The 144,179-nt window shown below is 38.4% G+C and overlaps 1 protein-coding gene across 7 annotated transcripts; it reads right to left on the bottom strand.

Moving 5' to 3' along the window:
* Positions 1-64,865: 64,865 nt before the first annotated feature.
* On the bottom strand, positions 64,866-129,856 carry ETV1 (ETS variant transcription factor 1; the record flags this gene model as incomplete). Of its 7 annotated transcripts, XM_082330597.1 has the most annotated exons (12): positions 64,866-65,087; positions 67,664-67,765; positions 71,772-71,941; positions 75,031-75,099; positions 77,491-77,586; positions 90,539-90,786; positions 94,595-94,783; positions 96,361-96,490; positions 117,116-117,169; positions 127,112-127,159; positions 128,934-129,021; positions 129,812-129,856. In XM_082330597.1, the coding sequence occupies 12 exons, from the start codon at positions 129,854-129,856 to the stop codon at positions 64,866-64,868; spliced, it is 1,461 nt and encodes a 486-aa protein (XP_082186723.1). The 7 variants fall into 7 exon arrangements, with proteins under 7 accessions (XP_082186723.1, XP_082186726.1, XP_082186724.1 ...); XM_082330600.1 differs by lacking the exon at positions 77,491-77,586; XM_082330598.1 differs by lacking the exon at positions 117,116-117,169.
* Positions 129,857-144,179: the final 14,323 nt, after the last annotated feature.

The raw sequence follows: 144,179 nt of genomic DNA, 5'->3' as shown, positions 1-144,179 counted from the left end.
TTGTAGATAAAGTTGATGTTTTAATCTTTTTACCCTGAAGGACAATATATAATGTAACTTTTCAATTTTCATTAACTGTGGCACAGGTTGCTATAGGCTAAGCTCTCAGCTATGAATAAAAGTAAAGCAATAAAACTCTACGGAGGAACGTTTCAGCTAAATGCCATCTTAGGTGTTTTGTGGCAATGCTAAGCTTGGATGGGACTACAGTAATTATGTCTCTCTCCAGCTGTTCTAATAGTAAATTCACCAGGAAGATGTCCTTTTTCCCCCTGTTCTCAATCCCATGCCCCCAGGTGGCTAGAATGCTGGTGTATCTTAATTGAAAATGTAAAAGGATCAGAATTAATACATTTAAGAGAAATGGGATGACACTCAGAAAGAAAAGCTAAAGCTGAGTATATGGGATGGGAGAGGAATAATTCCAAACTGCAGAATTAGAACAGCCTCTAGAGACATTGTTACTTTGGTGATAAGATAGGTTAACATAGGTAGCTCAAATACTAGAAAGCATACTGAATATATTAGGCAAGACAGACAGAGTCTTTTCTACACCAAACTTGACTGTTGGTGCCTGTGTTGAACTGATTTCTGAGCCAGTCCCTGAATGATGTACTAGTCACAGGTTTGGTTACATTACCTTTCACAATTAAGTAGGTAACACTGTCTTCTGTCAAGGTCTTATTAGAAGCTAGCATAAACTTTCTAATTACTGGAAAGTTGATACTAAATATTACCAAATCAGAAACAGTCTTAATACATATGATTAGGAAGTCATCTAATAACTACTGTACTTGCTCTTTGGGTCAGGTGATTACACAATAAGGAGCTTTATTAACAAGCATAGGGTTGTTATTGTTGTTACTAACTTGTTGTTACTAACAAGTGCTTAGTAAAACGAAGATCATAGTTTCCATCCAACCTCCTGAAAACTAATTTTATGTAAATCAGACAAATTTAATAGGATCAAATCTGGCTGTCTTTAGGCAAGTCTTCAAGCCAACAATAGTCCTCACATGGCTTATTGAAGCAGAATTTCATAGGTTTTTTTGCAACACAGTTCTCAAAAATGTAGCTAGATCTTAGGACAAGATCAGTGTTTGTGTCTTGTAGGTACACACAGAAACAAGGCTGGTTTCCCCATTTCTGTTTCTTCCTTGATAAACTCAAAACTGGGAGAAGGGCAAGTCCCTCTTAAAACACAAAAGGGTTTTCAGAACAAACCTTCAGTATGGAGAAATTAGTTCTTATAATCAGAGAACTGATGTTTAGGCAATATCATGTGCTATAATCTCTCTTTACTGTTTATGTTAACAAAGCACGTGTATGGTATAGCAAGTATAACTTTGCTTTTTCTTTGTCAAGCCATTGCACTGTGTCTTACATGAAAAGTAAAAAGGAGATTATGCAGCTCATAGTCATCCAATCTGGCCCAAATAAACATAACATATTCAACACAAGAGATTTATGCAGAGGACCTGTCTTTCCTATGATGTAAATAACATTAATTTATTTTTCTTTATTCCTTTGGGTTCTTAAGTATTTATTTCCCTAATGCTTTGAGACGTCTCTGTGCTGACAGGGAAACGAACCTGTAAACTTCCATCAGTGATCAAAATGATAGTGACATAAATTGAACATACCTTTAAAACATAAACAATGGGCATATTTAACACTAAAATAAATCTACAAACAAACTTACCATCACACACATAAAGTTTTTCCTAGGCTTCAGAGATTATGTTCAATGGTGATCTACCTTGATCAAGATACGAGGCATCATTTTCTCCCTTTTCAGCTCAGTGTCAACCTAAACTGTATATACTTGCTGACTTGCTATTGCAGGGCTACTTTCGGAGTTGGTGGAACTCCCAATTATTGTTCTTACTGTCACAATCTGCTTCGAAGAGCTCAGATTCACACATCAACTTGTCATTGAGAAGGCTCAGGGCTAGTCCTGCTAGTCCACAGCAAAGGGAAAATGAGGTAATTGGAGTTTAAGGCTTTTCCAGATAATCTTCTCCTGCTCATGCCTAAAAAGAAAGGTTGAGCCGTTAGTGTTACAGTGGTCCAAAGCCCTTTTATGATCTTCACTGGAAGGGCTGGAATCGCCACTCATGCCTGCCAAAGGGTACCCAGCTAGATTTGATTTACTTCACGGCTTTCAAAAAGCATATTAAAATTCGCCTGCTGAATGTTCAGCTTCTTTTCTTGTTGAAAAGCAGAAGCTGTAATCATAAATAATAATACCTTAATCTATTAGTGGCCTTACTAACAGTTGCATAGAACACTTAATAATAAAATAACATTTCAAACTATAAATACTAAATCAAAATGCAAACGGATTGTCTTATACCTCGATATAAATTGCAGATACAATACCACCTAAAATTCAAGCTGAGATTTAAGATGATTCCCAGATACTTAAATTCCAAGACATAATTTAATATGGGTTTAGCTAAAGTACTAATGTTTAATTGCTCCTTACAAGAGCTCTTTCAACAGAAGACTTGATTATGCCTAAACCAGGCCAGAATGATATTAAAATCGTGCTGCAGAGCAATATAAATTTGACCTATCACTGATGCAGTTCCATAAAGAATGGCACCATCTTCATGGAGAGCCATTTATTTATATTTTGTGCAAACTTGATAGCTATTGAAAAAGTCTGCAAGGAAATAAGGTCTCAGAAAAAGCAGCTGAAATACTGAAAGCCTCTGAATTTGTTTAATCAATGTATTTCTTTTATAATTAGATAACATGAAACTGAGCAACCTTAAATATCTGTTTGTTAATACAGATAGTGTCCCTTTTACCAAAACTCTGTAACATTCAGTTATATTTTGGTATATTCAAGCTGGGGCAAGACAGTAATCACAGTCAGCAAAAAGCAGGGCCTGAGGGGATCTCAGGAAGTCATGGAGCGTCCTCCACTCCCTTGGAGAGGGAAACACTTGTACCTTCATCATTCCCAAAGGGCAAGCATTAACCTGCTACCACCGCATCCCCAGGAAACCTGTGCGGACTTCACTGTCCTTACTGGACACTTAGAAAAACCTGTTTAAACTAAGTCTTTCTTGTCAAAATTTAACCCTACCTCTTGTCCCATCCTCCCTAAGGATGAATTATTTTCTTCCCTGAATTAATTTGAAATTTTTTTCCATTGTCCCATTCTCCCCAGACTTCCCTAGACTGAAGAACTCAATTTGATCACTCTTTTGTTCCCAACTTCTAACCAGCTTGTCTGGACTCATTTGGACTCCCTCTCATTCAAATCCTATTATTTGAAACTGTACATGGGTAAAACTGAAGCTCTGTCAGTTCCAACCATGGTGGAGAGTTCACTTTACATATTTTGCATACCAGGGGCAACTCAACATACAGCCTAGTGTGTTATTTTCCTTTTTTCAACAGAATGATACTGTTGAATAATGCTAAGTTTATTGTTCCCAGATCTTTTTCTGAACTGCTACTGAACAAGTTCCTCATCCTCTGTTTGCACAGTTGATTATTTTTGCCCAAGGGCAATACTTCGCAGTTGTTTCTGCTGAATGGCTTATGTTTTGCTTTTTCAAACTGCTTCTCTGTTTGTTGAGATCACTTTGGTTTCTAACCCTGTACTTCAGTACACTTACTGCTACACGTCATGGTATCATGAGCAGAGGTCAAAAGTAAGCTCTGGTCCTTTATCCAAGCCATTAATGAAAACACTGAACACAATCATAACCAAGACAGACCTTTGAGGACCAATTCATTATGTATCATCTTCACAACCCTTGATGACTACTCTCTTGGTGTATTTATCACACAGTTTTACAACTGTTCTGCCGTAATTAAATCACGACTATGATCTCTTGTCTAAATAATATACAAGACAGTGTCAAAAAACCTTACCAAAGTTATCTACTGCTATTCTTTATTTGTGTAGCCTACTACCACAATGGAGAATATAGGAATTCTAAAAAAAATTTGAAGATCCTATGAAATATCACAAGTCAAATATTTACAATATGCAACTGTCTCTTTTTCTCTCCCCCTGCCCCCATTCCTGGCTATTTTAAAAGGCAATTTCACTTTTTTTTTTTTTTTTTTTTTAATATTGCTATTGCCTTAAAGCTATAAAATTTATTCTACATCACAACAGGTCAGAAAGAGGCCTAAGGAGGGAGTGGTTGTTCCTGGTTGATTAGAGCAACTTTCACAGAATGACTGGACTCAGCGTCTAAGGGAATACATGAGTGGCACAAACAGGAGATACCAAATGTAATTAAGACTGTTCTCTAATACTATGCTGTGTACAGTCATTTTGGATTTTCTAGGGCTAGAGGACCTTGCTGATATACAGAAGAATGCAAATGATCCATAAGAAAACTAATTGACATAGGTGGCAATACGCTTCATGAGCCTGCTCCTAGTGGCCTTCCAGTCATGAGCAATTAGGATCCTTAGGCTTTCTGGTCATAAAATGAGGACATTTTTTTACACCATGACCCCCACTTTGTCTTGAAAGTGAACAACTGGGACAGGTTATGCAACCATAGGCTATTACATGTTTTTGCACACAACCGGCTGCATGTCTCCCAGAGGATGGATAAAAGCATCCATCACCCAGTCAAGCAATGAGATGGGAACTACAATGTACAGCTTGCAAAGACTTCTAGATATAGAATATCTTTCATTCCCCTCCTCCTGTGGAAAAGACACTGTTTTCCCAGTTATGGAAGGCAATGAAGAGGAGAGGATAAGAGAGGCCCTGTGAGAATCCACATGCCTCAGCAAGGCACAAAACTCAAGGTCACTAATAGAATACCCTTAGGAAGTCCCACCTTCAGACAGTGGATAAGACTTGTTTTTTTCCACTAGTTGATCAGCATTTTTCAGAGGCTCATTCAGCTCTTCTTCTGCCTTGTATCATAGTGAGCTCACAGCTTGAGAGAGAAGTTCCCTTACAGACAAGAGGCTAGACTCAATTGTTTTCACCACTAGACTGGAGACGTAGTCATGCTTTTGAACTGGCTTCCAGATCCTAAGCCAAACATCATGGTATTTCCTCAGGCAACCAAAATCTATTAGCGTTATCAGTTATCATGCCACTGTAGCTATTATTCACAATACTTATTTAGAATTGATGCCACCAGTAAATCATCCCATTACTAACCATTTAGAACCAAAGTAAGAACCTGAAATTTTAATCAACATCCATACACTATGCAAAGGGACAAAATTCCATAGAGAAATTCTGCCTAAGGAGGAGTTTTGGGCTCCAGAAAGAAGAACTTTACATGAGCTTTCCCAGGTGTGGTAGGTTTTAAAAAAAAAATGAATAGGAGAGTTCAAAATTACTATTTAACTCTGTGCTATGTAATGCTGCACTATAAAAGAAAAAAAATGGGATGGGCAATATCTCCCAACATGGGAAATTGTTTAATAACTTTGCAATTTATTGTAAATATTAAGAAAAGTATCAAACCAAATGGATTTTTTCCTCTAGACAGGTATCATTTGGAGGAATATTCTGCAGACAAGCAGACTGTGACTTCTGACCTGAAACCAGCAGCAAATCAGCAAGTCCATAAAGATGAACCTGGACACACCCAGTCTGAGAACAAGATCAAAGTCAGGGCTGGAGAGTTAGTTTCTTAATTAATGCAATTTGAGTAAAAATAATGAAGGCGGAAGTCACATTTCTGTAAAAGCAATTTGGCAGAAAGGCTAGCCCTCTGCTTTATAGTACTTCAGATGAAAAAGGAAGACGCTATTAGTTGCTTTCTTTGTTAAGTGTTTGAATTAAAACCTTGGTGCCACTCGTTTACTATTCGCCAGTAGCGCTGAGTGAGTAATTCTCTGCCTGTAATTTCTTTGACTAAATTAGCCTCTTTTTCTTCTCATGGAATATCCATCAGCAGATCATGATTTTCTCATTTAAATGTACTCAACAAATATATCTGAATTTTTACCCTGCAAACTGATTGCAAATATTTGAAATTCAAGCTGCATCGCTTATTTGGGATTGGTAAATCAGGTCACACTGTTTGTTCTCTGACTGAACGAGTGTGAAAAACACTACTTCCCATGCACAGAGTTGTGTGTTCCCCCTCAAAATCAGTCTTCCATAAATGCTCATATGAAAGAAAATTTACATTATTGCTTTTTATAAACCTTTCTGCTAAAAGTAAAATTCAATTGATTGTTCTTTCACCGAGAAGTAAATATGAATGGGTTCTGTGTGACTATGGGCAAAGAGAATTCATTTAAGAGCTTTAATGATTATTTGTGGACATTTTCTGTATTATTCATGCCATGCTTGTAAACAGACAAAGAATGAATTAGATAAAAAAGTCTTCAATCTACATAACAACCTTACAAAAGACAGAAAAGAACCAAAATAAGAAAAAGATAAAAAATAGATATATCCAGTTTTCAAAGGGGGAAATCTGAATCGTACAGAAAATTTGGCAAAAGCAGAAAAACTGAAAAATTCAATCCCTCTATTGTACACCATTTATCAAAAACTGCACTTTAACAAGCCAGGAATAAGCTCCAATCTACAGTTTTTGTTTTCTTTCCACAGAGCAACAGGATTCTGGTTAAGGGGGTTCCTTGTGGACCATAATTGCTATGCTGTTTGCAAATGTTGATATAATTTGGAAATGTAAAATTATTCTCACATGATGGCTCCATGGATTCAGCTAGTCCACTGCTGAATGGAGAACAAGCAAAAAGAATAAAAGAATATTCCCAAATGTGGTCATTTATTTTTACAGGGGTTTAATTATTATAAACATAAGCATGTATTTTCTCTCTAAGTATTTTGATAGTTTGGAGAAACAAATAGATTTTCTGAGAGAGCAATGACGAGGAAAGGAGCGATTATACACAGATAGTGAATGGCATCATAGAAAAGCTCATAAATAAATAAAATAAGCACGAACACACACAGGGCAGCTGTCCTAGTTCCCAGCTTCTTAGATGTCTCTTCCCTACAGGCCCTCTCTTCCTCTTTATCCCTCCTGACCTAGGTCAGCTCCTTCCCTTACCTTTAAATCAGCCATTGCTTAACCATCTGATAGACCAGCCTAACTAAGACTGTAAGCAAGCACAGGTGAACTCGTGCCTCAGTGGCTTGCCCCATGTTTTGGGCTCTGTCCTGCTGTTGCCCAGGTTGTACGCTGTGTTTCCTGCAGAGCTCTGCCCCCATGGCCCCTGAGAGGCTGTGGCACACACACACCAGTGTCCTCAGAGCCAGAGGCATGGTCCTGCCCAGGGACGAGCAACTGCAGAGTCCTTCGGTTAATCCATGAGTGTGTGTACAATGAGCATCCTTACATCTCTCCCTTACAGCCATGGGGCAGAGAGCCACTCCAGTAATTGTGCTAGGCACGTAAAACCCATATAGGATATGTACTTCTCTAGATGACAGTCATGAGGAACATTCAGTTTGCTCCACCAAAATGCTGACCTGACGTAGAATCCCAAGGTAAAATAGTATGCACCGAGGGTACGCATTTCAGCATCTTTCACACTGAATTCCACGGGGCCAAAAACTACTCTAGTAAAGAATTATAGCTTTTAATTATTTTTAGGGACAGAATCTTGCCCATCCCTCAGACACCAACAATCTCTGACTTGCTGATGCGATTCAGGCTCTGTGCAGCTTAAGCCACCCATCCAGGCACAACCATTGCATGACCTTTGTCTTTCAATATTTCTATTAAAATCCTTGCTACTTAGCTGTTGACACCTATTATATTTCAAAACTGTCCCATTCTGATTCCCAACTCCAAAAGCATCAACACAGATATCAAACAAAGCCCACACCTATTCAACACCAAAGCAATTATCTGAGTTTAAGTAAGTACTTAAATGAGTGCCTTCCCAAACAGGGGCTCGGAAGAACCGAGGTTAATAAAAAAAAAAAAAAAATATATTTTTTTTTTGCAAGTATCTTAATAGCACAGCTTTGTTCCTAAAAAAAAAAGTGAAATCACAGGTTTCTATCTGCCTATAATGTTTAAAAAAATTACCCATGGAAATGCAAATAAAACCAGAGAAAGTCACAATGGAAACATTTTTTTTTATATATATCAGCATCTCTGGCTTTCACATGTTTTTGCATAATGATAGGGCTAATATAACATAACAAATCCTAAACTGTTTTCACAAGGAGTGGAAAAAAGATGTGTAAAAGTATGCTCTGTCTTGCTTCCTTCTGTTCACAATGTATCTAAATACAACAAATGGTGTTCTTGCTCTTTCTGTCTGTTTCTCAATCTGTTTGGAAAGTAGCCATCATTCTGCAGCCAACCATAATATTTGACACTTCCTGACATCATGAAAGCCACCATCTGTCTATCATTGAAGCCCTGTACTTTTTAAAGACTGCTTGGCCTGATCTTTAATGAAGCTTCACTGTGAATGCACAGATCAGTTTAGATAGAAAACTGGGGACGTCTGACAAAAGGAATCTGTGCAAAATCACGTTTTAGTTAGATTCAGCTACAAAACAAAAGGAAATATCAAGACCTTCTTGCAGGCAGCAAAGAAAAAGTCAGTTCTCTTTCAATTAGACTGAGGTCTAAATTCATTGTGGAAAGTTTGGAGGATGAAACTGAATTCAGAAAAAAGGATGAAACTCAAATTAAGCAAAAAATGTTTTTCCTTCCCTCACCTAACTACTGTTTTGAAAGGTAAACATAGACACGCTTCCAGTGTTTGTAAGAGGTATAAAGTATAGAATATGTTATTCATTGGAAATTATCACAAGATTTCACATTTTTGGATTATAACTGTTTTCAAACACCCAAAAAGCAGTTTTTCTATGGTTTTGGCCTGTTATATAAATTTTCAAGACTCTTAAAGACCAAAAAGGTAAAAATCTTGGTCTATTTTGTAAATATATCCTAGAAGGAAAGCATAAGCTTTTTTGCCCAAGAAGTATCTTAACAGGGAAATGTATTCCCTGTGATATTTTAAGGCATGTGTTGCTGCCATGATTTTTGCACAAAGCAGTGACTCAAGCTGTAAAGGCTCTACTTAGTTCACTTAGAACAGATTTGGATGCAAACCTTTAGAAACCTGACTTGGAAAATCATGACCTTTGAATACCCCATGCTCCATTTCCCTCATCTACAAATTAATTCAAGTGTCTTCTCATGGCTACAGAGGCAGAACACTCCTTGCAGCCTTCAAGTCTGCTATACTCCTGCCGGCTACAGCTCCAACAGACACAAACCAATTCACGGATGGAGAGCCAGGACCTTTGTCCCCTTTGGCTACCACCTCTCCTTTCCTCCTCCTTCATCAGCCTGCCCCCCTCCACCGGTGCTGAGAATGGAGATGAAGCATTTCCTGTGCTTTTCTCAGTGCCGGTAAATGTGGCTGGCCCTTCATCAGACAATTCAGGTCAGGAGAGAGCCCTGTGCACAAGCTGTGCTGCGGGCCGTGTGGGGGCCAAGCGTCCTGCGACTCACAACAAACCTCACAGGGTGACAGTGAAGGAGCAGCATTCATCAGGCCAGGAAGCTGCTTGAGGTCTCAGAAAGAGCTTCTAGAAAAGAGCTGCATCTCACTTACCACCACTACTACCTCTTCAAAGCATTGCTGCTAAAGATGCAATTAATGGGCGTGAGGGCATGAAAGGGAAATGCCTTTCTTACTGACAATATATGGCAATAATACCAATTATTTTCACTTAGGTAATTATCCCAGAGCTAGCCATAATAATTCCCAAAGCAAAAATCGAAGTGTGGTCCTGCATTTTGTGGTAAGAACAAATAAGGAGCTGCATGGTCTGAGTATCTGTCCAAATCCCATCTTCAGTCCTATTTCTCCTACTTCGTGCACCCTCCCACCTTACACCACAGTGCCTGGGAGTTGTCCCCCTATGTCCTATCAACCTTTTGTCATAGCTTACCAAGCCACAGCTGCAGGATTCGATCTGCAAGACCATAGCTGTTACGTGTGCCTTCAGGTCAGGATCAGGCAATAGGAAACAGGATCCAGGAAATTACTTCTATCGGTTTCGGAGTAGAAAGTATAGACTTTTCAGTATTCGGGGGCCAGTTTATGTATGGTATGCTGAATGCCCTGAAATCCCCCAATCATGCAGACACAAGACCATTTGTATCTGAGGCAGGCTTTGCAAGAGAGTTTCTCTGTTGCTCGTTTGTAGTATATGGCCATCAGGATTCTCTCTTTCACCCCCTCCCTCTCCTTCTTTCCCCATCACCATGACAGCTGAATATCTCACAGTCTTTCATTAATTTACCCAAATAATACTCCTGTGAGGCTGTGTAGTGCTGTTGTCCTCATCTCCTGCTATTATACCCTGATAGCAGAGAGACAATTAACTTGCTGAGAACTGTGTCAACTCTTGGTAGCAGAGCAGGGAGCTGAGTCCATCTTTCCAAAGTCCTAGGCTAATTGCCCCATCACTAGTTCCCATTGAGTCTTCCTGTTCGCGTGAGTCTTCCTCTTTATTTCTTCACCACCATCTTCAAATTTACTGCTTTAAAGACCTATCTTCTGTAACTTTAGTGATCAGGTTTTCCCATAGGCATTTTTATCTTTTCACAGCTTTTTCTGCTACAAATTTTTAGGTTTATAAAAAATGGCAGCTTCTAAAAATAGTCTCTGGTTTGCCACACAAATATAGAGCAATGGAAGTTGATTTCGTTGATTAGAAGACTTCACTAAAAACAGTAGTGGAGTTGGTTTAGAACACAATAGGCAGCAGAGTGATCATGTGTTGGAAACTAAATATCATATGGCACATAGGTATAACCACACAGTGTGAAGCAGAGATGGCTTTATACTACCCAGGATGATATTGATGTAATCATAGTACCATTACATTCAGTACTATGGAAATTGCCTCTTCAAGCCCAAAATGGCATTCAAGGAGCCCCCTCAGGCATTCTTTACATGTAAGCCTGAGGACAGGACCATATACATCAGCTTCATCCAAATCCCGTACCGAGGGAACTTTCCCCATATGTGCTGTACGCTGTACAGCAGACACAAAACACAATCTGTTTTTTTTACCTTTCCCTTGTGAAACACATTGAGTTGCTCAATAAATGAGGTGTAACAGCATTTATCTATCACTGAAATACGAGAGAGAAAAGTAGCAGCCATTTGTACTGTCTCTTCACGGTAGAAAAAGGAGAGTGAAGAATAACAGTCTCTAGCTGCCATTGCAAAGCAATAACAAAATGGACTTTGTCCTTGGCGCCTCTTTCTCTCTTTGGGAATGTTACTGGATTCCAAATCAGCAGCACTGGTCCAGGCCTCTGTTTTGGAGACCCCCCCAATGACACTAAATTCAAAACGATCCATACCTTGTCTCATTACTGGGTAAGAGAGAAGGGTGCCATCTACTGCAAATACCAGCATCAGACACTTTCAAAGACCTTCATGGCTCTAGACTAGGGGTAGTGAAGTGCAGGAAAAAAAGGTTAGGTCTGTAATCCAACAAAAAGAGAGAGGGAAAGAGGACCTAGAAGCAACAAAGGTAAATGGGACTATGTAAGAAAGCAAATAAGTCATCCAACCACATACATAAGTACCCTCATCCTCTATAGATGCTTCATTCCTATCACTCAGCAAAACAACATTTACTTGTTTCTAGGTTTTCACTTACAAACCAAAAGTGAGACATGATTTTATATAGTACTTCCATTTACTATGGGATTAAGACTAATGCATTTAAGTATGGGCATTACAGCTTTTAGAACAGTAAGCTGCATAGAAAAATGATGCATATTGGTTAAATAAAGAATAAATTATTCGGAGCAGCTGTTCTGGTTTGAAAAATTTTTTTCAATATTGATTACAACTTCTTAGTTTGTTTTGTGTGCTCAAACCCAGGGTAGACTAATCAGTATCAGTCAAAGACTATTTCATGCCAAAAATTATGAGGACTAACAAAGTTAGTCATGGCCATGAACAGCTAGGATACCCATAATATATATTTTGGTTATGCCCTTGACCACCAAGTTTTTCAGATTTATTCTCTCATGCACTCTTACCAAAAAAGAAAAGAAATAAAAAAAAAAAGAAAAAGAAAGCAAAAAAAAAAAAAAAAAAAGCCAAGCAACCTTTGCTGCAAGTAACGGTTGAAAGACTGATGTATTCAGCCTTTGAATCTGGAGGCCATCAAAAATTATTGTCAGTCAGTAATGGATGACATTCTTTCATTTTTAAGGAATTTTTGAAGAAAATTCAGCATGTAGCATTTCTGTTGAAATCATGTTGCATGCCAGCAGTGATAGCAAACCTTCTTGTGTAAAGATCTACATCCTCAGCCTACTACCAGATGCAGCACAGGACTTCTCTGCTGGCATATTTTTCAGATGAAATGAATAATTATAGAGCTGGATTGGATGGAAAGTCAGGAGATCTGGTTTAAATCCTACAGCTGCCACCTATTTCTGCATGGCCATGTGCTGAATGCTCAAAATCTCCGTGCCTTGCCTTCCATTCTCTCAGATGGGGATGCTGATATTTCTTTTTCTCTCTTTCTTTGACTATCTTGGTTCCTTACAGCATAAAACCCTCACAGCAAAGACTGCTTCTCCTCTATCAATTCAAGGCTTGCATCCTTAGTAGGACATGTTACACAGAGTTGTAAGATAAATAATCATGTTCCAGTTCCTAACTCAGCATTGCCTATATCATAACAATCTAGGAAATCTTAGCCACTTCTTGACAAGATTGATATGAATGGACTATGAGAAAGGTTAAAATGACAGCACAGTGACCCGGGCTGGTCCTTTTAGGTGTGTATTGTCTTTAATGTCTGTCACTACATCTCTCATTAGCTGCTGAAAAGATCTGTAACATCAAAAGATGCATCTGGCTTCATCTTCATTTATATTTAAGGTTTTCAGCTCTAGAACTCTTTCCTGAATAAACTGCAAATTGGGGGGAAGGAGAGTAAAGGAAGAAAGGAAGGAAGGAGGACCTATTGAAAGTTAAATTACTTCATGCTGATGCCTGAGTTCCTTCTGGAGTTTGTCCAGTCACAAACTATTGCTCTTCAATTCAGACCTGCAGTTCTACTTCACTGTGGTTAGACAGTGGATCAATGTCTATACTCTTTTTGTCCATTGTCTGTTTTTCTTCCTTTCTCTATGTAATTAAGCATCTGAAAGACTCTTCTCCTATTAGCTCTATAGAGTGGACTTAAAAAGTGATTGACGTGATCCACAAAAGCAGAAACTGTAAGGAAATGCTACCGATAACACAGCTATCTTCATTTTGCCCACACATTCAGTGGGATCTGGAGATGCTGACAGCCTGGTGCTTCAAATGATCAGGCCCATAAAATGCTCAGTAGTTTGTATTTATGCAACAGAAGTTACATCCTGAGCTAGCTAATCTACCATATTCCCCATGGAGACATCCCAGCATCAGCTACGTTTGCTGTCTCTATTCCTGTTTAAAGGTGTCAGCCTAAATTCAAGCAGCTGTCAGCTACCTAGTGGGCTTGGCTCTTTTCTAGTAGTTAATTGTGCAGACACCATTGATTGGGGGTATAGGCCACTTGCGCAGTCTCTGCTTTGCAGGAAAACAAAGAGGAAGAAAGAGAGGAAAATAAACCCATTCATTATATATAAGCCAGACATAACAAATATAACCTCAAAGCTATTTGTAAAATTAGCTAAGCATACATGCTTAATGTGCAGATTATTTTCCATATCTTGATCGTGCTATGGCCAAGATAGGCAGCAGAAACAGAAATGAGATGTAAGCAGTTTCTTTTCAAACTTGTTTCTGATTCCAGTTAGTTTATTTTATAAGTAATGTTCTGAGGAGACCAAAACCTTTCAGAGAAAATCAGATTCATAAAGTTTGATGGCCAGAAGGGAGCATTAGTCTGACCTCTGTAAATCACAAGCCATTACATTTCATCCAGTTAACCCTGTATCGAGCTCGATAATGTGTGCTAATGTCTGATCACGGCAACCATTCCGGAAAGACACCTAGTCATACTTTCAAAATTGGAAAATGGGGAGCGTACAACATAATTAGCAGAGAGTGAGAAGAAAATTAGACTTGTCCTGAAACTTTCTAAAGAGAATTAAGTTCTCAGCAAGATATAAGACTGTAGACTTTTTCCCTGCTGGTGTAGATGCGTGAGACATATTCTCCTTCTCTATGTCACATGTGAAATACTTCTATCTGGAGATAAGGGATCCCTCATCCTCTTTGCTGAAGTTGTAACCTGAATATCTTTACAGACTAGTCATTTCGGGCTCTGCTTTCATGTTCTGGCACAGATTTGAATGAATACTAAATGCTAAGGCTTAAGGCACTGGACTTTCAACATTTATTCTAAAAGGCATACCACAAAAACAAGCTCTTTTTTTTCCCTCTTCCTGCTCTAAAATAAATATGTACAGACACATATGCAAACGGTATGCAAACTAAATTCTAACTTTAAATGCTCAGTCTGAAGAATCGCAACATTTCTTGCATTCAGTGTGAAAAGTATAATATACACACTGGACAAAAATTCAACTTTCATCAACAGTGTGACACTGAGAAAGACCTACTCCCTCAGATTTCAGCAGTGACACGTGTGTGGCACAAGCAGTGGATGTGACAGCATGCACCCGGGCCCTGGCAGACGTGCTCCTGTGAAACAGTGAGCACCCCTTCAAAAGTCACTGACCCTCTGTGGGACATCACTCTTCCCTCAAATGTGACTGGGTGGTAAAACACACCTGCCCCACTTTGGGGACTGAAATCCAATAATACTGAACTGGATAAGGCAGTGACCTGGATGGCAACTTGAGGAATGGTGGTTTTGTTAAATAGATCAAACTCAGCAACATGATTCATCTAACTCTGCCTCCCCTCTCTTTTACGAGTGCTAACTTTACTACCCTTCCTTCTCCAAGGCCCCTTAACATGTCTTAGGTTGTGATGCCTCCAGCAGAGCCTTAACCTGGGTGATTTCCCACTGCCATCACCCACGTGTCTCCCACAGAAGGGCGTTTCTGATACAAATTTATCAATATCCAGTCAACTAATATCAGAGCATGGCATTTTCTTGCTTCTAGAAACAAGACTTTGCATGTCCAAAAAACTTTAGTAAACTGAAATTTCCTATCCTTAAAAGCTGACTAAGCCAGAAGAAAAAGGTGAAACAAGCACAAGTGATCTGAGAATCATATTCCTCTCCTCCACCATCCCAGTTCTTTTTTATTTCTCCCAGAGAGGAATATGGGCATTTGTTTTGGTACACACAGAGTCTTTTTGCAAATCTGACTGATTGCATATTGAGCTTTGTGTGCAACCACTTTGATTTGAAAGAAACTGCATTTTCCAAAATAAAGCAAGGAGAGCTGAGAAGGGAGAGACACAGCTGTATGAAGCTCCATGTCCCAGCAGTGGGTGTGGTGGGTGCCCCCCCTCTAGATACTTGTTTCTTGGCTTTTATGCCTTCAGCAGTTTCCTAATTGTTTCTTTTTAAAAGTAGGGGCAACTTTGGGGGAGTATCTACCTTATGGTTGCTGACTCTGCTTAGCAACATTTCTAAGATTTTTTTTTTTTTCTGTCTGGAATTCTGTCTATGAATCATTTCAAAGACCATATTTCTGGTGATACTCACTATAAGGCAGAATTAGCAAAATTCTGCCTGGCGCAGACAAACAATGTTTGAACTAGTTTGTGGCATCAGAAAGGACACCCACAAAGAAAGTGTCACTTTTTGTATTCTCTAAACTATCCTTTTAAATCTATAGGCAATTGGCACCTAGGCCTCTTGAGAATGGCGTCCCACCTTTGCGGTGGGCACAGTGCCATCGTAGCAGATGGGCATGAGTGTTGGCATGCTGAGAATCAGTATGTGCATCACATTTGAGTACAATAGGTCAGCCTCTCATCGAAGTATGTGGGAACGAGAGTGTCTGTGCTGAGCTTCTGTGCCAATGGTTAAAGGAATATACCATCATTAAGCTAGCTGAAAGAGAAGATTCGTTGTTTTAATTTAAGCCATGTTTCCAATAGCTACCTGGGAACACCATTTCTTGTGCAATGCTGTGATTCCTGGATCACTGATAGAAGGTAGAATACATATATGGATACATATACACATATAGCCCAGCCAGGGAGACACCATCTTGTTTCAATAAAGATGCATTTTTGCCCTATTTGGTCTCCCTGCTGAATGGCTCATCTAGGTACAAAAGCCAGATCTGTAGAAGCCAGCGTATAATTTCAGCTGAATAGATCCCTAAAAGCATTACGCCACTTGGCATGAAATTTGCAATGGAGCCCTTGAAGGGGCTTTCCCATCCTGGAACGATTGGAGGCTAATTTTGATTCAGCAACAAAAAAATGCACCTTGCTGACACAACAGAATGGACTTTTTCAAGCTCCTTTTTCCAATCACATGTGGAAAGTTACTGATAACATTAGGAACTCTTTCTACACTATCTTCTATCAAAATGGTCAAAATGCTTCCTAAGCACTATGGAGGCTCAGGGCATTTGGACTGAATAGACTGTCTTATCATAACCTCATTCAGTATAAAATGTGGATAGCAAGTAAGGTTGTCATTGTCAGTCGATGGCTTCTCTAGCAGAGGGCATAAACTAACAAGTCAACAGCATTTGGTTCTCTAGAGAGATGATGACCACTCCGACTTATTGATGTTCTTTGGCCTTATGCATTTGAAACTATATCACAAGGTGCATTGTAATTCATCAAATTTCTCCTCTCTGTCACTGAATATTCTGTTTGTGCTTTCAAAATGTCACTCTTATTGGAAAAGTAGACAGCTTAGCCCAAACTAAATAATTACTCCTGCTGTCATCAATTTTAAGTAGAGCTATTTAAGAGATTTTTTTTCTGGATGGTGGAGAAAAACACCCATTTTTTTACCTCATGTATAATCATGGCATGATATTTTTAAATTAACTTTATGACAGAGTCATGAAGAATAATTCTGAAACTTTTTCACTACCATTCTAGTTATTCTTGAGAAAATGAGAGACTGACTATAAGTGAACAATTGACATGGAAGAACCAGAGTCATACTTGAAATTATTTGCGTAATTAAAATAAACAATCATCAGCAGCAGCTGAAATCAGATAAATGCAGAGGAAGGACTTAAGTCTATGTCCAACATCTGAGCCACCAGAATCTGAGCTCTATGAATACAGACCTGTTCCCTGGAGGCAGCTCTGTTAATAAAAATTATCAAAATATTTTAGGTTGGGAAGAAGTATATTCTGGATTAAAGCCAATAATAATCAGGTCTCATAACAGCATGGCAATTACGTTTTACATAGGTAAATCAGTTGCCCTTATATCATCAAAAGATTACTGAACTTGAATGATATGATTTTCAAATTTACCTATGAAAGTTCAGTAGATGATAACCTAAATTGTTCTCATCTTTCTTACTTCTGAAAATCTCCCCGATATCCTAGCTAGTAACCTACACCTACAATACAGTTATCAACAATAACTAAGTAGGGCAAGGAACAGCTAGTCCTACCATGTCTGCTTAGGGCAATAGGAAACACAGTTCCTAAGTGGCCTCCCATATCTCTCATAAGAAAGCAAAGAAAGCATGAGAGACTAGTCACCATTAGCCCCTACACTTATTCATCTCTGTGGTCTAACAATTTCATTAACAAAAGCTGGAGAGGGATTCACAGGGAAGGAGATGAAGTTTCTGAGTACATCATGCCTGCACATTTAATGGCAGGGAAATAATTATATAAAAGAAGAAGAAGCAATTACATTTAAAAAAAACTTTAACATTTCAATTACTGTTCAGACTAATATTATAATATATGCATATAATTTATAACAATATATATTATATAGTGTAATAATATAGTAATATAATAATAATATGATGTATACTACCATATAATAATTATAATGCTAACCCATACTAAATGGTCTGTATTATAACTTGTAATACTAACGAATTCTTCATGATTCAAAACCATACTATAACACTGAAACATCAAATCCTTGCTAAGAAGCTGAGAAAAGAATGTCTTTTTGTGTGTTAATTATGCAGTGGGCAGATTAGCAGAATGAAAATTAACAAGCTTTTACTGTATCATTTACTTAAGTCTTTGTATTTCAGACTTTAGTCAAGTGAAGAGCTCCATCTGGCCCTTATGGTTTTAGTAGTGCTAACCATGCAATAATTGTTTCTTCATTTAAAAAAATAAAGTAAAAGTAGAGTTAGAAGTACCACTACATTGTATGATACCATTGGTTTGTCCTTAGTCCTTCAAAAGATGACTGAATCTTAATTAATTTTTAAAAAATTAAAATTGTTATTACAATGATATTTTTAGAAGTATCTGCACTAGTTCAATACACAGCTTGAGTTGTTTTCTTATCTTTTTTTAATATCTTCCCAATGCCCTTGCAAATTATTGTTTTGTTACTTACAATAACCCAATAGAGCAAAAGATGACTAGTCCTACCATATCCACTTGGGACAGTAAGAAACACACCTCTATGTGGTCTTCTATGTCTCAAGAAAGGAAAGGAGAGGAAGATAAATTCATATGGCTCAACCTTCCCCTTACAAATTATGGCAGAGGCTGGAAAAATGGGAGCAGTTCTGACAAACATCATTACCTCTTTAGTGTCCACAACATGATGGTGGAGAAAAACAACTTGCTGAGGTGAGAAGACTCCTTGCCTTTTTCTCATCTCCTGGGAAAAGAGGCAGAAGAGGTAGTGGAGATCTTTTGGATCACAGTTCTCATCTCTGTTTGTTCCTCTGCCACTGTTATGCCTAAAACAGACACATTTGTAAAACACACTGAAAATTGTTAAAAAGGTGGATCTTACACCTAGAAGGACATCATGCAATAGAACTGCTTATTTTACAGGATAACAACGAGGACCCTGGAGCTTCTGAGTCAGGAAGAACCATCCTCAAAGATGGCCGTGACCATGGTATACTCTCGATAACCAGAAAGAAGAATTCATCCCTGCATCAGTTTTCTATTCATCATTTTATTTTATTATTTTGCAAAGAACCTCTGGATTGAGTGAGCCAGGCCTTTTTTTGCTGTCAATGGTAGCCAAAAGAAAGATAAGAAAATAAAACCATTTTTAAGCTGAGTGTAAAACTTGAAATTTTAGCAATGATAGATGGGGTTTCTTTATTTTCACAGGGAAAACTCTTATTGCCACTTCATGTATTAGCCTAAGTCATAGAATATCTCTTCCACCTCTGCTTAGGAAACATGTAAATCAAGTTTCTTCATTAAGCAGCATAACAGTCAACTTCAATTATGCTTAGCTTTCTTTGAGAGTTATCTACCCTCCGTCTTTCCCCAGAACTGAACACCTTTCCTGCTAGGCAGTCCTCCAAAGATTTGAAACAGCTGCGAGAGTGACAGAATAGTAGAATGCGTTATCAGAAAATATAACTGATTTAATTAGTAAATTATTAAGTTAATTAATACATTTGTGTCCATGGCTAATCTCTTTTTTTTTTTTTTCCTCAATAAAGGTGATATCGTACAGCCTTCAGTTAAGCACATGACACTGCCAATGTTTTTTGTCATACTAAGTTCTGTAGATGCTAAAATTAATTGCACCCCAGGGCTATCGCGTTATGCATGAATAGGCACCCAAATGAATGACAGTATTTGAGAGAGAAAGAAAGAAAAGAGATTTAGATGTATTCCCAATGATTGCTGCCAGTAACATGATAACTGACATGATACCCAATTACAGGATTTCTAATCAAGGATATCAAAGAGTAAGCATTTTTTGTCTGTCAAGTTTTTCATACATTTTTCTGCTTCTGAAAGTTCCTCCATAGTAAAAAAGGTTCTCTTTCAAAATGTTTTTTGTAAGAGGAGCTGGGCCAACATCACAAAAGGTGATCTGAAGTTTGAATTTTTTACTCAGAAATGTTATTACAAAAATAGTCATTCATGATTCATGTTATCATCTGCTGTACAAGACTGAATTAGTTAAGTCTGTGGAGGATTCCACAATTAAGTATGTCGTGCTGCAAACATCAGACTGATATAGAGATACCTTTATGTAGCTTAAGGCAATCTGGCTCAAACACCAGGTAAACTAGACAAGGTAAATTAGCCTAAGCCTATTATCGTCTACACTGTTTCCAGCAGCAAGATGAAATATTATTCTAGGGCTTAGCTTTCTAGACCCCAACTGAAATGCAGAGGTAGCCTCAGGTTTAACACCAAGTGATACTCAAGATCACAATAATAAATAAAATATAGGCATCCCACTGGCTAAGAAGATACCCCCTCACCCCAGGAGGGCAAGCCAGAGCACGTGTGGTTGCCCGGCTCCCTGTATCATTTCTGAAGACAGGCGGGCGGTTCACAAGACAGGGGACTATGCTCCTGCAAACTCAGTAGGGAACCAAGACCTGGGTGCAAGGGTATGGCTCAAGCTTTCTAAGTTTTATTTCTGAATCTTTCAAGATCAAGAGCCAAGCCCTGCTGAGTTACAGCAGCCCTCAGAACTGCCCTTCTGGTTAATACAAAATTACTGAGAAGTCTGTCCCTTCTCACAGCACAGTGCATCTTTTTCATCACAGTCCTGCCTGTACATCAATGAAATTGTGTTTCAGCTCCCTCAGCAGTCTTTGGGGGGGGGTTCAGATGTAGATCTTCACTTCCAAAAGGGAGACTCCATACAGAACAGAAGAGTCCCAAAGGTGCTGGGTCCCCCCCGCAGCAGCTGTGCTTCCCCGCTGGGGGCAGGCAGCCCTTCAATAGCTGCATGGCTGGACAAGCAGCCCGGCTCTGCGGGGCAGTGGTGGTCCTTGGTGGTCTCTGATGGTACCTAACCGAGCAGAAGACCAGAGTCTGCTCTCAGGGTCTGGTCTCATTTGTCTGTTTGTTTGTTTTTTACCCAGACCATTGAATGTAACAAGCTGTAAACAGTCCAGTGAACACAGATCAAAATCCAGATCTCGCACACACCATGCCAGTGTCCTTAATCAATAAGCTAAAGATTTGCTGTCCCACTTATCTGTTTTCATTCTGACCATCAGAGTCAGGCAGTGATGGAAAGCAGACTCTCTGACTCCCTTTTTTGAATTTAGATATCTACTTTTTATCAGACGAAGTGGCCTTGTCTGTACAAATGTCATTAACTGTCCCCTATTCATTGGGAGCTATGATTTCCCTGTATGCCAATGATGCAAACTAGCATCCCTGAAAATTCAGCCTGGCTGGTGGGGACTTCTAGGAGACCTGCCTGGCTCCAGGTGCTGGAAGAGCAATTCTAACTTCCAAGTCCATTTATATGGAAAGAGTGAGGAATGAAAATCTGCTGGGATTTTGTAGTTAATGCTATTGCTTCTGTGAAAGTATCATGGGATTTATTCCAGTAACCAAGTCTGTTTTATTTTATACATATACTTTGTCTAAAGGAAAATATTCCTTCTCCAGTACTTTTACAATATTTTATTTATGTCTTCCTCATAAATATATTAACTTTATAATAAAGACTGGAACACAGAGAAGTGAGTTAGCAAACTGAACTATCCGCTGTAGTACAGGCCTGATTTAGACCTCATCCGATCAGTATGTATTAGAAGTAACTCCTCGGAAGTCCAGGAAGTCACATTGGCATAACGCTGGTGCAAGGCCTCTGGCTGGAGTTTTCTTACACATGAAATTACAGTTTTGGTCCTCTGCCTGGTTTACATAAGTGCTGCGTATTAAGGAGAGGTCAGAAATTTATGAAGTTGGTGACTGCCACGTAAAGAGTTCAATTGTCAGGATAAGAACAACCTGACACTGTCTAATAATAAGGCTAAAAGTTCCCTGTATCTTAATGTCCTCTTCCTGAGTCCTTTGAAATGAGTCACATTTTATCAGATCCGAGATAATTAATAAATAACTGGAGGCAGAGAGCATGACCCAGGGCTAGAATCTGTTGCTCCTATTCACACTACTGCTAAAAGCAGGTGCCTCTAACCCCTCAACTGGAGTCCCAAGACCTGAGTTAGATGCCTAACCTCTCAGAGCCATTTAGATGAAAAATTAGGCACCTCCAAAAGATGCTCCTAAAAAAATCATATAGTGAAGGGAAGCTTCCTAAGGAGCTGGGAATCTCCTATGTCTAGCTAATAGGAAATGCCAATCATGTCTGCAATCCCTTCTCTCCTCTGGAATTTTGATTCCCAGGTCCGGGCTGTGAGCAGACAGACACTCCCTTTCCACTCAGGACCCTCAGCCCCAAATCCTCTCCTGAGGGAAGCTTTAGCAATTGTTCCTTGAGCAGACCTCATTGTTTTATTTCAAAAATAAATCCAAAGGAGGAACCACATGTAATAGCTTAGCGGTTAGAGGCGCTCCCCTAGGAGAGTGGAGAGGGACCATGCCCTCCTCAGCCTGAGGGGGCATCAAATTAGCAGCTCCAGGAGCTGCTCCAGCCACCGGGCCCAGGGGGTGCCTGCTTCCTCCTGCCCCCCTTGATGCCATGCACAGCTGAGCAGCGTGAGGCCGAGGGCAAAGCAAACACAGCTTTTACGGCCAACGCTGAACAGCAGGCTGTTTAATCTGACTGTAACCAGCAAAGTGGTGACTGGCCACAATTTGTACTACCTTCTTTTTTCAACTTCCTCAGAAGGAGAATTTATAATACAACAACATCATACTCCTACTTTTCAGTAGCTGCATGGCTGGACAAGCAGCCCGGCTCTGCGGGGCAGTGGTGGTCCTTGGTGGTCTCTGATGGTGCCTAACCGAGCAGAAGACCAGAGTCTGCTCTCAGGGTCTGGTCTCATCTGTCAACAACATCATAGTCCTACCTGTTATACTGCAGCAAGGATCCCCATAACTATATTTCAGATCAGATAAATATATATATATATCCAGTATATATACTGGATAAATCAGATAAATCTGATCTCCAAAACTGACAGGTAACACCTGAACAGTAGCACCTAGATGCTGCTAATCATTGATACTGTGCCAGTACCATCTTCTGTCTAATATTGACCATACTTTTTACTTTTTGCCAAAATTATTTTTGCACTTCAACATTCTTAACTTTTGTAAGAGTTCTTTTAAGCTGCATCAGCACCTGAAATATTCTCATACAATGCTTAAATAAAGAGGAACAATAATGCCCCACTCTATTGTAAAACAATTGGCCATTTTTTTCAGCAATAAACTAAATGAACCAAACTAGCTAGGAAAGCAAACCTCACTGATTTGTGAATAACATCATCTAGGGTTTGCGATTAAATTGATATTAGTACTTTTTTTTTAAAAAAAAAGGTAGCAATTTCTCAAGTTTCCTCATATAATTCTTTTTATTTATGCGCTGTATATCTGAGCACTCCAAAGACCGTTCTAACTACATTTCATCACGTTCTCTATATTCATTCACTATGTGTTATGTCACATCAAAGGTCAGAATAACTTTTTTTTCCTACTCAAGAACAGTAGATTCTAATATCAAATATCTGTTCAAAGAAAAAGCAGATAATTAGTGGATAGGATAAGCAGAAGACTTTATCTCCAGAGAATTCACTCCTCACAGATCTCTAATTAAACCAGAAGAAATTGCATGATGTGCATATGCTGTTAAGCGTTAGCACAAGCAAACCTTGAAGAGGGCTGGTACAAAGTGATATAAGATATTTTATTTGCTTGTTTCTCAACACTTCATGCAGACAAGACCTCTACTTTCGCTTCAGCTGCTAATCAGCTTGTCTGGTAACAGGATGTTTTTTCGTTGGCATTATTAGTAATTATTTGCATTGCCTTCGTACTTAGGAGACCTATTTACAAACTGAAGCTATGCTACTCCTGCCAAAAAAGCAGGCTCTGCTTCAGCGAGCTTGCAATTTAAGGACATGTCTATACTGCACATGAGACTACTGCTCATGATCAAACCATTCCATTTAAAGTTATTTCAGGTATTTTCTCTCTATTCTGCAACTAGCTTTGTAAATATTATGGAGACGTACCTGAAGTGTATGATAAGAGACAACAGATACATACAGACATATGGGGGAATACAAGGGAAACAATGAGATAATATTGGTCACTAAGATTGACAGGGGTCAAAACACATTCACATCATAATTGTTGTCAGCTGTTTGCTAAGATTTATGGCCCCAAAGAAAAGGTTTTTGTGGAGGGGATGAAAGAGGGATGATAAAGTAGCTGTGTATGTAGTTACAGAGAGATTTTCCCCAGCATGAAGAGCAGAGGGAGAGAAAGCACAAAGGTGACTGAAGATACAAGAAGCGAATAGTGAAGACTCAGTTGTGAATAGGAAGGATATGGAGGGGTGGAGACAGGCTCTGGAGAACTTTAAGGGTGAAAACAAGCAGTGCAGACCTCACACAACAAATGTGGGAAAAGATGCAGAGAAAGGAGCAACTTGATCCTTTAAAGGACTGAAGAGATGAGTTAAGAAAATTATCTTAACAGCATTTTACAGGAGACCAGACTGCTTTGTCAAATTTGGGCTAAGACATGCTGTCATTAAAGTCTTAGATGACTAGTGCTTGGTATGCAAGTGTGAAGAGTGGGCAGCATGCAGAGGTATTATCTGCTACTTGTCTAGGACAGCTGAACTCTCCTACTGTATGTCATTGTTTGTGGTTATTAAATATCCACAGGAGTTAGTCACAGTGACATTAAAGTTATATTAAGCCAGTGGACGAAGCTACTCCTACACACAGGAAAGTGAGATTGGCAGATCAAGAAGGTAATTCATCTTCTCCTCTAAGACAGCTGATGTGAATCTCCTTTCTACTAATAGACACAATCAGAATCTTTCTAAACACGTTTTCGAATGACTGTGTTGAGTTACTTTTTTTTTTATTCCATTTTTTTATGCACTGTCTCTGTTATATCCAGGCTTCCTGTCTCTTCCTGTTCTCTAAAGGTTATGAAGTTAATTTATCAAAGTGGTTTTAAACGTGAAGTGGTAATGAATATTTACACATGCTATGTCTCTCTTTGGTGAGATAAAATGTGAGGATTTATTAAACAATTTTCCAATTAAAGATCGTCTGCAACGAACAAAAAATACATCATTGGGCAGAGTACAGCAGGACACGTGGAGATGTTAAAAGCTCATGAATTTAGGGAGTATTGACCTGCAATAATAGACTATTCCTGAAAAACCCAGCACTAATTTTTTGTATACTATTAACTTTTGATATGACTTGCCCTTTCTGTGAATCTTGGTGGGTTTGTATCCTGTGGTGCAAATTTCTTAGAATGCTTCCAGCTGAACATCTGTTGGATGGTTTCTCTCATGAAAATGTCCTTTCTTGCTGATCTAGAAGGTATAGCATGCAACAGGAGGACAAGCAGAAAAATGGTATTGCTTTACCTGTGAAATTATTCGTATCTGGAAGGAAGATGGTGGTGGTCAAGATGTTAAGAGCTGTGTAAACAGTTCATGTGCAAACCAACTTGTTTCACTGGACACACAAAATCTGGGAGATGGTACTGTGAAGTCCTACTTTATGTCTGGGTTTTATTGAACAAAATATTTATGTACACACAAATATACAGAACTCTTGGGTCATCCCACCTCTTACAAGGAAACCTGAGTAATGTCAGTATTCCTGAAAAACAGTGGGCGATTTCACAGAACCACTATCAAGTTGAAGAGCTTGTCCAATCTTTTCCTTCTGTTATTCCACATATCCTAAATATGAAGGTCTGTCATTTCCAGTTTACTATAACATTCAGCTCAGCTGCTGGTAGGAAGAGGGGAATGGAGAATTCACGTTCCTCTCTTTGAACTCCAAATTATGCTCATGCTCAAGAAATTTTTCAGTTTACACAATTATCAGATTTACTTGGATCTAAAGCATTTTTGTAACTATTTAACAAATGGTGAAAAAAATTATTCTTCTTTGTCCTATTTCATATCCAACACTATACTCACTACTAAAAGGGCTGCAATTGCTAGTTCATATTCCTGAGCCATTAAAATAAATCAGGCAAGTACAGTGAAAATTAGTTATTTGTCAAACATCACTAACAAATACATACAAGATCCAAAAGGCATCTGTATATTTTAATTTTTGAAAAAAAGATACCCATTTACTGTTCACATACAATAAGCAGTAAATATAATCAGACTAGGTTCAAATAGTCCAACTTATCTGTAGGCACTTTAAGCAACAAAGCATGTTACCTCATACAGTAGCCTTCTTGCTGATGGGTAAGTACCGCCCACATACGAAGGCATACGAATATACATAGCTGAGAAGTTATGAGGCATTGCCAACGTATTGCACATTGCTGCTCTAACTCAACTGCCAGTAAAGCAGTATGTTAGATTTTATACTTTAATATCAATTTCAAGACATGGTGTGTCTTCTCAAAAGATTATATGGCATGTCAAAAAAGAAGTCAAGATCAACTGTCTTACAAATGGAGCAAGCATTTTCTTCAGCAAAATGAATACCATCCAATTAGGATTTTTCCAAAATCTACTGTTTTGTTATTTTTCCTTTTCTTTCACCTGCCTGTTTTCAGTCAGGAAAGGCAAAATCTCAATGTCAGCTTTGCACATACTGTCTGAAGCTGATGCAAATGAAACTAGTTATTAGGTTGGGATAAAGGAAATGTATCTTGACAAATAAGGTTTTTTGTCAACTGTGTATAAAACCTTTGACTGGTATATATTCACAACTGGGCTTGAATCCAGATACACTTTTCTCCTTAAGAACAGGTGGTAGAGCAGAAAACAAGGTTATAATTTTTAAGGGGTAATTTATAACAGAATGAACAGTTGATGTGACTCTACCTTCCAAAATATGAGGGTGATATCAGACATTTGACTTAATCTGGTCAAAAGAAGTAAGTAAAATTCCTGCTACTGCTCTTGTCAATGAGAAGCCAGTTGTCAGCCTATGTTTGCATTAATGTAGCTACTACTGCACAGATCATAGCATGAATTTCTGCATTCAGAAAGTTCATATTGAGCAGGATTGATCCTTGCAGTAATTTGAATACAAGAAAATATATGTTAAACTGTGATTCAGACTGTGTCATTCTAACGTTTCAGACAACACGTCCAGTCTAGTGAAAACTCAACTAGGGCTTAGAGCCTGGTACATAGTGATAGAGATTGCTAGCATTTTGTATCAGGCAACCCTCTGAATTCTGTTACATGACAGCTTTTCAGCTGTGGGATAATTTCAGGTTGCATCTATCATTTCAAGTTTCTGCAGTATCTTTAAAAGGCAGATCGGCAACTTCTATTTCAATGACATGTGGGCCTCAAAAAGTTTCATTGCCACTTTCTTTAATAAGCTGCCTTTAATACAGGAACACACTTACAAAATAATAAATATAAACATTATTTAGCATAATTAATGCCAATTAATTAAGTCATAAACAGGTATAATAGTAAAAATGTGATTAATGCAGAGTATAGCTACTGGTAAGTACTTTGTAGTTTTTCATAAATATTAAACAAATGGGAATCATAACACATTTTAGCAAAAAAAATTGGCAAGTAAGTTCTAAAAGGGATAGCCTGCAACTTCACTCATTCTGGCATTTTGAAAATTATCTCCACTAATTATGTCACAATCTCTCAGGTTCTCCATGGAGATCCTAGTTGGCAGCAGAAAGAGAAATATGTACCAGATAATATTAGTCTAAATTAAAACCGCTGTCATTGTAATTGAAGGAAATGTGAACATAGGCAAATTCAGTGCCCTGAAATTTAGAGCCATCACCTATTCAAGTCAATGGGTCAGCATTAATTTTAATTTAGGCTTGTATTGCAATAGATAATGACATTTTTAAAAGCAGCAGAGAAAAAGATTATGTGGTTAAAGTTTTAAATCCAAACAGATATATACATCAGGTCCAATCTCACACCATCCCAGCTCCCCCTCCCAACTCTGTCCATGTTGTCCTAGAAGCATATACTCACTTTTTGATGCCTCCAGTGCCAATGCCCTGGCAAGTGTCTGGTCTTTGCACATAGTCCCTCCCCGGATGTGTCTGCACCCCAGTTGAGGCCAGCCCATACGAACTGCTGGCATCACACGATCCCAGGAGATCCTGAACAGAAGCTGACTTCCCACAGCACCTTGAAGAAAGTGAAGAATAATCTCTTTTCCACCCTCAGGACTACTTTTTGCACTTACAGGCTCCTGTTCAGCTTCACACAGCCCTTCCACTCTCACTTTAAGAAAAAAAAGTAATAATCAGTTCAGTTAACCTTAAATTGACTGTTTGTGAGACTAGCTATTGGAAAACATTAACAGCCCTAGTCATCACTATGTTATTCAGAAAGTCATTCTTGTATCTGAAAAGGGTACGAGCAGGATCAATTCAAAACTTGGCCCAAAGATAAGAGGACAAATGCTGCTTGGTGAACCTACATGCACAAATGTGTGATTTGAGGAGGAGGGGGTCCGTTTCTTAACCCACAAGGATCCTTAGCCAGCCTAAAGCTATTCCTGAAGAATAGGAATAAGGCTCCAGTCACCTTGATAGAGCACTATTTTGCCCCTGATTTCTAGCTCAGCCACAGACCTCCAGTGGGAGTATGGACAAATTCACAGCCCAAATTCTGTCTTAGTAGCCTTTTTTTAGACCAGAGTTTGTGCTTCCTTGCATCTGAAGGAATAAATCAGTTGCAGCCATGCTATAGCTGTAGGAGAGCTGGATTAGATGGACATCCCTCATTTACTTTGCAGAGCAAAATAAATTAGCCAGGATGAAACTTGAAGGTATTGCAGTTGGACCGCACCTTATTCCTCCTTTAGAGGTAGCTCAGTTTTCTCTACATTGTGCTTTATATTCACAGACATTGCTACACAGGCTGGTGAAAAACATCAGACCTACTCTCCTACTAACAGCTTATCTCTGTCTGGCTGTTTGCTTTATTCCAGCATACATGACACCCATGTGTTTATGTTGGTTCAGAGAGGACTGACCCCCAAGCAGTAACAGTGCAGACAAATCCAATGAGTTCAATGGAAATATTGCTGTTTAGGTCAGTGAATGTAGTGTCAAACTCTCTTACATTCAAATAAACAATTAACAGGCAAAGAATAATCTGATACATGTTCCTGAAGGCTTCAAGGAGAAGAATGAGAAGGAAGCACCTTTTACAGCTCAATTATCAAAGGTTAAAAGCTTAGGACATCTGATTGCAGGACTTCTAAGCCTCATCGATCTAGGACATACCTGCACATTAAGCAATGAGAAATCTTTTAATTGATCATCCTGATTAGACATGAAACGTAGGGCTGAGCCAGCTAGTCATTGAGCTCTGCCCAGGCTGAAAATCAGAAGTCATGTCTAATTTAACTGTTTTTTTTCCTGCTGCATTTTACTTTCATATTCTGTGTTTACCCCTATCTGCCAAAAGCCTTAGCTCCTCTGTACACTAATTGTGAGATCTTAACATCAGTCCAAACTCAGACAACACAAAATCATTTTTACTTCCAGCATTTGCCAAGCCCACAGAATATGTTTGTGTCAGCTTTTTAAGTCATCTGACTTTTTTCCCCATTGCCTTGTTTGCAACAGTGAGGGGCTCAGCATTTTTTTTTAGGCAGGAATTTTTTTCTTTGTGCTAGTACAATGTCTTTGACGCAGACATCTTTTAATGCTTTACAACCATGCAGTTACCTTATTGCACGACAAGGGGTTTTTGTTTATTTTCTGTCTATATAGCTACATTTATACATATCGTATATAATCCATATAGCACGTGCATGCATATGCACATATGTAAAATAATACAAATATTAGTATACTTGTGTATACAGCTAGACGTATGTAATCTTTCAAGGAAGTTATAAAGCATTATAAATGCATGGTTGTAAAATATGTGAACAGTTCTGAGCCAAAAATCCTGTATATACAAAATTATCATCATTGTCCCTACTTGTATCTGGATAAACTATAGCACATAGTAACTTTCTCCAGATCATTCATCAAATCATGAGCTCAGTTGAGAACAGGCGAACCTAGCCATGAGATACACTTTATTTTTAGCGCTGTATATTGAGAGACAGAGGGCATTAGAGAGAGTACTGATATACCAGTGTCAAACAAGTCTGTTTCTTTCTTCCCCTGATTTCCTCATTTTTTGGCAGAAGCACTTTTTTTTTTTTGAACGTTTATATTCTCCTTGTAATAAAGTGCTTCAAAACAAGTGTGTTGGAAAGTTAAAGTGCAGGAAGATCAATGAAGCTTTTTCAATGGTTTCTAAAAATGTGATAAATCTTTCTTCTAGTTTTCTTCTATAATAAGCACAATGTTTAGCAAAGTAGTTAAAGCGATTTTGGGCTCCTGTAAATCTGACTTAAGCTGTTCTAGCATTAATATGGAGAGGAACATTAAAGAATCAGAAGCATACATCCTAGCAACTTTGACTCTATAGCTGAATTATTCTCAGCCAATAAGCATATTCTAAGGCACTCATGGTATTTCTTTTTTGTCTGATTAAATTGCAGTTAAGAAAACATATAGTTAAAACAGTTGTAGCCTGTGATTCATAACCAGTGTTTAGTAAGGTAGCATAGAGATTTCTAATGGCAAGTCAGGTACACATAATGCTTTCTTAACAGAATGTTAGTGCATATTAAAAAAAAAAAAAGTATTATCATAGGTTGGCAGCTAGGGATTCACCGATCTTCTCCATTACCTGTGCTTCACTGTGTTAGTACTACAGTTTTGCAGCTGTTCCAGCTATCTTTTACTCACTGCATGCACAGATGCTATTAAATACAGTTAAATTAACACTACTTTGCACTCTATGTCACATGGTCTCCATAACATCAAATCACCTAGGTAGTATGTATTGGTTAACATATTTTATGACTGAGCCACGTTAATGAATATTAAACATATTTTAATAACATAAAAAACCCACCTCAACATGTTAGATTTAATAGGTAACTGTTGGAAAACTAAAACGCTTTTCTGTGCTTGAAAACAGAGTCATCTGCTTGTTTGTTACTGTGTGAATATGAATATTCTGATGAAACTGGTGTAGCTGTTGCTTTCTGTTGCTCTCTGTTACTCAGTGTTTTCGGAGCCTGGGAACAGATGGTGCACCACCTGACTCTGCACACTCTAATGTAAGATTCATTGTGCTTCACAGGAAATCAAAGATCAAGCAACATTGCAGAAGGTGAAGCAGCACCTCAGCAACCAGCAACACAGTATGATACAGTCAAGTGGTGGAGCGAGAAAGTAGGGAGAGAGAAGGGGAGAGAGAGAGAATGAGAGAGAGAGAATAGAAGCCAGAAAGACTTAGCTTGGTTTCTGAGGGTTTTTTTTTGCTTTCTTCTTTCTCCTTTTATTTTCTACTTTTTCTTTTCTTTTTTATTTTTTTTAGCTCAAGTCTATTCTCTGTTCTTTGGGAAAAGGATCAACTGGTTCCAAAGAGGAAACTTGAATCCTTAGGTTGTCAAAAGTTCAGACCTGCCAATCAAAATCTGAATGTTTAGAAGCAAGAGAGTTATTTGATTTGCTTGTTTGCTTCAATTTCACTGTAACAAATGCCTGTTTGTAACACTAACAGCTTTACAAGTATTTAAAAGTTCATTCAAAGTTTCAGATGGTTTTATAGCTGTAAAGAATTACAGTTATTAGTCACGTGCCTCATTCCACTTGCTAACCACTCACAGTGTGTTACCCATCCTTCCCTCCCTTTGCCCTGACTTTCTCTGCCTGGACAGCACACTTAGGCCTGGGCCACTCCTTTAAGGAAATCCAGAGTTCACAGATATATTATTACATGTAAAAACACCAGCCCTCTCCCCTAGCCCTAGACTATATGAAACCAATAGGGGGAATTAAGCACTGAATTGAAGAGCCTTCCTTCAAAAGCCTTGCTGTCACCACTTTTGGATGAAAGCTGGGAGCTCTTGTCTTGGGCACCTCCACTGACGTCAAATGATACAATTTCAAGTGAAACTGAGTGTCATCCTGACGCACCTTACATACACATATTCAGGAACAAAAACCACCACCTAGCCCAGCTGGCATTTTCAGGTACCCAGTACCAGCACCACGCAGAACACAGAGCGTCTTTCACAGCACTCATAAGAGGCAGGTAACTATCTGAAAGGATCATCCCCTCCTTTCTCATTACTCAAATGCAGGAATTTGCATAACTCTATATCCTTAAAATATATATGCCCCCAGCCCCCCAGCATCTAGGCCTGACCTAAATCTAAGTGAAGTCAATAGGAAAACTGCTTTATGTTCAATTTGAAGTTCACCAGAACAGACCTTGCAGTGAAATACCCCAGGGCTGCCTGTTTGAAATGTGTAAACACTGCAGCATAACACATAGCTGAAGCCTTTACCATAGCAAAGAAAGTAAGGAAAGCCAGGGATCACTTGAAAGGGATGCCCAGCAAAGGAAGCATGCACTCAGTCCTCAAACCTATTTCTGTGCCCAGTCTTCATCTAGTTATCTAATGCTCAATGAATTCAAAGTGAGGTGGCATATAAACACCTTTGAGGATCTGGCCAAGAAGACTAGCACATCAGCAAAATTATCAAAGGCATCAAGAAATACAAAAAAGGTGTTGTTACGGAACTCTGACACTATCAAGAAAATCAGATCTAGGCATAAAACTACAGCAACAGACTGGAGCAGCCATGACTCCACTGGCTTTTTTGCTTATGCTGAGTCCCAAGAAAGCTAGGCTTGGGACTCCACTTAGAAAGAGTTTGGAGTGTATGGGTTGTGACTGCTGGAGGGGAGGGATCCCCAAGAAGCACAAGTCCCCACTCTATCCTCTTATACCTCCAGAAATATCACAAGCAGCTAGTCCAATTTTCCAGAGCCTGTCTTGTTAGCTTTTCCCTTTGGCCCTTCTAGCAGGAGAGTCCTGAACCTTGTGGGGGCCCTGCTCATCATCCCTAGCACAACCAAGGAAGGAGGTAAATATTAATTTTGTTTATGAAGGCTTAAGACAGGTCTACCTAAGACCCATGATGTCTGGACACTGGTATGAAAAAGTGCATAGCTAAAGAAAAAAAAAGATTGTCCCATAGAGAGGAAATGCGTGTGAAGCTCAGTACATTGCAGATTCACACAAACAGAAATTACACTACTCTTCTTAAAGACAATTTAACAGCATGGAAGACAAAAGAGCACAGAACAGCATATCATGTGTTGCATTGGTGTTTCATCGTGCTGCATGGAGAGGTGATGAGAGGACCAAATCTTATAGTCCTCCTATGGCATTCAATTTTGAAACAGCCTGATTGCCCCTACACAGATGCTTTCCAGTTGCATGTATCAGCTTCGCTGCATATTCCTCTTGTACATTTCTAACAGCCCCTATATTTACAGGAGTTATGCATAAAGTGGTGTTTTTCCTCCAGCTATAGCAGTGCGGCACTCGTGCAGAATTGAGCACAACTGATGCACTATCAGCTTCAGTTCACTGCAGGTAGGTTGTACCTGGGGGGGGTTACAATCATGTAGCTAGAGAGATTAGTGTAATTATTCTACCTGATTTCCTCATATGAATAAGGTGGTACATAGCTCCCTTGGTCAGGCACACAGTGAACAGCTTGGATGACTAAGCCTCAGGATTTATAAAGTATTGGGTAACACAGGGGATGCAAAGACAGTTGTGCTATCGGTATGCTAATCATAATAAGAAACTTCATTGGTTTCATTGGTTCAAAATGGTCCCTTTGCCCCTAAGCATAATAATAGTAATGTAAGTTACAAATTTTATTTTTGTTGTCAGTTTTTGAATGAAGTCTTCACATACAAGATACCGCTTAAAGCAAATGCTTATTTGCAGATGGATTATTGCTCTTTGACATACAGTAACTGAAACAATATTTTTTTGCTGCAAAGACAGCAGGCTTGACACTCTGCATGTAGAATCAATTTGATATTACCAATATACATTACCTTACTGTAAGCTTTTTTTTTCCTTCCTTTTTTTTTTTTTTTTAACTTCAGGCAATTATAGTGTAAGCTGTTCAAGTAATCCTTCACAAATCACTGCCCATGTAGGGCTCTACATTGAAAAGTGATATAGTTGGAATAATGATGTTTCTATAAAGAAATAGCAGGTGGGAAAAAAATTGGAATACACATAGCACAAAGGAAGAGATATATAAATTTATCCTGATAAAATCCAAAAGAGCTGAAACAGCAAATTCAACAATCACTTCAATCTAAATCACTTTTATGTTCTTACAATGTTTGTGCACTTACATTAATAACATAATTCGTTACTTCTGGAGTCACTGCAGTTACTTAGCTTGACTCTTGTAGCTGAGCATGACATAGAATGAGAGAAGATACTTTAGCTTCAATTTGTCCATGATTTATGAAGAAAAATACTTAACCTCTTACAATAAAAACCTAAGGGTATTAACCAAAGAAGACAGTAAGTTTGGATAGGAAAGACCTAGCTATCAATATGATTGCCATTGTTACTTATACTGTGTTCTACCTTACCCTGCAATTATAACAGACTATTTTTAAGATTCAGTAAAGATACTTGAATATTTGCCTTGCTTAGATGCCTGAGGCACTTTGTGTCGTGAGAGAGGAATCAGCTCTTCATCAACACGTACCAAGATGAGAATAATTTGTACTTCATCTTTTTCCGCAGTATTTCAATTCTCCCCGTTATGTCAAATATATGGGACTTCTAAGTCATACTCAGATAAAAATGATCACAGTCCTGTCTCCCCCTCATCTCTGCCCTGACCATACAGTTTCAATCCTTCCTTCTCACCTATGCTGGTGTTTCTGTGATCTGACAGTGAGCTAGTTCATGGAGTTGAGCCAGCAGAAAATATCTTTCTTTTTAAAGGCTGGGGAGAGATAAGCAGGCCTGTGGCCTTGGCTTGCTGTATACTGCTATGAAACAACACCCCGAGTGATGGGGTAAATACATGCTCACACCAAAGCTTCTGAGGCTACTTGTGAGTTCCCAGTGATTCATTGTACATGTTAGTGTAGAGCCTGCTGCTTCAATAACAGATGTAAAGGGAAAGGGAGGAGCACTTTCAGAAATTCAAAAGTTAAATTTAAAATTTAATTAAATATTTTTATTATTGGAGATATTAAAAAACTGTCTGGACATGGTCCTGGGCAACTGGCTCTTGCCGGTCCTACTTGAGCAGGGGGGGTTGAACAAAACGACCTCCAGAGGTCCCTTCCAACCTGAGCCATTCTGATTCCGTGAAAATTACCCATAGTCTGATATTGATCTGTTTTCCAAATGTGGTGCTCATAGGACCTTGTTTCATTCCAGCTATACATCTGAGCTCATGCCTATTGAGATGTCTTATGAATCAGTACATGCTCTTTATCTAGGCTCATTAAAAACCTAGGGATACAGCATCTTAAAGATTGAGTCGTGGGTCCTGAATCACCTTCCTAGAAGCAACAGAATTTAGAAAGTTACTGTATAAGCCTGCACTGTTCATCACCAACCTCAACTCTCAAGAGGAAATTCATTTACTTTTTCCCCTTTTACCAGGAATATATTTATAACCACTGCAAAGCAATTTGCACATATCAGCTTTGAAATGAATACAGAGAGGACTGGGCTTGCCAGGAAGAAGCTGGGCAATTGTCACAGGCAGGGCTATGTATTCAGTCCAAAGCAGTCCTTCCACATCACCTTTCTTTGTAGACATAGTAAAGCTGAAGCACAGGGTTAATAGATTCCACTTTTTTAAAATCTAAGCTGTATACTGAAAATAAGATTAAAAAACAGTATAACTAAAGTGGTTCTTTCTTACCACAGGTATATAGTAAATACTTCATCTAACCTTGCTGTCAGAGAACTGACTTTCTTTGGTTATACAGTTCTTTCTTAAGGTACCTCTGTATAGGGTGAAGCTATCAAACTAACGAAGAATTTACAATGAGAGGATTTCAGAAGTTTTAGTAAGGAATAGTATCTCGTTCTCCTAATCTAAAAATATTATGTCCTCTCTAGAACAACATGGCTAAAACCCAGTATAAGAATGAGTGGATCAAAAAATGGACTTTCTGTATTTCCCAGAGTCTTCAGAAAATAACATTTCTTTGGAACAGCAATATGCAAATTCATCTCTAAATGACTTCTCTGGAAAAACAAAACAAAACACATTATTGGAGTCATGTCTATCTTTTTATCAAATAATTTGCAGGTAGATAGCTTGATCAGTCACAACAATGCCTTCCTTCTCTGTCCACTATTACCTTTTTACTCCCAATGGAGTTAAAAATACTGGAAACTCCTGAATCTTCACATTCCCTTTTCTATAAAGACTTCCACTTGCCCTCTTCCCTCCCACTATTTCATCTTCTCTCTCCTGCCAACTGTCAACTGGTAACTGCTTTTCTTCCAGTTTTCCTAGTCTACACACCTGTCCTGCATGACTTACGCAGATTTCCTATCTTCTTTCATACGTAACTCATCATCCACACCCTATTTGTCTTTCTCAGACAAATATTATCTCACTCCAAATATTTGTCTTTCACTCTATCAAGACCAAATAGCTTTTCTGTTATCCTGGCCAAACCCAGACAACAACAGTAACAGCACACCACTACTCCCATTCACAGACTGAGTTGCGCCCTGTAGGTGTCCACCCCTGCTTTATGTCACCATCCAGGTTAGCTCTGTAGTCCATACCAAATCTGTTCCTGTCAGGTTTTGTCAGTTCCTTGTAGCCATTGCTTCTTCCTTCCCAAAACACTAACCAAAGAGAGGCACACAGCTTCAGTACTGGTTTTACATCAGTCCTCCCAGAGATTTGGTGCCACCTAAGCACTATCAGCGAGCAGCAATCTCTACCTCCTTGGAGGAAGCTGGGATCCTGGTTACGATATCTTTGTGTTGGTCTCCATATTAAAACGTCAAATGAGTGTAACCATGTTGCCAGATACTAGATGGGGCATATCTGTCATTCATTGCTTACATAGTCTTTATTGCTTGAACCAGGACAGAGGAAGGTGAGGATTTCAGAAGACTGTTCTCCTCATTTTATTTATTTATTTTTTCATTTTGCAGATGGTACTGTCTCTCTTGCACATTTTCCCTCCCAGGAAGAAATTATGGTAATTGAATACAGGGGCTGTCTGCCAGCAACAAGCAGACCAATGTCTCAGGAGCCACTGGAATAGACCTAATGCAGCTACATATGAATGTATACAGATTGAGGCCTCAAAATCAGAAGACAGTAAACGTGGAGGAGTTGCCAGTTTCTCTGACTCAAGATTTCTCGATAGACAGCTTGGAAGCTCTGTCTTTGTGAAGGTGGGGAGAGTGAGGGGCTGAATTTTATCCAAAGGGAATTAATAGCAATCATAATACCAAAAAAGTAAAGAAATTAATACCCTCACCTCTTTGAGAAACGGGAGCTTCTTCAGGATATATCCAGATGTTAGGTTCTTGCTCCAGCTTCCTCTCTTTCTGACATATTAACAGCTTTTGCAACTTTCTATGATTCAAGAACAAAATTATTCAACAAGGAACTTCTGCTTTGTGAACTCCAAGGCGTGGCAGTACTACGAGCCTGACTTGCATTCAGATTTCAGACAGATTGTTTGAGCTATAGAGAATGGATATTATAACACAAGCTTATAGGTTGTGGCAACTTGTTGGTGTTGTTGCTGTTATTTTTCATACTGTCCTTGAAAGTTACAAACAGAAAATACTAACCAAGAAGACATTTTGCTGGAAGCTTTTGTGCTCTGAAAATCATGATTTAAGCCTTGACTGTTCTTGTTATGTTGTCACTCTGTTCTCAGAGCAGAGTGGTGACTTGCCAACTTTGCTTCTTGGAGAATAATGAAGTAAAGCAGCTGAACATCAGAAACAGAGCTCATGATGAACTTGTCATTTGAGTTTAACAGCAGGGGCCCTGCACTTGGTAATCATTACTACTGCCTAATCTACTGCATGTTTTCTTAGTCAGTAGAGATTAGAGCAATGGTGCTTCAGACATCTATTGGGAATAGACTAAAAAAGAATCATGAAAATTATGTGTAAAAATAAGAACGTATAATATACACATGTTAATATTTCTTTGCTGAATGTTGTCGGCCTAGTAAAAATGCTGCTTGCTGCTATGCTGGAGTCCAACCTTTGGGAATTAACTGTAGACTCTAAGAACAAAACATAGAGACTATGGGCTTTTGAGGCTTCTATAAATTTAGAAACTCATTGAGAACACTTGTCCACACAGGGGGAAGTTTTCTAAGTTACGTGCTTGGGATTAGGCTGCATGATTGCCAACAATGTTAATGGGAGTTATTCTTGCCTCTGAAAATATCAGCCTAACTCTGTAATAAAGTAATTTCCTCCACTATTGGTTTAAGCGCTTCATGCCAAATTTCTGACCTCAGTTACTTATTTGAAATCCAAGGCTGTTTTTTGGATTGGGTTGTAATGAATCAGTGCCTGCAGGCAAGAGAAACAATTGCTCAATAAAATTCAGAGACAACCAGCATGTCTAGGACTAATATTGTCTGCTTCTAATATATATTTTTGTACCACTATACTCCACGAATAAACCACCAGTAGGGGACATTACATGCATTATAAATAGAAAGCCTGGGAAATAACTTCACAGACAAAAAAAGTATCAGCTGAGGGAACTGCCAGATGAATGAATCCAATGGTTAATCAAGGTTAGTTTCTGGCCCTTCTCCTTGGGGCTGGCAGAGCTGTTCAGAGCAATGTACAAGGAGGAGACTAAAATGACAAATGTCAGTTTTGCATTCCAGAAAGTCCAGTATCTCTTGGGACATTGTGGTTTACCACTGCACTGCAGTGAATCAGACACTGGCCCACCACAGCAATCCAAATGGGCTGTGGGAGGCCGTTTTGCTGGTTTAGAAAATGTTCACTAAGTTGCAATGGCTCTAACAGACCATGAAGAAAAAGTTTTGAGAGCTAAGTAGGAGTGGGGAGATGCTGTATAGACAGTAGCCATAGGTCAACATTTATCATTATTCCAAACTGGGGTGACAACTTGAAACAGAACTACTCATAAAGTATAAGCAAAAAAAATTTCTTTCATGGTACTAAAGGTGAAGCAATTTGTTTCTGGTCATTTCAGCATCAAACTTAATTTCATTATGATACTTCATTATAGCAAGTAGAAGTGAAGCTGGCAGACAATTCCTTTTTTATGTGAAACTGTCTGTCTAGTTTGATTATGTCCCACAAAGCCATGTGATACTGTTCCACTCTTTTTGGATTTCCAAAGATGCTGTAAGCAGCTGGGATAAGCAGAATTCCACTTTCCAACATGGACAAGACAATGCTCTAAACCACCCAGGCCATTTAAGGTGAGTTGCTTGAACTATTATTCCCATAAAGCTAAACCAAAAACTGATATTTAATATTAAACTTATCTGAAAAGAAATTAATTTGATTTAATTTAACAAAATAAAATTTTGTTAAGAGATTATAAGAGTTATCATACCATAATGATATATGTAGTTTTGATTGGTTTTCCTCCTGCAAAAATATTACTCTTCTTTTTTTGTGACATCTGCATTTTTCAACAGAATTAACACGTTAATGGAAAATAGCATGACTAGATCTAGTTTAAATGCTATAAGCACTTTGGGTTTGCATAGTGCTGAGCATCTTGGCTTTGGTCCAGTAAAGCACAGAACTATATTTAACTTTAAACACAAGAACAATCCAGCATATATACTGCACCTGCATAGTTCACAATTCACTGTAGTCTCCAGCTGACCCTTTCCCACCAGTGGAAACACACTTAGTGGGCCACGACACATACTGGTCTTCTGATTATTTACACCAAAGGAACCTGTTGGAGTCACAGATGCTCTGTTATTGCCTGTATATAAGTATTTCTTTACAAAGAAAACAAGGGACTACACCTGCATCCCATCCTGACGTAGTCAGAAGTAAGTTGACTAAGGCAAATGCTTGGGAAGGAGTGCAGTTTGCACCTCAGGGAATGTTCACACCGTAGCATAACACATCTACAACGTAAATATATTTTACAAACATCTTCAGCATGGCTTTGTGGTACACTGGGCTAGCATAGGTGTCCTTTTTGATTAGGAGGAGCAATAACAGAGATTGTTCCTGCTGCATTTTGGCGCATACTGGCAAAGGTGACCCAGGTGTTCTTGCAAAGACCGGGGGAGAGACAAAAAACCAGACTGTCCTAGTCATAACGCCACAACCAAAATTCCCAAGTAAGAGCAACACAGCTATATAGCAGTGGAAGAGACAGAGATGGGCTTTCAGGCAATGCAGCAGATATACTGCAGCCACTAGTTCCGTTGCAGTGCTGCATTATCAGTTTTTTTAAAGTGTTGCTTCACTTCCATTAATCTTTTGCAGCAGAAACATATTCAAAAAAAGTTCATTTTTCCCAGCAAAGTAATTTTCAGTCTTTCAGTGTGTGCATGTGTCCTTTTCATCCCTCTTCCCAAACCTAGAAGACCAGATCAAGAAAAGGAGTGAGACTCAGACAAGGAGGCAGAGATGTGTACACCGAAGAGAAGAAATGGTTAAAGGTGTCATGTGGATTATAGATCAGCCGAGAGACTGTTGTGGTGTTCACAGGCACTGGGAATGGAAAGAAGGTCCCATATTTATTATGCTGTTCAGCAAAATGTCAATTTGAGAAAATTAGAGAATTGGCAAGAATTAGAGTTAGTAGCAAGTTAGCAATACTAAATTTGTCTGCTGGGAAATTTGCCTTCTGTCAGTTTCCCAACTAAAAAGTGTGAAAATGCAAGTTGACTAGATTGAGCGAAGAAGAACCAGCATTTCCAAAGGGGGATGTTGCCTTATATCTGCTGATGAAAGACTAGATCTTTGGTCTTCAGTCTTTTTACAGTATGTTATTTATGGTGTTCTCTCATGTCAGTCCTTTTATCTCATCAGGTTTCACATGAATTATTCACTGAAGCTCTGGCTATATGATTTGATTGCTCTTCTAGAATGTATGTTAAATTTAGTTATGCTGCACTTTTCTTAGTGAAGCCTTATTACTGAAACTCACAGTTTAGCAGGATACAATCCCCTCCTCCCACCTTCCAACTGTGGTTTTTGTTGTGGGTTGGGTTTTTTTTTTTTTACAGAAGGCCAACAGCATAGTGCTAGACAGATCCTCCATTTATACTCTGAGGCTGCATTTTCTTGTAGGTTTTCACCTCTCAGAAAGGTCTTGAATGTCTTGAACTGTGTTCTATTCAAGCACATTTCTTGTAGGATGCCAGCTGCTTTTCTGGCATTAGGCATGAACGTCGCTGCTAAATTATGCTCCCTAACACTGTTGCTGACATCTTGAATGCAATCTTTATAACCCTGACCCCCCGTCTGAATTGAAAGGCATGTTGTGGATTATTCCTGTTCTGGCCCATTCTTTCTCGCTTTCACTTGTATTGTGTTAGATAACTGAACTAATTGCTGTGACTCAAAAATGTCACAACTTTGCATGTAGGGGCTTGCTATCTTCCTCCCAGACAACTGACATCATGAATAATGTTATATCAGCAAGGTTTTGAAATAAGGATGATTTTTAAATATTCTTTCTAACAGCAAAACAAGAAGGTTATTTGGAAGATATCCCTTCTATTGTCTGCCTAATTAAAATTTTATATTGACATATAAACTTTGTGTATCTCTTACTGCCGATCTTATCAAGACTGCAAGCCAAGGTCTGAAAAATCTGCCCTGTGAAATCGGAAAAGGCTTTTTGCATAACCACCCATTGAAATGAGGGTGGCCAATAAATCCTTTTTGTGTAGCTACTGATTTGGTCAAGTGTCCTCACCTCTGGGATTAGCTGTGTTCTGCATACCCAAATTCTCTATGCAGGCATAGCTCTGAGCTGCCCTTTCTGACCTGAGCGGTGTGGAGACCACAGCTTTTTACAGCACCCTCAGATGGGAGTGACTTGGAAGAGTACAGAATATGACATAGAGAGGAACTGAACAATTTGTATTAATTGCATAAATGCTTGAACATTTTGATGAGGCTTGAGTGTGAATGTTTAGACTGTCCAAAATTGGCATTATGAAGAAACACATAATGTTCATATCAGGAAAGCCACCTGCAACTAACTTTCTTTTAAATGATTTAACACAACTTTCTTTTGTTTATAATTCCAGTTTGAAATCAAGAACATCTACAACCCCAAGCATCAATGCTCTTCAATATCTAATTTCACAGTTTTCTTAACACATATCTCATGTTATTTATTATAGTCAGTGTCATCCCAACACCTTTGTCTATTCTTGCTACATTTTAAATGGTTTAGCTGGCAAACCATCAATCACAAATCATGAGACATATTTTAACTTCAACTAAGATCAGTTTAGAAAGAAAACAAGTCTTGTATGGCCTAATTGGGTACATTACTCACATCTATAAGTGATAAATGCCTGTTCTGGAAAAGTAAACTCTTTTTTTCAGAGTTTTGTTATATATCTATAGATAGAAATAAAATTTTCAGATTCTTTATGGCTTGGAGCAACATAGTTATTGATAAATCCGAAGCTTTTAATGGGAGAAAGCCTCTTCAGAACTAAGTTTCAGTGTTCAGAAATACATCCATTTTTTCGTTAAACACAAACATTTTTTCCAGTTATATTTCAGTCACTTGGTAAACAGAGGAATGATATAATTTTAGGAATAACTGAATATCCTCTTCTAGGGACATAAAGAAGCCAGAATCAACCTTTTTATTTACTCAGTGTATTTTAAAACTTCCCCTCCTGTAAGTTATCATATACAGATTGGTTCTTCAATCGTTCTTCTCTGACTAATTTCTGATGCCATACAAAAACAAAGTTATTTTTAAAATATGAATCCATATGTGAATTGATCATGTGTTTTTCTCTGCCTGGTGTTACAGAACAACATTACAGCAATAAAAAACTCACAACAGAAAATTATGAAAAAGATAAAACATTCAGTTTTATAGTGCAAAGCAAACAAGTATTTGGGAAAGATGGCGATCATTTCTATAATGCAATTTTAATTCAAAAGAAAATAGATAATTTTACTTATTCTATCAGGTCAATTGTACTAGCCACATTAACCAGGTGATGCTCATTTCGTTTTACAGGTAATTTATTGCAACTGCAACACTGACTCTGAGACAGTTCACAAAAATAATTTACCTTAAGTAAACACCATTTGCCACTAATGATGGGGCAAAACAAACTTGCAGAGCATTTATGAACAGTAACATCTCTCTCTTTCAGTACACATTTGCAAACCGATCTCTGTTGTTTGCAGATGAATTAAGCATGGCTTGAAAAATCATTAAAGCCATCTGCTTTGATGAGAAAAAAAAAACTGCTGTGATCATTTTATTGCACTGACAGAGGCCAGGGACCATTTTACAATATTTTTTAGCATCATTTACCCTAAATTTGACATCCTGTCTAAAAAATGAGGAGTATTATCAATTCTTGTTGTGCCTTTTTAGAACTACATTTACAGAGAAAGCAGCTTATACAGGTAACTCAAGGTATTTGTTTTGCTGGTCTCCAACAGATGGATGAGCCTGTTTTTCAACCATTAAAATCTGTAGTTACAACAAACTAAATGTTTATGGGTTCTGTGGAAAGCTTAATCTTCTTCTGAAATGATGGGAGCTAATAAGCATAAAAATATAGTTAGTGGTTTACTTACAAATTAGTTCCCATGGTCCATTTAAATATAACTACTTTTTTTTTTTCCCCAGAATGCTCTACAGTTATTCAAAGTGCAACAAACCAGTAGGTTAATATTGTTGGTTTTTTACTTTCCAAATACATACTTTTGAGACCAAATCCACCTCATTTAGCTAGCAGCAATTTCTAATAACTTTCAGAATCTCAATACTTCCCTTTTTAAAATCCTATTTGAACTGCTGTGATTTCAGCAGATTTTTGTCTCAAGTATCTTTCAGCAGTATTTCACTGACTGGATTCCACCATGACTAACTCACCTGAAAAACTATACATCATGCACAATTGCAGCATTCGTCCACCATTAACAACACTGTCCTACTTTATATTTAGTTTTTGTACAACTAAATCTATTGCATATATGTAAGTTAGTAAAATTTGCTGATGATAAAACCAAAAGCCTCCTAAGATTAAATGAGTCATATTATGGTTCTTTTTTCAATTTCACATGGAGAGTGGTGGACGCACCACCTAGAAAATGTCACTTATTCCATCAGCATCCTAAATAGATACTATGGGCCACATAGGACCAATGCTAGGAAACCAAGGAACAAGAGCCAGCGAGTAGTTCGAGGCACTAGCTGCTGCCTAAAACCACAGAAAGTATTTATAGATGCTAGTCATATGCCCTTTTGCTGTAACCACTGCACTCATTCGAGTCTTTTGGCACATAACAGACTCTCCAGTCCTGTGACCAATCTAGAAAAAATAAGCCCCGAGTATTCCTTTTTGTGCATCCATCGTAGTTACAGGTCCTTTTGGAAGTACATAGCCAACACAGCACAATGCAACAATGGACTGATGGTTTTCAATTTCTGTTGGTCACAACTTCCTTGATCCAGTCTAGTACTACATTTGCTTTTTCATGACCACATCACATCTTCCTGCATTAGGAAAGTACTTCTGCGTACAAACTGCTGTAAGGCTAGATGGTTCAGAAAGAAATTATTAATAAGGAGTCCTTGTTCATGAGTATCTGCCTCTTTTTCACTTATGACTCTCCAGTTCTCTCCATTCTTAGTCTTTTCTAGATATTCTCCTAACCTCTATTCCTTTTCCAACCACCTTTACTCTTCCTATGGCTCTAGTCACAGAACGATCCTTTCCTCCTTTTCTTTACTTTCCCTCCACTCCACTTTCTTTTTCCCTTTGTTTCTCCCTTGATAATATCTATGGAAGTATACATGTTTCTCTGTTCACCCCCTACTTGCCAGTCCTCTGCCTTTGTGGTCATACACTTACACGTGTCCTATGGATGTCAACAACCATGCTCCAAAAATCAGTCAAGAGCTTAATAAAAGTTATTGAGCTTTCAGTACGTCTTGGATGGTTAGGTGCTCTTCCCTCGACCCCCACTGGAGCCATTTCAGGAAAAACTTAGTCTTCATAGAAGGCTGTATAATCAATCACTATGCTTAATAATATTCTTCATTTGGGAATATCAAATCAATGCAATTACTCCCATTTTGCAGACAGAGAACTTGGATACAGAGAAATGAATGCAATAGCCATCCCTGTAAAGTAGGTTAGGTAAAGATCAGAATGAAAGGACAGGTCTCTGGGCACACAGCACTGTGGCTCGTTCACTTTTCCTAGCTGTCTGTAGTTCATATGACAAATATTCGACAACAAATTTTAAGCATACTTTCCCTTGATAAACATTAAAGAAAAGTTACCTATCTTAATTCTTCATACCAAGGTGAAAATATATAGTCTAGGAACTAATTCCACTGTTAAGTATGAAAACATACTGCATCATTGACAACATCGTGCAACCAAAGGAGTTAAACTGACAAGGAACACAGCAAACCAACCATAGGTGCTCGTGTTTCTGGGTTAAGAATTGAGCCCTTGGGCTCATCCATTTCTCATCTTTTCTCAGATGGTTGACCTGTAATTACCATCACTCTACCTTCCTGTCAGAGAAATACATCTGCTGATACACACACAGATCTTTGCAACGTCCTACAACCACTATCCAGCTGTATCTCATCTCACTATCCAGCTGTACAAGATCACATGAAGTGTTTGATGACTGCATAAGAAAAGATTTGACATCTCAGACATGCAATAGTAGCTGTTAAATTCTATGCAGTATCAACTATACAATCACAACAACTCATTACCTAGCTCTCATTACCTATTCCACACTAATTCTAAGAATAAAACAACATATTTGCATGGGAATATTTTCTCAGTTACTCAACATTGTTTTTAAAGGCAGAGTTGGAAGTTAAATAGTGATATTTTTAAAACAATAGAATGCATACTGTATGAAACAGTCACATAGAGAGCTGGGTGAGATAACCCATGTACAGTATTCTACTGTGTTCTGTCTCTAACGATATTTATAAGCTTCTCTGACCAGGCTTCTGTACTCCTTGAGTGACACAATTATGCAGTTGATCCCTGAACATCTTAACCTTACTTTTATGATCCACTATTTTAATTAGGTAAAGTGCTTTGGATCTGGTTGCTTTTATCCCCAAATGTCAGCATTGTTCTCACATTGCATCTTCCTTTTAAAAACTTCTTGGGTTGTGTCATATATATATATATATATATACACACACAAAACAACAACAGAGGCTTTCAAAATTAACTCTGAGGCAGAATGTTCGCATGCAGGGTTTGTATGGGAAAAACCTCATCACTTCAATACTCTTCTACTATTCAATTAGTCTCTTTCAAATGAATTTATCCTTCCATTCCCCAAAAGAGCTGCTGAAGAAAAGATGAAAACTGCACTATAATGAAAGCCCTACCATCATCTTATATCAGAAATCAAGATTCACATGCTTGGAGGAGGCAGTAGTTGTTCCCCATGTACACAATGCAAAATATGGAATATACAACATGTAGTATATACAAGAATTTTATATGTATATTAGCTAATCTTATAATTTCTTTTCACCTTCAAACAATTAGTTAATATATTTTATTTTTTATTCTGCTATCCTGCAGAATATAAATATTCTGTATCCAAGCTTGCAGTCAGAGCCAACTTTTTCCAGCTGGTTAAGAGTTTAAGGAGCACTGCCAATACTTGCTGATTCATAAAGTCGTGTTACTTGTTCTGTCTTTGTCTGTCTTCCACATTTTCTCTACTCTTTTCTCTACTTTTCTGATCAGTATTGTACAAAAGAAGCAGTCTTTTCTTTGTTTGCATATTTGTTCTGGAAAAAATAGTGTTGATGGTTTTGATAATGACCAGAGTATGATTTGTCCTGAAATATTCCAGATTCGTATTTCAGTAAAAATAAGACACTTTTTTTTCTGTCCACCCTCACATCTTCAATGTTCTATACAAACAAGTAACTAAATGAAGGTTTATTTAATTTATTTTTAATAGAAGCCATCTTTATTTCTTAAGAACCATCCAACATTTTCCATCTTCTCATTTCTTTGCTCTTTACCTTTCTCAGCACTTAAGCAATTGAGGTCTCCTTGTATGAATATGCAGGGAGAGTTACAAATAAACGTTACAAACTAGAAAAAGTTAGAAGCTGCAACTGTAGGTTCCACAGTAAAGCTCAGTATTTGCGAAGTACATTACATCAGTGCTATTTTTAGTGCAGCAGCAGTAAAAAACAAATTCCAGACCCCACTTAACAAAATACTGCATGAATATATAGTAAAAGAAAGCTTTTACTTCATAAATCTTATTAACCCACATCAACCTACTATGGATGTCAGTGGAAATAGTCCTATTAATTTTATTTACCTCCATGTTGATTTGGTCTTAATCTGTAATTTGCATTATAATGGCTGCAACTCACATATACACCTCCAGGAAATTCAAAAGGCTTTTGTGAGCACTGCTAAGACAAAACAAAAAATAAAGCAGCATGGAATATTTTCCCTATCTGACTTTGGGCAACTAATTTCGGAATGTGCATTGTCAATGCTGCTTCTAAAAGCCAAATCAGAATAGCAAAGATAGAAGAATTGCCCTACCTGTTGGCTCTGTGGCAAAACCCCAGTTTCTGTTTCAGGCCTGTAATAAGATACATAAAGTAAGAAGGTGAGAATTACAACTACAGGAGGAATGGAAGTAGAAGAGAATATGATATCTGGACTGGCACATAGCTGGGATACAGGGCTCAGCACTTCATGGCATGCACCATGAGCACATTCATGACTGAACCATGGCACCTGCAGCAGCCAAGCAATTCCAGCAGTTACCACTGACTCAGGGAGGGGACATCACCTACTGCAGTCATGAGAAACCACAAATGCACAACTTACTGTTTGGAGCAGCTGCGACAACCAGTTTTGCTGGAGCAGATGTTTCACTGCAGCCCAACAGAGCTGGCACCTGATGGTAGGTTGGACGTGGACTTACAAACAAAGGATTTCCTGATCTTATGGAAAAGGCCAATAGAAGTGAACAGAAATTTTCTGACACACCCTTTGAAAATTACTACAGTTATCCTATTATTGAAAAGATGTTTTTTTTTATAATCTATACATAATATTTTGTGTTCCATTCAAACTTTTTTATATTACATTAAAGTCAATAGAAACCTTGCTAAATTCTACAGGAGTTTTCCACATGGAGAACTACTGTGCTATTGATAGGTGTATCATTGATCTATGATAAACCTTTAGGAATATTATAGTCATTTGACCATGCCTACATATATAAGGCATGAAAACACACACTCTTCAGTGCTTTTTCTGCCCAAATTTGAAAAAGTTAACTAGCTAGTCATTTCTTCTCTGTGAATTTTTACCTCAGTAACCGACAGAGGCATGACATTTCTTAGTAAAGAAATAAAACAAAAAACTCTAGGAACAATTTTCTATCCAACAACTCAAATGATTGCAATTAACAGCTTTCACATTTTCATGAGTTTAAGAAAGAATTTGACCTTCTTAACAAGGAATCAGAAACTTAGCACTCTTTATCTTAATCTCTTTCTGAAGCTGAGCTAATTTAATTCCTGGATGACACTGATTTCCTTGCTATTGCATGGGTGCAGAATTTGACCTTATAACTTACAAAAACTGGTTTTCAGTGTAACTGCATTGGAGATGTTTTTATACAGTATTAATTGATGCTTATTGGAGGCTGAAGGGCTGATCATTTAAAGTTGTGGTATCAGACATGTCTTGCATGTGGGCCTTTGCGACATGACAGAAAGTACAAAGACTATTAAAATCTCTTTGTGAAAACACAAAAAAAATCAATCCTCTTCCACAAGGAGGTGCCCTCTAGCACAATCAATACAAACTGGTACAACAATATCTTATGAGGCTTGTCAGCTGTTTTAAACCTTTTTGCTCAGTAAAGCTCACAAAGTGCTGCTGCCTTTCATCTCTCCTGGACTGTGCCAAATGAAGATGTATTTCTAAATGAGTTGCAAGGGCAAATGCTGCCATCAGTTACCCCTCCTGCAAATGGCTTTAAATTCAGCAAGGTTGTAGAGGACTGAATTCAACTTGGATTTCGTCCAGTAGAGTTAAATAAGATGGATTTGTTTACTGTTTTGAGACTTTTTTTCCCCTCTACTTTAGTTATCTTACAGGTTCTTGATGGAAATTTTTGTTCCACATTTTGATTCTTGCATGCTAGAGAGCCCAGAATGCCAAAGGAATCTAAGTAATCACAATCAACAGGTTCTTTCACCTTTCTTCTATTGTTAATCAATGTTATTAGCTCTAATTACAAAGCAACTGTTAGAAACTAACTTCTTCAAGATCTGTATGCCTCGATCAAGTGCATATCAACTACTTTAACTTTGTTTTATCTCGTTGGGGTGGTTGTGTAGCTGTCACCACACTTTTAACACATGGCTGCTGAAAACTTCTGCAGTAACTTTCTAGCAATCAAATATCTTCCCCAGATAACTATGAACTCAGGACCTGACAAGTGGAACTATTTGGTTCCTACTGCCTATCATCTAGTTCAATCAGTTTTATCTTCTGCTACGTATTCCTTGAAAATAAGCACCACAAAGACCAGAGTGACTAAATAGCTCTAGGTCAACATTATGTTGCTAAGCGTTAGATGTGGGAAAATACTCCACTAGCCCAGGACAACATACCTGCACACACATTTAATACAAAAAGACACTTGATAGGCTTGTTTAGTGAAAAATTAAACAGTATTCTCTGCCCTTGTGCTTTATTTCTTTATGCAATGAGACATCAAACACCATGACTGAAACCAAATCCCATAAAATCTTGTCCAAACAAGCCCAGTCAAATCAAAATCCTTTTTATGGAAATTAACCTTCTGTGAGAAGAAAAGAAAACTCAACCAAATAGGCAGCTGCATGACACTGTAAATTAGTACATTAGCCTTTCAGCCTTAGGAGAACAGAGTTTAAGTTTGGCATTAGGTGCAAAAGCAAACAAATTTTAAGGTCTCATATGAGCCATGCTCATGCTGTACTTTTAATAGCTCATGTTCAAAGAAAGGTCATTGTGATTTGGATGGATCACATAGTAGTTTTTTGCCCCTGTTTTTATTAAGTACTAAATTAATTATAGTTAATTAGTTAACTACAAAGCGTCCAAAAACATCAACATGATTCTATCCTTTTCAGCTGAGGGGAGCTGCCATTACGGGTCCTGGTTAGCAGGAGATGTCTGTCCTGACAGCACTCCTGCAGAAATCAGGGATCAGCCCATACGTCAGATGCCAAGACATCTTGTGGAAATTTCAAATAGGAGTAGGACCAAAACATGAGTGTGGAATACTTGGCTCCCAAAACTCCTTGCATCACACAGTGGCATAAAACTGCTGCTCAGCCAAAACACAGCACTGAGCTTTCCACAGCACCTGTATCTCTCCCTTCCTATCGAAATCCTGCCAGCTGTCTTGACCTCCAGTCTACGAAAGAGCTGCAGTCTGAGAAACCACTTCTGCAGGGCTGCCAAATTCCACAGCAGACAACCAAGGTGGGGTTGGGATTCAGTGCAGGAGCTTTGCCTGAATGCACTGCTCCTTGTGAGGGTCACATAGCCCCCCTCAGAAGAATTCCTTAGAGATTCTGTGTGTGGAGAAGTAGGAAATTACATCCAGTGCACAGCTGCTGAATTGGATGCAGCTGGATTCAGCTCCAGATCAGATGAATCCTTGTGGGACTGTTCCTCACCCATATCTCAATATGTACCTGTAAAGCAGGAAATATACTTTCTGATCCCATAATATTGTGAGGAAAAACTGTATAGCACTCAGTGCAGTTAGGAAGCTCATAACTGCTTGGGAATATGGACAACCTCAGGTAATGGCTTATCTGTTTCATGAGGCTGTATCTCCAAAGTATACAAATGACCTTGACTCAACTGAGGTTAACTTACTTTTAGTGAGGTAATGTCCTCTAAAATAAGTTTGTACCTGGCCGAAAGCTAATCAGGTGCTGAAACACAGGCTAGGAAAGGATTTTTCCACCATCTCTGATGCAAATACATTTTTATACTTCTCTTGTAATCTTTATAACATATTATTCACAAAATAGATACTTAATATTTCTTTAGGGAGCTGCTCCCCAGTAATACTTTAGGTGTAAGCAGGACATGCTTCAATGAAGACACACTGTTAGGACTCTATCAATAGGTAAGAAAAATGTGAGTTGAGTGAGGCTCAGGAAACTTATTCACATATATAAACTATATACTTCAATTCCTCTCAAATGCAATTGCAGGTCGCCTGATATCCCGATGATTCTGAGACATGAAATACAACGTTAGTTTTAGATCTTTTAGGTTTTTCTTGTTTTAAGAAGAAACCCGTGATCTGAAGGTATTAGACAGGACTGAAAATTTGCAAGTTGAACATCAAAGGCTGATATAACCAGTCAATGGCATTAATTCTTAGCTGCCGCAGAATATTTCTATCTGTCTGTAGATCTCAAAGCATTTTACAAAGGCAGGAGAATCCTGTTTGTCACAAGGGGTAACAGAAAAATAAGGAGCTTTTCGAAAGAGCACCAGCAGGGCTGTAAACACAGCCCAGGCTGCCTGGGTCACAAGTCAATGATGAACATCCTTCCTCCTGATCTGGCAAATCAAGTAAGGGTTTGAAACAGTTCTGTCCATATGTTTCAACAAGGAAGATGTATTTAATAATGCATAATATCCTTGTATAGACTTATAGTGGTCTTTATGCTCAAATGTTTCATACACTAAGACTAAATATTGTAGATACTTGTGTTTTGTATTGTTTCTCTGACACAGTACTCTCTGTAAGATATGTTAACCCATCTGAATAAGTTGATATGTCCGCCTTAGCTTCCTGAAAAAGGGATTTTCATAATGAAAGAGTGTAAAACACGGAAGAAGAACCCAAGCCAAGTGAAGTACATGGGATAAAAAGAAAAAAGGATTTTTCTCATCTGAAGAGAAGAAACAGCAGATTACAGTGTTCTGGTGGTGACAGAGATACAGAATAAACATAAGTAATAGCCTGTTCCGGCTCAAAAAACACCACAGAGGAAGAAAAACTCTTGGATTTGCATGGAGAAGACAGCAAACAACTGGATGCCACAGCCCAGTTCTTTACTTTTTATCTTCATTTGCATTTGTGCTGATTGGTTTGACCTTGCTTGATTCACACTGTCTATAAAAGTGTACAAAGAAAGGGCAGAGGCAGAATGAATCAGTGTCCTCATAGCAAGTAAACATGAAAAACCCAATAAGGCATACAAGATTAGCTTCATCCATATGATAATGAGGTAGAGTAGGGATATCTTGGACACAGTCCTGTTAAATTCAATGGACTTCAGGGTTCTTGTTTTATCTAAACTGCACAGAAAAATTCATAGCACCACTTTGAAATGCTGGAGATCTTACCAAGCCATTAAGTGGAGTTCTGCTGCCAGCAGATGTTGACAAAAACTGGTGCTTCAGATTGCGTTTGGTCCTTAGTCTCCGTCCTTTCACAGTTCAGGCTTCCACCTGCCCAGAGAATGTTCACACATTCAGGAAACCATACATGACGTACAGGTATAAAAAAGGCAGTGGGACATCAAGTCAAGGCAGACTCAGAGAAAGCATTTGAACTGTATATATTGAAACATTGTGACTAAATATTCTTCTCTCTAACTTCTTTTGACAGAGTCGATTATATTTGCAATCCTAAAGTCTCTGCCACCTGTCGTAATTATTATACTTAACCTTAAATTCCCTAATTATTATTCTTTTTCTTGAAGTCTTGTGAAGCATTCTGTTTTACAGTTCTCAGGGAAAGCTGAAATTTTTTCTATTGTTATGCAGAAGCTTGTAGCAAATAAATGGATTAGCTTATGGCAGTAACAGGAATCTGTTAAATGTTCTTCCCCTCAGAACTGCTTCTCAGTCCTTTTCTAATTTCCACATGCATTTTGAAACCGGAAAAAGGAGAAACAAAAAGTTTTATATTTCTTACTCTGAATACCTCATACCTTCTTCTAGTCTGTTCCTAGAGATCTGACTACTGTCAGTTTATTTTAAGTCCTCCTTGATCCACTTCCATATCTTTTCTACCTGCCTCACCAAAAATCAGCTGGTGTGCTCCCTTTCTGGGCAATGAGACTGGCTGCTTCTGAAATATCATACAGTTTTATTAGCAGATTTTATGTACTGGGAAGAATTTGCTTCAGCTTTTTTGTCTAATTCTGACAGACCGGAAAAAAATCTCTTATGGGGATCACACTAAGTTGTATCTTACAGCTTCAGGATGGCAGGATCATTAATGACATCTCTTAATAGAAGCACTTATATATTAATAATGTATACATTAATTACATGGCTATTATATAAAGTGCCTATAGACTCTATGTACATGAATAGTATCCATGTAGTAAATCACAAAGCTATATGTCAACTATAATTATCCATGAATTTTTAACTTTCTTTTTCCTGCTCCATTGGGCAACGTCACATTCCAGCACCCTGGAAAACCTAATCTTCCTTTCTTTCCTTTTCTGATAAAGTTTCCCCCCTTTTCCCACAAAATCTGGAGTTTCCTTCCAAAAATACAACAGACTAAAGATCACAATAGACCAATTTGGTTAAAGCTCAGATCCTCCTTAAAAACAGTTTTCTTCATCTAGAAAACCATTCAGAATGTGATAACTGATATCTTCGTAAGCTTTTAGACCCTGAGATTTTCAGTAGGGAAAATACAATTTTAAGTCCTCAAAGCCTACATTCTCGAGGCATTTTTAGAGCTTCCTATAGCCTTATCATGATAAATTTATAACATGAGGTGGCTATTTCTGAGTCTTTCCACAGAAAATACATGACGACAGCACAATATAAAAAAGTTTCAAAAGTCCCATTTTTTGCAGGTGGAAGGTTTCTTCCTTCCTATTGCCATTCTCTCCATTTCCACATCCACAACACAACTGCAAAAGGTTTGGACAGGCCTCCTGATGATTAACCTTTAGATTTCCTCAGACAGCTTGGGCCCAGAGAAACCCATGACAAGAGACATCCAAGATAATTTTCATTGTTTCAAGAAAATAGAGCAAGAAAACAACTTGAGATAGAATCAACCACATTAGCTCAGCTTCTAGAAGTAGTTTAGGCAAGACAGGAACCATCAACTTCTGTCTTATAAATGTCTGAAACCATTGATAACTTTTCTTGAAAGAAGCACTTTGAATATGTGTTTGAGTGCACAAATATTAGCTAACACATCTGTGCTGCTTCTCTAAGACACTCTGACTTGATCTCACTTTCAAATCCTTTGTCAGGACTTGAGACTTTCCATCACAGTCATTAACTTCATAGGCAGACAAATGATGGAGCCTGTGCCATTATTCAAAAATCTCTAAACATTTGAAGAATAGTTTTCTCTCTTTTTTTTCAGCATATGAGGCTTAGAGAAAATAGAAGATATTTGGGAATGTTGCTATTAAAGCCTTTTTTATTTTGGGGGAGGAGCTGTAGAATGTACTTCTGTCTTCACAAATAAACAGCATGGAAATAACAAGCAGCTTGGTCATGGTAATACGTCTCCTTCACATCCATGTCAATAAAAACATTACACTGCATTGCTCCATGGATGTATTCTATAATTATGGCATAGCAACAACTACATTCAGTAAAGAGTGAGTTACAGGCTTCAGCTTTAAATCTGAGTTTCATCTTTCAGCAATAAGAATTAAAAAAAAAAAAAAAGAAAAAGATTAGTAAGTTTGATAGCTATTAAATTTTTAAGGGGGAGCTTATTTTCCCCTTACAAAGCAGGGTCATGCAAAAAAAAGGAAGCTACCGCATACCTATATAGACATTAAAAACCTGAGACATTGGACTGGCTTGCTTTTCTTGGTGTCCGTTTTGCTATGTATATAAGCCCCTTTGGATCCTTTTCTTTAGCAATAATGTTGCTGTCTAGGTACTGCTTCCCATTTTTTCATCTTATCAATATAGAGGTGCGCTTTTTTAACATGGTGACTTTAACACATCTGGCTGAACATTCCAGATAGACTTTTTCTTAGCAAATTTGAGACCACTTCATATAGTGCAAAAACCCACTGGCTTGAGTTACTTACACCTCTAGATAGAAAGAGGATCCTGGGTGTGCAGTCCAACAGAAGTCGAACTCATCTGATGCCCCAGAATTAAAGGTCTCTGAGCAAGTCATTCTAAGCTAATTTTTTTCTTCTCATGAATTACAATTTACAGCTTGCAGTTGCCAATTTGCAGCAAGACTGAGAGCTATAATCTTCTTTTTTTATGCTTAATGGTCTCAGGATTCTTTCTTTGCTCTTCCCTACTGGATACAGCCATATGTGACACACTGTCCTCCTAATGTACAGAACTGCTGTCTGTCCCATTTAGGGCTTGTAAGAGAATTCAGCTCACACTTGCAATGATATTTTAGACTGATACCATTTTGGGACAATGAGTCAGCAGGTCACGCTTCTATGGCTAGATCCTCTTACATAAATTTTCAGAAATACTGACTTCCCATTACAATTTATGCACGGGGTCATCCCCAAGTAACACAAATCAACCAAATAAACCTGCCTTTTGTCTTCCAAAAATACTACTAACGGAAGGCACCACATACACAGTATTTCCAGAGCTTTTTCTGTAATTTTACATGAGAGATTTAGGTCTCTTGCTGTCTCTGTTTCTCATACCCATCCCATCATAATCCAAACCATCTTGTAAGGAGAAATCTCTGTGTGTATCCGCACCTGCTTTCAGAGAGTCAGATGCACTGGTCTGTTGATACAATTGATATAAATGCATGAAGTCACCTAAGGTTTAAAGCAAGAGTCCAAGTCTGATGAAATTAGGATATGTACTGCTTAATGTTATCTGTTGAGGATGGAACTTAGAGCATTATGGAATATGTTATTGATAGAGTTAAAGGCAATATGAGAAGAGAAAGACATTCATTAGTGTGGTTTTCTCTCTCTCCTTATTTTGGGGGGTTATAACTTCTGAGTCCTGCTTCAACCCTGTACATTACTAAATAGCCTTAGCTTGCTATATGCAAAAATGTCACACAGAGAGAAAACTTCATGGTGAAATGTTAGGTGTTAAGTGGCAGGGATATAAAATGGGCGTATTACTCACTAACTGGTCAAATTTTTTTCTTTTTTTTTTTTTGTTTGTTTCTTCTTTTTTGAAAGACATGCAGTTCCCAGTTAAACACAAAAGCGGCAATGTTTCTCTTCTCCCTTTAAAAATAACTCCAACCCCAATGTCAGCAGCTTAGTAATCACACGCAAGTTGACAATAGCTCTTTGTAAAGGGTGTGTTTGTTAGCAAGGAAAACAAATCCTAGAGGCAAAGGATTCCAGGTTCAAATTTACAGATTTAGTGCAAAAAAACCCCAACTACTTAAGCCAGTTATGTTACACCCTTTTTAGTTCTATCACAGGAGCCAAACAAAATGCAGGATACAGAACACTACTTTGTGCCCGCTTCTGCTGCAATTCAAATAATACTCACTTCCAGGAGATACCAAGTCACCTGTAGCCAAAGGTCCATCCATCCCAGGATAGACCAGCATCAGTGTTTAGAAAGAGAGTATGGGAAGAGGGTGGCTCTGGCATGTCCTCTGAAGGCCTGACAGTCTCTGTAGTAGGGACTTCCTGATTTGGAGAGTTCAACTTCATCATCATAGTCGAGAATTGCTGTTGGCCATTTCTTCCATTAATTTGTCTAAGCAATTTTTCTTAATTTGTTTAAGACTTGTGCCACCCAAAACAGCTTACGTCAATGAATTTCACAAGTTAATGATGGTGCTGTGTGGTAAAGTACTTCCTTAATGTTCTTTAAATGCCTCAACTGCTTTTTTTTGTCTTGCCCCCCCCCAATAAATTCTTATTATAAGACTCGGTAAATTTTGATTCCCTATTCTTCTTCTCCGAACAATTCATGTTATAGATCTTGATTGACACTGCCTGTCCCAAGTTGAATCCTTTTAAGTTTCTGCTAATACAAAAGCCATTTGTAAGCCTTGCTTATTCTTATGATGTCTCTCAGTATCTTTCTAGGTCTCCCATAACCTTAGATGTGGGGATCAGAACTGCAGAAGCGGTCAGAGGAGCAAGAGAAGGTCACATGATATGTAGAGATGCTTTCCTGGCATTTAGCTGGCATAAAGCATTAATAAGCCAATTGAGGTTCAAGGACTGGTTTTGCCACAGCCAAGCTACGTCACTTACCTGAGGCTAGATCATGATCATCATAGAAACTACTCAGTTTAATGGATTGCACAGTTCCAGGAATTGACCTTTCCTTATGTGGCAGTGCTTCTTCGGTCATTAAGGCTAAATTCACAAAGAAACTTTACGTACTATAAAGTAGAGCATTAGAATGTCTAAAAGATAACATGTTACTGAGCAGAATATTCCTCTACGTATTAGGAAGAATTAAACACCAAAAAACAAATTCACGAAAGCTTGAATGCTGAGCAGGCACATGTATGCACTGCATAAAACCAACAGTCCTTTTCTGGCTGTAGGTATCTATTCTGGGCTCCAAGGAAACATTTGACTGCCTCAGCTCCTATGAGCACCCTCCTGCAGTGTCACGCTGAAACTCTGAAATAATAATACAAAGGTGTTCTTCATTTTATTTCTCTGTAGATGCAGATCTAGGTCTTCATTCATTTTGTCTCTCCCACATTTCATTCCTGCAGAAAGCAGAGAAGCCCTGGTTCAAGCTCTCCAGCTTTTGAAAGATTTTGTGGAGGCCCTTAGATATCCTAAATACTTATGGCTGGGCTCACAGAGCCTTGTAATATGGAGCAGATAAGTGGCTGAAATTCCTTTGCAGGTCTAGCCTTTGTGGCTGAATCTGCAATGTCCCTGAGTCTTGCTAGTTGCCTTAAGACTTTTAAATGTCCACATGATCTTTGTGAACAGCTGGGAAGGCAGCCTGACCCTACAAATCCCAGCCACCTTTGCAGAGACCAATGCGGAACCACTTGTAGCAGGGACTCCAGCACGTACAGTCTGCCAGCATCGGTCACAAAAGACCACTGCAAGAATACAAGGGATGTATAGAGCTCCAGCAGAGAGCTTTATACAAAAATGGAACGAGTTGGCTACAGCAGTAGAATTCAGAACACATATATTTTTGTTTAATTTCATCTTTTATTATTGGCCTCATGCTATGCCCCAGGTCTTGATAATTTGTATATCTTCCTGAATAACGTAACAAGTAAAAGTGTCCTGTGTATATACCACACTAGATAGGCATACACACTAATAAAAACAGGCCACAGACTCTGTTAGCATAAAGCTACTTAGCTGACTTCAAGGAAACCAAGCTGATTCACACCAACCCACAATCATCTGACCCATTATCCTGTAAGGTATTCTTTCTTTTTTTGTTGGTTTTTTTTTTGTTTTTTTTTTTTTTTTAATATAGTGGGACAATAAAGTCCCTACATTTATAGCCCAGAACACTCTCTGCATATTCCAATATCTTGTTTGCTCTTTTAACAGCTACCAAACACTGTGCAGATGGTTTCACTAAATTATCAACAATCACTCCAAAGTCAGTTCTGATATTCCTGTCCTTAGGGATATACTACCGGGGCCAAACGCATCCCTGGTGCAGCTCTGTTAGCCTAACACATTCAGCCCACTGACCACAAAGTGCACTGCCCCTAATTACCTTCTCTCTCTTGCTCTTATCTCAGTTTACTGACTCTGTACTTATCTTAGTCCCTTCCTTATCTAAAACACTGCAATCTTCCAGGTCCCCTAATGCAGTTCGTGATTTGACTCCTGTTGTTCTCATCTAATATTATTGTCCCTTTCCGTGTTTTCCTTTCTCTCTTCCTTTTCCTGAAGCACTCCCACAAGCACTGGGGTCTTAAAAATCACTGCTGTTTACAGAATTTATTACTTTCCATCATTTCTTATGATTCTTCTGCAGCATGTCTTTCAAATAATTAGCTCTGTGATTTACTATACTGGTCATATAAGCTCCTCCTTCCTGTACTAATCAGCTCTGGATTAGCTAGTTAGTAGGGCCAGATTGCTCCCGACAGACTTCTTTCCATCTCTGTGCCTCACCCAGGCATGCTGGGATCGCGCTCTCTCTGGCTTTCTACATGCACACCGAGCTCCTTGCCAGGTCTTAGAGGGCATGCTCACCCCAGCTGGCCAGGCAGCAGCCTTAACTGCATATTTCAGCAAACGTCTCAAGCTCTGAGTAGCTGGCGTCTCTGCAACACCACCTCCTTCTGCCTCTATTTAGGTCGTGTAGCCATATGCCACTCCCCATGCAAGGCTTTGACTGAAAGCCACCATAGAGAGCCCTTTGCAGTACAGCTAAAACACTCAACTCTCTGTACCTGAGCTTCTATAAAGTGCCACTGAACTAACAAACAAGCACACTGTTCACTAAAATATCATGGGTGAGCGAAGAATTGGTTTAAACTATCTTCAGATAGATCAGCTGGGTCCTGTCACAGAGGGGAGGGGGCAAGAAAAGAGTGAAATCACCTCTACTCTTTCCTTTTTAGGGCAGCAGCAAGGAACTGCCATAGCCTCTACACAGCAAAAATGCTATTATGGACCCCAAGTTATCTACCTGGTTACCTGGAGTGTGGAAAGACATACATAGAGACATTTCTTTTGAAACAAAACAAATCATAGCTACTCATAAACTAACAAACACCACCCTCACCCCCCCCAACCAATGGCTGCAATTACCTTCCTACCATGCAACTGAAAAGCATGGACATAGGCATAAATGCTCACAGAGGTTTGCAAGAGCAAAGACAGAATTACGTCTTACAGATCCAAATGCTTGATTGTGATCCTGCTTCAGGGGTACCTTTGTGTAATCTCTATCAACAGCAGGAAGCTCGTTTCCCAAGAAAACTTTAGGGTATGCTGTGTATTTTTGAGGTCAGTCCAATGAAAGTATGCAATAAGGATAACACTGCAGCAGTATTAAAGACATGATACATTTCTAGGGTAAATAACGCTATAGTTTTGGAGAACATGATGTATGGGTGCCTTCTTGGAGTTTATTTACCCCTTCTTTTGGTGATGTTTGTTGTGTCATTTTCACACAAAAATAGTTCTTTGGGAAAATGTCAATGAGACTCTTCATAGGCATTTTCAGACTATTACATAAGAAGATGGCATTGATATTTCCTTCCCACAGAAATTAAATTGGTGTTCAAGGGGGAAAACAATATTTTAACCTCCTGAAGTAAAAGATGAAGTTAACTTCTACCTACCTACAGAGTCACAAAAGCTAGGCGGTATGTCACAGTGCTTTGCTGATGCATTTATGATTCTGAGGGATCTGACAGACATCCTCGGGGTAATCTTGTAGTTTTAAAATGCTACTGCCCCTAGCTTTCCATCCCCCTGCTCTGCTAGAGATTACCGCTCCTGTAGCAGAAGAACAGAAGACGATGCACTGTAGTTCCCTGTTCCATAAGAGCACAAGGATGGCAAGGCTCAGTTATGTATTGCAGATGCTCCAGTTCTCAGCCTGGTATCTTAGCAAAACGCAGGGGACTTTGAACTGGAATTTCTGAGGCACAGGCACCTGCTCCCAGCTGCTACCTCCCTTCCAAGCAGAGTAGCCTCTGATAAAAAAACCAACACCCTCCCCCCCCCCCCCCAAAAAAAAAAAAAAAAAACAACGAGCAAAGAGAACAGAGATATTAATCTCCTAGGCTCCTACAGCTAGATCCAAGTGTATTTCAGAGTGATGATTCTTAGGGTGTAAGATACAATATTAATTAGGACTCCCAAAACATCTTTGAAGGAGATTATTTGGAAAAGTCCTCAGTGCTATGAATGTGAGCTCTGAATAGGGCTGTTCATGGGTTCTGTTACCTGTAGTACATGAACTGAAGCTAATGCTCTTCAGAGGAGAAAGTACAGCCATTAACAATTCAAAGATTTCCTCATAATACCTTTTGCACACATTGATCTATTTCCTGCTATTAAAAAACCAACCAAACAAAAAACCACAAACAAGGCAAAAATGTTTACTAGATGATATTGTTTTGTGAAGATGGACTTGCAGCCCAAAGCAGTCAGACATCAAGGGCACTAAAATCTAAGCACTAATCCCTGGGGAACAGTCCCAGGTACCAGAGAATCCCAAAGACGAAAAAGATTCTGAGCAAAAGGCTCTTCGCAGGGAATTACTGGAGAAAACGATCCTTTATGTTCCTGTATTCCAATTTCCCCTAGTTACCACAGCAGCTAACTGTAAGTAAAGCAGGCAGATTTCATCTGACAAGCATAGGAAATTCATGCTTTCAGAGAATATAATATTAAGATTTGCACCGTAGTTGGTGTGTGGGAAAGTTAGACTGGTGTGACCTTGGAGAGAAAAGGCTTAGGCTCTCTGTCATGGAAAGTCATATCCCTAAAGCAAAATGTATGCGGTGCCCTAAACCTGTAGTCTTAACTCTCTCAAATGGATTCTGAGGGCGTCTTGCAAGTCCTAATTTCACCTCCGTTCAGCTACCGGTGCAACTGAACTGTCACAGCAGGGGAAACCGGAGCACCTACAGTTGTACCACAGTGCGTGGATCTTGCAGTGATGCCTCCCGGATTTGCTTCACAGTAGCATCACCGTGGCCTGCCCACTGCTATGGGCAGCAAAAAGACGCACAAGCAAACACTCACAAGCTAACTCCATTGCAGCGCCTTCTAACAACACAGGTGAAGCCTGTGTTCTCCCTCCACTTGTGGCACAGCTTGAAAACAAAACCAAAAAAAAACCCCCAAACAAACAAACAAAACCCCAGCACCCCCATCCCAGCCCCAAACACCCCACATTCAAATTCAGTAGGGTATTAAAACGCCCTGTGAAAATGTGTAAGTGTTCTTAGTCCAAATCAATCTTTCTCTAGATTTACATAGACCATCCTCCTCCCTTTTGTCAGTCAAATATGATGCTCTGAAAAATCTAACTCCTGGCTATAACTCATCTACATACACATGAATTGTACATACTCCTCACTTCCCTCTTTTTTTTTTTGTTTTTGTTACATTTTGCAGGAAGCCATTCTAGGCACTGGGAACAGACCATCATCTCCTCTTCCAAAAGAACAACCTTACTGCAGGGGCCTCTCCAGTCCAAATGGTTAGGAATCCAATACACAACAATCTTGCAGAAATCAGCTGCCAGATTTATTATTCTACCTGAAAACCCCAAACAAACAAAAAAAAAAAAACCCAAACAAACAAAAAAGTGGAATAAAAACAGACTTTAAATAAACCTCTTAGGTACATTTTAAAAAGGGTTAATCAGTTCAGTGAAAGACTTTTATATCTTCTGCTGAGAGATCATGTAATGTTGGTCTGATTGCTTGTTTTGTTCAGTGAGTCACTACCATATACAGATATATATATATATTTCTTCTTAAATATTACACATTTGATGCATTTTTTTCCTCTTTTTTTTTTTTTCTCCTTTTTTTTCCTTTTTTGTCCAACCCCTTTCCCAAATACCCACATCCTGCCACAGGCAAGAGGCGCTCCGTGCTGACATTAAAGAACCAAAACCAATCCGAGGACTTTTCATCAAAGCATGTTTCATTTGAACCTTATTTCAATGGAAACCACATTTTTTTTAAACAATCTTACTCGACCTTTTCCCTTTCCTTTTTGCTAATTCTACAATTTTAGACTTCTGATTCTGGGTGGATCACCGAAAATTTAAGTGCCATTGAGACTTACGGATGACAGAATTAGGTGACATGTTAAGGCATATATACACTCCCATAAAATATGTTGTCTTATGGATCTGAGTAAATTAAATACCTGCCCAAATGTTTTTTATGCACCTGTGGTTTCTAGTGACCACTAATTCTATACTTTTGATTAACTGCATATTAAAATATTCATAGCTTAACTAGTGTCTTAACTGACAGAGGATGGAAAATTAACCCACCACCTAGGATTGTCTTTGAAACCCATCCATTATGACGAAAATTATTCTTGTTGTTTTATGGTTATGCATTCACTTTCCTCCCGCTTCTTGGGAATACAGGAAAATGAGGTATTCCATATAACACCTATTTAAATTTCACTGGGCAAAAAAAGAAATCCAGATCTTACCCCGTCTCCCTCCCTTCAAACTAGGAAATACTATATTTCAGAAAAGGTGCTCATAAGTATTTAAAACTTTTGGGTTTTTGTCAGGGCTTTTTTTTTTTTTTTTTTTTTTTTCATTTTACATACAGAATAGCGTGTGGCTTGTGTTCAAGATTACCCCTCTCAAAAAATAAAACAATTTGAAAAAACAACAAAAAAACCCCTCAAAATTTAAATTGTCTTCCGAGCATATCTGATCACATTTACATTTAGTGTCCAAAACAAGTTGATTGGTAACATCAGTGCCAGCACTACAACGTCATACAGTGACTTCATGGTATTCTTTGACAGTTTGTCTAAGTCTCCGTTCCACTGAAAATTACAAAAGGTTCTGCAGAGCTTTCCTTAGCAAGCTGAAGCTTACTAGTCATTTGTGGATGCGCATAAAAGCTGCTTATAGCACAGCTATGGCGTAAGCTATTTTCTAAGCAATAAATGGTTCAAGTCATCTATTTTGTCCTGAAATGCTACCTGTAGTTACAGCATTGCTTATAAATGGTCATAGTAAATTCAGCATCAAAGAGAATATTACAGAAAAAGACAGCAGCAGAAGCATTAGCATTATCTAGTATTTATATATGTTATCAACATAACACAGCAGTAAAAGGTTTAAATGCATATTAATGGGTACCGTGTCTAAAAATTACTAAAGTACCTATTTAGTGTATTGGATATTTTTCTCAAGGAGTGCTTGCTGTGTCTAAACAGCATAATTAGATATGTGACTTAGTACAGTTAATTCCTATTGATTAAATAACTTATTTATGTACCAAAGGAAATGGAAGGATACAAAATGTTTTCTCCCTCCCGATCATGATCCTGTATTTAATGCTGACATGATCATCAGAAAGCCTACCACATGTAATTACTATCCCTCAAATGGATCTTGAAAGGTCTAAGCCATAGCATGGGCCATATATGTATAGCAACGTGGCACCAGATACGGCATGTGGCTTGCAGTCTGAAGTCAGGGATTTTGCTTGGTCACTGTATTTATGGCCTCTCTGTCATTAAACAGGATGTTTTTTTTGAGGCCATACCAAAAAAAAAAAAAGAAAAAAGAAAAAAAAAAAAAAAGGAAAAACTTGAGATATCTGGTTGTTTTCAGAGGCAAGGTACAAGGTCTGCCACTGCAAGCTTCTAAATTAAATGCTGTGGTATACGCTTTGCTTCTCTTTCATAACTGCAGAAAGACAATTAAGAATGGCAAGAAACAAATGCCCTAGGCACGCTGTGCTGATATCATCACCAAGTGGTTATTTTGCACAATAAGAATTAACTGTACTACGGATACCCAGAGAAAATGTACAATATCTTATGCTGATATGAAACAAAACAGACATGATATAGCTTTTTTGTACTTAAAACCTGTATGTTCCCTTCCCAAACTTAAGTATAAAGCAAACCCACCCTTTTCCTCCTGTTACACAGAATAACATTTAGGTTCCAACCCTCCCCTTTCAAATAAAGTGCGCTGTCCATGGCAGACCATAGGAGTAATGCAACAGGAAAAGCCCCTTTTAGTGTACTATTTAAAAAACAAACTGAAGTCGATTCAGCTTTCCTCTGGGTCTTGTGAAAGAGGAGAAGCCTCAGGGAGGGGGGAAACATCCCCTTCACTGTCACTGTTGTTAATAGACATAGCCTTCATTATAGGGGTGGGTGTTGCAGCAGCCACCGTCCTGCATGTAGACCATGCTCTCATCAAAGTGGGACAGAGGTACAGTGTCCTCCTCGTTGATGTGGCGCTCCATGTCAGTCTTCAGTAAGGGGCGCTGGTTGTCTGGAAAAGCCATGGAGAAAAGCGCTTCAGGGTCGCAAACAAACTTGTAGACGTATCTTTCTCCAGCCACCTTAGGACAACAGAAGGGACAAAAGGGTGCAGCGTAAGGCCTTGTGGTTTTGCAACTCCAAGTTCAACAGTCTTGTGAAGAACCCACCTTCGTTACGCAATTAATAACGCAGCAGCAGAACTGGTAAGGCAATGACCTAGCAAAGACAACAGGGATCTGGAGAAGCAGACTGTGCAGAACACTCTTGGTTTTGCCTCATGCAATATCCTGTTGGAAGATGGACTAGGTATTCTACGTCCAAACTTTTGTTTGCGATCATTTCCTACACTTAACTACAAATGGAACTGTTCTTATTGGAAAATGTAAACAAATTGTCACTACAGTGGCAAAATAAAATGACTAAAAGTCCAACACTCTGTGTGTGAAGTGGAAAAAAGAATCATGTTGCATGATAGAGATCTGAGTTTCACTTTACGCAGATTGATTCATACTTAAATATAAAAGCACTTAGTTATAGTGCATGCTGATTGTACAGGGACAGCGTAAGCAAATATGCAGGCTAATATGTACTTAGCAATTCCTCATGCAAAGCTGGGACATTTGGATTTGCTTATGGAGGGGCAATTTGTCCAAAGATCCTAAAGTTTTCCCTTATTCAGAAATAGCACTAAAATGTGCTTCATTTTCCTAAACGCTGAAGAACGATAAAAACAATACAGAATTATTATCTTATTTAAAAAAAAAAAAGTCAATAGTGTCTTCTCAAGCACCTCATTTAAAGAATTACGTTAAAAAATATGAATCATGTTGCATGCTCACTGTTTTAAAGTAAAGATCATATTGTCTGCTTCTTGCAACTCCAGCTAGCACGGCATTGGAAGTGAGAGAATGAAAGTGGCAAAAGCGTTGCAAACTTAACTCTATTCTTACGGGTGTAAAATAGTCTGAAGCACCTCCTTAAATTTTCAGCTTATTTATTATACAAATAATGTAAAGTTTTGGTAGAGGCTATACCTGCAGTAGAATTTTTTTTTCATCAAATTAATGTCAGCAAGTTTGACAGACTGAAGGCTGCATTCAGAAATCAGGCATTAGCATAACCTGTTATCATGGCTTAACTTAAAACAAAAGGGGAAAAATGTGCACATAAACCTTGCAGTAAAGAAACCTGCTATGAATCTACAATCACCATTAGTTTTTAACATACACTAACTGGCCAGATAGGGTGATGCCAGGGAAAACCTCAAACATTACTATGTCAGAAAAATAAGCATCCAAACTAGCTTTTAAAATGTGTGTTAAATACATTTTTGTAGATAATATAGTAGTAGTAGTTTAAGAGGTAGCAAGCTAACTGTCAGAAGTACTTGTAAACTTTCCATATTAAATGGATGTGTGGGTTGGGCAGCATTATCAGCCTTATGGTACTTCTGTTCCCACCTTTTCAACTTGTTTCACTCTCTTTGCTACTTATTCTTGCCTCTGTGCTGCCTTTGAACTGTGCCGGCACAATTGCCTATGCAGGTGAGCTGTAACCTGCAATGAGAACCTCCTCTGCCTGAAGCACCACCCAGCAAAATCAAGCGTTTCTGCTTCTCCCCGACTGGACCCAGTCTCCAGTCCACTTTTACAAAGACTCAATGCACGGTTATGTGACACAAAAAAATGGATGAGGCACTGTGCTGCATAAGCCAATACTAGCCCAGATTGTTGTCCAGGTTGACTTGTGGATAGTGAAAAAGGAGAGCACTACAACGATCCCACAATCAAAGCACGAGAACTTGTAACAGGCAACTCCAAACCGAGACTTCACAAAGCCTACTGGAAAAGTTGCCCAGTAACTTGAGCCAGGAGCATTGTTTCCATTCATAGAATTGGCAAATGGCAGGTTTAAACATGTTAGTCATCACAAGTCACAAAACTAAAGTGAAAAGATATGAAACAAGTTTTACAGCACAAGGTGTTCATTATGATCTTTGATCACACCTGCCAGTTTTGTAGATGCAGCAGACAGGTCTCTCCTATTGATTTCTCAGTCAATCTACATAGTACTACATACCAAGACTTAAAACCATACATGTAAATTAGCAAGCAGAAGGACGGGTTGAATACTGTCAGCAAGACCAGGCTGTTACATATAAATTATTGTTAAATATTTCTCATAATTCAGCCTATTATAAAATATTAAATTCCACTTAAAAACGGTATTATTACAACACTATTGGTAAAATATTAAAGTATTTGGTATGTTAATAGGTATCATTTTTCTCCCCTATCTTGCACTTACCAAAGTACCCGAGTGCTGGGCAGCTAATTTAGATCTGCAAAACATTATTCATACCGTACTCTACTGTTTGCCTTTCCCAGGTGCCAGGAAGCTCTTTTGGATATTTTTGAATGTTACCTCTTTCCCTATAATCATGACATGCATTGTGTGAACTAAAACCACAACATTTTTTACTAAGAAAAAAATATCTTCATGCATATACTGGACGTGGTAGGTGAAAAAGCTTAGTGTTTGCCTAAATAGATGAAAAACCTACCTAAGCAATACAGTTACAAGTACTCCTCGTAAACTGACTTACAGATTAACATGGAACCCTCTGGTGAAATTTAATACAAAATTAACTACTCACCTTTTGCATGATTCCCTTTTCATAATAATAGCGAAGTGATCGGCTGAGTTTATCATAGTTCATAGCTGGCCTATTTTTCTGAATCCCCCAGCGACGTGCCACCTGCCACAAAAATGGATTGGCATTGATTTGTTAAATGCATTTAACAAGCAGATCTTATCATCAGATACTTTATTTGGGGATGGAGGAGGGGGAACCCTGCAGGTGCAACGAATAAACAAGAGAAAAGGTTGACATGACCTGAATTTCCCATATACTACTATGATTTTTAACTGGACACACAGTCATTCATTAAACTTGAAGCAGACTTACTCATTTGCAAATGTGGTGGAGGGTTGGGGGGGTTTTCTTTGTTTTTAATAAAGAAAACCAATGAAAAAATAAAGCCATATAAAGAGATGCTACATAAAAAATATTTATCAAGTTCCACCAGAAAACTTTCATGAAAGATAAAACTTCTCTTTAGTTTGATACTGTGGATAATTGTACTATTCCTGTGTTTTCCTTGCTGTCAGAACACAAAGTTATATTAAACACACATGCATACACACTTAGTTCATGAACTAATACAGACTGTACTTGGAATGACAGCGATGTTGAGATTATTAGGAGATACAAGTCAAAAGCCAACTCCTAGTCTTAAATATTACTTCAGCAAAGAAAATGAATTACCAGAGGAGGCAGGGTAATTGCTTGGAATGGTAGCATGAAGAATGGGACAGAAACTTCATAGTTGCAGTTGCATAATTTTCCTTAAAAATAATAATAAAAAGGGAGTTGCAAGCAACTCGTGAAGCCATTCCATGGAGAACAATATGCCTTCTACTCTGACTTATGATTTCTACTTGCCTTTACGCTTCCTGTTTTATTGCCAAAGGTAGTTCTGGACAAAGAGACCTTTTGTTTAAAGAGCTTAACTGCTTATTCCCCACCTGAAATTATAATCGGCTGTCGGTGACATTTCAATTACTGGCTGTACAAATGACTATCATGTCACCAGAGGGGAAAAAAAGTCAGAGCTAATGAACTCTTTAAAGCACATTTTATAAAAATGTTTGAGAGGTGCATATGCATACAGCTGTGGAAAAAGGAGAGAAGAGCCAAGAAGCTTCTCTGCAGACTGCTCTATGAAACTTTCCCATAGGTGTCTGGAGCCTTTTGATGCAAACCATAGATGACATGCAACACTGAGAATTGAAGGGGACTAAATAACAACAGCAAAATCCATGACTTTGATCTCCGTCTGGACAATAATTTTTAAAATTTCTTTTTAAAGCATTATTTCCTTTCAATGGTGCAGCTTTTCAGGCTTATGTAAATTATCGTGGCTCTGCTAACTTCAGCTATGTTATAGTTGTATTGAAACATACCTCCAATCATGTCAATTTATTCCAGCTGTAGATTTGGCCTAGATGCGTAACCTTGATTCGCCTATTCATCTTTGTAAAACATGCCTACATCACTCTTTGTTTATTGCTGCCAAGTTTTTTTCTGCATTAATCAGAGTCACAGAATCACAGAATGGCTGGGGTTGGAAGGGACCCTCTAGAGATCACCTAGTCCAATCCCCCTGCTAAAGCAGGTTCACCTAGAGCAGGTTGCACAGGATTGTGTCCAGGCAGGTTTTGAATACCTCCTGCCTCTCTGGGCAGCCTGTTCCGGTGCTCTGTCACCCTCAATGTAAAGAAGTTTTCCTCATATTCAGACGGAACTGCCTGTGTTTCAGTTTTTGCCTGTTGCTCTTTAGAGTCCTAGAAGTCCCCAACATAACAGGCTTGTATAATAAATAAATACACAGAAAAGATAACTACAACAAAATAATGGTTGAGAATATGCTATATTGTGTGGTATTTTATCATTCCTAAACAACCAAGCAGGTCCAGAAGTAGTCTTGGTAAGCGAGTCTTCCTGTCCCTGAACTGCACAGCATTTATCAAGTCTTGGTCTGTGGAAGGGATTCAGGCTTCTAGCCTTCCACCCCACCTTCCTGCTGAAGGTTACTGTCCCTGTGACAAGGCAGCATAAATGGGCCTACACCCAATTCTTAGCCTCCACAGTTCACAGTTAGCTACTTTCTGAATGAACTATCGTGCTCAAGGAGCTCACACATTCATTTTTGTTGCCACCTTTTCTACAAGGGCATAAACCTCCAGAAATGGATGGGATGGAAAGGTCATGTTATTGACATCCTAACCTGCCACAGCTGAACCAACAAACTCTTTGACTTCCCTTCAATTTACACTTGGCAACCAACAGAAGTGTGCAACTTCCCATAGGCTATTCTTATTTTAATTGACAGTTTCTGTGAGATCCAAGACATTCATATGAAAACAACTTAGGCTCCTTTGTACTCCCTAAGAGCACACAGGGGTGAGCAAGTTCCAAGTAGCCTGCCTCCCCCAGATCTTGGATGCAGTGCTGCTCAAAAACACAAAGCGACTGCTACAACGTCAGACAAGCAGATCATCTGGTTAACTTAAATCAGAATATCCAGTTCTTCAGGGAATTACACAATAAGGAAACCTTAGGGTTTTGTTTTGCTACTTTCCCTCCCTTAGCTAATAAAATCTATAAAGTTTTTGCACCATCTGCTGGAAACCACTTTTCAATAAATCTCTTCAATCTTGAAAAACTTTGGACATACCTTAAAGACAACACAAAACTAAGAAGGTAAAAAATACTGAGACTGGGGCAGGGGGGAAGAATCAGATATCTCATTCACCAAAATCAAGCAAAAGCCTTTCCAAAGATTTCACTCTATTCTGAGCCAGGCCACACAACTAAGAAGTCTATGTAGCCTGCTAAGGCCACAGACTTGCCACCAAAGTTTCAGTATCAAATCGACTGAGACTGTGGTCAAATCCTCAGATGCACAATGCCAGGATCTGCCACAGTGACTATCACTAGTGTGGGGGAAGCTCAGACAAACCAGAGCCAGCACAGGGGTCCCTGCAGCAACCTCCCCCTCACCCAGACCATGTTGGGAAGGAAAGGGACATCAGTCCTGTCTCCATCCCCAGCTACTCTACCATCCCTTTAGGGCTGTTGGCAGATGATGTGACTTAAATGCAAGAAAGCTTTCAGATTGCTAATGCCAGCAGACGGGTGGCAAACAGCAGAAATAGCTGGTGGAATCCAGAAGCCTTACACCCCTGAACCTTCCTACTCAGCTCTAACTCAGAGGGGATCCTGATGGAAAATTTGCTGCAGTCTCCTCTATTACCCAACCCTGTCCAAGGGGCAAAAAAGTAAACCAGGATGATACTGCTTTTTGACAACCCTCATCAAATAATCCACATCAGTATTACAATAAAATTCAGGCACAACAGATTTTCTAACAATTTCCATGGCTGTTTAGAACACAGGATAGATTACTTAATGTTACCTAGTCAAAAAAAGTTCACGTAATAAAATGTTCAATTTATTCCTGTTTATCACACAAGTGAACTAAGTCATGCTTCAGCAAATGTTCATGAATACAAGTAATTTTATCTACCCCATGAGTCCTTCATGGTTCAGGGGAGCTGTGCATGTGCATGAGTGTTTGCAAGCCTAGGACCTAAGTGTGCACTAAACAATCTAACGATACAGATAAGCAGGAAGACTCTGAAGACAACTCTAGAAAGAGGGGAGTTTATATAATTTTGATGGGATTTTACTGCCTAACATTCTTAACCTCCTCTTTTGCCATCTGTCAGACTTGGGGTCTTCCACTCTACAGCCTAAAAGTTCCAAGTTCCCACATCTTCACACCAAAGAATATTTGGTGTTGAAAGACTGTTCACAGACAAGTTTTCAAAGGATTTTGGAATACAGCTCTATCCATGAAGTGATTCTGAAAAATCCAGGCCCCACAATTAATGCCAAGTATTTTGTAACTCCAGTACTTGCAATATTTTTATTGTTTTGTGGGACTAGGAATCAAGTCTATGCTTAACCACACCTCTGTCCTAACTGAAGCACTTCCCTTGCCAGTCCTTTTTGTCACCCTTCTAAAGTGATACTGAAGCAAAATATTGAAAGAAAACAAGGCCTAAATCCAAAGGAGCACTATTAAATTTGCAGGATGTGGCAGTGGATGTCAGGGCATGCTGTCTGTCTAACCCACCTCCTCCGGCTCAATCAGCTTGAATTCCATGCCTCGGCCAGTCCACGCTATGAAGTGAGAGTTTGATGGGTCATCAAGAAGAGCTACCAAGAATTGCCACAGCTGAAGCGAGCCTCGCCGTTGATACGTGGGTCCCTCGCGGTACATGCCTGGCTCCTGTTTGACGTCACCTGCACAGAATAGCAACAACGTTAGATGAGCAATGCACAAAAAGCATCATCATTCAGTTTGTCAGATAAACTGGCAAAGCAATCATTAAGGTTAATAAAACAGAAGGAAAGAATTCTTACTACCCAGCCACCCAAAAATGCAACATTCCCCTGTCAGCTGCTAATTGTAAACACTCTTACGATAACATATTCATATAATAAGTACCTAAATTCAGTCATGATTTATGGAAGTCTCCCTAAGCCTATCCCCATTTACTTCTGATACATGCAAATCTCGCTTGCAAACCATTTTGCAATATCCTCTATCTGAAAGAGCATGAACTATTTTTGTAAGCAACTCAGATGTCTGAAGAACTGCATTTGTGTACTATACTTTGCACAAGCCCCAGTTTTGGAAATGTAATGTATGCTTCATAAAGCTGCAAAACCCTATTGCATGAAACTTCTTTTGCAGGCAAATGCTTCTAAGGAAAATTTGACAAAGTATTTGACTTGGACTTAGACAGCATGTGCTTTACGTATAGGTATGCAAATCCTGCAGATATGCGAGTTCCTCTGTGGCATATTGGACTTGCATATAAGCACGTGTTACTTTTACTCATATCTACATATTAGATTAGTATTCCCCCTGAAAAGCAGTAAGTTAATTTTTCTAAAATTTCAAGTCCAGAGGAAGCTTTTGAAAAACAATAATAATATTCTGCTAGCTGTTCCACAAACTGCCAATGAAAAAACATCCTGCGACATCCATGCTGTGTCTCTGTTGTTTTTAAATCATATTCATACTAAACAACTCATGCAAACAACAACGCTGAAAGGTCTGATGCCGAAGAGAAGAATATTTTTTTCTGCACACAATGACAGCAATCTTTGATATGCTAGTAAAACTCCTCATTTCAACTACCAGAACAGCAATACTCTCCAATAAGCAGTGTGACCTGTTTAATACGGAAAGGCAGGACTTTACATTCAACCACAACATTAGCATGCTCTGATGGCCATTACAGAACGGCTCAATGTAGTGAAAGTAGGAATAATAATATTAAAAATGGAGTACTTCCTTTTGTAATCAGGAAAGACAACTGAGTCAATAGCTGTGGAAAACAAATAGGTCAGCACAAGGCTTTTTGGTTTATGTGAGGTTCAAGTTCCAGTCCTGAAAGGCCTTCTTTTTCAAGGACAGGATTTTTCTTTTAATGATAGATGAGCAATGCGCAAATAGCAAGTGCAGTATTACGGAGGATCAGATTCTTCGCCTGTGCCAATCTTTGATTTCAAACAAAGCAGCTGAGAATCTACTTCTGAAACATCAAGACTAGTCCTGCACTTATCCCACTTTTGCTTTATTGGCCACAACATGACAACACATCTGCTATTTTTTCCTCAAAAGTCATCATGCTGCAAGTATAAACACACCTATTTGTATCACAACATCCATCTTCTAGAGTACAAGGTGTTCTCTCAATGGACAGTCGTAGAAGCTAGCAGCAGACTGCTTGCTTTGCAAGCACACAAATATTTCCAAACATTTGTTTCTTTTACTTTATTTGTATTTCTTTTCCTTTATTTGTATTTCTTTTCCTTTATTTGTATTTCTTTTCCTTTTTCATTCCCTTCCCTGTACAAAACCCAAACAGACAAAAAGGATTTTCAAGAAAGACATAGACAAATGCTACTCCTGAAGAGTTTTAACTTCTTGTAGTACAGGGTCTGATCCCATTCCCTTAAATGTAAATATGAATTTGCCACTGATACTGAAAACAGGTCAGGTCCAGAATCATTTTGGGGGAAGAAAAAAAAAGCTAACATGACGTGCTTTAAAAAGGGGGAAAAAAAAAAGCATACATTCCAAAGATAGGGTATAAAGTAGACTTCAAATAAATCACCCTTTCAGTGAATGTGTCAATCCTGTGACAATGCAATACTGGATTGAGCGATCTTCAGTTAGGTCTAACATTATCTAAAATCCTCTATTTATTTATTGCTATTCCTTACCAACCTTGGAACGCATGTGATACCTCCGTTTGAGGAATGTGTAATTCTTTGGGTTACTTTCATTTTAAAGTCTCCCATTCTTCAGCAAACACAACAAAAGCTGCTAGACACACAATAGTTTTGTAATCCATATAAGTGATTCTCAGGGGAAAATACACAAAATAAAGCAGGAGAAGAACCCCAAGAGTTCTCCAGCTCTCCTTTTCGCTATGGTCAGAGAGCTGTTCACAAGTTTATCAGAAAGTATCTAATCTTTCCTGTTAAATAAAGCTGAACATACATACGCTAACACAAAGAAGCCACTCCAGCAAATTTAAGTAATTGGTCTCCAAATTACTTCCCAAAGTTGCAGACTAACAGAGTCACTGGCAAGAAATACTGAGTCCATCTACTTTGTCTATAATGAAATAAATCTGAAATCAACTGAGTTACACCAGGAAACTGATTTTACATCAGAGTAACTGAGGATAATTTGAGCCATTTATTTTAATTGACCTCAGAATCCCTCTTGAAAAAAAAATCTGTTGTAATGGGTAGTGTTGTGAAAAGATCATTGATTTGTTATCAATCCCACTGAAAAATAAACCACTAGTACAATGTTTTAACGTAGTGCGAATACCCTGACAGAAACACAAAAATGCCCTATACACTCACTCCCCACTATTCATCACTTCACAGACAGTGAGAGAAGAGGCTTAATCCTCAGTAAAACCAAAGCTACTGCTTTCTCCACCGTTTTGTTAATTTTAAGAACAACTTTCATTAAATCTCAAACAACAAGCAGTATGTGATCATCAGTGCAATGGAAATCCTCCTATTAACTTCTCAACAGTACAGGAACTGAGCTTCTCTGCCACAACTCTGGATACAGCATCTTTCACTGGCAAAAGTTGAACGACATCCTATTGAAAAGGAGACTTTGGTTTCAAGAGACAAAGGTCAGCTTTGGTTGGGCGCACCGCAAATGGTGTGTTAAGGAATCCTAAATTGGAACGTTACTGAGCTTTTTTGATCAGCAACAGAAAAAAGTCCCTCATCTCTTCCTTTTTCATCTCCCCACACAAGAAAAAGAAAGAGAGATGTGTCATACATACCGTCAAACTTCTCTGGAACAACGCAAGTGTCATCATAAAACTGCCTAGGTCCCTTTTCATACATACAGCCTGTAAGTCAAAGAGAGAGAGGTGTTTATATAAAAGATGCATGGAGAAAGAAGAGATCATAGGCTTAAAGCCAGAGGGAACACTAAGTCATAGAGGAACCAGATTAATATCCCACATCCTTTACAAACCGCCCAATCACAACATTTTGGCCTCAGTACAGGGGTGTTTAATTAATGTGTGCATTCCCAAAAGACTGTTAATCTCCACCTGCAAAAATGAAAAGGCACCCATTTTTCTCTATGATTTATTCCAAAATGTTTGTCTCATTTCCTGTTTAAACTAGCATGGCTTTGACTTTTAACCCTTAGTTCCTGCAGGTCTTCTCCCGGTGAGACTAAAAAAGCCCTACTCAGTATTTCCTCCCCATACTCACAGAAGTCACGCCCTTGATGTTTCTTCCAATTAAGATTATTCTGCTAAATTTAATTTTTGTCATTAAAAGACACTCTCTGCAACCCTGCATTCTTTCTAGCACTCTTTTCTGTACACTCCTACTTTTCAGTATTATTTTAATGTTTTGCTTAACCAGAACTGGTTAAGAACTGGCATGTTTTGCATGCCGGTATCAGCTTCACCAGTGCTACTTAGCGAAACAAAACATCTCCTCTCCTGCCTCCCTATGACCCTTCTTTTGACTGTGAAAATACTACAGAAGGCCTTTTTGCCATACAGTTGCAATGTTTGGTTGGGCTGGTTTCCCACTGTGAAGCCAAGGAGGAGGAGGCCCATCTCAAAATCACTTTTTCCAATATACTGTTTCCTAGTTCCATAGACCTGATCTACATTCAGCATATTAAAAAACTATTTTGTTTAATGTGCCCAGATTACCAAACAATTCAAATTGCTTTATGTGACTGCCCTGTCCTGCCCCTTATTTACCACTCTATCTTTGTGCCATAAAGTTATCTATTAACTTTGTCCCGTATCTTTACCGAAAATGTTGAATAGCAACACTCCTGATATCAATTCCTACAGAACTATAATAGAAACAATCCATTCAGAGATGATTGCCCAGTGACAGCCACTTTTAGATCTGTCAGTTGGCCAGGTCTTAATGTATTTAATGTGTACTTTATCGATACTGCTTTGTGCTAACTTCTTAATCAGAATGTAATGCAGTGGCAAATTGAATGCCATAAAAAGTCTAGCTATATGATACAAATATCTTTATCAATCAAACTCTTAATCTCAACAAAGAATAGAACCAGATTTGACATGACCTTTATTCCATAAAATCATGTTGACTGATTTCCGAACACAGAAAGCAAATATTTATCGAACATCACTGCTTTTCTACATCATTCGTAACAATTTCACTACCTCCAAGTACTTATGAGTGCATAACATGGCCAAGGTTGTTTTTCCCCTATCTAGGCTGTGATTAAAACTCAAATATGTTGACCTTAGCCCTGCAATTTCTGGATTTTTTTCCCTGATGTCTTTCGCTTCCCTTATCAAGCTTCTATGTTTTATATAATTTCATCTACCAAGACTGTTATAAATTTCCATCTCCTGTTTCACCCTCCTTGTTGAATACCACCTTTTATGTCTAATTTCTGCCTTTATTCCACCCCAGATGCAGTTGGGCTTTTAGCCAGGTCTGTTATCTTTCCATTTGTGTCTTTTCACTAGTGAATGAAGTCTTACTAGAGGACTTGGATTCATACATCTGTCTAGAGTTCTCATCAATCTCAAAAACAATCTCCCTCATGTTTGTGAAATTTGCCCCTTGGAAGAAAAACAAATAAACCCTAAACAAACAAACAAAAGTTACCATGTATTGACAAAAAAGATACACCAAAGCAGGAGAGGGTACAACCTCTCTTTCAGTGGTCATTTTTTCTTAGTTCTGTTGGCCTTCTTATTTTTAATACATATAAAGTGCTTTTACTCAGAATTATTAATTTTGACAACGAACTAAGCTCTGCCCTACTGAAGTCACTGAGAATTCTGGTATGTATCATATGGCTGTAGAATTTGGGCCTAAGGAACACCAAAACATTGCAAAAAATCGTAAGAAAAGGAAAAGCCAAAAACTTTACTGAATACTTTTTAAAGTATAAAATGGATTACTTAACAGTTAACTGAGCCTGTCACACCAATAGCCTGGAAAATATCACTTGAGCAGGATGGGTGAAATGGGCAATTTTTTAAGCATCTCTTCCTTTCAACTGCTAGAGGCCTTGAAAAGCAGAATCAGTAAATTCATAACAAAATTGCTTCTATCCTGATCAACCTGTGGCACTAGAAGAAGCTACAAAAAAATCAGTGCATCAGAAACTCAACACTGGGAAGGGAAAGAAAGATGATGCAAGTCTTCCCAGCAGCAGAATTAAACCAGTGAACCCCAAATCCCTCCAGGCTTTTTAATTTTTCACGTTTCTCTCATACAAAAGCTATACATAATAGAAAACTTAACTTCTGTTCTGTTTGGGTGAGCCAGGAAGCCTTCTTGCCTCATGTAAATGGAATGGCAGCTAGGCACTTCTGAAAGGAGAAGACGAAAATGCTAGTCAAAAGACTCTCTGGAATTAAAAGTGTGCAGGTTATCAATGAGACAGGCTGCAGGCAGAAGAGCAACAAAAAGGATGCAAGTTACAGCAAGGGGAAACCTGTCAACACACAGTTAGCATTTCAGAGCAGCACGCACAAGGCATGGTGGAAAAGAAAAATCATACTGTGAGGATCGTAGATCCCGTCTAACATAGGCACTTGAACTCAAACCCTTATTGTAATCAACTTTGCTAAAAGCTGACTCCCATGACAATTACACTTTAGGCCATTCACAGACCAAAAAATCCACACAAAACAGTATAAATATTTTAAACCTTGTGCTTCTATATCTATCTTTGTAACTAATTTGACCTAACATTTTTAATCAATTACACAGAAAAGCCTGCCAATCACACTGGAGACTTATAAACTCCACATTAATACAAGGATTTTCAGAGTGAATTTAGAGTAGGATATTGCTTTTTAGAGTCTGGTTAAGGATTTGAAGGGTTAATGAAATTTTCTGCGATTGCTAAGCATTTAATCTAGGAATTCAGATGTATCAATTTCACCCTCCACCTGTACACCTCTAAGCAAAAAGGAGCACCCCTCAAAAGAAAAAAAAAAAAAAAAATTTGTGCACACATTCTAAGTAATAGAGACATTTATTTGCCATTCCCCACCTCTACTCAAATCTGCAAGAAGAATGAGAAAAACCAAACAGAACTAATGAAAATAGTGTTCTTGAAATGTCTTTCTATTTTTTCCCCCCCGTGTCTTGCACTGTTTCCAAGTAGCCACATCCTGTGCACAGGGACTTGCAAACAGAAATACACCATAAATGTTTGCCCTTCTAGACCATGTTTAACCCACTTCTTGGATATCAAAAGTCTTGCTTAACAAAGCCTATTTGATCTTGTGATAAACTCCTACCCTAAGCTATGCAATCTGTTACCAGTAACTTGTAACTCTTTAAGAGATGCAAACAGAGGTCAAAAGAGCAGACATTATTTTTCCAACACTGCCTACAGACTCTTTCAGACTGTGATTCCGAATTTCACTGTTCACTGACTAGTGATGAGTATCAAAGATTTAGCAGGATAAGAAATCGAGGTTTTACACTGACTTCACAAAACAAGTGAAACACAGGGCAGTAATACTACGTTTCCTCTAACAGTCCACAGTCTCTCTTCCACATCTGTGCCGAACTCTTCGTTACCTCCTCTCTCGATGAAAAGCTCAGTGCCTGCCTGCTCAGGCCTCGAGAATCTCTAACGTCTCAGGCAGCTATTCTGAGCGACCACAGGAATCAGTGATTCAGTGATCACTCGAGTCAAGTACTGCTCTGTGGACTAGAAGTCAAGGCTATGAGTAGTGGTTCACCTGCAAGGAATCACTCATGTTACCAAGTAGATTGAATTTTAAGGAGAATGGAAAAATCTACGTAAAAAAAAGAGGAAGTTGGAGAACTGAAACAGATGCTATTTTCTATTTTAGGTAAAAATTCACTAGTATTGGCAGCAAAACCCTTTTTGACTCATGAGCTCCACTCTTGCAAAGTGATACAGCAGAGTATACGGAATAAAGAATTATGCACGCATCCAAGAAGTTGTGTTGTTAGCCAATTTGGGGTTTCATCTCCCATGCTCCTAAGTCAATTACAATTAACATCTGGAATCTTTCTAAGGCAAGCATTGTTTGTACCAGCATTACTTAATCTTCTGGTTAGCTTGTGTTTAAACAGTCCACAGAGGACCGAAAAATACAGCAAGGAAGAGTTTATTTCTCGTAAAGTAACTAGAGTCTTGTTATCCTAAAGTGCTATCAGTTAATTTATGACTATCAGAGTGGGTCAGACTCTAATCAAATTGTAGAAACATTTCCAAAGTGATTATTCAATCAAATGACTAACATGGTTAATTAGGAGCCATAAACATTGCTCTGAAGTTCATCAAAGTAATGACTTGCCCAGAAAAATTACTGCTAATTAAATTGCCTGCTGCTTTCATTTCTACCTTATCTAATAAAAAGTCCAACCAATGAAATTTAGCATTGCAGTTTTAAATTGTACTAAATGCTTGACTAAGACCCAGAAGTATTTTTACTAGCTAAGCGGAGCTACTTCAAAAGAAAACATTTTAGTGCAGAAATTACAGAGCAATTATATGTTTTCTTCTCCTTAAAGCATTGTTTCAAGACAACAAGTAAGACAGAAGTAGGCATAAAATACTTCCAGGGCAGGATCTAAGTGTTTGAGGTGACTGATTCTATCACCATTTCATGATTTTCAGTCTTTGAATAAAAATGTGCCTGGATTTAAGACACACAAGCAGCTTATTTCAGACTTTTAATGAAGTAATTCACACTGTAAAGTTACATCATCTCAAGAACAGCAGCCCCTTAAAAAAAAAAAATAAAAAAACTAACTAAAAATATGGAGACAAAAAAATTAATTTATCTTTTATTATTAATTTGGAATACTTAGAAGTCATTCTTCATTGCTCCTCTTGCTAGCAGCAACATAGCAGTCATCTTAAAACAATGAGTATGGCCTTGTATCATGTTGGTTTGAAACCATTTTTTCCCAGTAGGTGTTGTTTTAAAATTGCGTGTCATCTAGACACTGCTGAAATGCCTTCTCATCTAGGAACGTCACAGAGAAAAATACTGGAAATGCCTTAATCAAAATACATCAAAGCAGAAAAAGCCCAAACGGACTTCCTCAGGACAAGAAAAATCTGCTACTGAATTTAGCAGGCACAGGTTCTAGGTTTCATTATCGAGTAAGACACTTGAGTGGTCCCTTGGTAAGGAAGTATTTCATATTAATTACCATACCAGAATTTAAAGGGTTAGGCTGTCTCAGCCCTGTATAACTCAAAGCAGGTAAGGAGTCCTTAAATCCTCTTTACCGATTGTTTTTCAGAGGTAAGGACCGGGTTTCAGACCCACAATCACACCCTGCGCAGAAACAAATAGCATTTCAGCCTGTGTCCCTAGCCAGGCAAGACACAGGCAAGACGAAGCTTCTGCAGGTGACTGGATGAAGTGACTTTCTCTTGAATGAAGCAGAGCAAAGCAGGAACTGGAAAGCTGAACCAGGACTTATTCTTCAGCCATTCCTGTGGTTCTGACCTTATATAGCCTTCCTAACTAAGGACACGTTACATTACACTCTAATTCTGAGTTACTTTTTAGTTCATTTTATCAACATCATCTGAAGATTTGGAGGCCCAGGGCACTGCCCATGTGCATGTGACAAACCACAGTGTGATACAGAGGTATTGCATTACATACATGCGCACGCAGAGGGAGAGGTGGGAGACCAAGACTTAGAAGGTGCATGCAATCTGAAACAGGGTGGGTGAAGAAGTTGAGCTACCTGCCTGGCCTTAGTCTCTGCATGACAGCTCAGGTGAACTGTTCGGTGTACTGGTGAGCAGCTGCCTTACGCACCGAAGCTGCTTAGAAGTCAAAGAATCATGGAATTATAGAATCATTTGGGTTGGAAAAGACCTTTAAGATCATCAAGGCCAACTGTAAACCTAATACTACCAAGTCCACCAAAATAAACCATGTCCCTAAGTGTCATGTCTACATGTGTTTTAAATACCTCCAGGGATGGGGACTCCACCACTTCCCTGCGTAGCCTGTTCCAATACTTGACAACCCTTTGGTGAAGAAATTTTTCCTAATATCCAATCTGAACCTCCTCTGGCATGACTCGAGCCATTTCCTCTCATCCTATCCCTGTTACTTGGGAGAAGAGATCGACCCCCACCTCATTACAACCTCCTTTCAGGTAGTTGTAGAGAGCAATGACGTCTCCCCTGTACCTCCTTTTCTCCAGGCTAAACAACCCCAGTTCCCTCAGGTGCTCCTCCTAAAACTTGTGCTCTAGACCATTCACCAGCTTTGTTGCCCTTCTTTGGACACGCTCCGGCACCTCAACACCTTTCTTGTAGTGAGAGGCCCAAAACTGAACACAGTATTCAAGGTGCAGCCTCACCAGTGCCAAGTACAGGGGGACGATCACTTCCCTGGTCCTGCTGGCCACACTATTTCTGGTATGAGGCAGGATGCTATTGGCCTTCTTGGCCACCCGGGCACACTGCTAGCTCATATTCAGGTGGCTGTCGATCAACACCCCCAGGTCCTTTTCTGCCAGGCAGCTCTCCAGCCACTCTTCCCCAAGCCTGTAGCATTGCATGGGGTTGTCCAAATACAGGACCTGGCACTTAGCCTTGTTGAATCTCACACAATTGGCCTTGGCCACTTGAATTCATCTCAAAGTCACCTGAATTCATCAAACACCTCAACTCATATGTGAAACTTGTCTCCTTCCCTACAAGCATAAAATAAAGTGATGACACTGGAAACCTTCTTACTGTTTGCCCACCTACCTCTCTGATTTACACTTTATTACCAAGTCATGTTAAGAACAGAAGCAGCTCCCAGGGGATACAGCCAGTCCTGTAATTTAAATTACACCATATCCTCCTCAATTGTTCTTTTGGTCTGAAAAGTAATTACACAGGCTTTGGCTCCTATTTCAGCAATTTGGAGTTGGTACATCTATACAGACAGACTTAAATGTGCTGTGACACTTGTCTTCCCATAGGCAAGAAATAACAGCACATGTAGATTCTTTCCCTTTGTGCTACCAGGCACAGAAGGGCATGCATAAGCCCCTCAGGTAGCTGGGACCAACCTAGCTCCCAGGCACCACTCACACGTCAGTCTGACCCTGTGCTACACACACTGTGAGTATGCCACTCCTCCCTTCAGTGCCTTGCAGGGCTTCGCCAAATACTTCCTTGTGCAATGCAGGCATTTCTCTCGTACATGGAGAGGTGGCTGGTGCAGTGGGAGAGATTTTTACGAAGTGCAGAGACAAAGGTAACCTTTTTAAAATAAAATGTTTGAGCTAGAACACATCATACTTTTGGCCTCAAACTTACTAACATCACAATCACACTGCAAATAACTTTTTTGTTCATGGATTTCCAAGACTGCTGACAAACTGTTTACAAAGGAGCACTTCATCCACCACTGAAACACATTTGGCCTCATGGTGGAAAGCAGCTGTTTACCACCACTGAAAAGCTCTGACCAGCTCATGGGTGAAGAGCAATACTGAAATCACTGGGAAACAGACAGGGCTTTTTAGGTAAGAAAAGCAATTCTTCAAACTAGATCGTAACAAGTGGCTAAGGTGGCACGAGGCACCACTAAGGAAAATCCTTGATCTGTATTTTGCAGGGAGAAGTACCAAATGATTCTTTTTGATCATGAAACCTATGATTCTGTAAACCTGTAGAACACACTTAGATTAAAACTTGTATGTCTCTCTAAAGAGAGACATTCAGGTAGAAATACTAGAAGTAATGACAACCTCCCTATACAGGAATTGCTTGAGCATATTTCACAGCTTAAATGCTGGTGGATTAGGTTTTAGTTCAACCACCTTTAAAAGCACTATCCCCTCAGAAACTATGTAATTACAACAGAGTCCTACAAATTGGTAAAATCCTGGCAATACAAAAGTCAGCATTATTTTTTCATTAGCAGGTTCAGCATGAAAAATGTAGGTGCACTGAAGTTACATGGGTGAAAACAGAGTCACTATCTTCTCTAAAAATCAACCTCAAAATTAAGTATTCTTTTCCCAAATCATTATACAGTTTAAAAACATTCAGAATGGAAGGTTTTGTTATTCATTTTGTCTGTCACTAGCCTTTGTATCAGCAATTAGAAAAAAAATTATCAAGAAGTATGTGCACTCATAGATACACATACATTCCCTTCTAAAAAATAGCTAATTAAAATTTGTTAAGTTTATTTCTTACATTTCACTTGACAAAAACGTACCGGAGAACTAGATTCGGCCCTACCAGCTCATGTCTAAGTGGAATTATTACACACACAGAGAAAGAAAACCTTAAGCAAACAGCTTCCTTTCCACAACTTTGGTTTTTAGATCTATGACAACATCTAATGCATTTTCTGAGACCAGATGTCAACAGCCTGTCTAGGCGATGTGTAACTTTTTATACAGCAGAACAGGAAAACAAAGGCTCATACATTCAGCTCTGAATTGAAATTCCACATGGAGCTGATCTTTTGAGCATACTTTAAAATCATGTATTTGCTTTTATTAACCTCAGTAACTGTAAAATGTATTTTAAACATCGCTTCCCTTTGAATGCAACAAGACAGCAGTATTTTCTCTCTCCCTCGCTCCTTTTGTTGGTAATCTTACTGCAAAAATGTCTGTGTTGCTTTTTCTCCTCCGCCCCATCCCCTGCCTGTAAAATCGAAGTTGGACAAACACTGCACGGCTGAAGTGACATATTTGAATGGAATTCAGACCAACCAGTTCCTGTTTATGTTTCTGATTTGAGAATGTAGCCTTCTCATTCACTATACATTAGAAACACACCAAGGCCATAAACGGTGTCAGGTTACAGGCAGGCAGGGCCAAGGAGCATTAATCATTACTTTAAGGCAACTGGCAAAAGCAGCAGCTGAGGGAACACTACACCCTTCAGCTCCGCATAAATGGACATTCCAGGGTTTGGCGTGTGTGGTTTGTTCCCCGCCCCCCCCCCCCCCCCCCCTTCAGCATCCATTTTATGAATGAAACTTCAGGCTGCACAGAGTCCATTCATATAAAAGCTATGCTCACAGGGCTCAGTCTCTCGGGATCAATCGGTCTTGGGTAAGGCTGATGTGATTGGTTTAAGGCAGGCTTCAGCCTTCCATTACTGATTTAAAATGCAGCCTGTGTCCATTTGACCTGCGTTAATGCACAAAGAGTAAATCCAGACTGCGCTCTCAATCCTCAAATCAAATCATTAGCCAGTGCCACTTACTGTAACTGTAGATTTAGAGGATATTAATCCATTTCTTTGAGAAACAGGGACTGTAGGACAATTTTTCAGATTGTATTGTCTGCTTTGAAAGGAAAAGTAGATGTATGATCTCCTGCCTATATGCTCACATTAACTTGGTATTCAGGTTTTCCTTTGTTCATGAAGATATTACAAAATGAATTCTATGCTAACTGCAGATTTCTTTCAGACAGAACTAGCTAATAGAGGAAATCAGCTAGATGGGAAGCAAGTGAAAAGTTAAAATTCTGCCTTTCATAGCAATCTTCTGAAGTCCAGGTTTCCCACGTTTCCCCCTCAGATGCTATTATTTTAATACTACTGTCATACCATTCAACAGCAGATTTGTGTTTACGTGTTTGAAGAGCAAGTACAAAGCGTAGTGCAGCTTAACTACTGAACAAAATTTATGCCCATTCACTGAAGCAACACAGCAAAGACAAGCTCCTGAAACAAGAGGGTGAAATATTTTAAGCCATAGATGTGAGACTTGGGAAACCTGCAAAACCAAAAATGAGGAGGGAAGACTTTTTAAACCTACTGAACTCAAGAGCAAACCCCTATCCCTCATCCCCTCCTTCCTTTATGCCAGCCAGATATTCATTGAGAACAATTGTACTGCTGTGTAAAAGAATTTCTTTAAGGCCATAAGAAGATGCAGTTTTGAGATGCGCATACTGAAGCACCATATCCAGGAAAAGGATGGAGTCTGTTTTTTTTCACAGAGCATTTTATAAAACTATGTTCAAAAATACCACAAATATTTGCAGCCTGATCCCCCCCTACAAAAAAAAAAAAAAGGAAAAGGAAAGAAAAAGAAAACCTAGAGAGAATTTGAGGAAAAGATTAAGCAGCTGGAGGATTTATGAAGCAAGATCTCAACAACGAGTCACACAGACAGACTAAGAGTATACATGCAAACCGTCTACAGAGATTTAGAGGTGGTACATTAATACCAAGGAATTGTTTAGGATGAGCCAAAGAGGTGTAGCTATGAGCAAGGGAATGGACTTGATCAAAGGGAAAATTTAGGCTTACGATCAAGAAATATTTCTTAACTGTGAAGTCTATTAGTCTGCGAAATAATCTCCCAGGGGAATAATTGTAGTAATAATACTTAGCACTCATACAGTGCTTTATGTTTTCAAAGCACTGTATGAAAATTAGCCAATATAATTAAAGACAGTAGTAGAAGCACCATGAGTTGTGCCATTTTAAATGCCGCACTGGTCAATGCACTAGAGAATATCCTGAAAAAAGCAAACCTGCAGTGACTTTGACTGACAGCTAAGATTTCCTTTTTTCCTTCATACTAGCATCTCCAAATATGTAAACTTTACCTCCAAGAAGTACAATAGAATATCCAACTGCTGTTTAAAAAAGGAAAGGGGAAAAAAAGCGATCTGCAAATAAATATATCTCCAAGAAAGAAATATAGGGGGTTTTTTTCCTTGAAATTTTAATTCAAGACATTCTCTTATGCTGTTCTGCAAACTCCCAAATTTAAGGACATGTCAGCTGATCTCCAGGGAAGAATGTGCTACTAGGAATTTTCTTCCATGTTAATTTGCATTGATTTGCTTTTCAAAAAACCCCACATCAGGTATTTGAAAGGGCTCTTGCTTTTTATTCTGTTCCCAGTCATTAGGTAAATACACATCTATAACATGGATGGTAGAATGCTAACAATATCCTATACCTACGAGAGCAAACTTAGGAGGTTAAGAAGTGTCATAATTACAACTTCCTAGGCAACCCTGATACAACTCCTTTGTTGCAAATGAATTATGACACAGCCTTTTGCCTCGGCACTCTTGTCTCTTGAGTCCACAGGTCAAAACAGTTTGGGGGAGGGAGAGCCATGCAGTGAACAGCTTTGCAGGTGGAGCCCCTGTTTCATTTGTTACAGAGGCTGGAAGTTGCATCCTTAACGAGGCAGAACATTTCAAGAAAGGAAAAGATAACTTCAAGATTAATACAGCTGAATGGTCAATTTTAGGCCTCCACAAAGCCCATTCCAGCCCCCACAAAGTTTTCCAAAGTTGTCACGTCACTTCCACCAGATTTTTCGTATTACGCATTTCTTATTTTTGCAGTGCTTACACAGGGACCCTAATCTGATGTTCCCATACTTCCTCACCTAGAAGTACGAAGAAAGTCCCTAGGAGCTAAGCTTTGAACATATGTAATACATAATGTTCTTTAAAGATTATGCAGTCCCAGATGGGTACCCAAAATGAGGAGGTATACATCTGATGTGTCTCTCTGCCTCTGCTCATCTCTCTTAATGGAGGGGCAGTTCCTCATCCATTCTAACATGCCAACACAACCTATTTATTGCTTGTGAGGCCTCAGGAATTAAAAGGACTAGCAACCCAGAAAGCAAGATGTGGAGGCTAGTAGTTCTGTCTGGATAGTTCATTCTTTAAGTGATGTGACTAGTATCTTGGAAGAAAACTTTGGAAGTGACAGGGACAGAATCTAAATTTTCTAAGGTCCATTCAAGCGTACTAATTGTGAGGCTGCCCTGAAATGTAACTGTGAGCATAGCCCTGCTAATGCCTCTAACCTGCTCAAGAAAGACTGAATCTATCTAGATTTCAAAATATAAATTCCTGGCAATGGGTAGTAAGTACATGCAAGCAACTATTCCTCCTCTACTTATCTCTTACACCACTGTGTGACAAATTTCAAAGTTCCCAGTCAAAGACATGGTCACAGAAAAGCTTTCCAACCAGACTAACTATTTCAATTTGGCAAAACAGAATATGAGATTTAAACTTAACAACAACGTTTTTAATATTAACTAATAACTTAACTAGGCTTTTAATATTAATTGATACATGCATAGCTAGAGTCATACCTTAGTGAATTTGCAAATACACTACACTACGTAGGGAGATTCAAGCTTGCAAAGATCCTGCTTCAAAACAAAGCCCAGAACAGATGAAGCATCTCAAGTTTAGTCTTTTTGTTTGAATAACTGAATACATGAACTGAATTCTAGAAGTGCTAACTGTACAGGAACGCCCACTATTAATCCTTGTAAACAAAGGTTTTGGGAAGCCTTCTGGGGTATATTCCTTAATGATGCAAAAATCGCAAAGCTCTGTATGTCCTTGGCTGCATCTTTGTACTTGAAGTTGCTAGATACAGCATCAAGTACTAAACACATCTGACTGGCAGCCATGGAAAAAAAAAAAATCCAAGACAGAAAATAAGGTCTGATTGATTGAACATGTATGATGCACTGTGACTTCTAGAAGTGTGGATGGATAAGGAAGAGCTTCTACTCTGTTGACATTTTTCTTTTTCCATTATCTCAAACATTCTGCAGTAGAAATTGCATACCTGCAATTACAATTACAACTAATTGATCTGCCATTTCCCATGTCATAATTAATGTCATGTTTTAATAGAGTTATAACCATTCCATAATAATGCTTTTCATTCACCAGCTTCCCACAAAGTATAAAAGTATAGTGCACAAAAGCAATGAACTTTTATGAGGCTCTTTCAAAAACATCCCAAAAGGAACATCTCAGTGTATTACAGTGAACTTTTTAAGTATGTTTCTATATTCTTATCCGAGTTGCAATAAAATACCATGCAAAAAAGACTTTTCACTCTGGCATTCCTCCTTCCCTGAACATCCATAGGTGAAAAATGAAATCAATGATTCAGTGACAAATACATTATGTTTCCTAAGGGGTTATTTAATGTACTCTTAGCAAGGATGGAAAATGATGGTTTCTAGAGAACAGATGGTAACAAGACAAAATATCAACAGACCACAGTTGTTGACTGCAATTTATGGAGTGTACAGATGTGTCAACTTAAATGCAGTGATTCTGAGGCCAATAAAAGTACTTCCTGATACCAACAGATTAATTTTTCATGACCACTGGTTACACAGCTATTACATTTTTAAAAACTAATTATTCATCTACAAAAGAAACAACAATTTTCCTTGAACGTCATTACTGTAAAGTGGAATGTTGTTCTTGCTGGCACAAAAAAAAAAGGCATGACAGGATTGGATACAAGTTTGCACATTTTCCTTTCAGAATAAAATTTCCTCTTTTTTTTTTTTCCCCCATAAAGAATATTTCAAAGAAAGACGAATGCTAGCAGCCAACTCAGATTTAACATAATACTATGCAATAAGGAGATCCATCCCACTTCCTAGCCAAATATGAAGCATGCTTACAAAAGGGTCTTTTTTCACCCTTTAGTTTAGCAGGATGAATAACGGTGCTTGTGAAGGTTGCAAGGGACTGGCAGTGCCTGAAGCTGCAGTCCCCTATTTATTATCCATTGCCACATTAACTATGCAGACAGTCTCTCCCATGCTGCTCTGTAAGACTAAAGATGCATGATTGCCAAAGCCACGTATCTCAGAACCTTCATCACTGAATGGGTTTAGTTCTAAATCTGATCCTTGTAATCTGAACTCATTTTTATCTTATATTTCAATTTGGAGAAATATTTCACCTTTGGTTCCCTCCCTGTATAGGCCTAACTCAAATCTCCCCAAGGACCGGTTCCTTACTTGTAAAGAGTAAGAAAGGAGAAAGCAGCTCTACTTTCCAAATTCCCCTGTTCTAACATGGAGATAAATTCAAAACCAAGCACTTCACAACAATGATACCACAAAATAGCCCACTAAATAGACAATGTTAAGTTAGCTATAGAAAGGACAATAAAAAACAAATTCTCCACTGTATCAAATTGGAAGACAGTTTGTCATGGGCTAAACTTTAAAAGGAGACCTCACTTCAGCTGCCATGTAGCCTTTGGGAAATAAACTGCAAAAGCATCTAACTAGAGGTTAAAGCAGCAGGAAAGCACTGCAAGTACTGCAGCACCCAGAAGAGACTGAAGTCAGACAGGGCCACCCGTTCCCCCTGCCCATCTGAGGGTGCATGTGTATGAAACCGATGCATGCTCCTCCAGGAGCACTGTAAGGACTCACTGAAATCTCTCCCTTTCAACACTGTGGCATACACAAAGTACAACAGAGGCAGAGACTGAAGAGAAGATGCAGAAATCACTTACACCAGAACTGAAAAATGTGTTTTGATTGCTTTTTCTCAGCTCGGTACTGATCAACTGTTTACCCCACCTAGCCCACTACATGCTCTTTTAACCTCAGCTTCTCTCCATACCACCCTTCCAGCTTCCTTCTCCTTGTTACTTGGTAGTCATCACTAAACTCCTTTTTTGCTTCCCTAATTCTCTCTTTTCCCAAATACAATATAAATATCATGTTTAAATTGTGGCAAACATTTACAATGTTATTCCCTTGATTTATGTTTTTATCCTTTCTACAGCTTATCTTTCTATTTTGAACAGAAGCTATTGAGAGCAGGCTCTGCCACCACCTCCTCTGTTTTGTACTGTCCGTAGAGCAATAAGGCTCCATTCCAGTTGCCCTATAAGCACAATCATAGTAAACATTATTAATAGCAACAGCGTATTCTCTACATCAGCAACCTGGCATTACAGATTATGTACCTCCACAAAACACAGCAGTATGCACAAACTGAGAAGCTGACACCAATTTGGCTGATTCTTCTCCCTCATTGGTTTTATAGCTGTATAAACCCCACTTCAGTAGAGTTACTCCTGATTTAAAGTAGTGCAAGCAGGAGGAGAAAGAGTCCTCTATTTCTGGCAGATAAATGAAAGAGCTCGTAAAATGGAGCACACAAATTCAGAGGTCAGAGATGAGATAGTACAGAACAAGCCCCATCTTAAGCAAAGCTCAATTTTGCACCCATGATTTTTTTCTTCCCCAACTTCTCTAACCTGTGCACTGTCTGGATAGAGAGTCTGGAAAATGAAATCCTTTGCAGAGCAAGCAACAGCAACGGTGGCATGAGATACACTGTACTATGTAGCAATCTTTCTATTTCATAAGCTATATCAGACATAAATTACTTCAGGACACTTAGAAGCCAGAAGAGTAAGTTTCAATTCATACGATCAAAACATCAATAGCACTAGCTTGGACTCATTTATTTACTATGCAGAAGTAGAGTCTCACCTACCTGAATCATACGCAAAATCTCTAGGTTCCTGCTTAATCATCAGAGGAGGGGGGAAATTTTGACTGGCTGCACTGCCAACCATAGCATTGTGTTCATAAACTGGATCGTGGTACTCCTGCTTAAAACCTTGAGGCGGGAAAGGGATGTTTGGCTCAGACATCTGGCGCTGATACATTGGACGTCCTTCCCTTGGCATTGCAGGCAAAGGTGGGAAGGAATTGCAAGGTTCAGAGAGCTGGCGGCGAAATCTAGGACACAAGTTAGAGAAGTCATGTAAAGGACTTGAGCTACATTCCATTTCCCAAAGACCTTCACAGGTCATGATTAGTGGCTGTATCACTTTCTGAGCAGCAAACATTTTGTTTATGATAATGCCAAGTGCTCCCATCAGGATCCCTTGCATTGGAGAACAGTAACAAGCAAAGAAACAAAAAAACCCCACCTAGTAGTATCAGCTCTAAGACCTGTCCCCACCACCATCCTCCTTGCTTTCAATATTTTCTCTCAACAGAAGAGGCAAACAGGAAACACACCAGCTTCAAACCAGCAGAAAGACTGACATCCTACCACAGCAACATGAAGGAGGCTTACGGAGAGTTCTCTGTTTTTTCACAAGTATTAGCAACATATTGCTTGTACTGTAATTTACACTTACCATTCTTACTATAACCCAGAAACCATTCTGACCACAACAAACACAAACACTTTGAATAAAGAGGATTGTCTGCCATAATATCTGGAATCATTCCATGGTAAAAGTCCAGTTCTGTCCTCTTGGGGATAGTGCTGTGGGAGATCTACCTACAAGGCTGGCACTGCATTCCAGCTCTAATGGGAAGGGAATGTAAGCACCACAGAAAAAGGAGAGGGTGCAAATTTTTGCTAAGAGTAACAATGCCTAAGAATTCCCCTCCTGCCTTAACTTGTTCCCCTGGTCATTTCTACATAAAAGAAGTCATCCATACAAGCCACGCTGCCATTCACTACTCCCAAATGCTCTTTGGTAGCCATAAAATCTGAGAATTCAGTTTTAAATTAACTTCATTTACATGCAACACTACTCAAGAACCTACGCTTGTTGTTTCTTCCATAACACATATCTACTTGCACTAAAAGGCGTGAATGTAATTACTTGGACATCTGCAGGTTCGGAAGCATAGAGAAGAATACAAAGATGCTATTTTCCCACTGTGCCCCGATGAGCTGCACAAAGTCTTCCTGTTGCCTCCTTCAGATTACCACAGTAGTGGTAACCACCACTGTAGTAATATTGTGTCTGCACTAATCCACAGCAGATGCAGAGGAAAAAAGAAAAAAAAAAGAAAAAAAGAAAAACCTGTGCCTTTCTCTGCAAGTTTCTCACTGTCACACTAAAAAAAATCAAGAACTAATCATTCTTCAGCTTCCTGTACTTTGGATCTGAACTGACTTTCGTTCACACAAGAAAAAGCAGCCATTCTCTTGGAGAAAACTGAGTGAAGAAGAATGCAGGAGTTTGATTCCACAGGCAATACAATCCTTGACTATCAACTCATATGTAGTACATGTTTCTGAAATAATTTAAACTCTACTAACATCTGTCATAATACTGCTGTGAACTTGGTCTGACAAATATTTACTGTCATAGTTTAATTACAAATACTGCAGGAGCGACAGAGATAGAAACTATTACAATGTAGTAGTGGAGACAAAATTAATTTTTTTAATGATGCTGTAAATATTATATTTTGTGGTAGAAAGTACTGCACTGTAACACTGGGTTTTGCAATTCCACCTACACCTGCAGAAAATAAACTTAGAAACTCAAATGTATTATGAAACAGTTAGGCTGACTGGCACTGCATTCATTTCCCTCTTTTCCTTTTTTCATTAGCCAAAAAAAGAAGCAGAAATTATCATTAAGAACTGTCAAGGAGTGAATCAGAAAATTGCAACTTGAAGTTAAAATAAGAAACAGGCTCACTCACAAAGCCTCAGAGGAAGTTAATAATACTTGTTGTACTGGAAGCTTTGTATGGAATCAAGCCATTTGTTTACACAAGTGGATTTGATTCCTGTTAGTACTTGTTAGGACCACTTATCGTTCATATATTCATGCCCTGTATGAAGATGTATGGGCTGTATGTTCCAGATACGAACGCTATCTTATGCCACCAATGCAGGTTCCAAATACACCGCGAGGTATAGATTTATACATGAACTCACGTAGGTAGGTCATTTGTTTAAATGTCATTTTCTGAATACACTCATTGTAGCAGCATATCACCTTGTAAATCAGGAAGATTTGAATTTCACAAAAATATGAAGTACATGTTTGCTTCAAACAACTGGAAGTGAGAAGATACAAAATAAATAAGAAAATGAGGAAAAATATCTTCCACTACAAGGTACCTTTCTTTAAAAAAAAGAGAAAAATTAGATTTTTTGGCCTGAGTCAGCTATTTTGGACTTCACTAGAACACATGATGTTCTATCATGGAAGGGAAGCATTAGTGCAAAATGCCCTAAAGAACATGAATATCAAAGACAGGGCAGGGGGTGGGAATCATGCAAAGAGCCTACAAAGCTTGTGCAGAGCAAATGTTATGGGTATAGAAAAATATACTAAGGTGTATGCAAGTCTATAAATACTGAAATTAGGCCTGACATACAGCTTCAGTACCCTCTTTACAAGTTGATCTAAAAAAAAAGATTTTTTCATCTGAAAAATGTTATTACTGCTCTCTGCACAGAAGCCATTTAGCTTCTGGAGATTTCAGTCTCCTGACAACTTGACTTTGGTGTATATACAGAAACACATTTATCCACCATCCTGTAATCAAAACCACTACTTGGCTTCACTGGGGGCCTGCGTGGTTAGACCACAGTCCACGGAGGGAGAAAAGACGGTGACTATGGCAGCTGAAGGGACCAATTCAGTGTTTCTTCACCACCAGGAGGGCTTGTAGAGAACCTTGGATGATATTTAAAACTATCTCAGCAGAGAACAAAACAGCAATATAAACCTTAGCAACCCCCTTCAGAAGTGATCTGCACAAATCCCTGGAGATAATAGCCTTTATTAGAGCAGAAGCATGCAAATTGCACTCCCAACAACTGTGATTTTATTTTCAGGTGCTTCTGAATTTGCTAACGTTTAAGCACTAAGTCGAGTTTCCGAACATATATATCTCTTTACATACAGCTGAAACTTTAAATGCCCACAATCACACAACACAGCAGACAAAAAATGGTTCATGCAATAAAGGTTAGAATAAATAGAATTCCACAAACAAGTGTTTGGTCTCAAAAATCAAGAAAATCCACTGAGCATATCTGTTGCAAAATGGAGCTAAGAAAGATAGTCAGTTGTCTGGGGATTTCTAACATATCAAAACAAAACAGGGTGACTTAAGGACAGTTTAAGCTTTAATTCTAGTCTCTAGCTCTTGTGGCTTTTACTCAGACTAATGTTATTTAAGCACAGTTTATGTTGGCATCTTAGTTTGTTTGAAATGTTATATTTCAAAAGGGGCTGGAAAAATGATCCACCCTTCCAAAGAATATTCTGAAGCAGTAACACCATAACATGGCCACTTATCTCTTAGATAGGTGAATTGCTTAACAAGAGGCCAGTTATTTATAGCCAGGATCACGCCTGCTAGTGACTTCATTACCTCACAGGGCTTACTAGCCTCAAGTGAATCACAGAATCACAGAATAGCCCAGGTTGGAAGGGACCTTGAAAGACCATCTGGTCCAGCCTTTCGTGGGAAAGGAAGCCTAGATGAGATTATCTAGCAGCTTGTAATCACCCTCACAAGACAGAAGAAGCAGGTCATTAAAACTCTGTTGCTGCCAATATGAACTCATACTGAAGTCCATCAAGTCGGGTGCCAGCCTTTCATAAACTGCATGTATTTCTGACACTCTTACCAGCCTTGCTGGCTTTCACCTTGGTCCCCCAACCTGAAAGGGAAAAGTTGTGGGCAGGAAGCCAGTGCTACCCTATTAAGAGACTTGCAACCACAACTGAAATGCCTTCTGCATGGGTCCCTCACATGTTTTGTGTTTTACCTGTGGTCCATAGGGAAGCTGTTGTCTTGAATGGACTGGGATGGAGGGAGATGGGTAGGGAAAACCCGGTCAGGTTTAGGAGTCTGAGCTGAGTTTGGGGAGGCATGGTGCAGCGGTGACACAGGAGTGCTGGATGGCGTCGGTGGGTTGGAGGGCCTCATTCCCACTTGTGGCTTCTGGTCATAGGCACTGTCAGTAAGACAAGGGGAAAGAAGGTCACATTATTTTCTCTGTTTAAAAAAAAAAAAAAAAAAAAAAGGCATCTACATCCAAGGAAAAAAAAAAAAAGTGTCACATTTATAAGCTTTTTATTATAGTTACCTTATTAACCAGTTTGGGGCAGAGGAATTTTCTACTTTATAATGCGAAGAGCACAGAAAAAAATCATGTTAAAGGCAAGTGGTTCAACACAGCATTTTCTTCTCTGGGGTACAGAGAAGTATTTTTAAAGGATGCAATCTTACAGTGACATTCTAACAGGAGTTATACAAAATACATAAAAGTAGAAGCACCTGGACTAGAGCACAAAGAGCCAGCAGTGCCTGTCAAGACTCTTTTTTAGAGCTTGCACAAACCACAAAGTGAGACAGTAAAACAATACAGCTAGAGGGAAGGGATCTGACCCAGAAAAACAATGGTATGTTGACTTAGCTACCCACACTAGGATGTCAGCAGCCTCTCCCAACAGGTTTTTTTTTCCCCCTCTCTCTCAAAAATAAAGTGCTGGTCCTGCAAATACATAGATGCTATTTTCAAAGGTGTCCCAAATCAGGAAAGGACTTTAGCACGCTTTGATCATCCCTCTTTCTAAACAGGAAAAATGCAGACATTAGGCAGATAGTAAGGACAAACTTGCATACTTTCCTGTCAGGTCCCCTAGCATCCATCAAATCCATCAATGTATGCATTTGATTTTTTTAAATCAAAATCACTCCTCTATGACTGGCAAAGGTGCCAGTCTTTTCCCACCTACCCCCCCTTTCATATCCAAAAAGTTAAATGTAAATGCTTTAAGTGCTAACAGTTTTGGTAGTACATTATTGAGAATAAAAACTCACAAGCTAGATGAAAGATTCTAAAATAGACTGAAATGTCAATAAGAAACCCTTCACTGTTGACACTAAAGAAAGGAGTGACACGTAAGTGCAAACCAAAAGAAAGTCAATAAAGAATGCAGTGGTATCAAGCCCCTCCATCACCCACAAATAAATAAACCTTTTATTATCTATCCCTATAAAAGAAGACAACTTGCTTTTGAATGGGTAACAAAGACGTAGAGCCTAATGAAATACTACTTTAAATTGTAATCACCCACGAATACACACATATAACATCCGCAGAACTTGTCAGATACCTAATGTGTTGCTTAGACCTGCCAATCTCTTGCCTGTTACACAGATCTCTCTTTCCTAATGTGTGTAATGCATTTTGAAAGTACTTTCAACACAACTCACAGAAAACAAGACACTCCTTCCTTCTATTTCACACTTGCACCCTGGGTTTTTAAACTCTGGCTGTCTCCCATGGAGAAGGAATGGGGAATATGCATTTTGATGAAAAACACTGCTTTAAAATGGTTATGTAAGTGTTTGATACAACTGTAAACAACTCCATCAGTGTTCATCAGTTAAATGCATTATCTCATCAGTCTGTTATCTGCTGAAGAGGTAACTTTTATAAGATCTCTATTATGGTTTTATTACTCTTTAGTCAGTCCTCATTTAAATCAGCAGTTCTCACTGCAAACATGCTCCTGATTGCTTTACCTGACATTGTACAGGCACTTTTCCCCATAACTGAACTTGAATGGTTGCTCTTGGCTGCAAGCGGAGCCAAGTTCTGAACATGGGCTATGGGGTTCCTTCTTGATTTTCACAGGGAGACCATGAAAAGCCACTGGAAAGAGAAAGAAAATGTAATTAAAACCCAAGTACAATATTAACAATGAGCCTTCTCAAGTAAGCTAGACACTGCTAATTAAACACATGATTAATTAAACCATTGTAATACTAAAAACAATATAGGAAATAAACATTTCAAATATTTCTTTGGGTGTCAACTGAAAAATAGACACCAGAGATCCTTCACATTGGCTATTAGCACTTTTATTGTTTAATAGAATGATGGCCGGGATCCCATCTCATTAGCAGGAAAATAACAGCCCACTTATATTTGGCTTAACTACTGTAAATGTTGTCAGAGGCAAAATACTTCCCAGGCACCAAATGTTTCTAAGTAATATTAGTGAGGTAGCTTTTAGCTATAAATGCAATAGTGGTTCACTTCAAAGAGTGCCACACAAACGACTCCAAAATGAATTTCCTATATATCAGCCTCAAGTATATGATCAGTAATTTTTGTCCCATAGAATGCATGAAAACTTGCAGTGAAACTTATGAAACTGGATGATTACATGCACCTTTAGTTATAAGTAACATCATAAAAAAATACACAAGAAATGGTTTCAGTAATTTTTCTCAAAAATATACAAGATAAAATCCTGGCCTCACCAAAGTCAATAGTAAATGCGATATAGACACAAATGGAGAAAAAAAATCCCACTTTTTTAAAAGGTAAAAAGAACAGAGGGAGTGTGACAGAAATGCAGCATTAATTAGAAGCACAAGTTGGTCTGGATTAAGAAAAAGGCCAAAGGAAAAGACAAGGTTAACCAGCATACTAGTTCAAGCCAGCCAACTTTCCTTATTTCCTATCTAACCTTAACCAAAAATAAAGCAGAAGAAAATTCAAAGTTCACCTGACATAGACAAATCTCAAGTAAGTGGCTAGTAGGACAAAGGACTAAAAGACAGTTATTTAACAGCTTGGAAACACACCCTTCAAGTTTTAAATAAAATGAGGTTGTAAATACATTTTCAAACTCTGAGAAGCCTAGAGTTCGGAGATCAATGTTATCACCAATTTTTGATGTTGTCACCAAAACACCATAATTTGAACATCACGCTCCAGCCTGACATAGACACTTGCGCTGCCGTGGAAATCCACGTACGTGCAGCAGTCCCTGTTAGAGAACCTCAGAGTAAAATCAGGCCATAATTATACACCAACAAGTAGCATCTTGCCCCTTCCCTTGTACCTGAACTTAGGAAAGACAATTTGTTACACACTATATATTTTCTGATACTAATGCACCTGCATACACACGCATGTTTTCAGTGGGGAGGAGGATATAAATGAAATGCTGTCTAAGAAGTGAGCATCAGAACCAATAAACTGATTTATAAGTATCTGTAAGATCTGGATTCCAGATTCTCACCATGGGTTTTCCCCACAGTTGGGCAACATTTAGAGAACTCTTTCACAAACGGGTCCTCTTGTACCCTACTACATGACAACTTCTACTATTGCCTTTCAGCTGAGAAATCTGCAAGATAGCACTATGTTATTTTACCACATATTTTCACAAAACTCGCAAGAATTCCTAAAACTGCTACCAAGTTATTATATTTGGTGGATAATAGTCAATTACCTGGAAAGATTACACAGGAAAAGCAGACAGTAAAACAGGTACACAAATACATACACACAGCACAGTAACTTAAGGACCAGAGATGAAAAGTGGTGAAAGTCACAACAAGGAAAGAACTCTTTCTGAATAAAACTGTCTGAATTTGCACTAAAATAAAAGACCATACAGACTTCTTGAATAAAGATTCTCAAATTTAATAATACACCAAATGCAGCCTAGTCAGCTTTCCACCATAATCGCAAAGCAGGCTGGCATCCAGTAGTTTTTTTCAGGTTTTAGCTAGTGCACTTTTACTGCTGATTCTCCTTGTATGTCTTGGTCAGATAATGCACGCCGCACATTTAATGCATATGATGGGCCCCACAAATCCAGGATAGTCGCTCTGACACAAAGGTAGGCAATCTCTTTGACTTGAATCAGAGAATTAAAACACAACTGCAACAAGACTTTTTTAAAGCCAGTATCACATATTTGCATAAAGACCACATGCTGCTCTATTTTTTAATTTTTTTTTTATTTATTTTAACTTTGCTACTTCCTTGGAGTTAATCTGTTATGAAAAATTACTTCCCTTATTTATTTTTAAATAACGGGAGTACAGAGACTCCCACACCACAGCCCTGCGCGGAGAACTGGCTGGGTATTTCATCACAGCGCTGAGAGCCTGAACGTCTGCTAACAGGCAGTTTTCCAGCTCACTGGCACAGGCACAAGTGAAAGCAGCACATTCATTTTGTGCAATTTGCTTTACCTTCCCACATGGAGTTGGTGCATGTAAAAGGCTGTTAAGTACTAAATTATTCCTTATCAAATCACCATCATCTGGAGTCATGATCAACACTAATTAAATTACTTTCACTGAACACGGCTCCAGCCTGCTGCCTCGGCTGCGAGGTACATTTTATTTTGCTTACTGTACAGTCCTAGGTACAGGGCACAATGCTAGAAGGCATCTGTGCTGTAGTTTTAATTAAAGTTTACCTCACCTTCCTCCCAGCTTTATAAGCTAGGGTAAAGTGTATCAAATCAAGTAGGTTAACGCCTTCATTTCATTTAGGGAAAGCATTACAGTCCAAAGTGATTTTATATTAGATCTTTATCTTAACTACGGCCAGAAAGATAATGTAGCTGTAAAATTTAAAGCCTTCCTCGGGCAGTCCCCTGACACAATCACCACGCTAAGCTTTATCTGTAACTCCTTAAGCATACACTTTTAGAGGCAGAAAGGAAAAAAGATAGCCTGAGAATAATACTTACTGCATTTTTTGGGGGGGGGGGGGGGGGCTTTCTTGAAGGCTACTTGACCTTTCAAACCACATCTTACGTGTGGGTGAAGATGACAGACTTATTCCAACAGTAAAATTTCAAACATTCAAAACAGTTCCCGTATCATCACTGAAACCCTCCACCCATCGCTCTTCATTTTAGTGTGACACTCATTTTATAGTGCACCTATTAAAACAGATTTTAAACATACACCATTTTGCTAAGCTGGATTTCATATTATGTTTTCAATCAGTTTTCTTTTGAGGAGAGCAAGGTTGCTTATTTATACAATCTAATTTTAGTGCAGCATACCAAGCTACCAACACATCCAAATTAACAAAATGACATTTCAAACAAGCAGCTCCTCACCACTTCTTTCTTCCTGATGGCAAATTCATTTTACTTAACCCCAGAACAGAGTCTCAACCCTATTAAAGTAATGGGCACTCTGCCTTAATAATGATCTTATTAAGAAGTGACCAAGGGCCAAGATTTCATCCCGAGTGATTACTTACAGATAACTACCTCCAAACTTGAAAGGCAAACAACCTTACAACGTGTATTTAGATGCATGGCTTCAACACCTCATCTCAACTACGAGCAAAAGTCAGGCTTATCGGTACCAGAACAGACTCAATCCACAGATCCTGTCTGGAGCTCCTTTGAAGCCAACATGCAGATATAAGGCAAGCAGAAGGACTGCTACCATCCATAGCAAATTGATTAAGGTATAATACATTACTGTACGCATATTCTCTGTGCATAAATATATCTATCTCTATCTGCAGAGTAAGAGGGCTTGCATGTTATACATAATGTGCTGTTGTACAGACCTAGATTTTATACAAAACAATAATAATTTCACCATGAAGAAAACTCGCACAAAACATGCAAAAAAAGCACGGTGAAACCCGCTTCTCCTCATTTGGAAGTGCTGTTCTCCTTTGCTATCTGTCAACAGCCTAATCCCCAAACATTTTGTTCATAATAACACCTAGTGTAAGACCCAAATGAAGAATAATTTTATTAAGAACGCTGAAATTAAAGGAAGAATTGGTTTGTCTTAGAGGAGACTGATTTGTATACTTTCTAGCCTGAGAAACAGTAAATGTACCACCTCTGTACACATAGAACTGAACCACTTCTTTTGAGAAAGCCGCAGAAATGCACCGCATCAAATATAAAAACAATGGTTTAAAATATTTTTAATTCAAGAGATGATTATTCAAGATAAAGAAGAAATGAGGAATGTTTTACGTGAAATTGCAAGTCATTTCTCCTTTGATCAAGAAGTTATTTTATAATTTTCAAACTTCACATTCCTGCCAAGAACACAAAATAAAATCAGATTTTATTTTCTGAAGAAGAATTGATTTAAATATATTTTTAAAAGGCTTCAAATATTACTGGTAATTCAATGATGTTGGCTAACGGCAGGCAATCTTGACTCCACTGACCAAAGAGACAAAGATGTCTTCTTATCAACACTTGTAGGGCAAGAGCATTTACTATATGGTATAAAATCAACTGACAGCAGCAATGTTGCTTGTGCTAGTGAACTCCAATGTCTCCTAAGTAATACTACATTTACGTGTATTACGTTCGAGGACTTTGTGTACCTGCAGAGAAAAGGAAGTAACTGGGAAGTCACAGTAAATCATGCCCTAAACATTTCTGCCACGTTTCTGAACTGCTTTTCACATTTATGCTATCAAATCACCCTCTAAACCCGATTTAGTAAATAAATTAACTCATTTTTATGCTCAACTGAGGCAAAATTATTAATATGCAATGTAAGTTTAGAGAGATTTCTTGAACACATGTGATTAGAGGGGATTTTATTTTCTTAACAGCAAGATGAAGAGACAGAAGATGTAAAAATATTTAAGTTAATACCACTACAACTCCAGGTGCTAGACTGTTTGAGGTGACCCAAGTTAGTAATTGGTAAAATTTCAAAAGCATGAAGAGAAGGCCCCTGTACTGATAAAGCCAATACTGTCACACTAAATCTATCTCCCAATACACACAGAAATGCAGCAGGCACTTCAGATACATCAGTCTCTCTCCAAGATTCTTTTCCAGTACATTTACCTCTGCCAAGCCCTCCCCTTCCCCCAACACACAAAAATCCATTACTAAAGGGTCTAATCTCAGCTATCAGCACAGAGTGCCTTTTATGGAGCCATTAAACCATTTCTCTTGTTTACAGTGCCTGAAGAAAGATGTGAATTATGTCTGTGACAAAACAGGCGATAACATTTCTAAACTGCTATCAAAATACAAACTGAAATACACTTAAGGACAGGGACCCTAATTCGTGTTTTTGCAATTTTCCTCGCTCACTATAACTTAACAGCACTCACCTGATGATTCAAACAAATTATTTATGCTACAAGTACAACAGGTAGGCATTTTAATTAAAAAAAAAAATCTACTTTCAATAAACGAACAGTTTATTGAACAGTTCATCAAGGAGGGTAAAGTGCTAGTTACTTCTCAGGTGACAGCAATGACCTAGGTGCTCTTATCAACAGACATTTAAAAAAAAAAATCCAAACACAACATTGTGGGTTCATATGAGGCCTGAAATGCTCTATTTCTGCAACAGTTACTTACCATTTGAACCGTACATTCAGTATAGGTATTTCCATATCTGATGCAATGAGCTACAAAACCAAATACTTTCTATATGACCTTCTAGGTGGGAATGCCAGGCTTTATACATATTTTCTGAAGAGGTTTCAAAAACGTGTATCTAACTTATGGAACAATAGCCTTCTGCATTCTGGAGGCTATTTATTGATTATTTATTTCTAGATCATTATGATTGGCGCTACAGACCTTTGTAGATAGCTGCACTCTGAATTTCAACAACCATTTAGTAGGCACCTGATTAAAGACAACAGGATGCCAAACCAGAGTGCTCTTTCCATTTCATTCCACTATATATTAAGACGACAAATTTTACTGGTAATCTTTGGAACGAACAGGAAGAATTAGCTGAAGCAGGTACTAGACCCAGCTGACCATTCCTTCATACTCTGGAGGTTACTGCCGCTGCAGCTGAATGCGGCATGCAGTCTAGCATACTAACAAAAACTGAAATAAAAACATCATTTTGGAGAGGTGACAGATGAAGAGAGGTAGGAGGATGGAAAGACAGTAAGGGCTGGTAACTGAGTCTTTCCAGCTAAACTGTTCCCAGTGATTTTGAATTAAAGCCTACATATACAGACCACTGCAACAGCCGAAGACAGAAGTCACTGCAAGCATGGATGACTGAGGCAAGATCTGTAATTCTTTTCACCCTAGGCAATCTCTTGCCTAGACGATAGCGAAAAAGTCCTTTAGTTTCTGACCACTGCAACAACTGCAAAGATGAGCAAGACTTGAAGACTGTGGACTGATTTAAAAGTGGCTGAACAGATTACACCTACAGAGACTCCACCAAGTTCTTCAACCATTTGATTTATCAAAGTCACCTCTATCAGATCTTAGCTGAGCTCCAGTCAACTGGATTTCATTTAGGTCCTGCTCTCCGCCAGATATTGGAAGAAGCTGGTAACAAACTGGATATCTGACACACATATGTGTATTATCATCACTGTGGTTTCAGAGACTATCCTGGCAGTTTATATAAAAACCGAACATAGACAAGAGACCTGATCTTTCACGATCTCACAAACGAAAGCGGGGGGGGGTGGCGGGAATCTAAGATATCCTGTCAAGTAGTTGTTTGAAGAAGTGCATGATCTTGGTATTATTCTCCATCTTATGTTTGCATCTAGAGAACTAGAACCTGCTTAAGATGCAGAATTCGTCCCTAAAGACAGTTGGCCTCCATCTAGTCCCACTGAGTGGTGACCAGTCACCTGTAAGAGAGTCTGCGTGTGTGTTTGGGTGTTTGCATGCGTGCACACAGAGTCAAATGGAAGTAAGCATACCGAATGTGCAAGCATGCGTCTGCAATGATACATTACGTACGGTCAAAATATGTGTAATATCTTAATAAAGGGCAGTAAGTTTTTTCCTCTTCAAATTCATGTATGTAACTGGGGAGAAAATGGGGAAGCAGCGTGCAGAAGAGACGAACAAGATGTAAAGGTGTAAAAACGCATTCAACAAAAAGCTAGTTCTTTCCTGCATGGTGGCCTGGCTCTAAGTCCAGGGAAGGAAATCTGAGGATAGCCAGTATCACGGCGAATGCTCTGCCACCCCTTGTCTCAGTGCTCCTTCCCAGAAAGTGGAACTTCATGACTGGGCAGTACTTGGCAAACCTGTTAGATATGATTCCATCAATTCAGTGTTCGCCTTGGCTTCAGATCAGATCCTTCCAGCCCCTACCAGCTCAATAGATAGAAACAGCATGGGACCTCATTTTTTGGAAGCTAGTTCTGATGATGAGCCCAAGCACCAGCTTTCAAAGCCAACTGGCAAGAATAGAATACGTGGGCAAGATGGATCTATTTGAGAACCTTGTTTAACAAAAAGAAAATACCAGCTTTGAAGTAATCTGTCACCTTTACTGGAAAATATGCAACTACAAATGCACTTTAATAACAGTTAGAAGTCACTCTGCAAAATGAAGCAAATGGCTTATTTTCTCTTCCAGCCTAAAGCATACAATACTGTGCATGTCAATTAACGGTCTACTTGAACACTGCATTGCAAGAGTGCTACATAATAGCATAGTCTTTAAAATCCTCAGGGGGTGGGGAGGGATTGGGGGGGTGAAGAATAAAAGACAGCCCAAAATTGTGGGATTTTGTCTTAAAAGTCTACATGGACTGTTCTCAGATGACATGGTATGAGAAGAAAAAAAAAAATATTGCTTCTGAATTTGAATTAGGAAAAAGTAGCAAGCAGGTGAAGATGAACTGCACTGAAAGCTGGAATTTATTCCTGTTTATTACTACAGAGTTTCAAGATGGAAAATAACAGCACATTTTCCTACAACTGATATTGGGAAATTCTGGACCTTAAAATCTGCAGTAATGCATCCGTATTAACAAGGATTGTTTGTTAAAATAACTTTCTCTTGCTTTGGAGTAAGAGAGGTTTTTTCCTTTTTTTTTTTTAAAGCAAAAAGCATTACAAATTAATGAATAAAAGACAAAAAAAACAAGTACTGATGAAAATCAATTTTAAATTAATTGGATCACCTGTTCATCTCTAGATTATGTTACTTCTACATATCCACCATAATTTTTCCCTATCCTTACTACGATCTGGCATTAACATAAAGCCTTTGAGAATAACAAGTGAGACAAAAAAAAAAAGGTTGAAGTAGAGAACAGAGATGGGTTCACTGTACCTACAGCACATCAAAGTTGCATCACTATCCATAAAGCAGATTTATATAAGGGCATTTGTACACGGGGAAAAGCGACCAACAAAATCATCATTATAATGCAGACGTATGCCACTTCCCTACAGCACAGCTTATTTGTCTCCTAAAAGTGACGCTCCTGCCCCTGTTCAGAAAGAAATTCTTCTAGATGCTTTTTCACAAATGGAAATAAATGCCATTCTTTAACTGAAATGTGCTTTTCTAAAGCTTGTGTGCTAAGACACCAAAAATTTTTGCCAGTTTAGCTGCTTCTGGGCAGCTAACGCAAGACCCCCCTGCCACAACGGATGCAGACTTCCTGAGAGGTGGAGGGTTCCCAGCCAGGGTGGAGGAGGGGGCACAATAATAGAGGTTGTACCCATACAGCTTAATAATTGGTTCAATTCTATAAATGCCCATTTTTAGTGCAAGATATCCCTCATTTGCTTGTCTGTGCAGTTGTGATTTCTGAAATATTCATTAGAGTTACTAAGGGTACCTGCAGCTTACTGATGCTCTAAGTGCTGAAGGCAGCACTGAGATAATTTAGATCTTTGTAGCCACTTGGCTTCTCATCTAAAAGGACCATGCCGGTTGAAAACTGAAGTCTGCGAGCATGTTCAGTATACCAAAATTAAAAAGCCCACCCAAAAGGGTAAGTCACTTGGCTAGAGAAGGGGGGGGGGGGGGGGGGGGGCCTTTCAGTAAATATCAATAAAAGTTAACCTTCTCCCTAAACCCAAAGACAGAGCAATTACAAGACAAACTTTTCAACAGGCTGTCAGTAAACACCTTGTTAGGACACTATAGGTCCTTTAGCCTAAATTGGCACTATATTTGGACAGCTGCTAACTGGCTGAACTGCCACAGGGTATTAGAAGACTGTCTCTACTCTTCTACCCCCAAGCAAAGGACCGGTTTGACACAATTTTGGTTAGTTGACCCCTCTTTTCCTCCACCCCCAAAAGATTTCAGCTTCCAGTTAAGAATTATCTAGAAGGTATTTTCATGCAGTGGGAGCTACAGTTACCGACACAGTTTCTAGCCTCTGAAAGCAGCAATGTAACAGAAATGCTGTCACTGGCACTGCTTTATTCTGATTTATGTTTCCTTCATGCAGTGCTCTCCTTCCCTTACCAGACAGCTACCTGTCCAGGCATAGGAGACCCGCAATTGCAGGCAGACAAGGGGAAAGCGCTGCCAGAGGGGCTCTGCCTCCCAGCAAGTACCTCCAGGGCAAAAGTTAACCTGCTGACAAATACCACGGACACTGGATAACTCTGAGAAGAATACAAGGAAATTTGCAGAACACTGGTGGGAAGGAGAAAGGGAGGATTAAGCTAGGAGGAGCAAACTGGCTTGCTTTGATGTCAGAGGAGAATAGGTGAGGCAGGAGGAAGAGCTCCCCCTCTCCCCCTGCCCCCAAAATAAACAGAGGCTTAGGGCTCTCTGGAGGAGGAAGCAGTAACCTAATAAAAATTAAACCAGCTGGATTCTGTAGCAATTGATCTAAAACCCGTGGATAGCATAAGATGATTGTAGGGGAAAAAAAAATCTAAAGAATTTTTAATCCCTTTATACTGGATCTGCAACCTCCAGGACCCCACAGAGAAACAGGGTTGCTCTTCGTCTGCATTAGCTTTTGGTGTTAAAATCATGGGAGGAGATCACGGGCATTTGTTCCTACAGTTACTTATAACGTACGTGGCTCCAAAGGCTCCCAGGCAGGGCGCAAGGAGAGGCCATCTACCTTTAGAACTCCTGCTAAAGAGGCAGGTCTTAACGTAAAACTAAGCCTCGGAGAAAACTTAAATTTTATTCCTACCGGAGAATTATCAATAAAGTTAAATGCAAAGAGAAGAGCTGGCCACTAAATCAGGGTCTGTGTGCTTTTCTGAGGACAGGATTTCCATTTGCAGCAATTTCCAAAATTTAATTTAAATTGTAAGAGGTAATGTCTAAGTACTACGTAACTTCCATTACTAAAATATTCAAGTGAGATAATATCCCAGCATTTCACACACACGCACACTTTCCAGTTCAGGTAAATCTGCAGTTTGAGGGTTTCGGATCTGGATTTTAATAGGTTTTATAGAAACAGAATTTTAAAGAAAACTTTGGAAATTATAACAAGTATTTTTGCCAGAAGTCACAGTAAGCTTTAAAATAAACCATTTCCTATTTTTTGTATTTGTTGTCTTAAAGGTATCATCAACTTGATATTTAGGAAAGCATGCTCACAGCAGAAAACAAACAGGAACTGATTCTGCCTCATTGCCCCTCTTATGGAAAAGTTTCAAGTTACATCAATCTAGTTATTATTTTTTCGTTGTTCTTTTCTGATGTATTCATGCAATGAGCTAATAGCCAGCTACAGATGAGAAAGCTGCTGATCTTGTACTTGCAGCTGCACAAAATGTGAAATAAACTGGATTTAATCTCTAGATCTGCCATTTGTTCATAACCTAAACAACTGGTCTCAGAAGGCTGCTTCTAGTTTGAAGTAGCTCAGTCTTAGGAGCCTACCTTCAGAGATTCATAACCAGTGTGTCAGTTTGCTTCCCTATAAAAATAGGAATATCCTCATAATAAAAGAACATCATAATAAAAGATTATCCTTAAGGATAATCATGCCTGTCTGTCAGTTAGCTACTCAAGAATATGCAAAAGCAAGAGAAGCCAATAAATAACGAAATGGACTACACAGTGAGCTCTGTCTAGGATGAACTGAACAACTAATTTAGAAAATTATTTACAATTTGTTTTTATTTTAGCAACTCACAATGATAGGTACTAAAAGGAACAAAATTGCATTTTGAGAAGATGATTTTTAATTTGATTTTGCCTTTAACAACAAAAATATGTATACATTCATAAAACAAGTATACACTAACTCAGGGTAGCTAATGGGATTTTTGTTTACTTCGTTGCAAAAAGGAGACTGTCACCACTCTAAATACACATGTCCTTCATGCTTCAATGTTAAATTTTCACAAATGCTCACCAGCAAGGCAACTCTTAACAGATCTAGTTTATAGTTAATTAAAGCAAGGCTGAAATCTAAATCTTTAGTTCACTACCAAAAAAACACTGCAAAAACTGCAGTCTCCACTGGAAAAGGTGTGGGCCATTGAAATAAGTCAACAATAAAATTCAGCTCACAACTTTTATCACTGATTCAACAGAGAAACAAAGAAGCCATTGTCAGAAGTGGTTACGTCTGGGAACATGAAGTCAGGACTTAAATAAGTAGCCCAATATTCAAAGACTCTAAGCAAAGTGCTCTTTCTGGAGCTGGTGGAATTTTGACCACCTGCAACCACGCTCTGGTTCTCAGCACAGATATTTAAGGCTTCTGCTGCTACTTAAAGCATTCTTACTGTATACGAGACTCACAACTGAATGTACATTACCAATACAGGCACTGCAGATTTTTTCTGAAGCCAATAGTTCCTGAAGTTGTATGATTATTTCACACATGCATGCAATCAGTAAGACTGACAATTACATGGTGTGTGTATTTCTTATACGCATTTATGCGTGTATATATACATATATATGTATATACAGAATATGAATATATACACACTGAGTATATACTGTGTACATACACATACACTTGTATAAATGCAGCTCCCAAATTCTAATCCCAATTGCTTGAAACTTTTGGTCTTTACTGAATACTGACACTTTTCAAAGTCTCTTTTGTCTCCATTTACGTTAGTGCTTTGGTCATGTGAAATTTTATTTACGGATGGATTAATAAGGAAACATTGCACTCCATTTCAGCATGAAGACAAGAGTATTACAAAAAATTAAACTGTTTATCTTTTTTAGGTATACATTAGAAGCAAAAAGGAAACAACATTTGAACAAAGAGGATCAAATTAGCAAGACTGGGAATTGTTTTTGCACATGTAATTTTTCAAATGTCCTTGATGATGACTCATAATATATAAATTTAAAGACAAAAACCTGGCCAGTCAGTAACCTTCCTATTCAGTGACTGCAGGACTTGGCAGTAAATGTCACTGCTAAAAAATATTTCACTACATTAACTTACTGGCAACCACATTTGCTGAATAAGTTCATAAACAGCCACGGGAAAAAAAGACAACCAGAAATAAACTTGCTAATGATTCACTCTTTTCTAACATGCATAATCCTCAGCTTACAGAACAAATAGATATGTAAGAATAAAGATATCCTTTACCAAGACAGTTCACTTCTCTATTCACCTCATCAAGGTCAAACTATAGTCCAGGAACAGGTAAGAGTAATGTATTGAAGACAAGGAGGACGTGAAGAGTAAGTGAAAGGAAAAGAAAAGAATCCTTCTCAGGGAAAAGACGAGCACATGCCTTGAAAAAGTTATCAGTTTTCCATTTAACAGTTTAGACTAGGTTTAGATCATTCCTAGAAAAAACACCGACAACTTGTAAAACTAAAAAAAATTAATATCATAATTTATCCATATTTATCAGCTTATAAATGGTTCCACCTTAATTACTTCCCAGTACTGAAATACATAGGACCAAAACAAAAGGACACAGAACCTGAAACAAAGGTTATTTTTCCTGCATGCTTACAGACGGCTAGTGGTATCAGTCCTACATGACACGAATGTGTCACAGGCTCTCCAATGCTTAAGTGATGTTTTGAGGACTGTCACTCTCTCCTCCCTTTTTTTCCTGCTATACCCTTTGAAAACTTCACGGCAGTCTGTGGGAGAGCCTGACTTCTGTCTTCAGTTGCTGAGGCAGCAAGCAGAAGAAAAAAAAGACAAAAAATAATACAGACTGTAAATACATTTTACCTAGAAGAACATATGAAATAAATAGAAGTGGATGAACTCAGCTTGCCTCCTTATTTTACACCATCCCAGAGCTTATGGATTTTCAAATCATTATTTAGGCTGCTCTTGGAATACAAAACACATTTTGCAAAAACACTGCATGGAAAGCAGTTTAAGGAGAATAACAGTTTTGTATCAAAATAGAATCATGAAGACCCTTCAATCTGCCTTGTTTGGTTTCTGTGTGAAAATACAGTTGAAACAAATTTCTGCATACTTTGTTTAATACAACTGGAACTGAACAGATGCTCTAATACATATACATACTCCTGATGAAATTAACTAAACAACTATCTGTTTTAAAACAGAAATAACGGTAGTGTTAAGAAAATACTGCCGTGACTACAAGTTACAACGTGAGGCTCGCCTGTATTTCCACAGATGGGATCTTCAGAGTCCTTATGGGGAAGGGAAGAGGGGAGGCTTCCTCAGAGAGGAAATAGAAGGTTTTTTCAAAACTGAAAATTCAACATTTTGAATAAAATATGTTTAATGTTTTTGTTTTTATGTAAACAGACCTTAGGAAGGGATCTGACAGCCTTAAGAAATTACCATTTGAAAGAAAAAAGGTCTACATGCTTCATCTTTGATCTACAAGACAGATTTATCACAGGACAAGATGACTGAAGTTTATTCATTAGCTGATAACCTCCACATGCAACCCAAGCCTTTAATCTGCAATAAAACGGCAAACGAGGATTGGGCTCTGAGGAAAGAACTAAGTCAGCTTGGCTGAGGGGACATGCCAGTGGAAGGCGAGGGGGGAGACAGGGGGACAAAATCCCACAAGAAGAGCCCTATCCAGCTGCTTGGACTCCTCCATGCCCCAGAGAGCTGGAGACCATCAGGTTCACAGGGGCCCCGTGCAGTTAAACTACATCTGCATCATATGGCTGCTGTCTCTGCTGAGATGCCCAGAGGTACCTTTTCATTAGCACTAAAATTCACATCACGGCATGCACGGCACTCTGAAAGGAATAGCTTCCACTTGAAAAGTTTTAAAAATCAAAAGCTATGTACTCGATGGGGTCTTGTCATTTGTTTCACAATGCTAGTGCCATGATCAGTATTTACATAATCTGTGAGCCACTACCACTACAACAACCCAGGAGAACCTAAAGTCCTTGCACCTTCAAAGCCAGAGATCTAGTATAAGAACACAAGCAGAAAAGCAAATAAACAGAAACTGCTTGTTAAACTCAAAGCAAACCCACAAATTCTCTACTACTAAGATCACAAGTTAAAGGCATTACGGTCAACAGTCTGCCTCTTGGTAAAACTTTTTCAAGAATTAAATCTTGCAATTATGGAAAAGGTCACGACTATGGCAAATTTAAATATTTCCAAAAATGCGCTAGAGGAAGAAGGAGGAAAACAATCCATATTAGCACAGGCTAATGCCCGGTGATGAACCACAAAATGAGCCCACAAAGTTCTCCAAAAGACATCAATTCCTAATTTCTTTCGAATGAAAATTTTAAAAAAAAAAAAAAAAAAGAAAGAAAGTTAACAGCTGGTAACAGTTTCAATCCTGCTTTAAACAAAGGAAACAAGTGCTCAGGGACACAATGACAGAAGTGAGGCTATCTAAGGCAACTAAGAAGGGAGATAAGGTGGTCAGCATCGACTCCTCAGTCTGACCTCTCCAGCTCTTACAACAGCAATTGCACTGGACTCTCTTTGTAGAATGCTTTTGAGATCTCTAGATAAGTGATCATTAAGAAAGCTGTGTATCTCACAGCAGAGTGATACATGCATTTCTGTACCTACTTCAAACCGAGAAACAAAGATGTTAAGCAACATGCCCAAGGTCATGCAAAGCTAAGGGCAGGCACAAACCACAGAGCCCCGACTCTCACAGCCTTTTAGAAAGAATCTGTCACAGTCGGGCATGCACTAAAATAAACAAGTAAATGTCTCTGTATTTGACAACGTCTGACCTACCAAAGGAAGTAGTTTCAAGACAAGTGGCAAGAAACAAAACACAGCTGCAGCAGAAAGCCCTACCAGGGAATAGCTAAGCACCAAGAAAAACTAGCACCACCTTGTAGGATATTTGTCCGACTGCCTGCTGCAGCACCACACTTGCAGAGCTACACTTAAAGAAAAGGCAATTCCAGCCATAGACGCTCTAAAAAAGAAAAAAAGGAAATTTGAAAAAAAAATCAACAAAAAACCCCTAAAAACACGGTGGTGTGTGCAACTTGCCACACACAGTAAACCAAAACACTACCAACTGCAGTTTCTAGGACATTGTGCACTACCAAGACATGACTACCAGCTGCCTACGTAGTGAATCATCACGTTAAAAAATGTTGTCATTTTTTTCAGTCCACTAAATTTTTTTCTAGAAGCTGCAAAATTAAACTATTCTGCATCATAAACAAAAATAAACCCAATAAACAGATCTCCTTTTGACTTCAGTAGGCCCATCAGAACTTATATTATTCTGGTGTTTTCTATTTTGTTATAATCGTGTGGGTTTTTTTCTCAAAAATATGTCAAAATAAGTGAAAATTAACCTCTACCAATTGCTCGCCAGCTCTTGCTATACTAAAGCAAACAGGAAATGGTATTCTAGTTCTGAAATTCGCTTTTGAAATGTAAGTCACAGAAAAAAAAAAAAAGAAAATAAACGGAGCGTTTTTCACCTGATAGTGGGGGGAAAAAAAAAAATCATGATTTTGTATGCTACAAACATGTAAATAAATATTAAAGCTTTTCCTCATTTAAACTGCATTTGGAATATCCTAAGCCATTAGTTAAAATGACAGAATATAGCTACCTGAAACCTATGTAAAGAATCTCTCTTTAACAGGCTTTTAAAGATTGCAAGCCAGAGCATCTAAAAAGCACATCCCTGAATAATTTAAGGCTCCTGGCATCTACATTGAAAGAGCTCCTTTGCTAAACCTGGAGGAAAAAAAACAGAGGTAAGAGAAAGAATAAAGGTCATGAAAGATCAGCAACAAAATCACTACTAAAAAAAGTATTTTTCCTATCTTAAAGTTTAATCAGACATGGAGGAGCATGGATTTTACAGCCAGCCCTTCCCATTTACTGTCAACAGCTGTGGTCTAACATTAACATTTACCCCTTGGCAGTGTTAAGTTAAGGCTGTGATGGTCAGGGAAACAATATAGGAACAAAATGAAAGAGAAAGAAGGAAACCCATCAAGAAGGCGACGCACAGCACAAATCCTCACTAGCAGAAATTCAGTAACAAATAAAAAGCAAATAGCTAGAGTTTATCATGAATTTTAAATGGGTAACCTACATTTTAGGGCAAAAGAAGAAAGAGAGAAGAAAACAAACTCTGGAAGAACAGACCAATGTAAATACATATTATTAAAACAGAACAAAACACAATCATGCTATTAAGACACCAGGCAATCTGGTTTGGTGCAGGGTAATCCCCATTTATAACCAATTGTACCAAGGTCGAATTACAAATCAGTGTATTGTTGACAATACCAAGTTTTCTCTGCCAACTACATCCTTTAAACATCAGCAAATCCTACCTACTTCCTCTTGTGTCTGTCACAGAAACCATCCAAACAATGCGAGCAAGCAATCTTCACCTCAACAGCTATTGACTTCGAGCAAACTGAACACTTTATTCATTTTTACTCCTAGATTGGAAAGTCCTTGCTGTTCTACAGTATCTGAAAGTCTCGCCACTGATTACAACCAGTTCAGGATCTGGCTCCTCCTCAGTATATGAAAATGGACTTGAAACAATAGGAAACCTTATCTGAGGAAGTTAGCACAGGTCACCACTCTCGACACGTGAATAGTGACTTTATACGGACAGAAAAACAGCTTAACTAAGTCTTATGAATTAGACAACGATTTGCAAAAAGTGTCACATACAGAACGGTGTTTTAAAAAACAAAAAGCATTCACCTTTTTGGAGACACAGATTTTGCATTTTTGCTTTACACAACTTTTCACGTAATTGCTAAAAGAAGAGTCATTAGGAAGTCACTTGAATATATAGCAAACAGGTCAGCTGAAGCGTAGAAGCGGATTCAGAACGGGGCAAAACCAACCTCCCTAACAGAGAATTTCCAAGTAAATGCCTGTAAAAGTGATTCCTCCCGCTTTTTGGGGAATTTTTATTTCTTATGAGAATGGAAATGCAAGAGTAAGAAAATTACACTATTTAATACGCAATTGCGGTATTTTTCCAGTGTAATTGCAAGCCAAAAAAAATCTTTCTGATACCCATTTTTCTCCCTTAGAACTCAAAAAGTTCAGTTGTTGCAGAAAGCAGGTTATGAGAAACTAAACTGTGATTTGTTTTTCAAATTTCATTCAAACAGGCTAGTTGTTATCTACTCTTCATTCCGCTCACTCTGAGCTAAACTACAAAAATGTTCTTTGTGATAGGTATCCGAAGTTAAAAAAAATATTTAATAAAAAGATAATACAGGATGGACAAGATGGGGCTTTGGACTCTGTGACAAAAAAGAAAGGTTTGGAAGTGCCGACATTTCTAAGATTATTATGGTAGGAAGGACCTCCTTACAGAAGACATAATGGAGTAACAAAATAAATTCAACTTTAAACAGGTAAACTGAAGTTTAAAGCATTAAGGGGAAGCCTGACATGCTGGATCATTAGCTAGTAGAAATGTGCATAATTCCACTAACATCAATAATATCATATGAAGTTATGCTAGTTGTTGATCTCACTCATAATATCTAAAGCCCACACCTAACTATAAATATATATATTATGGTTGCTGTTCAAAAACTGATTGAAGTTTAATAGCAACTCATAATTGAAATATTCATGGTCCCAAGCTAGCTTTGAAGTTAAATCCCTAAGTGGATAAAGTGAACTGTATATCTAATCTAAACTAAATGTTTCCCTTAGTTACTAATACCAGTGCAGTTTCACTAGTTAAAATCATTATTACAGAACAGAAACGCAAAATGCATGGCACTTTAAGGGGCATTTAATCCTGCTCAGTGCTAGGACACAGCACATGTTCTCAGCAGTATCAGTTCCTCTGCTGCCTTCCACATCTTTGCTTCAAGAGTTGACTAACTTGGTCATTTCTAGGCAAGAAAGTTTTAACCACAGCTTTCCAGTACTGCTACTGTTACTGAAGTTTCTTACAACTCCTTTCAATGTTACAAGTTTCAACTTAAGACCACAAATCTACCTCAGTTTTAAAGCCCATTTCTCAAGCAACGAAGCTAGAAATAAAATGTCACTGATTTTTGTACCTGGACTGCAGACTGTAACTGTCTCAGTGGAGCACTTCAGTTTTCTTTACATATTCTGCAAATCACACACACACACCCCTACCTATATACAGCTCCATAAGTGAAATTTGTGCAGCAAATTTAAATCAGGTGGGTGACCACAGTGTGGTTGCCCCTGAACTAGAAAGCGTCCGTGACCTCCTTCACTGGTTTATACTTCTGTCCTTCACTATTTTTGGCTCAATTAAGTGTATTCAATACTGAACCTACGAAAGCTTGCCCATCCTCTCCCAGATTAAAAAAAAAAATCAAAATAGTAAAAAAAAAAAAAAAGGGGGGGGGGGCAAAAAAAAAAGTGCTCCTGCCAGGCTGCTGCCAGTAACAGGTTGAGCACTGTACAGACTTCTAGATTATATATAGTAAGTCATTATAATGGAGTTTGAAGGCAGGTTGGGATCCTAGAGAAAACAGTCACAATTGTGTTACTTCGGCAGCAGTAATTTCCCCATGGCTTTGGTTATGTTGATCTCTGTTCCTGTTTCGCAGAGCCCACAGCTACATACATTATATCCAAGTATATGTCTCAAACTCCATAACCTTTGCCAGAGTAACTCTCCAGGAAGCTCTCCTGACCTTTACTTAAGATAAAGAAACCAACTGAAATGAAGAAATAAATGTTCCTTTGATAATACTGTGTAAGCTGTGGCTAACAGCATTAATAAAACAGCCATATTAGGAGAATTTCTTTAGCACCAAAAGCAGCGACCAGCTTCAATGGAGCTTTTCATTCACAATTCACAAATTATTTTCCAAGAATCATTGACTTGTTGTGTAACGATAATTGTGGGTTAATAGAAGCCCTAACTGAACTTTGTACTCTTACACAAAGGACGTATGCATACATGACTATATTTGGACACAGCTCCATAGTACGATAAGGTATCCGATTTTCAACTTGTAGAATAGTTTTGGCTTTCATATTATAATTTAATTTAAAAAAAAGTCTTTGAAGCCAGAGGTAAAAAAACCAAGCAACCAAACAAACAAACACCACTGTTACAAAGGGCAACTTTAAAAATTTAAAAGTGACCATGACTGTTGGTTGGTCTATGTACACGAACTTCTAGAGAAAAACAAAAATACATTGTTGCTGTGCAGGTATACTATCAGAGTCCAGGGGATGAAAAAAACTTTTTTTTTTTCTTTTTTCCCTTCAAAATGTTGTTATGAATACTCTTAAATTCTTCTTAGAACAGTTTCTAAATTACTGGAGAAAATCCTCTAAAAGTTTTATAAGAAAACTCAACAAGTCTGAATTTGTTTTTTTAGGTTAAAGACTATTTTAATGCAATTCTTTCTAATCTCTCTAATTTTAATCCTAACATTTCAGTACATGAATGCTGTATTTAACAGCTATCTGGTTTAGTGAACTGCAGTAATTCACTCTGATAGGATAAATTATTTAAGTTATTTAGCAAGACAGAAAAGCTACCATGTGCTCTGCTGCAATCAGCAGACACTGTTTAGAAGAGACCTCTGATGATGGAGAGAAGCATTGCCATGAGGAAGATGCATAAAGAAGCTCCAAAAAGTCTGTGACTTCATCAGGTAATGTTTCTCATGCCGTTTCTTTACTACGCCCTTGCAACCATCCAAAACCACAGAACAGCAGGTACAGTGAAGGGGACCCAGCGTTTAACAGAACAGTAGCACTTTAGCAGGTAAAGGCAAGACTTGAGGGGTACAGGCTAAAAAAAAGTAAATTTGAGGACATGTTAAGTAAAGTAGCAAACAATGCAAAGCATCCAGTGTAATGTAACTCCTGCTTCCTCCTGTTAATTCAAAGGGAAATTTTGTTTGAACAACAAAATGCCACGTGCCAAGACGACGTACAAATGCTTCAGCAGTGGCTGATTTTGATTGATTATGTGGAGAATTTTATTTATTTTTTTATTTATACACAAAACATACTGAGCAGCCTGATTTCTGCTTAGCAGAGCTGCCTCCTATGTCCCACCGTATCTGATCCGCACCGGCTCAACACGCTCCTCTCCTCACTCTATGGACACAGAAATTCCCTCCACCTCCACAATGTGAGTTTTTCCTTGCTTCCCTGGGGCTGGGGGGTGGGAATTACAGGAGAGGGCCCGCTGCTAAAGGTTATACCTTCAGCCCAAACAACTTCTTTAGGCTGCATGTCAAAATGCCACTTGCTTTATCTATTCATCGCGCTGATGTCACCGACTCGCAAAAGGAGCTATCACATGACCACAAATGACACAATAAATGACAAATATGAAGACCCAAATATAAATATACAAATACATATTTTTAAGAAAGTGATGATTCATACTATACTTACAACTTTCAGCCTGATAGTCTGGCACAAACTGCTCGTCATTGTCAGGTACCTGAGCTGAAGAAAGGAAAACAAAAACATAAAACAAACAAACAAAAAACAAAAACAAGGGAAGAATTAAAAGAAGCCATTAAAGCATAAATAAAGACTCTTGTGCTTAATTTGAAGCACAGCCAAGATTAAAACTTGGATTTTTTTTCTCATTGTCGGGTATGAAAATCAGGCAAGCGCATCATTTTAGTATCAGATAAACCCTGGGGTGAAGCTGTGCAATGCAGTACGAGTCCAGAGTAGCACCGGTACAGAGCGATGGGGATAGGAGGATGTGAAGGTTGACACTGGCACTGCCTCACTCCCTGCATGAGGGTCTGGACCTACCATGCCACTGGTAAAATCCATCAGTGCTCATTTTCAAAATATCTGCATGGAAAGTCTACATAAAACCAAATCCTAATGTTTAACACTTATGCATCTTTAACCCCAAACTACCACACCTTCAGCTTACTCAAAAGCGATTCCAATTTTTCATTGCAGTCAGTCAACACAGTAGAGGTTTTCTGTTATTGTTTTAAATACTCAAAAAGAACTATTTTACAAGACCACAGAATTCCTGGTTCAGTAAGAAAATTTCAGACATCGAAAAAAAAATATTTACTTAAAGCAAGAATCATTATTAACATCCATTCACCTTGTGTAGGAACATCCTTGCTTTTAGGAAACTTTCATCACAAACCTGAGCTATAAAATACAATCGTTTCCCGGTCTGCTGATACATAATTTTGCGTCTGTGATACCACAGTTCCTTTTCATTGTATATCTAAGACATTAGCCATCTCTCATACTGTGTTGTAAACTCATTTAAACCATTTACGCTGAAATACCACTGAATGTATATTATAGGTGAATACATTCAAATAACTGTCGAACATTACGCAGAGAAGCGGCATCCTAGGAGAATGACTCGTTCTGGGTACATCCCGAGAGAGATCCAGCTTACTGTTTCTGAACTTTGTCACCTTGTCCTCAACATACACCAACTCAGAATCATCACAGCAAAGCTACATAAAATTATCTGTTTGAAAATATTTCAATTTACACAGTTCTTGTCTAAACATGAGCAAATAATTCATATGATCTTAATTAAAAGTTAACATTTGCCACGATCTGGTTACCCAACAAGATTTGAGAGGTAAATACTGGTTATATAATCATTTGTCGAAACAGTGACTACCCACACCATTAAATACGTTAAATGATAAAATATAACTTTAATGCTATTCTGAACACTTTATAAGTTTAGGAAGCATACATTCCCCTTTATATATGTGCAATTGCTACCAGTTTTAACAGAATTCATTTGAATTAAAAATACATGTTTAGTTATAATTACTCACAATTATTTTGAATGTGCACTACAGTACTCTTCATGGACCAGACCTCCAATCCTTACTCAGGAAATATTTCTAATGACTTAACTGAGAGGTTTTTTTCCCCTGGGTAAAGAGTTCAGAATCAGGCTCATTATATGAAAAATTATTTGCTCTCCGTTGTAAAATAAATGTTTAAAGTCCTACTGTCTTAATTGCAGCAAATACCCCTTAAGAACAAATGACCTTGGGAAATCTGCAAACACAGATTTGAAAAGAAGTGTAAGATAAATACATGAAGTGTAATTAACATTACTCTAAAAAAAAGCATAGCTATTGTTTCTTTGTTGTTAGTTTTTTTTAATAACCTACCCTTTTAGAAGAAACCAGTACCTCTGAGGACATGTGAGCTCCTCAAAGTTTGAAGCTGTATAAAACACGTATTTTACCAAACCAAATGTTCCCAGTATTTTTGATGCATTAAATTTCTCTTTCCACCAGAGAAACCACAGGACTTTTACCAGAAATGAACTCAGGCACAATATGAGCCCAAATACTAGCACTCTGCAATTTCTGACATTTCATGCAGTTCACTGCATGCAAATGTTAGGCATTTTCCTTACAAAAATGCCAAATATTTGACTGTCACAGAAGAATCCAATTATGAAATCAAGGTATCCTACTTAAAAATCAGTTCCTAATGATTTCTTACATTTCCAATTGTTTTTGAAGTACATTTGAGTACATTCAGAGTTAAAGTAATTTTAAAGATAAAGTAATTTTATCAAGTAATTTCTTGTTTACAGAAGACACATCCCACACATTTTTCTTAAGCCAGCTATCATTTTTAAATGCATCAAGGAGGCTAGTATGACTCTAATTTTTTATACACATACATGCATTTTTTATACATATATACATATATATAATATATATATGTTACTTTGTGAATCCCGGATATCCGAAAAAGGCTAAAAGAAAACAAAACCCCTCCTGTTGAAATCAGGAAGCTACATTTAGCGATTGCAGAACTGGGACAGCAATCTTATATAACTTTCTAGACTGAACTCTGCACACCGGACTGCTTTACCGATGCTTTATTCTGGTTTTATCAGTTTAACTTGACTTACTCCAGAACAAATCTGTTGTAGAGAGATATGTATGTATCAGTAAATGAGGTATTTTTTTCCAGCCAGAGAGTAAGAAAAAATAAAATACATCTGGTTGACTTGTCACAGAAAACCAGTATATTACTTTAGAGATACTGTCATTACCCCTGATTTAGTCTGGAGTAAACAAGAAAAATATACTTCATTCATGGGTCACCAAAATTTATGAAGGCATATTTAACAGAGATCAAGGCGCATCACTTTATCAGTACTCTAGATAGAGATGGAGACTACGCTGTCAAAATGTATTTTAAATACAATATTGACATAGCCTTAAAAGCCTCTGTAGGAAAAGGAATACAGCAAGTTAAGAAGTGTTTAAAACTCTGCCAAATATAAACAAAACAAATAACAACATCCAAAATGTTAAACACAGGAACATACATTTCCTACTGGAATCTAATTTTAGTAGCATCAGTACCTTAGAAACAAGCCCACAAGCCTATACAAAGAAATTAAAAGGACCCGCTAACCGTTGGAAATGAGAACTTAAATTATTCCTTTGTTTAATCTGATACTATTTTTAAACTAGCAGAATTGAAACTTGCACATGATCATACTGCAGAAATGCAATCAACCATCATCAGCCCAATACACAGACTTCTTCCACCAGCATTTTGCTGTAAGAGGGCAAATTGTTGGGATACATCATCCCATTACTACTCAAAGGGAAGAGGGCTTTTGTACCTTGAGTTTGGATAATTACAGGCAGACTTGTAGCAAATTAGACAGGTAAAGACACTTCAACCTGAATGTCCGAAAGGAAAATTTAACTTGCAGTGTTGCAACTGTGTGCACATTTAGATACGTATGCCATTCATTTCCTCTTTTCTTTTATTCACAAATACTGCAATTCTGCAAGGATGCCATAAAATCTTCATTGGTCTTCTGTTAACATACTCAACACAAGATACAATGCATAAATCACCAAAACTTTTTTTTTTTTTTACTTTGCCATTCAGAGGAAAATTGAAAAAGATCTCTGAAATGATCATCTAACTGAATGAGAATATTTCCCTGAGCTACTTAATTATGGGGGTTTGAGAAGGCAAGTATATTCCAAAAGCCTAATAAAAGGTTTTGAAGGATATTAAGCACGTGGCTTTTACTGCTAATAGCAGAAGCAGCTACATTAGTTCATTCCACATTCAGAGTCATCAAGTCTCAAACTCCTGAAGTAGACAACATCTGCAGCATAAGCTATCCAGCTCAGTCTAGACTATTACCAAAAGTTTTCTTTTTCTTCTGATTATAGCTATAATGTCTCAAGAGGATTTGGGAAGTGTACAGAAATGTTAATGATGATCTTGAGGATGTTATCAGTTTAGATTTTACAGTTTCACAACCTACTGAGTTAAAATCAGTTTGCCAAAAGCAAACATTCACAGCACAAAAATACTTAATACTTGTTTGTAGTTTTTACAGCTTTAAAAAGCCTTTGAAAAGCTGAACTGACAGGCCATTTTGCAAAGGGAAAGCAATTTGGAAAAAAAAAAAAAAGTTTAAAACTAGGGCCTGTTAGCTTGCTTTCATTGCAAGTAAACAAAAATAAAAAGTCCCCATTAACAAGCATCCAGGACAAAAGGAGTTAATATTTAATTAAAACCAGCTCTATCCACTGTAACAATGACCTGGAGCCAAACAAGGCAGAAGATGTATGAGTCATTCTTTCTGCCAGTGAATGAGACAGCTGATCTCCGAAGCAATTCCTCAAGACAAGCAGTCAGAACTGGAGTTCTGCCTCCATTCACAAAAACACAGTCCAGCATGAACCATGTGGCCCCAACCACAAGCTTTTCATGTCACACCCTTCCAGAAAGCTACAGCAAAGTAAACTTGAACTTTAGGCATAAACACACTGATTTCACTGCTTTGTCTCAAGATGCAGCACAGACCTGCTGAGGAACGTATTTAATAAATGAAAAGTTAAGCGAACTACAAAGGGCTTAAATTTAACTCTTCCTTCTCCCAATCACAAACTGCTTCCAAAAGCTCAGCTGCACTCCAGGGAAAGGTGTTGCTGTTAAAAAACGGAAACTTTCCAGAAAAACAAGAAGCTGCAAACCTCCTCACTTCACTTAAAGACTTTATTTTGGGTAGCAGAACACTTCCTGTGGTACTGTGTTCTCTGACCTCAAGCTTCACTTTTAGAGCTAAGAGCAATTCACTTTAAAATATCAATGATTTATTCAAAGTGGCAAAAGAAATTGAAATTGACAGGGAATTATATATGAACAGCAGTATTTTGGCTTCAGCTAAAGTAAGACTTCAGGCCTCAACAGTAATGAGTCTATTGAGTTTTCTTTGATTCATTGTTACTTCTGAATATCTGAAAGATTGTATAAATTTTAAGTATTCCTGAAAGAGCTGGGGGGAGGAGGGGGGTGTTTGGTTGATGTTTTGTTTTGGTTTGTTTTGTTGGGGTTTTTTTTGTTTTTTTTTGTTTTTTTTTTCTTTTCCACAGGAACAACTGTTTCTAACAAAGGAGCATTCAGAAGGCAAAACAGTGACAAATTTCAAGATGGTAAAAAATATTATTTCCCATAAGCACTGGATTTGCTGTCAAAACAACCCAAAACCCTTTTTACATAAAGTGAGATGCTCTGACTAACAAACTTAAATACAGCTCAAAACTAGCTCCAGATCGCAAAATTCTTCCTTATGTGAATAATCCCTAGGAATATGAAGATGGGTTTGTAGAATCTGCTCTTCATTTGCTGCTATACTAAAAATGAGAAAAAAAGTTAGCTTAAAAGGAACACTCACATTTAACATAGCTACAGCCCTCATAGTTCACAAACCCCATTATGCCTTTGAAAATTTTTGAGTAAAAGGCATCTACTTTTCCAGCAAACAAGAAGATTGTTAACAAGTTTATCCCTACACAACAGACTTTCAGACTTGTAGATTTCTGGTGGTTTTATTTCTTTTGGATTTCTTTTTAAAAGAGCACCCCCTCTCTCCCCCCCACTGTGCCTAATCTAACTTTTCTCGTGCACAGATATTTAAGATCAAGAGTTATGAGTATCTGAAAGGCAAATATGTCTGATCACTAGAATTAAAAAAAAGGCAGCTATTCTCTGTATTACAAATTCCAAAATGAAAATCTTTTCACTGCTTTTTAGAGTGTCTGTCCCCATCAGACAGATTTCAGCCATGGAGGTATTAAATTATCATTTGACTATTTTTGCTCCTATAAAAATGTGGATAGTTCTTGAATATGGCTACATAGCATTTGCCTTACAGTGGGTAAATTTTACAACTTTTTGGCAGAAGAAAGCTTGTTAACCAGAGTAAGCTGCTACACATCTACACTGATTTAAATGAAGGCACTTTAACTAGACTAATATCTGAAGATCTACTGCTTTCTTTAATTAAAAATAATCCTTTGAGAACTAGAAACTACTCATTTTCATACCTCCTCATTTAAGAAATAAACTAGAAGTCAACACTAGCTTACACATCACTGTGACAATGGTGCATCCTTCATGATAGGAAAATAGAGGGCAGAAACTGATTTCCTAAAGTTCATTCCAAATCTGGGTATTAATTATTTGAGAGAAATAACGTACTTTCGGATACCAGGTACTGTCTTTTAAATACTGGTAGCTTGCAGTAGCCATCCACGCAAATGCAGCTCAGCTGCAGTAGAGGCATGAACCCATTACCTGTAGCTATTATTTCAAACCACTTACTGTTCACTTAATCTCTTTGTATTTTTTCAAGTGACCCAAAGAACTTCATATTTTACTTTTCAGTTTATTACCATCTGACAAGCGTATTATCTGTTGCTCTAAGAAGCAGATCTAGTGCATAAATTCATTATTTGTCTTTACTTGGGATGCCTTTTACATGTTTTTAACAAGCTCTAGGAGAAACTAGTATCTGAAGGAGTAATTTTAAATAAAAATTTGAGTTTTTTGTTAATCTGTTATTCCCCCAAAACCAAATCTTTCACAACGGAAAGGAGACTTTTACCCACTAAGATTTGTTCTCTCTTCTTTTTATTCCAGAATACGAAGTAACAGCTACCATGATGAGATAACATTGGATTAATATTTGAACCATTTTTTTCAAGTCACTGAACAATTGCTATTGGCCAAAACCAATCTGATTCCAAATATACAGAATCAATAAAGTCATTTTATAATATTATTATGACAAAATGTTGCCATCAAGTTATTTAAATATAAAACAAAAGATAATATCTGAATAATATTTGCCTTGGTTAGCAATAGGCAATTTTAACTATTTCCTTTCAAGTTTGAAGCTTGAAACAATTATTAACGGCTTCCCACTTTCAATTTAGGGCATCAGGAAACAGTTATAATCTATCTTCTGTCCTGCATAACAACTGCCATGAGGGAACATTATTCAGAGTAAGTTTTACATCAAAATAATTTAGATTCTTTTCTACGTATTTAATACTACACAGAGTAAGAAGCAAAACTCTTTTCCATAAAATTCTAGTATGCAGCTAGTGGAATACATTTTTAAGTTTTCTGAAAGTACTATTCAGCTTGTTAATTATGGAGTAATAAAATATTAGAGGTTACTGAATTGTTTACGTTTTCGAATAATTCTTTAATACATGTGAATCTCCCATCATTTTCAATCAGGAAATAATACATTTTTTTGGTGTTTACTTGTTTGCCACCAACTTCTCACAGGTGACACTAACTGTAAAAATCTCCAGGCTAAAAGATGTGATGTAGTAAGGATAGTTTCAGGAAAAGCAAAATAAAAAAATCCACAACGATTTTTTGTGTGTCATAAAATGCAACTCACTTTCTTCTCCTAACTAATAAGTAGATTTTTGACCTGGTTACTCCCCAGTGGGGATCTGAACTCGTGGGAGAAACCTGGTCAGCTGCCACTGCTTTTCTTAAAAAGGGTCAAGATGCTTTAAAATTTCATGGTCATTTCCCTGGCTCCAGAGCATTATGAAAAGAAATATGTAAACATTACTGATGCTGCCAAATTGGCAGACTTCTAGCCTATGAAGGTCCAGAAGAACATAAATGGACACATCTAGCAATGGGTAAACAAGTCTGATTTCAAAATCTGTTTCCTGGCTAAGCTCAATCATGTAGACATTTGAGCAGAGCTAGAATATCCTCAAACACTAGTATATTATAAAGACTACCAAAAGTTGTTTTGGGTGGGTTTTTTTAATAAAAATTTGGGATCAAGTTAACAGCTCAATATTTGATTTTCTCATCTTGACTTTTTATTTCAGTTTTAGTCTAGCCTTTAGAAAAGCTGTGCAAAGTTTGTGTTTTATGTAATAGCTAAAACCATGGCGTGGCCTGAAACACACAGATTTCTTAAAATATTTCTAGAACATTGAAAAATTTGTAATATTTATTTGTAACATGTTGTGGAAAAATATAACATCATTTAGCGTTATTATCCTCTGCTACATGAAAAGGCAACTTTTTTTTTTTTTTCATTTTTAAATACTTACCAGATGATGCTATCTGCTTTTACAAAGGTTCCTCAACCTAGCTGACACAGGACTAGACACCTTTCTCTCTCAAAACGTATCTAAATTTATTAAGTGAAGTAGACTCAGCTAAAGAGAAAAAAAGGCTTTCAAACAATTCATTCTAGTCTAAAATAAACAGTGCCTCCAGAATAAAAATTGCCATTACAGTCATTTATGTACCTACAGAAATGATTAAATCAGTTTTACATTCCATATTATTTTTCAAACTTACATTATTATCTGCACATGCATTATGAATCTGCTTGTATTTTTCTGACTTATGATCAAAGAAATTTAACCATTTTCAGAAACAAAAACATCCATGCCAGTGAAAAATCAAACTAAAAGTTCTCCTCTCCATCAAAAAAATAGTACCTTTTGAGCAGCATTTTAACATACTTCTGGCTTGTTAGAATGAATGAGATGATACGAAATAAAGAGATCCTTAGGAAAATTACCACAGGGAGACAGTTACAGTTGTATCTGATCATTATACTACAAAAACGATCTTAGTACAGGACATCCTGTTTTCAATGATTAGAAAACAACCATATTAATTCATAAAAATATATCCCTGGTCCATTACTTTAAAGAGAACTTTTTGATTGCACACAGAATAACCACATGCTAAAAATAATGCTAGGAGAATAAAAATGTCAGCAAAATAAACAATACCCCACAACTTACTTATAGGTTAAGAACTTCACTAACTATATATAAAGCTGTTAAAACAAAATCAGTATGTAGGCAAGTAGTCATCAGCAATATTTCCCTCTTTCTATGAAAACCAGCAGCAAGCAGTTCACCCCAACACTCCTCCTTTCCCAAAAAAAGCGTAACACCTATTCTATAAACAACTGTGCATAGTGCAGTACAGGATAAAAATTAAATATATGTGAATACTCACATTCATTTAAATCAGGATAAATTTGGAGAGATTATGTTAACTTGCATCAAAATCATGTTTATTTCAGATGCAGAAGTTTACATAAAAATTTCAATCAGAAATATTAAGAACAGACAATACATAAAAATTGTTATTCTTGACATAAACAGTATTGTAAATATCAAAGGAAAAAAAAATCAGAAAATGTTGCTGAAGAGAACAAATACACTTCAACAAGCAGAAAGCTACCCTGCATTTTGTTAAAGTTCTCTTAATGCAGCAGCTCATTTTTTATTTTTAAATGAATCTCTCAACAGCTACTCTGAATTCAGATTTCTACATTATTGTTCTTAAACCTTCTCGCTTCAGCAGAATGTGCTCTGCAAGATTATTTGAAATACTTAAAAGCACAAGCAGGTGTAAAACAGACCGATGCCAGTTTTCTCATCACCCAGTACACAATCTCACAACTACAAATACGAAGACAAAAATAACATGCAAAATATTTAAAGGTTTCTGGAAAAAAAAAGAAAAAAAAGAAATAGTACTTTTTAAGTATTCCATACACACCTAATGTTCTGTGTTGTGAACAAGGTGGAAAGAAGACACTTGCACTTAAATCTTGAAGCATCCCGTCCCGATGAACCCAGAGAAACTAATTTCTGCCATCAGAAAAGTACTCCACCAGAACACCAAATAATTATATGTGCTGCTCTAAAGGAAACAGCAAGCCCAGTTCTGGCTGTATGTAGTCTCTCGAGGTACAATAATATAAACCTGATCAATTGCAATTAAAATCTGAACAGAGGCTTAGAACTTGAAGTCTTGGTGCATTAGTTCTTGCCAAAAGCAGATGTGATTGTGAGCTGGAAGCAATTTCTCCTGGTAATTTGTGATGACACTGGGTAGAGCAGCCCCAGAGTCCCCAAAGACAAACTCATCAGAGGCTCTAATGTATGCATGACACATGAGGTGGCTCTTTTAGAGCTCAATTAATTGGGCTGAACATTAAGACAGCAAGTTCAGGACTTTTTTTTTTCCCCCTCCAGAGTTGTTTTTCCTCTTTTTACAAGCAGGTTTTTCCCTTACCTTCTGCAAGCCATGTCTCCTGTAATTGGCTCAGATCTTGAAAGAGTTCTGCAAAAAGATGAAGACATGGATAAAAGACTCACACCTTTAATCTCTTCATAGGATTAAAATATGTTCGAAAATATATTTTTCTTGAAGAATAATGTACATGAATTCTATTTTGGCAGTCAAACGTACAGACAAAGTAGGTATTTTCAGGTTGCAGCTAATGATTTTTCTACACCTATTAATAAAAAAGAAGTACTTACTATATTATTTTATCAACTCTTGAAATAATAACCAGAATCTTAACCAAGCTCTATAGTATAAAAGGCTTATTCAGCAATACATAGAAAAGTTTAAAATTGTAATCTTTCTTACAGGGGAACTATTTCTCCTTATACAATTCGGGCCTCTTCCTGCAATATCTGCCCCAGATAAAGCTCTCTCGGACTTCAATGGGAGTTCTGCCTGAACAATGACTGAGTATTTTTATTAGTAGAGTTGTAACTATCATATAAAAATTTTGAAGCAAAGACCTGAGATGCTGCAATAGCAAACAGAAATGGGAAATCTTTTATACTTCCCCTTATGTTTTACTTTGTATGACAAGAGAATCACCACTATTTCCTCTATGCTGTACTTACTGTACTTTTTAAAAGTGAAACCACTTTCTCCATGGACTGAGTTATGCAGCAGCTTATCTTTTTTTGCAATTCACTGAAATCAATTGCTTATAACGGATGTAAACCAGAGCAGCATTCAGCTTACTTGCAAAGCTCAGAAACTCAGTTATGAAAATTCTGTTTACTAAGACTAAGTAGGATATTTGAACTGACAAATGGTTTATTTTTAATTTACTGTATTTTGAGAGAGACTTCCTCTTTTATGAATGCTGACAGATAACTATTTACATACACTTAAATGACAGAGGCTATTCATTTATCCTGCGGACTGATACCTCACGTTCATGTTGGGAAATCACTTAACTGAAAAACAGAAAGTTGTTTTCTTTTCAATCTACCCTAGAATAAACTTTTCCAAACAAGTAAGTAGGGATTTGGAAAAGTGTATCAATGTGTCTTCACCCTGATAAGATTTATATAGTGGTAAGTTGTAGGCCCCTATACACCTTCCTTTGTGTCTTACGGACTTACACCGGTAGCATCTATACTGACCCTGTAACATAGAGAAGTGTTAACGGCTACTGTAGCTTGAGAACTGTAGTCTAGCAATCATGTGAGTGGCTACTAATGGGACTAAGTTACAAAATCTTTGGCTCTCCAAAACTTCATCCACTCTAGAGCTCCTTAACCGAATTTCCCAGGGTTTTTAACCCTACCAGTGTTACACAGCAATAGAAACAGGCTACCAGACACCAGGACCCTGACTACTAGCTCTACAGTAAAGCTAGAGTGAAAACTAACAGTCTCCACACCGGCATTCTCACCCCTGCTACCACCAGTGAACACACACCAGTGAAAAGGATGTTAAAAGATGGGACTAATGAGGAAAGCCCTGAATCTCAAGAGGCCCGAAGGTGAAGCAGCCAGGTGCCATGACTTGTGTCAGATGCTGCAAAGGCTTGGCCTCAGTGCATTACATCCGTGTGCCACATATGCAGCAGTACCTAAAATGCAACAGGGCAAGTCAAGGAAAGAATATCAACTTTATCAGTTTATTGCCTTTGCTAGTTTGTTTTGCAGTAGTAAATGTAATTTTCTTGTCTTGTTTATTTCAGATCGATCTAGATATATTTATCTCCAAAATAAATAAATAAATAGCTTTCAAAAAGCTTCTCTGCATTAGTAAGGGGGAGGGGGGGTGGAGAATAAGCCCTCACCTTCTGAATCATGAGCCAGGTCTCTGTTAATGAATTTTCTTTTCCTGACATTTGTCGGTCTCTCATTACAGTTTCTCCCACGCGGATTCTATAAACAGGAAAGATCAGTTACTTTAGAAATCTGAGGGTTTGGGGTTTTTTTTGGTTGTTTTTTTTTTTTTTTTCAATCAAGAATACTCAAAGCCGGCATGAATTCTTTACATTTTCAAACAGGGAAACGATCGTCTTGCAGCCTCCAATTTCTAGCAAAAGATACTGCTGAGGACCTAACATCCTCCAAAAGATTCCTGTGTCTAAATGCAACACATTTCTATCTATCTATGTAGACATCTATTCGTACAGTTACATATATAATGTGTTCAAGTAGCAACACAATACCATGTATTTTTAGCATCTAAAGTACACAAACCTACACAATAGCATATAAATCCCCTCTGCATAAGCTACACAGGAGAACCCAGATATGAATTATAATAGACTGCTTTGTTTCCCTATGTTACTTATAACGTTGTTTGCAAAGTCCTGAAAGGAAAAAAAAAAAAAAAGGAAAAAAAATGTTAACGACGTTTGCCTCAACTTCATTCTTCTGAGCATTGCAGGCAAACACAGCCAGAAACTTTGAACGCAGCTGTTGCTGCTCTTGCCTCTCTCATCCGCTAATCATGTGCATGATTTTTTAATCATCCCAAAACTGTCTTTAAAAGAGCATGATGCTTTATTGAAATAACTAAGAAAATAGGCTCATCTTGCAGGCAAAGCTCCCAGATGAAGAATCACCCCTACAGCAGTAACAAAGCAGATACTCTGGCTGCAAAACTCCCCCACAGAAATAAGTCGGAGTCAAGTTTATAAACACCAACTTTGAACTGATCACTCACATTGGTGACCATGTAAGGCACTTGCTGGTCATAAAATCCATCCATTCTGCAGCTCTTCCACAAGTCTTAGCTCAGTGTTTTATTTACTGGGCATTTGATCTGGAGATTTCCTCGGGATCTGGACTCCAATCAGCCTAGAGGGGAATACAAGATGGCTTTTAGATTTTTAGAAAAAAAAAAAAAAAAAAAAAAAAAAAAAAGCAGCAGCCATGAATGAACTGCTTGAATTTGCATAGCTAATTAACCTCAAAGAGTCCCATTCATAAAAACAACCCTCCCTTCTCTGCCTTCACCTGGCTTACACGCTTCTGCCAGGAAAACACGGAGCAAAAGCACTTCGAGGCAGCAGCAGAAAGCAAGGCGAGAGGCAGGGTTTTATTTACACTCCCCGCCGTATCCCCCGGGCGATCCGCGCAAGTGGCAGCCCCGACTCTCGCAAACGTGTGCTCAACTCGTAATGGCGAACGGCGGGGCTCGCCGCGCACCTCACGGCAGCGGCGGCGGCAGCGCCCGCCAGCCGCAGCCACGCGCGCGCACACACACACACGCACGCACACACACACACACGCACGCACGCACACACACACACACACACACGCACCCCCCAGCCCCCCCCCCCCCCCCCCCCCGCACCGAGCCACCTTCTCCCCCCGGGATCGCCTGTGCAGCCCACCACCGCGCAATCCTGCGGGGCGGCGGACAAAGTTGCGGGGAGGACCCACCTGAAGGCCACGCGCGGCGATCCGCTGCAAAAAATTCCCTCCAAATTTAATAAAAACATTAATTATTCCCCGGCACTTCCCCCTTGGAAGCAGCGAGCGCCACTGACAGAGCTCAATCCCGTGGTTTTTCCTCTCCTCCTCCTCCAGGGGCCCCCGAGCCGCGCCGGCGGATCCCCGCCGCCCATTGGCTCCCCGCGCCCCCCGCCGGATCGCCGCGCCGCCCGCCCGCCCCGGCCCCGGCCCCGGCCCCGGCCCCGGCCCCGCCGCCCCCCGCCCCGGCCCTGCTGCCCGCGCGGGGGGCGAGCCCCCGCTCTGCCCGCCGCTCCTCCGCCGGGGGTGGGGAGCTGGGGGGGATCGGAAATCGCAACTCGGGTGCGCGGCGGTGCCGCCACACGGATCGCGGGAGCCTGCTGCGGGCACGCCGCGTCCCCCACACCCTCTGTGGGGCAGGGCAACCCCCTCCCTTCACGTAATTTATCTTAAAAAACAAAAAAAGTTTAGCCACCCTGACTCCGGAAAGCAAAACAACACGCACACACACGGCTTTTCTGATGGCAGAGCGGTCCCGCACAACTTCGCGGGAGCCCAGAGGTGAGGGAGAGGTGAGCGCGGCCAGAGGCTCACGCCACATCGGCGGAGTCTTTGCACAGCTCTGTCAGGATCTGGTGGCATCCCAGGGCGGTCGCCTTTTTTTTTTTTTTTTTTTTTTTTTTTTTTTTAAGCTGAATCATAGAAAGCAATTGTTATTTCTACTATGATGACATAGTTTCTAGGTTTTGTGGACAGAATTTGGCAGCATCCAGGCACCGGATCTAGGGTTTTTTTGGCGCAGTGGTGCCAGGACATATCAAGCTCAGGATTTCTGAGGACTTCTCAAAGAAAGTGAGCTTTCTTTTCTCTGTATAGAGTGGCTGTTGGAGGGCTGTGTCCAAAAACTCTGCTTTTTCTGAACTGCCAAAATGCACGAAAGCAGATTGTGTGGTTTCATATAGCAGCTATATTTATCCTCTCTTTGAGCACTGAATTCCAGGTATTGCAGGAATCAGGTGGTAAATTTTGGTATTCATGACGCTGTCTTGCTGCGAGATAGGAAATTTCAGATTTTTATGATCTGGTGTAGTTCAGCAATTAACAGGCAGAGCCCCAAGCTAGCAAGTCCAACTTTGCCCTCAGCCCTTTCTGAGGGTTTTCTTTGTAGCTAAGGGTGTAAAAGCAACTGAATAAACCTGCTTTTGCATAAATTGCCTGCAGTGGTATTAACAATATTCAGGTTACTACTTCTATACTACTTTGTTTTGAAAATCACAGTTGATTCGCTATGGTCTACTCTGAGCATATTAGTTTCTGCCACAACCTTTTTTTTTTTTTTTTTATTTCCCTTTCTCCTCCTTTCTGATCTCAATATTCATACTCACTTGCTACTTGTCCTGTCCTGCCAAGGAAGAGGGAAACACCATGTTCCCGCCACTTCTGTCCTTCCCATACAGCCTTGTCAGGGAAAGTGTCTACCACCAGCAGCTTGTTTTCTGTGTTATTGCTGCCTCTGTTCCATACACGTGCCCCAGCATACCTGGAATTACAAGAAAGTAATGATATTCTAAATGTTGTATAAACCTACAATCATTTTATTGTGTTCTTGGCCAAATCTCTGAGTTACTGCCCATGTAAGCCACTTTTGTGATATAATAGGGGAATACCACTCTACCAAATGCTCCAGGTATAAATGAAATTTCCTGGATAATGAGGCCATCGTTTTCTTATTTATACCCATACCCAGAATAGAGCAGCTGCCGAGCCAGGGATGATGGCCTTGTGGGAAGGCTGTGGCTACAGATCTGTCCCTGGGGAGCTTGTGGCCACGGTAACCCATGGACCAGGAGAACTGATGTAGCTACTGTCTCCTGTCATCCATCCCGCCCTGCTGACTAGCTCTTCAACAAGCTCCTGAAGAGCCAGAATTCACTGTGTACTCTTTCTGAACCAAAATCAGCGATGGATTGACTTATCTTTAAACACTAAAAATTGTTGGTGTGTCAGTCAGGCAAGCTAATTAAACTAGCCCCAACTGAAGTTTCCAAGGGACCTCAGACCCATCAGGTGTTAGGTACTGCCTGTGAAATTTGCACCGCTGGATCCCATCTTGCGCTTACCTACGCCATAGCCTGCACCTCACAAGCTGCTGGCACAGCACCATGGCCACCTTCCAGCACTTACACCCCCATGGCCACAGGTTTGGCACCCCAGTTTACAGAGCTGGAGGAGGTCAGCACTCTGCAACAGCGGAGCTCTCTGTGCACCCAGTTGGGCTGTAACTCCAGGAGAAGCCGTGCATTAAAGGTGTTCTGGGCAAGAGAGATGCTGTATTGCTTGCTGTTACTCCTCACACCACATGCCTCTTCCTTCCCTCCTCCCCCTATCTGGCCCTTTCACACATGCTGGGGAGGAAAGGAAGAGTAAAGCTATTTCGAAGCCCTCTTTATCCTCCTCTCTGTTCAGCCACTGTGCTGAGTGGTACTCAGGGAAACTTCATTAACTATTAAGAGGTAGATGCTTACAGGAAAAAAAAAAAACAAACAAACAACACACCACCAACAAAAAACAACCCACATATCTACTGGCAAGCCACTCCAAGGTCTGTGTGCGAAAATGTAGTCTCATACCATCACCGGTCATACCTGTCTTACGTGTAAACTGGTGCAGCCACAGTAATTATTTTGTAACTTTGCATGTTTGTCCAAAATTCTTGCAACTTTGGTTTTTTGTTTTTTCTTTTTTTAATAGATTTTTTATGTTTTAATTACTATTTTCAGAAAGCAGTACTCTTAAATATCTTGGGGTTTTTTTTTAAATAGTCCTTTTAGAAAACTAAAAAGTAACCTCAAAATAACTTTATTTTTACTTGAAAAGACTGAACTGTTTTTACCAAATTGAAAATATTCTAAAAAAAATGTGCTGAATTTATTTTACTAGCAAAAATTGCATAAAAAATTCAGCTTTTCTAATGGTACTGCTTTAGAAACAAGATACTTGTTTTCTTTTAGAAACAGACATGTTCAATTACAGTATAAAGCTTCACTATATATTGAAAAATTTATATTATTTTCATTTCATAATGGCAATATATACGTCACACACTTATCTGAAAGAGGACAATGAGATATATATTTCTTGCTTGATTTGACACACTATGGAACTACAAATAATTGCTGTAACATAAAAAGTAGAAGTAAATCCAGACAGACAGTGCAAAGAGAAGATTTGATAAACACTGTTTTCTCCTGGAAAATGTGAGAGGAGTTTAACGACATTTTCAAATAAAGAAATAAACCATCACAGTCCAGTATGGTAAAAATCTGAATTCAATATATATGTAAAAAAAAAAAAAACAAAAAACCAAAAAACGAACATGAAATAACTTGATAACAAGATAGAGAATTACACTCAACAATGCTTTATGCTGAAAAAATAAACCTTTTGGACACCTTCATAAAATTATGCTTACGCCAAAAAAAATCCTTCAGAAAAAGGATAGTCACAATTGAAATATAATAGGCAAGTAAATTTCAAAACAACATGAAGTTAAAAAAATTCCACTTGTTTTTCTGAAATTGTTTAGCCTAACCATTCCTTCCAGTCATTTTCCCAGTAAACATTATGTACTTATGGGCCTGATATACAACAAAAGGGATGCTGTCAATCCAAGCAACTGTTGAACAGCAACTTTTAAAACATAGTCTATAGCAGACTCAATAAAATAACAACTAAGTATGTGACTGACTACAGCAAAACCATGAAAACCTAATGAGATTTCTGTCTGGTAAATTAACCCTTGACCCCATTTTAACCTCCTGATGCTGACTCTTTCAGCAGGTTAACAGTGCTTATTTTATCATGACGCTACTGGCATACAACAAAGTAGTAAATAATAGCAAAATTTAAAAAAAAAAAAAAAAAAAAAAAAAGATAAATGAATAGGGCAGATACTTGCCCAACAGCATGACTTTTTGTAAAGCCTTTGATTCAAATACAGCATCCAGGACTGAACCTTAAATTAAGAAAAAGGAAACTACCAGTAGGAAGAAAACACATAATGATTGTATCCATATGCTAAACTATCAGATGTAGAATTAAAAATACATGCAAACAAGTATCTTCAAAGAAAGAAGGAAAGAAAACAAAGAAGTAATCCCAGTTTCACTGTTTTTATCGTATGGATTAATAACAGATTGCATACATCACTGTAATTTAAAACTAGCATTGCACAAACCTAGAGACCTCCGTAAGTAACAGCATTGAAATGCCCGTTTACCTAATAATGCAACACAAGGCAATTTTCAGTAAACATTTATGTACTAGAAAATTATGCTAGCCAGGAAAACTAAAATTAAGATACTCCACAAACAGTGCAAGAAACCAAAAGCCCAAACAAATCTTTTATTGCCGAAAGGTGAAAAGTAAATTTAGTTTAATAGTATTTTCAGCCTTCATCATAACTAAGACTTCAAACTTAGGGCTGACTATAAAAGCTTTAGAAAGGAGAAGGCCTGGCAACTCTCTTAGAGCACTGGTCCATTTGCTGGAGCAAAGTAACCTCAGTATTGTTCTGGCTCTGCTAGTAGTCTTCTGGGTAATCCCTGCACGGGCAAGCCCTATCGTCTCACTGGGTGTTTTTGTGCCTATAAAGTGAGTCAGTGATACTTTCTTCACTTGAGAAGTACTGTTGAAAATAATAGAAAGTCTATTACTATTGATTGTGGAGATCCTGGCTGCACGTAGCTCCTTGGATTGTCCTAGTCTAGCTCCCTCTGAATCGGTGAAGGGCAAAAATTGTGCTACACATACATAGTAACTTCAATAACAGTTGCTACAAAACAGGAGTGGATCATCTAGATGTGTGAATTGATGCTCAGGGAAGAACACTCAGCTCTGCATACCATCACAACTGAAGCAGTAAGCAGTCCTCTACCACAAACTACCAGAGAACAAGTTAAATGACAGTTTGATTGATTCATATAAATCATCACTATCCTGTCCCAACAATGCTCGTTTCCTGACCAACTGAGCAAATCAAAATAAAATAAAAAAGACACTAGCCCAGGACCTAATATAGCAATATACAAGACACTGAAAGAGCAAACCAAGTAAAAACACGTAAATGTAATTTCTAATAGGTTCTTGCAGGGTCAGTGAAGTTCCCAGCTTGCTCTCCTTGCAATTACACTAACGAAATGGCCAGCCATTATTAAGTCATAATGAAGTAGCCTAGAAGTCATTTGGATATCAGGCCAGTCAAAGAATTTGTGCGCAACCCCTAATCTCACAGATGGTTTTAATTTGCATGTCCTCCCTTATGAATACCAAGAGAGAATCATGCAAACACTTCAGAATCCTTCACATGCTTTATATGAGATTTCTGCCCCGCTATAGTTCATAGGGGTTGTAGAAAACCTCAAATCTCCTGATGCAGTTATAGTCTAAGACAAACACTAAGGAAGGAAAATGAAGGGAAATGCTTGAAGACTGTGTTTACTAAGTTTGCTGGAAAATCTGTTGTTTAGAAGTTGTTCAGTACACATTAAATGGCTTTGGTCATGATTTAAGCCCTTCTGACAGCCTGAAATCCAGAAGACAGAAAGATGATGCAAAGTGGCCTTTCAGAATTACACACTCTCACTCAAGATCACTATTGGACATGCTCAGAGCTTGAGCACAGATATTAACATAGCAGCAAGAGGTCTGTAGGAAAAAGCAATGCCATTTATTAAACGAGTGTCTATAATGACAAAAAACCAAACAAGCTTTTGGACCCAAAGGAGGGCCTTAAGTTTATCTCCTCTTTTTTAGTAACTGCATCAACTGGCCTAGCAAAAAATATGACCTCTCTCTACAAATGTTCATTTATGAATTTTGGCAGTTACAGCGATGATCAAAACTATTAATATTAGCAGGCAATGGCTATATTGATGTTAACATCAATGTTAACATGTTAACATCATGTTATTAGCATTACCCACGCTATTAATAGCTATCTGTGACTCTCTCCTCTTTATATCCTAGTCTTCCCATCTGGAGCTAAACATACATATGTGAAATCATAAACACCTATAACCATTAAGGCCTAACCGTCTGTTTTTGCATGCCTACCATCCTTAAACCCAGATGTCCAAATACAACATCCGAGTATTCCAAGAGAAACAATACTAGAGTCAAAGAAAGAGGACAAAATCTAAGCTCAGCTCCAAGCACGTGAAAAAGCAGATGTAGATTACTTATAGAAAAAAGAAATTAAAAGACATTGAATAGTATTTCTTAATGCTTTTCTAAATAATAAAGACCTGTTTTAATAGCAGAAACAAATAATAAAGACCTAGGTAAACCATGACATTAGTTGAATACCATATTTGTTGTAAATGCTGTTTCAGAGACAAACACCACCCAAATCTCCAGTTAATTAGGAAGGTGCTTTGCTGGCAGGAGGATGAGAGATATGTATTGCCATTTGTGTTCAGGTAAGGAATTAATTTTTTGTGTCCCTTGGCAGTAGGAAGCATGTATGTGTTATGGAGTGGCTAATGTAGGGGAAAAGGACTATGTTAACTTCTGTGAGGGTAATCAGATCATTTACATTATATTCTCAGTTTTGCCACTTATAATATGTTCTGTAATTTTCAGTTGCTGAGAATGCCAGCCTGGCAGGGCAGCAGGGCTCTGTTGTGCCTGTGAAGGTGCTGAATAAAGATGCCAGTCTCTGCCCTAGAGAGCACAGGTGTTCATTTATCAAACAGAAATGAAAATGTGTCCTCCCTCCTTCCCCCAAAACTGGTATTCTTGAGAGGCAGCACTAATGAAATAGGCAGTAGCAAGTTATGATTTTTATCTGTGCCAGGCAGAAGCATTTGAAATAAGAGGTTTTAAGGCAGCGTTTGAAAGAACACAACATATGAGGTTCCTGAGCTTTCCATGGAAATTTTTCCCATACAAAACAAAGTAGCAAATGCAGGACACTGCAGGCTTTTGTTATTGCTTGTATGGCTACTAGAGCTATTAGACAGCTACCTAGAGCAGACAGTATCACAGTTAGGGTAAACAACATTGCAAAGAACCAAAGGCAGAGTGCTTCTAGAAAAGATGGTTGAGGAGGCCATGGAAACTGGGGGAGGACGGCAACACAGATAAGGAGCTAGTCCTTGCTAGCACTGCACGGCGTGTGCAGGCAGAGGTGCCAAAAGAGAAAGTGAAGTTCAGAGATAAGAAAATTGCGGGTAGGCAGTGACTGGGAAAAACTAATGTTTTCTTGAAAGCAAGGTTTAGATTGAGGACTAAACAACTATTTTAGCCATATGGTATATTCCTCATTGGAAAGAAATTCCAGGTGGGAAGAAATCACCTAAAAAGGGAGCCTAAAATTATATGTACGTTAATTATATGAGTAAGTAGGATGTACAGGAACTACAAGGGACAAGAGTCCCCCAAAATGAGTTGTGCAAGTCTTCACAGAAATAATAAATGTGACGGAAGATATACTAACACAATAACATTTGAACCCTTAGAATTATAAAACATAACAGTCACAGAACATTTAGAAGCAGGAAGCGATTTTGTCAATGAGTGAATTTAATGCGCTTAAAAACTTTCATTTGCACCTCCCAAAATCTGTTAGCAAGATAGGAAAGCATAATTACCCCTGTTTTTCAAAAAGGGAAAATTAGGCTCTTGCAAGTATACCGAGGATCAATAAGAGGGACAAATGTTGCATGCTGGGAGGATTTCAGTCATATTCAAGGACTTCATTGCTTCTCTGACCTAGCTATATTGGGTCACCAAACTCAGCTCTGATTTTAGAGGCTTCTTCCACATAGAGTGCACAAGGTTACCATCATTCGCAACTTTGCAATTCATTAGTTTTCAGTATTTGAAAAAGAGGGGAGAAGGGAAGAATATGCAATCTTCGAATGTTAGGAATTTCATTTTTAAAGTATCAAGTTTTAATAAGGCATTCTTTTCTTTAAATTACTGGTTCGTATTGGATTTTATTTTGCTCTAAAGATTTTTGTCTGTTTTGAAAAATAAATTGTATTTTAAAATCTCCTGCATTCAAACAAGCAAACAAAAAGATGGAATTGGAAAGCAGGAGGTGGAATTGAAGATCCATTATATGCAATGAGGGCCAAACAGGGGAAATATGGTCTAGCCCCTCCTGCTACTGCTGCTGTTACAGCTACAGGTTCACCGTAGGGAAGTAAATAAGATGAGATGACTGCAGCTTAAAGGAAGCTCCCCAGAAAAGGAGCATCTTGCTCTCTGAAATATCTTACTATGGATCCACACAGTTTTAGGTTTTTCAGGTCTGCACTACCATAGAAGAATTCACCGGTGACTTTCCATTATTGTATATTAAAAAAAATTGGTTCTATTACTAAAATAGTACATCTTCCAAAAACTGTCTGCTGCCTTAATAAGCAAACAGCATGTGTACCGTCCACAAAGAGTGAGAAGGATTCATGTAGCATAGTGACATTTCATGGTCTTACATTTCTTTCTAACACATTGCAGGCTGGAGAAATTACTCTACTGTAAATGTGAAAAGCCTTTTTTACATAAGAATTTCCTCATAAGCCATTCTGCTCCATCTATTTCTGTGTGCATATTTTTCTACCTATTCATTTTTATAATTAAAAAAGTGTAACTGAGTAGTAGAGCAGAGATTTTGAAGCCAAAGTCTGTACAATCTCATGTTTTGTTTTAAAGGAGGAGGAGGGGGCAGAGATTTTAACAAGTTTTCCACTTATCTTATTTACTCTTTACTGTAGCATTTTTTTTGGTCTCTGTATTTCTTAGGTTGGCATGGTGTTAAACCGGGTGGTACCTGCTCTACATATGAGTTTGGAAACACCATAGACCAAGACTTACAAGCAACTGAATTTTTTTTGTGAGGAGTTTTCAGAGCATCTGCAGGAAAAAAAAAAAAGTACTGTTGTGAAAAAGATCTGCAGAAGCAGCTGCTGTTAAAATGTCATGCATAGACACAGCAAGGGTTGCACAAAGTTTCCACTACTTTTGAAAAAGTGTTAAAATACAATAATAATAAGAAAAAAAAAAAATTCAGTTCAACAAATGCCAGTCAGTCTGAATGGAAATTTTCAGTTTGGCAGAATTTCAGAACTGGAATGGCAGAACAGAGGCAGAAGGATTTGACATTTATTTGCTTGTGTTTTGAAATCACATCTTGGTTGAGAAAGAGGGAAGGAGAAGAAATAAACATCTCTAAGAAAAACAGCAATATAAAAGGTACAGTTTATGTTTGATAGGACTCAGATTATGTAATTACATAATGCCATTCATATCATGATCCATTTTATTTCTTAACCTAAGATTTAAAACACAGTAATCATATTTGGCTTTTGAACAAAATAGGCTTCACTGGCATTCATTTTTTCAGTTTTGGTTTGGGTTCATTTTTATTTATTGTAATTTTAGTTTCAAGTGCTAAGTTTAGCTCTCTTTCAACATCAGTTGCTATGTTTATTTTTCTTTTTAATTTTAGAGGCCTGCAGTACAGTTTGAACTGGAGATTAATTAAATTCCTGGTAAATCAGATTCTAACAGGAAATGTTGGAATCCCATTGTGAACAGGGCTAGGCTATATTTAAAAAAAATAAAAAAAATAAAAAAACCCCCACTTCTCATTCAGTTAGAATGCAGTGCAAATAAGAACAGAAGCTCAGAACGACATAGAAGTCCTCAGATTGTAGATTTGCCTCAGGAAAACCATAAGAATGTAAGACTTCTTATATCTAAGGTTACAATCTCTGAAATCTGGTACTTTATTCAGGATGTTCCTGTTACAAACTCTGTTGACTCTTTCTATTATCATCACTATGCTTTCAATGATGGCCTAAGGAAGAAAGCTGCCTTCTATTCACATCTTACAAAGGAAAGCTCAAATTTACTAAGCACAGTCCCCTGAGTCATTGTGATTTTTCTTTCTTTCTTTTTTTTTTTTCCACAGGGAAGATACAAAGGAAAACATACCTGAATTATGGAAGTTGCTTGCTTGCTTGCTTGCTCTTGATGTTGATTTGCTTTATTAATTCTGATTACTAAATTGTATTTTCTAAATGTAATTCATGGCAAAAACATGTACTAAGTGTTTGAAGGCTAGCACTGAACTACTGAACTACAAGTCAAAGAAAAACCTTCCAACGAGGACTTTCAGTCTTCTAAGTTGATATAGTGATTTTGTTTCCTCATTCCCTGGCCTGCATGCCATTCTTTACTGTCAAGTTCTCTTCATAGTGTGTCAAAATATTAATTTCAAAAGCTAAAAGATACAGGATGAACATTATCATTGCCTCCCAGGGAGGTTCATGTCATCCTCATAAAGATGCCATCTTTGGTACAAGTTCCTTGGATGACACAGATACAGAGGAGCAGTTAAAAACATCTAAAATTGTGCAAAAAATAAATATTCCATTCACAATTCTACCCTTAGGATAGCAAAAATGGTGTACTTGACAGACACTGGTCAGTTTGTTAGGACAATCTTGGACAATGCTCAAAAGCTTAAGCAATGTGTAAATTGTTAGAGCCATGCATAATGCAACTCAGCTTAGACTACTGACAACAAGAATGCCATGGTTACATACATAAAGTCAAATTAGTTCAAAAATCCATCAACAAATTATAATGGTAAAATGACAAAATATCTAAGTATTTTGGCTGAATCACATAGTAAAAATACAGTTGTCCATAAAGTACATATCCATATTCCAGAGTTAAATATTGAATCCAGAACAGCAAAAGCAGAGAGAGAGTAAACAAAGCCTTGAAGCTGAGAGCTTGAAAAATTAAAGAAAGCAAAATTAGAAATTATTTTGCTAGAATAGAAGGTGTCACCTCTCAAAGACAACCAATGTCAGATAAATGATTGTTACAAAAGCAGGGGAAAATGCCTTCCCCTCCCCTCCCCCATTTAACATCTTCCCCCATTTATTCATATAGGAATATATTAAGACCTTTTTATTATTAAATAGAGCTGAAAGTTTCCCATAAAGAACTAGAATAAATATACCTACAATTAATATTTCCTGATTTGTGCTCTATAAGTCTTTATAGAATAAAAGAGGGAAAAGAAGACAGACCAACCTTAAAAAACAGGGAAGCAAACGTTTGGAAATTCTGGATGTTCAAAACTGGCAAACAATTAAGAACATTTCTATTTCAAATGTACCACTGAAAATTAAAAAAAAAAAAAAAAAAAAAGAAAAAAAAAAAGAAGACACACCAATCTGTTGTTTAGGCTCAAGAAAACATCTTCCATAGATCCTATCATTTCAGATATAAAAATACTTTGTTCCCTCAAAGATATCAGTCAGCAACATTATGATACATACTATGAGATTTATTTATTTTGTTAGATTCTGTAAAAGCAATTTTCCAACTTTCTAAGGTCTGCTTACAAAAAACATAATTAAAAGGACTGTTTTCTCCTTTTTTTTTTCCCCACAATCCTGTAGCAAAATGTTACTAACAGTCATCGTGATTCATTATGAGGTCATTCAATTTTCAATTTATCACTTATGTCATTTATTCTGATCAAAGCATCTTCTCTGACCTTGATCAAAAGCAAGATGAATCCACTCTCTGCCAAAAGTCTGCATCTGAGTAAGTCAAAATGCCTTCGTCATCCAAAAGCCAATTGTTCTCGAGGCAGATATTGCTAACTAAGAACCAGCGCAGTGTCCTCTTTAAAGAAACTTTCACTACACAAACTTTTTACACATACACAAATAAAATGTTTTCTATTCACCTACTTGATATCTACTATGCACTTGAGATATCCATGTGTTTGTGCTCATTTTCACTAACATGAATATGGAAAGATTTGTCTATACTTAAAGCCCTTTGCACTAGCTGCTTAGAAACACATTTCCTCTCACAGTCTAAAGAGGATCACTAGAGAATCTGCTGGTCTATAGGAGTAATCATTCTATGCAGATAGTCTCTTTCATAGGGTACTTTGCCTAAATTTGCTTTCTAAACTATGATTTCTGACTCAGCTTGAAGACTTGGAGAAGCAAAGCTTCAGTTAAAGAAATCAGAGAATTAAAATTTAATTTCAAAAAAGGCATTTATAAATAGAATTGTTACTTAAAATGGTTATATCAGGATCCTAGAAGAACACCATGAGTTTAAAAATAGGACTAGAAATCCTCCCCTTCCTCCTTCTGTCTTGTACCAGCACATAGGCACCAAAGACTTACAGGTTTGCCAAGGCATTCTCTTAGTTCTGCCTTGTAGCGAGGTGGGGGTTTGTAGCGAGGTGGGGGTCGGTCTCTTCTCCCTAGTGATAAGCGATAGGACGAGAGGAAACGGCCTCAAGCTGTGCCAGGGGAAGTTTAGGCTGGATATTAGGAAAAACTTCTTCACCGAAAGGGTAGTCAGGCATTGGAAGAGGCTGCCCAGGGAAGTGGTCGAGTCTCCATCCCTGGAGGTATTTAAAAGATAGGTAGACGTGGTGCTCAAGGACATGGTTTAGTGGTGGACTTGGCAGTGCTAGGTTAACGGTTGGACTCAATGATCTTAAAGGGTCTTTTCCAACCTTAACGATTCTATGATTCTATGATTATGCACATAGAGTCTTATTTCCTCATCCAGAGGAAATAAGAAAAATATGAAAAAAAGATATGGCAAGTTGACAAATTGATATGGCTTCCTTTAATTTTCTTCCTTTTTTTTTGTATAAAAAAAAGCATTTGGAAGTTCACCAAAAGTAGAGGACTTCCTAGATGTTTAAAGATATTTGGTTAATAAATATGGCAAATTTCCCCAAGCTTTATTTTTGTGGTGCTGGCTAGTTTTTCTGGATCTATTCTCTTTATCTCTAGCCTTTTGCTTCTGCAATAGATCACAGAAAGAGGAGTGTTTGGTTTCTTACTGTGGGCACCTCCATGATTGGAACATGTTCAAAGCTGTTGTGAATTACCTGCAGACCATTTACTTGGCCCTGAATTTTACCAGTTACTGAAAAAAATTGGATAGATTACCTAATATGGTGCTAAACATTGAGAAATGTGTTACTATCTCATTTGCTTTAATAGTTTAACCGGGATTGTTTGGCATCTCTAATCTTGAATTGTCTCATCTGTTGGGTGTGGGGCAGCTCCTCAGCACAAACTTGAGGTACATTTGAGACCTTGGCTCATACATATCACTTCTTCTATTACTGCTTTAGTCCAGTTTTTTATTAGTTCAATTCATTCTCTGTATCACTGTATATTGTATACTGTGGAGAACTAGGGGGCTTTAAATTTACTCAGTCCATGGGCTCTAAATATGATCCTCTCTTCTCTAATAGTAATTCATCTGTGAAATTCTTGTAGGTACCTTCATGATTTTAAAACCATTCCACACCCATTAAGCAGAGATATTTGTTGTTGTTTTTTAAATCATCCCTCACAAAATTGTACATTTCCTGTGTGCTGTTGCATATTTGATAAGTAAACCAATGGAAAATGCTGGATGGATGATTAAGCGCCAGCTCCACTTTTAAAGGTGGTAGATTGGATACTCCATGTAACAGACATTATGGTGTTTTCCACATCAAGTTTTCCTAGTTTCACCAGAAGTATTTTGCTGTACTGGTT

This window comes from Platalea leucorodia (genome assembly GCF_965183815.1).
Source record: "Platalea leucorodia genome assembly, chromosome: 1".
Lineage (NCBI taxonomy): Eukaryota > Metazoa > Chordata > Aves > Pelecaniformes > Threskiornithidae > Platalea > Platalea leucorodia.
The sequence above is the reverse complement of the archived record's forward strand: the minus strand, read 5'-3'. Positions and strand labels throughout refer to the sequence as shown.